Raw genomic sequence first — 144179 nt, 5'->3', positions numbered from 1 at the left:
CGTAATGCTCTGCCAGATTGCCTAGCAGCTTAGCATTCCACCAGAGCATTTTTACACTATATTTAGGAATGCCCTGCTAGATTGCCTAGCCAACTTAGCATTCCAGAAGAGCATTTTTACACTATATTTAGTAATGCCCTGCTAGATTGCCTAGCCAGCTTAGCATTCAAGCAGAGCATTTTTACACTTTATTCAGTAATGCCCAGCTAGATTGCCTAGCCAGCTTAGCATTCCAGAAAAGCATTTGTTCAATATATTTAGTGATGCCCTGCTAGATTGCCTAGCCAGCTTAGCATTCCAGCAGAGCATTTTTACACTATATTTAGTAATGCTGTGCTAGATTGCCTAGCCAGCTTAGCATTCCAGCAGAGCATTTTTTCACTATATTTAGGAATGCCCTACTAGATTGCCTAGCCAGCTTAGCATTCCAGCAGAGCATTTTTACACTATATTTAGTAATGCCCTGCTAGATTGCCCAGCCAGCTTAGCATTCCAGAATAGCATTTGTACACTATATTTAGTAATGTCCTGCTAGATTGCCTAGCCAGCTTAGCTAGCCAGCTGAGCATTCCAGCAGAGCATTTTAACACTATATTTAGTAATGCACTGCTAGATTGCCTAGCCAGCTGAGCGTTCCAGCAGAGCATTTTTTCACTAAAGCTAGGAATGCTCTGCTAGATTGCCAAGACAGCTGAGTATTGCAGCAGAGCATTTTTACACTATATTTAGGAATGCCCTGCTAGATGCCCAAAACAGCTGAGCATTACAGCAGATCATTACCTTCCCTATATAAATTGAAATGCCTTTTTTGCTTAGCTCACTGTTCACTGCTAACTTCTCACATACTATTTTATTTATTGTACATCTTAAAACATTGGATAATTTTTATTTCAATGCCAGTACATATAGCATTAATATTAATTCAATAACATGTTTCATTTAAACCTATTTCATAACCATAAAAACATCGTGAAATTGCCACTTCAAATTGTGCTGATTATTGTTCAAGCAAACTACACAAATGAATTCTTTGAGAGTCCACAGCATATTTAAATTACTAAACTCTTATTCCAGTTAACGCCTAAAAACAAACAATCTTTCGAACAACTTAAGTATTTTCTATTTTATCCCAGAATTTAGCATGTTTTGAATCAGTTAGAAATTATTTTGCGAAGTTATCAAATATTATTATGGATAAACTGATATATTTTAGCAAGAATTCAATTTTATTTTCAGATAAAAGAGGGACATGGTTACCTTGTATTTAACACAACTAACTATTGTGTCACATGTTCTTCTGACAAACGTTTACTCGGAAGACTATAAGCAAATAGAAGGTAACTTAAATAAATTTGGAGATGTTATTAATGATACATGCAAGTTTGATAAAGACAAGTACGTTGGATTTTTAATCTTACTTTTTTATGTTGATTGCAAATTCACTTTAAATCAATGATTAATGGTAAATTAAAAAAAAAACAACAGAAGTCTCCTGTTTTTCCAATTAGTATAACAGCCACAAAAACTAATAGACAAGCAATTCAATATAATTTGGCTGAATTTAGAAGGAAGTAGTCCAACAAGACATTAGTAAAAATATGGAAAAAGTTTCATTGCAATTCGTTTTATCAATATATCTTTCATAAGTATATAATAAATTTCTGTATTATCCTTATCTATATGATATTTATACAAAATATTATACATGTATTTATATTTTCAAAACAATTTTCAGGCAATGCGATTGGATGTCCATCATTAAATATAACCCATGGTTGTAGAGCAACATTTGTGAACGGATCTGCAAGTAAATTAGGTGATTTTATGGCGTGTGGGAGTATAATAAGAACATGGCTTTTTGGAACATTCGGTGTTTACAGATACATTCGGTGTCAGGAAGATGGTCATTACAATGCAACAACGTTCTGCCTTTCTGAAGACTATCTAAGTAAGAAACGTTATAATGATTTTTATATACAGGGTGTTTCAAAATATCTGATACAGTTTCAAATGTTAAAATAAATAGAATGTTGTTCCATAATAAGACACTTACGAATGTTGTATCATATGAAAGAATATATAATACAGTTTTATTTGAAACAAAAGTACGGGCAAAAACGTTGGCGTTATGACGTCATCGATGACGCCATAAAACGTGCTTGCTTCCTCAAGCTGGCGCTCTCAAAGCAAAAGGATGTTAGTAGTTTAGCCATTCAACGATTACAACTATCAGAATGATGCAAAAACGTTATCCAGGTGATGATAAATTGTCATGACAACAAACACATGTTTATAAAAAAGAATCTCAATAGAACGCCTATAAAGGCAAAATGTATGATGTTACAGATTCGGTTTGACTGAGTTTGTTCATTTAAATGTTAACTTTATTTAAATTCTTAGTAAGTTAAGCCCAATGTGCATTTGTTAATAGCTTTTCTCTTAAATATGTTTGCTTTAAAAGGATTTATGCTCATTTAAATTTACATTCTTGAACAAGATATTGCATTTTAAAGGGACTCCATTGAGGTCTTTTCGAGGTTTCTGCATCATTCAAAGTAACCATTTGACTAATAACTTCTGTGCAGTATTTCAGATAATTTTCCAGAATATTCATTTTATTGTGCAAAATGGGCATAAAATGAAAAGCTTTTAACTCAAATCGAGCTAACAATTGCAAAAAAAAACAACACCAATATATGCTATAATTCCGAATTTATGTTTTATCATTTTGCATATCGTTTTATGTGCCAAAGTGATAATTGTTAGGATTTCAAAATAAATGTTTCAATGCTTTTTGACCTCAGTCAAGCTTTTTTACGTTATTCATTCATTCTAATCTTTTTCCACACATTTTTTCCAGCTAGATGCAATACTAACAACTTTAAATTTGTTCGTCATCTAATTCTGAGCCCAAATCAGTCAACTTTTCTAACGGGGCGTGTTCTACATTTTAGCTGTGAGCCAGGATTTTTGCTGGAAGGTCCTACAAGCATATACTGTAAAACAAATGACACTTGGAGTGAAAAGAGAATACCAAGATGTAGTGGATGTCCTCATCCAGGACATCTCGGTAATGGTTATTATATAAATAGTATAGGCGTTACTTACGTTGAGGGTGTTAAAGCTGTTAATGAAATAATTACAATACATTGCAATAGAAACTTTACATTGCAAGGCGGTCGCCGTAGTAGAACTTGTCTAAAGGACGGTGGTTGGAGTAATGGTGGTCAAGCTTGTGTTGGTGCATCATGCAAACCTCCTGAAAACTTTACATCAAATGGCACGTATACCTTCCCTGATGGTGCAAATGTGACATCAAGAATCATTCAAATTGGAGATAAGCTTATTCTAACGTGCGAACAGGGATTTTCGTCAATGGAAAATGATTATGCAGTATGTCAAAAAGGGGGAAAGTTCTCTTATGGTACTGGTCACGGCTGTCGAATTGTAAATTCTACAAATCAAGTGAAAATTGAAAATGGTAATTTTATGTTTTTACCAAGAAATTTGTCTCTTTATATTGATTTAATACGTACTTTTTAAAGCGCTGATCACAATATGTGCTTGAGACCAAATGTTGTACAGTATAGTTTGAACTTAGAATACAACAGAAACAGGTTGATATAGGATTAATGATAAACTCTTCTAATGTCAGTGGATCATAATTGGAAAAAAAGGTTATCTATTGCAAAGATAAATTTCCGTGACATTATGCTCATTCAAGGGTATACAGTGAGTGAACAGGTGAAAGTCAAAATAAGTTTTTATATAGCCATAATTCCTTTTAATTTAATAATTTACTTCATATAAACAATAAATACTCCCGGATGAAAACGGAATTTCTATAAATATCAATTAGAACTTACCTAAAACGTTTAGTTTATAAAAGAGTGAGGCAGTCTTTTTATATTTCAGGCAGATTTTAAATTTTATCCAAAACATTTCCCAAAATAAGATGTTGGTCAAACACCATTTTTAAAGTCAATCTTTTGAAATAAAAAGTCAACTTAGCTCAACTTGACTATGAAATTATGAGCATAATGCCTGTAATTTTGTTTTTGGATACATACCTAATATTTCAGATCACGGACAAAAGAAACGAAATGACCAAAAAGTGAAAACTGCAATAATTGGCGCGGTTTCTGGATTTATCAGTATCGTCTTGGGGACTGGTATAACGGTATTTGTCATTTTCAAGAGAAGGTATGAAAGAAGATGTTGGTTTACTTTAATTTCACATTGTTATTATGTTCTTAGCAAAATATATCAATATATTTGGCTAAATTCTGAATTCTACGTTAAACAGTCAAGTATTTTCTTTAACACTCTCTGTATAAATCGAAGCCTGAGCGGTTATCGTGGTATGGTTCTACCTTAAGTTCTGAAATGCTGTATCAGCACTCTAGCTGCTATTTAAATTTGTATTTCGAAGGTTGTCTTTGATATGCAGCAATATAACATCTGGTCGACTTCTCCCAAAAAACCAATGTCAGTATTGAACTCGGCTAAATCTTATGCCATTTATGGTGCGTAACCTTTTCCATCCATGAACACGTACAGACTCAATCAAACCGAGTCTGCAATATTTTCAATTTTGTTGTTATTGCCACCCTTTATGATTACGACTGATAAAGGAAAATTATCCATCGACATGTTAACTGTTTGCATCGGAAGGCTTATGTTAAATTCCTTTAAGAGGTAAGGTCCAGAGCTATGCAAAACAGATTCAAGCGTTTCTTACTAAAACTGCACAAGTTCAATTAATATAAAAATACTGATGATTTAAAACGAGGTACATTACGATTACAAAAACCTTTTTCTAGACTACATGGCCACTCAAATTTCCATAAAGGGGAGCTATGTGACTGCATGAAAACCTTTTACCAGATAAAATAACTTGATTTATCACATAAACCGCGGCGCAGGAGTGTAATAAAGCCATTAAATAAAAACGATATTACACTAGTGTAATAACACTTTGACGTGACGTCATTTGGGCTATATAGAAACATAGCGTTAAAGCGCGCTAATGTTGGCGTTACACTATAGGCGCGTCATTAAAAAATACCCATTTTAACAGTTTACTGTTCTTATATTATATATGTGATAAATAGAATATTATATTCGTGTAGATTCAATACTAAATTTATTGACCTCGTTGAATAAAATAATATTATGCTCGCCAGAGGCTCGCATAATATGATTTTATTCAACTCGTTCAATAAATTTAGTATGAAACTACACTCATTCAATATCCTCTATTTACATCCTGGGAATGATAAATCTATCTATGTGCAAAACATGTAGGCAATAATTATATTAGTGATACGATACTATTTTGTCGTATTATAAATCCTTATCTAACAATGCAGTACCGCTAGCGTTGAGGCAACAACAGCTGTGGTGATGTAAATTATATTACCAGCGAGAAATATATTTAAGTACCAAAATATTATGTTAAATAACTGACTCTAGTGTTGCTTTTACCTACCAATAATTATCACACATCTAATATATGAGCCGCGTCACGAAAAAACAACATAATGGGTTTGCGACCAGCATGGATCCAGACCAGCCTGCGCATCCGCGCAGTCTGATCAGGATCCATGCTGTTCGCTTATAAACGCGCGGATGTTGGTTTTGTCGTGACGCAGCTCATTTCATTACCTAGACTGGCTGCTAGAGAGAAGGACAAACAAAAGTCAAACTATGATAGCCTTACAGATGTCCAAGGAACTGCCGATGATCACTATGAAGAATTACAAACAGTGATTCCAGAAACTGGTGTGTGTTACTTATCTCATTTGCTCTCTGTATATGAATGCGTGTGTGTGTTTGTGTGCGTGTGCGTGCGCATGCGTGTGATATTGATGAGTAATACTGTGGAGAAAAGGCATTTCAGAATCAGAAAGAAATATGAAAATCGAAGTCTCCTGAAATTAGGCAATTCTGAAAGAACCAAAATGAAACTTTGGATTGTCTTATACTAATAAATAAGAAACTTTAATTAGTTGTAATTCAATATTGGTTTTTCAAGTTTTAACTGGACAAAACAATTATTGTTTTGTAGATAATGATCTTAAGTAATTGATACTATGTATTTACAGGTGCTGTATATGTGTTAGCATGAAGAGTGTCCTGTTGACAACATTTTCCAACAACAAGTAATTATTTATAAAACTTTAACACGATTGATACGCATATAGTTTGCTCCCTATACGTAACATCGTTATTACAGGAAAGTATATGTGAACAACACTTTAGAACTTTTTATTTCATGTTATTGCTATGAAATAATGACTTTTGAATCGAGAAATATGCCATAAATAATGAGATGCAGTTTTTTATGAAAAGTTACGCATTCTTAAGAATTGATGCGCAACCTAACGAAAAGGTCAGAAAAATACACTATTTATGTACAGCGTGAGTGATTCATAAACGCAGGCGGTGATGTAGATTGGGATTTATCCCACTGATAAAACCCAGTATCTTAAAATAGAAAGGAAATGCCATGAATTTCTTAAGGATAAACCCAAATAAAATCAAGACTTTTTGTTTAGAGGCTTTAATTTTCACCATGTAAAATCAACTATCTACTACTTTGGATACCTAAGAATGCGGAAGACACGTACATTTTCTTTGCCGCATACTTCACAAGTATATCAAGTCGAGGTGTCGTTCAAAGTCGTTAAATTATCATGGTACACCTTCACAAATCAGAAAAAAGTATTAAAGGTTCTACCAGGATTATGCTTTCATAAAGCAACAAGCCTCAAGATTCATGCTCAAACATGAAAAATGTATTTGAAAGTAAAAGATTGTTAAGTGAACAAAGAAATTAATGTTCACAAATATTGTAAAGTAATAAAGAAATTAATGTTCACATTGCAAACGGCACTTACAATTCACCTAAATTACCAAGAAAAAGATACCAAAATATGCAAAAATATCCTTTACTGCCTTAGAGGCGTCGCGTAGTAAAACCTGAGTGATAAATACTCCAAAATCTGTCATTAACTCGCATAACATGTAAATTGCTTCTTTTGAATATATTAGGACATTACTCTCAAGTTTGATTTTCTTGAAATTTTTGGCTCATTTAGAGGCATGAGCTTTAACATTAGATTACCTATTGTACATTATGTTTTACATGTAGTGTAACAATTGGTGGGCGACAAAACATTTGGTCGAATGGTAAAGACACCACACTTTTCGTAGAGTAAAACAGTTCTTCGGATTCGTTGCAGCACTGATAATTGAAACACCAAGATATGAAAACATAGCTTATAAGCCCCTTGTGGCTGAGGGGTTGCCTTTAATGGTTGAGGCGATCGATTATCCCTGCGTGATTGTAAGAGGCGACTTAATGGATTCGAATAACTGGAGTCTATGTATCTCTTAGCTCCAGCAGGTGATGTGGTTTGACCCCTGGTGTTGCTTTGAAGTGTGTATTACCTGAGGTTAGTCGAAATCATCTTTCCTGATTCGGGGCCATTTCACATACTGTGATGGTGCCCGTAAAACCTACCACACCTAGCTTATTCTTTGATTGATATTCTTATAAGTACATGTACATGCATGTGTAATAATGAGTCGTTTTTTTTTCAAACCAATCCGAAGAAAAAAATCCATTCAGGCAAAAAAAAGAACTTGATCTGCAATCCTCGAGAACTTTTCATGCCTTCTCCTTACTGAATATTAAAATGATATTCTCACGCAATCCTCATTTCTTTGTCCATTTATATATACGTCATCTTTGGCTCAATTAAGGACTGGTCAAGAATCTTCTTCCGTGGTAATAAAAGGTCTCTACGTTTTTCTTTTATGTTTGAATAAACCTTTCACGTCGTGGTATTAATGATAGAAATGAGATTATTAATTATTCTTTCATAGGAAATTATGTTTAATGGAAGCATCGTTTTTTTCCCTTTTATCTATAAACATGTATAAACCATCACTAAAACCCTACACAAATTGCAATTATGTGGCTTGTTTTTCATGTGATGTAGGCAAAATCACGTAAATGACGAGTTATATCACCAACGTCAAAATTGATTTTTCATTGAAAATAAAGTCATTTGGAAAATCGCTTAACCACTCGTAAAAAAAAACTTTAAAAATGAGTATTTTCAATAATTTCAATGCGTTTATAATCAATGGATAAAACGAATCTCACATTTGTGTAACTCTGAAGAATTTCTTGAACACATTTAATGAAATAGCAACCCATGTTATACATTTCGTCACATGTATCTATGATTCACGTCTGCATGCGATAATGAGATCTAATGCTCAATTAAAATATGTTTAATTATAAGTTAATGAAAGATGGTACGAACTGAATTTTTGTAACCTAGGTATCTTTTAGAGGCCTCCGATATTTCTTGGCAATGGGTCGTTAGTGGATGCAGCCATGACATTAGCTGATAATGCTTTTAAAATATAGAGATACCCAATTTGCTACAAAGATATGTAGAAGTTGAAGAATTAATACCGCTTAAGCAGGTGCTGGGGCGTGAGAGATGTTGTTCTTTCTCATGAACAGACTCAATCAAACCAAGTCTGCAGTGTTTATAGTATTTGTTGTTTTCGATGCTTCAGAGTAGGATCACACCTCTTACAGATTTTTGTCACTAATGAAAACGTTGTTAAATGGTTATCAAAAGATTAGATAAATATTACAAAACAAAATTTTTTTTTTATCATCAATAGCAAATAAGTTCTTCATTTTATACTAAAGAATATATTCAACATTGCAGAGCATATCTCCTATATTTATCATTTATTGGAAAAAAAGGTTACGCTACATGGCAACACATAAAAAAACCTCTGACGTATTTCTTATGCTTCAAACTGTCTCTATAACTGACGCAGTAAACATTTCTTAGGAATAATTTTCTTGAAGACATATCATCATAGACAAAAACATATTACCTTTATTAAACTTATAGGATGCCGCTGCTTAAGAACGAAAATCTTGCTACCCTTCAATGTGAAAAATCTGGATATATAGAATGCTACATAGCCTCTTGCATTTGGACAGTTGTTCCAATTACTATAATCGTTTTCGGCGTCATAGGCAACATTTTCAGTTTGATTACTTTTTCCTCGGGTAAACTTCGAAAGAAATCAACATGCGTATATTTGACTGTCTTAGCTGTAAGTGATACAATTCTACTATGTTCGGCACCATTAAATCATACCTTCAAAGTTGTTTTTGGAATTGATACGAGAACGACGTTATCGTTTTGTTGCTTAGTGACAGGATGGGTTAGTCAAACCTTTGGAATGACTTCTAGCTGGGTTATTGTTTTAGTCACTGCGGAAAGAGCTTTTGTCACATTGTTTCCAACTACAGCAAAATCGAAGATGACAGCTAGAAACGCAGTTATTGTCTCGTTTACTTTGTTGGTCCTCCTCATCTCTCTAAATGGACATTTAATCTACAGCCGTGTCATTATTGAAAGACAGGTTAACGGTACAGAAAATAACGGAACGAGTCTTCGGACAATTAAATTGTGCTTAGCACGTCCAGGAAAGTACTTAAAATTCTATAACGGCATGTGGAAAACAATACAATTTATGATGAGGTCGGTTGTCCCCTTTGTTCTTATTGTTATAGGAAATGCACTTGTGGCAATATCGTTAATTAAGAGAAGAAGAGCATTACAACGTGTTCAACACAGCAACACAGGTACCAGAGTTGTTGGCGACAGGACCACGAAGTCGACTAGAAATAATTCTAATTACAAAATGTTTTTCATCCTTTGTACCGTATTCCTTGTGACAAGTGCACCTTATGGCGTGTATATAAACTTGCTGGATTCCAAGGAAAATGTTGATGAGCATACCTTAGCAAGGTACCAGCTGTCTAGCATACTTTTGAGGTGTTTGTTTTGGAGTAACTACAGCCTGAATTTTTTCCTTTACTCTTTAACGGGGCCTTTATTCCGGAAAGAGTTTAAGAGAATAATCCATTCAGCTTACACATCAGTGTTTTCGCCTACAGCAAGGAGAAGTGTTCAACCACAAAATGATCAAACCTTCTGAATAGAAAGGCTATGAAGTTGGCACAGAGATCGACATTAAACATTCAGCTCGACATTCGTTTTATCACTGTTGAGATGGAATGTGAAACTGGCTAGACATTCAGTCCAACATTCAGCTCGACATCCGTTTTATCACTAATGAGATTCAATGTGAAGCTGGCTAGACATTCAGTCCAACATTCAGCTCGACATCCGTTTTATCACTAATGAGATTCAATGTGAAGCTGGCTAGACATTCAGCCCAACATTCAGCTCGACATTCGATTTATCATTAAATTGATAAATCGAATGTCTAACTAAGTGTTTAATTGTTGCCAACTTCTGAATATACGAGTATTGTTTCTTTTATGTGTATTCAATTATTGTTTGATTTTATTAACCTGTCGAGTATACAGAATACATGTATATTTATCTTAGACTTTCGGAAAGGTCCATGATTACTTACGCAGTAAGATGTCTTTTAATATAAAATAATTATACTTAGCATTACAGCCTAATGGTTTGTAATTTATATATGTCCTACGTATTGATAGATCGGGACCGCGTATCCATGTTATTTTCTAATTTATATTTTCAACTATTATTGCTATTTTGTTGTCTTTTTATTTGTCCTTTAATATGGTCTACACTTATTTTAGTAAAGTCTGTACTCTTTCTGTAAATAACACCTATCAAAATTCTTTTGGGACTTTCAATCTAATAATGTTAATTCAATTCCGTAAAATACTTTACAAAACGAGACAAAACATATTCTTGATTACCTTACAGTGTCCTGTACACGCCAAAATGGCAACCTCTAATGGGCTGTTTAAGGTAAGGGGACTTTTTTAATATATGGATCATCGGGAAAACAACTAATTTTAAATTGTCATTATTTTTTCGATTACAAAACCAACATAATGGGTTTGCGACCAGCATGATCCAGACCAGCCTGCACATCCGCGCAGTCTGATCAGGATCCATGCTGTTCGCTTACAGACCCTATAACAAGTAAAAAAACTAATAGCGAACAGCATGGATCCTGATCAGACTGTGCGGATGCGCGGATCTGGTCTGGATCCATGCTGGTCGCAAACCCATTATGTTGGTTTTGTCATGACGCGGCTCAATTATGATTTTAAAGCGGATCACCAAAATTCCGTTAAGTGTATGGCCTAGTCTTATTTTGAGATCTGTATGCTCTATGTTCATATTTGAGGTTAAAGTTTGGATTCCTCTATCCTTGATAAATTATGTACATGTACTGTCTTCATCTTTGAACATTAATAATATTGAGTCAAACGGGGTTCGAAATACTTCTGTAATATTTGTCATCTACTTTTTCCAAAAATCTTCATTCTTTTATGACACTGTTTTAATAATCATCTCTGTCTGCTGGCGGTTAGTACATCTTAAATCCTGCCACCAAGAAATGAGGTCCTGGAGAATACATAAAAAATGGTTAAGAACTTTCAAAGTCATCAATTCAAACACAAAATATGCACAGAAGCAATAAATACACTTTAAATATAACCAATGAAACTTTAAATATGACCAATCAAACTAAGGATACTAGTAACTTAATTGGGGCACTTCAAAATGTCCAAGAACTATTTTTCTAGACTACAACCTCCGTACCAGGGCGACAACTTTAGTTCGTTTTTATATGAATGTAAGCGTGTAAAAATATCATTTAAAATAAATTATTATTTATCTCAAATTTTTAAATCTCTACCATTATTTGTTTATCAATTTGTTCATCATTATTTGTTTATCAATGATTTGATGAATTATGAGCTACATGTATTTTTTGTTCTACTGTTATGTAGGTCAATGGCTTAAATTTTACACATTTACAGATTAATAAGTCAAAATTATAATAAATGCATTTCCTTTAATATAGATAAATGAAAGAAAGTATGTAGCCCATATTTACTTTCCCACCTACAAATACAGTTATAAGTTTATGAAAAAACAAAGAGGGCCAGTGGACTGTTTAGGGCAGGCTCTTTTAAATGGAAATTCTATTTGAAAGACTCTGTTTAGGGTAAAGGTGATATGTGTAAATCATCTTGAAATACATCTTGAAAACCCATTTTCATTGTATTAATAAATGTACGGAATTACAAACATTAATGTACGTGAATTAATTCGGACAGAACAGTTGTAATTTCGGATACAAGACGGGGCATTTTAAGATCGTTAAATCAAAAGCCTAATGCAAGATTTCTATTTTTTTTAGTTCGTGCTACCATCTATCAATGTGTATATGAAATATTTTATTAAGGATAAATCATACTGCCTACCTAACAACGTAATTACTAATTACATCTACATGAATATGCTGTGATAATAATTTCTGTATTCCAACATTTGGCATGAATTTTTGATTTTACACATAGAAATTACCTTGATTTAATATGAGAACGTGCAAAATGGAGTAAAATCACAATCATGGTGCCATCCCACGTTACTTGTGACGTCAGTTAAATTGCGGCACGCGTAAACAACCTCATACAAGATTATATTTTCCAAGATAATTCTCTTATTTCGAAACCAATTTAACAAGGGATTGAAGCAGTGCAAAATACATAATTTTCTCTTTCCCTTATACCATAGTTTAAATCTTAAAAAAGTCTTTTATTTTAACATTCGAACTGCGGATCTGTACGAAAGCCTACTGGTGTCAAATAAAATAAACAATAAAAATGCAAAGGCGTTATAACGCGAATAAAAGCGTTATTACGCGAATCAAAAGGCGAAAATACGCGAATCAAAAGGCGTTATAACGCGAAAAAGGGCGTAGCAACGCAAATAAAGGCGAAGTAACGCGAATATAGGCGTTATAACGCGAATTGAAAGGCATAATTACGCGAATCAAAAGGCGTAATAACGCGAATACAGGCGTAGCAACGCAAGAAAAGGCGTTAACGCCTTTATTCGCGTTATAACGCTTTGTATTTTTATTTTGTTATTTTATTTGATTCTATTTGGCTTTCGTAGATCTGGTTTCTTTTAAGTTTTAAACATGTTTATTTAAGCTCGATTGCGAAACAAATTCTCGGTTTCTGAAACCAACCAGTACTGGTGTCATATGAAGAAACGTGGTCGTAATCTGAATAGGGATCGAACCCATATTTGCCACTAGGCAACTTTCGAAGAGATACATGCACACTTTTAACAAATAGTGAAGTTTATACCGAAAGGGAAGTAACTCTACAAAGTCAACCGTAAAAACAGGTGTACGAGTTTTTCCCCATGTCTCGATATATGCAATGAACAAATTATTACAGTTCAAAAATGTTTTGACAAATAGATAAAATCATTTAGAAAGCTTAATTTGTTAAAACAGATCTTATGCCATTTTTATTTAAAAAAATTATATTATTATTCTAAACAGTGACCCAAGCAAGCCTAAATTAGCGTGTATAGAAATAATCTATGATGTATGGAATCTTTCCATAGTTCGATAATTGAATATGCAGTCGCGTTGTGCATGCTACTTAGTTTTTAAACAAATGTATATTACCAAAACTGTTGGTACATTTTTCTTATGATTGATCCTATGAACATGTTGAAAATATGTTTACTCATTTGGAATTTTAAAAAATAACTTTTTTGGATGCTTGCAGTAAAGATACAGACCAGTATTTTTTCAACAAAAAACACTAAAATAATCCTAATGTTGTTTGTTTTTGTTTTTGTTGTTGTTGTTGTTGTTTTTTTCTGTGTTTTTTTCTGTGTTATTTTCTGGTATACTTTATTCATCAGTTATCATCTCAGACTTCTTTGAGTTTGAAAATTTTTGAAAGCCAAGAAAAAAATGAAAATGCTGCCTGCTCTACATGTATTTCATTGGACAATTTACCAAATTAGAACAAAAACAGACTAGAACAGAGCAGTAGAATCTCTGTATGTCATTTGTTTGACCACAAACCAGTCTGTATATCGTCAAGTATATTGATATTACAGTCTTAATATTATATCAGCTGCGTTCAATTCACATGACCCTTCCTCTGTCGGCTGCTTGATGTTGGCACCCCTTTCGTAAACAATGCATGGACTGTCCCAAAATTAAATAAAAGTTCATTAAACAAATTTAGTGAAGTAAAATGACTCTTTTGTATAATTACATTCGTTTGATCATTTTAAATTTATAAAAGAACGTGTTGTTTTTTGGGGGGTTTTTTTATAAAAAAAAATTCGTTCTGATACTAATATATTCTATACGGTTTCTCTATACGTGTATTTTGATATATCACAATAACTTACACCCTTACGAAATATTCCAAGGCCGTTGGCGATGGCCGATGAATATAAGCCTCAAAGTATGCTTTCAAATTTAAAGTTGACCACATGAAAAGAATTGCAATAACGCTTAACACAAACAAACAACGTTCACATTTTTATGGTGCGAATAAACAAACTTTCAGCGTAGAGTTGCGCGCCCGAGGGAACGGCGGTGCAGCATCTGCACTCCGGCACCACGCCCACTTGGTCAAAACAACATTACCTATTGTGGTGTCAGATGCGGGCATCAGGTGCATTCAGTTTAAGGTTCGTAAAAAAATGAAATTAAATCCCGCGGAATTTTTATTACATTGCATTGCGCAAAAACGACAGTTATTGAATAAACATAAAACCGGTGCAAGTGTTGTTATCGACGAGATCGGTGTAAAATGTAACGAGATTACAGATGAATATCTCTAATAGTGATGATACCGCCGATTTTATCTAAGTAAATGCACGAAATAGCACGTGCTAAATTAGGCTGAAGTAATGTAAACATAGGATTGAAATATTACCGCAATAGAAGTAATTCTTTGTATGCAAGTTTGTAAACAGGAAAACATCCCTATGACCATTTGAAATATTTATAATTATACATTATTTGCGATTAATGAACCAATCCTGTAAAAACATAACAGACTTATGATTACTCTTACTTTAAAATTATACATGGATTTGGAAACCTTCTTACCGTCATATCATAAGAACAATCATCTCCGAAACATTGCATGTATATATTTTGAATCACTGCATTATGAGCATTTGTACGGGTTATCAGCAACTTCAATTTCCATAGCTAAATACTGTTTTGTATAGTGATGACAGCTTGCACTAACCCCCGTCATCCTTGGACCGGCTCAATCTAAGCCTCCAACATTTTAAATTTGGCCAAGAAATTTATCTTATGCATGCTCTAGAGTAAACATGTCTTTATTATGAACTAGTCTGAACTCTTATTTTGAGAAAATAAAATCCATGTTAAAAATAGAAATCGATGAAAGATGAATGCTTCGGGTCGATGAATATAAGCAGAAAAATAAACATTTATGTTCAACTTGACACAAAAACAAATCGAAATATGCTTTTTTTTCATTTTGCTGAGAGTTTGCAGCCGTTATAAATTACCTTTAGTGGGATTCGTCCTCTGTATAAGTACATACGGGATAAATAAAACTACAGATTAAAACAAAGATGTATGCAAACTGGTTTCTTTTAGTAATGTCTACATTTCGCATAAGATGTAGTCGATAATTAAAAAAGAAAATAAAAAGACAACACTTGCATCTAATGCATAGACTTAACGATTTAATGATTTACTGATTTAATAAGGTTAAACAGTTCTCAAATGTTGTATAGTAACATTTACTATAATGGCGTGTGTTTTATTGTGACGTCAAAACAAGATGGCACTGGATATGAAAATTTGTCTTTGGAAATATAGATCGAAGATGTTGTACATCCGCCCGTCAATAAGATAGGCATTAATGGCATCAAATGAATACACCATTAAACAGTTAATTCTCTTTTTTTCCAAGTTAAACCAACATTTATTGCTGTATATTTAGCGACTCTTTGACATTGGTTATTCCAAGTGACCCAATTCTCAAATTTTACATTCCGGCCCGGTCAATAAACTGCTGCAGTTTCTCTTTGTTTATACTTTGACGTGCCCCGGGCCGCAGTAAATGACACAGGACACCGAGCATCTGTTAATTAACTAACTAGATATTAATTACAACTTGACCACATGTCCCTGACACACGGACACTGGTCACTGACATTTTATCCCTGACCCATTAAATCAGAAAAAAATATATATGATAACCAGCTAACTCAACAGTTCTGTTGTTGTTGATTTTAGTAAAAAAATACATTGTCATGGTTTTAAACAAGATTTACATTTTACACAAGATTTACACAATTTAACTAAATTACAACCAAAACCCCAAGTGTGTATTTTGCTGTACCAATGAAATTCAGATTTGTACATAAATATGATATACCAAAAACCAGTATGCATTTAAACAAAGGTAATTTAAAGGATTCACTCGTGCAATTTAACAATATTACGAACTCCTATAGAGCGGCAAATCATCTGTTTCGCATTTATTTTAATGTCTCGGTTTCTGAACAATTAGTAGAACGTCAATATACCTAAATGCAAAATACAAATATAGTACTTATATATATATATATAAAAACAGTCTTTCCTGTATGAGTGGTAATTTAGGTTTTGCAATCGGTACGATAAACGGGCACTTTTCAAAATTCTGCAAATAGTTTAATATCGCTGACTCAGTATTATTGAGTTTATTCATAAGAGATCAAGGAAAGTGCAATTCTGTAAAAGGGAGATCCTTTGGCGGAAGCTATCAAAAACAAAAGAAATTACCAATTATCGCTGACTCGGCTTCTGTTTATAAGAAATAATTGGAAAGTGCAACACTTTTTAGAACACTAGCACCGGCTTAAGCGGTGTTCAATTCTCAACACTTACAGTAATAGAATCCATGACCCCGAAGGACAATAACAACATAACAGAACGGAAATTTTGGGGAGCAGTTTTGCATTTGCCTGCCAGTGTATATACATATACAACATTTTACACCTGATTTTGTGAGTATAAAACTTCTTGAAGGAAGCAATGAAAACCAAAGCAAAAAGTTGAAAATTACAGACTTGTGTTTTTATTAAGTCTGTTTTAAACGTTCTATATCTCTATCGTTGCCTAACTCTAGCTTTAAAATAGTTTTACAGCCTACTAGTTGAAACGTTTTGACAATTGTTTGTGTATTGTATTTGGCACAAATGTATTATAATAATTAAATTATCACTATCAAATCATTTGGCGAATAAATCAAATAAAACAAAACAAAGATATTTTGGCGCTTTTGACCGCTTCTTTTCTGGGAGGTAACCCTACGGCCGCATGGACATTTCATATATTTTGTGACAGGGCGTTCACATGATGCGTGTTTAATTTATGTATTTTATAACAATGATATGTCAGTTTTGTTAAACCATAAACTTCAATCCTTGACAGCAGTCGTTATATACCGGGGACCGGACACATTCTTTGTAGGACATTGGACTAGCTTATGAAAATAAACATGTATATGATGATTACAAATATAAATACATGTAGTCTTAGATATGAGCCGTCCCAGGAATTTGCAGATCCAGATGATTTGATCTTGATCCTGCCGAATATTGTAAAAATTAATTTGTATTTATCAACAACAAAATCATCAGTATCATCTTCTTTTTCATCATCATCATCATCTTCGTCCTCCTCCCCTTTGTCGTCGTCCTCCTCCTCCTCGTCATTATCATCATCATGAACAACAACAACATCATCACAATCATCATAATCATCATCATCGTTATTATTATCATTATTATTGTTTTATTATTATAATTATTATTATTATTATTATTATTATTATTATTATTTTTAGTATTATTATTATTTTTATTATTATCATCATCATCATCATCATATCATCATCATCATCATCATCGTATGAGCGTCATCATTATCATTATCATTACTAGTATTATGTTTATTTTCATAAGTGGAAATATAGGTTACACGAGCTGCATCGTTAATTAACATTTCAAAGTGGCGGCATGGCCGAGTGGTTAATGCGTCGGACTAGTAACTAAATATAATGATCGTTAGACGCATAGGTTCAAACCCCGTCAAGGACAAGTCGTTGTTCCCTTGAGCAAGAAACTTTACACTCATTGCTCAATACTGGTTGGTTCCAGAAACGGATTCGAAAGTGTGTTTATAAGCTTATAGCTTCCTACAAAATCAGACTAAAATAAATTCTGTATAAACCAATTAACACTTTAAAATATTATACACTTGATGATGCTAATCCTTACCAGTGATATTAATCTACATAATTTTACTTACCTTTCAAACATTCTAAAGTTTTTATTGATATTATTTTAACCGAACTGCAACACTTAATTAACAACTCAGCCTCCTCCAATCGTTCTACTTCCCATGTACAATATAGACTTCAATGGGCGGTAACTCTTGGAAGGTGTCGTTATTTAACTGTTCAATAACACAAAACAAAGTCATGACTTTCACACCGTAGATTCTGTAATTTCAATAAATGAAAAGTCCATGTCTTGAAGATCAAAAACGTTCTCTTAATTATAGCATATCAAAATGTATTTTGCATTTAAAGGTACTAAAATTTCGGTTTTTTATTTTAAGTTTTTTTCTTTGTCGACATGACACATGCGATTTATTGAGCATTTCATCAAAACAGATGGTCTATATAACTCTTTCTCTAATACTAACTGTTTGTTGTAATAATTTTGTATGTGACATTTAAGTGTTTACAAATATTAATAAATGCCAAGAATCAAAAAATCAGGCCTTAACCGAATTGCGGTTTACGGAAAGTAAATTAGAACATGGTGTGTTTGCTTAAAAGGTAATTAAAACCTTCACATGGGTGTTATAATAAATCAGTTGTTACTAAATTATTCAATTTAAACAACTTTATTTATTTATTTCCTTTTTATTTTATTTATTATTATTATTTTTTTTATTTTTTTTATTTATTTTTATTATTAATTTCTGTTAATTCTTGGATTTCTTTTATCTGGCGGAGTTTATATTTTAAAGCTTTTTTTTAATGAACAAACTTTTCAAAAAATACATAAAGAAAATAAAAATAATAATGAAACATGCAAAGAGTGTAAGCAATTTTAATGTATTTGAAGGATGGTTCAAATAATGTGGATTTTTGCTGTTGCTTTAACAAAGATGGTTAAGATTTAATTAAAAAAATTATATATATATATAAAATATAAATAGAAATATTGATTATTAGATCAATGAGATAAATGAGATAAGTAAATAAAAGTTATATATGTTGGTGGTAAATATTGCGAGCGCGCGGTGTGATTCTATGAACATTGTAACGTGTATTATGCAGCGCACGTAGATTTTGTGACAAATGTTTAGTTACATAATTATGTCTTAATTAAGCGGAAAAATCTACGAGCAATGTTACGTTTTTGCAGATTTGATGCAAAACATGACTGCAGTTTTTAGGGATTTTACCATGTTACTAAATTACGTTTTTAGGCTTTTTTCCAATACTTTGACACTTACTATTAAGTTGTAATGGTGGGAAAATAAGAGCGTAAAACTTTCTTAAACTACTCGTTTTGTTTGGTTTGACATTTGTTCTAGAACACTTCCGGAAATATCACGCGCCATTCTGTCTTTCGGCAATCATCTTCATATGTTAGTACCGAGGGGGGAAAACATAACACTCGGGCGTTACTTGAAACACCTCTCTCCATGTCAAACACGCAAGTGCGGACACAATCTTACATGAAATATATACAGTGTACATCTCTTCTGACCTTTCACTGACCTCGGAGTCAAAGTTTTTAATTGCAAAATATTCTTTATGTCACTGTAATAGCCCTATATCATATTTTACACTACTATCGTTTATAAATTATTTTGTTTACAAAATGTCTGTTGGTCATACGTAGGCCAAGGACTGTGGTAGATCGGCCCAAGGACTCATTTAGTGTCTACAGTGACAGCCGAATTTGTTGAACAAATGGTGAACCGGAAAGTTTAAGTCTAACTTTTGATTTACATCGAAAAACACCGCCATTTGTCTTTTGCGGCGCCAAATTATGAAGCAATATTTCATGCCAATGTTGTTAACGTTTGTTTCAAGGTCTAAGGTATGTTATTTCATACAGGAAAAATAGAATACCTAAACATAAATAAGATCATGATTATGTATCGAATTTCTTTTAAATTTATTTCCTATTATTTCAGATATCTATATGATTTTGATTAAATCTATTATAAAAAAAACTTGTTTACTTTCGTTATTAAAATTAAAATGTGCGCATAAAACCATAAATTTAGCATACCTCTGTAGAATAACCTAAAAATTTTACATTGTGCATACAACTAACAAACATATAATTGTATCAAGTTATTAGAATTGAAAAAAAAGAACCATTACATGCTTTTATTTGTTAATTTATTTCATGCTAAATAAGTATGAGAACAACTGCAACTGGAGTTTGCAGTTGGGTAGGTTTTTCTTTTTCTAAAGTCAAACTTGATCTTTTTTCTTGCTACGATGCTTATGCTGTAATATTGTAACTTGTAAATCTTTTCTTAAACCTTCTGATCGTTAAATCGTCCCATGTTTCCTACAAAATGTTTTTTTTTCTATTCCCTTTTCGTCAAGTTGTTGTTGTTGTAAAGCTAATTCGGAAAAGCGGCTGACAGTTCCATGGGAAATTTTTGACTGGTTACAGATGTCCATTCAACTTAAGCAATACGTCATGTGAAATCCCTGCTTTTTCGTAATGAAACTGCACATTCAGCACTTCTCATTAAGCGTTAATTTAAAACTAAAAGGATGTAATTGGATCATATATTATTACAATGACTCATAATCTTATACTTCCGACTGACGTCATTGTCTCGTGCTGCGTTTCCTTAACAAGCAGGTGTTTGCAACTGCAATTTTATAAAGATCGAATTTAGTATTTTCGCCCTAAACCTAATATTTAATTAAACATTAACATGAAAATACGTGTACATGATGCGGAATCATTTTACCAAGATTTCAGCATGCAGAAATGCACTGATAAATGGAAAAAGATCATATTTGTTATAGTGTTATGAAACTACGAGTCTCGCAAATACTATTTTTCTTCCAACGATAAATGTTTAAAGGTACATCATGCCACAGAAACGCAGAAATTTTGTACTTCTTTGAAAACAGCAAATATGAATTTTACATAACATTTTACATAAAGGTTTTAGAGCATGTAAGGTGCTTGTAACCAGAAGAAATTAGAGATAAAAGTGAAATAATTTGTACAAAATATAAACAAAGTAGTATTTCTCTTCCACACACAATACTAAATCACTATTATTGTACTAATTACCAAAGAGCAACAGATGAAAAAGGTGGTTCTGATAATTGGCCAATGAGTAACTTTTTGGATTTTATCTACACCAAAATTAAAAGTTTGTGTGAAAAAAGAAAAGAAGCATTTCCGAGGCATAGTGGACCTTTAAGAGGTCGAACGAATAATAGTTAGCTTCAGAGCAATCCGGTATTGGCCTTAGCTCGATCATTGTAAGTATATACTATGATTTCTTTTGCAAAATAACTCTTAGTAACAAAAATATCAACAATATTATTTTCATATCAATTTTCATACTGTTATTATATATGTTTTAAAGTCGAAGCATGTTTGAGGGGAGATATTGCATGTTTGTTCATGCACGCGTATTTTCGTTTGTATGAGCGCGCATATATATGGTCTCACAACAGTTTCTATGATATGTTACTGTAAAACAAGTGGGGCTTAGATTTTCAAAGTCTTTAGAACAGCCTTAATTAGTATAAATGTTGTTACTGGCTGTGCAAAATAGAAATTTTGATGACAAATTTTTTCGCAGCCTTAAATTACGTGACGAACCCTAACCCTAAACTTTGCTTTTGCCATCACCAGTATATATGCTCATGACCTTCGAATTTAAGGCTGGAAAAGGACACAATCATCTATATCAAATTCATATTGCATGTTTAGTCACCTTGCGTGATACATATGCGCACAACTATTTCATGTAATAGATACCATCAATGGCGTTCGCGCCTCATTTAGCCTCGATTTGGTCATTCACCAAGCATTGCTATTTTCCCGCCAGAGGCTCAAAAAGCAGACGATATTGACATCGGTGTCGTCTGCGTTGCAATAAAATCAATACGTTTTAATATAATTTAGATCGATATCGACGAATCTTAATACATGTACATACATTATTGAGAGTTCAGATTCCGGTCCTATCTACTTCAAGGTAATCGTAAAAATCGTATATATGAGGCAAATAAAGAGACTTAATGTCTGTTGACAAATATCTTTATTTTGTAAAATGACATAGTCGTTTTACATAGTAATAAAGGGGTTACGTTTAAATGATTTATTTCAGATGAACTTCAGGGCCTAAGTCACACAGGAACAAGAATATTCTTAAGGTCAAAGGTCGACTTTTCAACTTGATATTGAATATTTTTTGGAAGACATCGTGTATCTTCAGACAAGTATAGACAAGAGCTGGTGCTTAAACCCCAAACTGCCAGGCTGCCAACTTTATGGTCATTGCTGATAGACTAGAAATGTACGAAAGACCGGTAGAGACACTTCAGCTTCATGAATGATTTCATCTTCATGAATTCCCGATTTTAACTTCATGAATTCATGATTTCAACTTCATGAATTCACGATTTCGAGAATTTGTGAAATTGAAATCGCGAATTCACGAAGTTGAATTCCTGAAGTTGTGAGTTGAAATCGTGAATTCACGAAGTTAAAATTGTGAATTCATTTATATCATGTATATGAAATGTCCCCACCGGTCTTTTGTAGAAATGACCGCCAAATGAATACGAATGTTGGAATTCACATTAAACTATCACATTAAATTAAAAGCAAAAACATACTATGGAAAGTCATAAAAGATATTTTTAAAAATTATCCGTAAAATGTATAACATGTATTTCGATCATAACTACAGACACTAACATTTTTTTAAGGAAATGATGTTTCGTAACCTTACTTAGACGACAGAAGCCATAAATAAAAATACAAATGTAATAGTTTCCCATTTTTCAAATAAAACCACTGACATTTTCTATATCATCCTTTATTATAACTGGACACGACAGGTTAAAAGTTCAAACCAGTAATATAAAAAAAAGATCGTCAAATTTCATTTCCTATTAAAAACAACGTGAAAAAAAACAAACATGCCGATTCATTGTCGTAAAAATATTTATCAAAAAGTGTCTTCTTTTATAACGTAAACAGATAACAAACTATAATAAAAAGTCGTCTGCTGTAAGTTAAATACATTAAATCTATCAAAAGCTTAATATGCGTGAATATGCCCTTCAAAGTCCGATGTCAAAGTGATAGGCGACCTTTTGTTTTTGCATGAATCTTTCCTGGATCAGAAAGTTCATCTTTTATTCTATTTTTGTTTCGTCGCTTCAGCAGCTTAAAACAACGGCAATAATTTATTAATTAAAAATGAAATTTGATTTGTTTTGAGGAAAAAAATGCATGCAGGAACTATTTCAATTTTATATGATTCTGTGGTTATTCACGTCGTTTCAAGATGGGGTATCGTGACTTATAAAGTGTTTATATGAAAGGTGAAAACACAAGCGGACTTTTTAACATATTACAATTTCATAATCGCAATTAAAAATAAAGATGAAAAATGACAAATTAGTGGATTGAAAGAATGCAAGGAAGATATGAAAAGTTCTTCCTCTATCTAATCAAATTTACTATCTTCTGAAAAAAAAATTAAAACATGCATATGTTCATTGTTTAAAATGTTTATGGACCTACAGCTGCTGACACAGATGGTGTAAGCTCGATTGCGAAAAAAGTTCTTGCAACTTACAAAATGTATATTATTCACTTTCGAGTCCGCTTCCAGAAACCAACCAATACTGGTGACACATGAAGAAACATAGTCGTGAGCCAAAGTAGGGCTCGAACCCATGATCACTGGGTTTAGAGGCAGACACCTTAACCATTTAGGCCATTTATCCCCTTAACACTTAACACTTATGTTGTGTAAGAAACCTTGTGCAAGCCCACACAACTTAATGACTGTCTTTGGTTTACATAGGCACGTGCGTACCCCTACATGGAACCTTTGCTCATCCGCCACTCTAACACCGTTACTCAAAGACATTACTACTAAATTACAGCTTAAGCATTCCAATGTGGAAGTGACCAACTAAACGAAAGGTCGTTGAGTTCTTGAATCACATTTATCTAAAAAGTATCTTTCACAACGAAACTGACCTGCGCCGTCCGGGATCGAACCTGGGTCATGAAACGCTCTACTATTTGAGCTAACAACTGCAGATAAACACTGCAAGGTCATTTAGTTGTTTAAAACCGATTTACAGCCAATCATTGATTAGGAAACATAAACATATGCAAATGTGATTTTAAATCTGTCAGAAGATCTCGTTAAATCTCGTGAAAAATCTCGAGATTTTAATTTATGTCAAGATTTTATGCTGCTATAATTGAAAACATGTCACAATAAAATCAAACGCAATAATGAGACAGAATTAGAACTTGAAAACATATTTTTGAATTTTAATCCGTTTGATGGTTTATAATTAAATATAGACAAATATGTAATATCTTTGTACCTACCACGTGATTTCTCCTAATTAGCATAAATATAATTTAAAACAAGCTATCAAACATCGACCGCTTTTTTAAGAGCTCGTGCGCGTGGCCAAATTAGTGATAACATTCTCACAGGCTGAAAATGCAGGGATCGGAGTTAGATCTGCCGAAAAGCATACGAATATACAATGTAAAAAGTGCACAAGGTTAGCTTTTAAAAAAGCTAGTAGCAACTCGCTTCGTAATTTTTTTCAAGGGGTGTGTTTAAATGTAAAAATGACAGTTCTGTTAGCTGAAGAGACTTCAGCGAACATCAAAATAAAAGTGAAGTCAACACTGGCCCGGTGCCCGATGGCCAGTGTATATAAGTTCAGGCCAGTGTAAATTTAAGAAAATTTTGTTAATTATTTAGTAGAATAAATTCAAAACTCGAATTCGGGCCAGTAAATTCAAAATCTTAAACTCATTGACTGAAAGTGACATATAAAGTTCTCTCAGTTTAACCAAGATGAGTATGAGTATATATGAAGGTGCATGTAAACAGATTGAATGAAGAACCTATGTCTATGCACATTTACTATATGGCCTGTTGACCTTGACCATTAAATGTTAGATAGGTAGATTTCATAAAGATGTCTCTTTATACAAAATTAAGTTGTAATACGTACATGTATGTTATTTAGTATTGGAATGAGAGGCACAAGTCCTAAAGTAAACACAAGTTGTCAATCAATTCAGCCAGAAAAGCCGGGATCCTATTAAAAAATATAGGGATCCCGGAAATTGACCAGTCTAAGAAGATGTTTTTCAGATAAGCCGGGATCCTATTAAAACATATAGGGATCCCGGGATTGACCAGTTCAAGAATATAGTTTTCAGAAAAGCCGGGATCGTATTAAAATGTAAATAGATCTCACGGATTGGCCAGTTCAAGTATATAGTTTTCAGAAAAGCTGGGATCGTTTTAAAACATATAGGGATCCCGGCATTTGACCAATTCAAGAAAATAGTCTTTGATTTTTCCAATTAATTAGGCATATAATTATAAGTATTGTGATTTCCGCATTTTAAGTTTGTTAATAAATAGCTCTAAATATATCTATATTATAAGTTAAATTAATTTAACGTTCATTATATACAATAAAAAAATTAACGTTTAATGGCCTTTCATTACGACAACAATCAACACAAATATAGTTCATTAGGTTTTTCCTCCATATCTTATACGATCCCGGATCCCGGGCGTCCCGGATCCCGGCCAGTAAATACATACACTAAATACCGGAAAGGATAAAATGACCGGAAAAAAGGAAAAATAAAAAATGCACAGAAACAGATGTACACTTATGTTAATTAACCAAACGAAAACTTACTGCAGAGAAAACAGGTGAAATCGCTAAATCAGAAGTCAGTGTAAATATGATTTATTGAAAAGAATTCATAAAGACAAACATTTTAATCATCATTATATCTTTGCGCTCAAAACAATACTTGCTGATTTTTAAAAATGGCGTGAAAATTGAAGGTTTTTTGACGCTATGTAAGATTAAATTTGATTGGCTAAATAATTTTGGATCCTAGCCCTGATAAATAAATTTTGTAGAAAGCTGGAAGCCAAGCTTCGATTAAATTTTTGGATAGCTTCAGAGTTTTAGGTTGTTTCTCAGTAAAATCCTACCGTAATACCGGCTCGCCGTGGCGAGCCGGCATGAAAGACATTAATGATTTTATATGTTTGTAACGTCGTTTTCCATTGGATAATCGTGACGTGTACATGGAAGCAGTCAATTTATAAATATATTTGATTTTTGTCTGCCATAATGTTATATGGCCGTATAAATACGGCCATTTGCAATATTATCCTCGCCTTAATATACAAATGTATTACCTAAGCTAAGAAATAGAAGACAACTCTAATATTATAATGATATTAAAGTAAAGAAAGACAAAATATGGAATATGAAAAGGTGCTCTAAGTGCAAAAATTAAATAAAAAATAAAAAGTAAAATAAGAAGAAAAATGAGCAATAAAAGAGATCCTCTTGTCAGGTACAAACAGCAAATAAATGGAAATTACTGGTACATTATTTACAATGGTAAACGATTGAATAAAGTATTTTGGATGGTACTGTTATGCATTAATTTTTGCTTTATGTCAATGTACACTGAAGAACTGATGGTGACATCTGGAACGAAAAAGCACTGTACTGGACAGGCGGAGGGGGGCGGACAGGAAAGAGACTCCGTTCTACAATGACCTTGTCTAAGTTTTACTTGCGGAAATAGTTATAATATCTTTTTTTCCTCACCCATTTGTTCTAGATAGCCATTTAATTTTGGAAAACTCAAAATAGAATATTTTACTCATGGTTTTCCATAAATGGATCGATTTTATAATGTATTTCCCTAATAAAACACATGCAAAAATGTAAAGGATAATACATAAAAGTAAAAAAAGGAATTTCCTTGTCGGAGCTTTTTTCAAATAATGGTTGTAGGTCCCTCGCTGGCTCTCCAAAACCATTTTACACTTTATGGCAATCATGATTATGCAACAAAAGCTCATTGTTTCTTATTTAATCTTTAATAAGCGTTTCTTCATCATGACTTCACAAATATGCAAATTAGGTGTCTTAATTAATTATCATTTTATTGGCTGCAAAATTAAGAAATAAAGGAAAGAAGTCAAAAGATCTGCAAAGGAATTTTGTTTACGATAATCTACATAAATCTCAAATATTAAAGGTAATCTGTCGTATTAAAGCTGTCCTAGAGAGGAATACGCCCAACCGGAAATGACGTCATTTTTTTAAAAATTTTCAAAGTTTCGTCTGCAAAAATAAGTTCAAGTCGAAATGATTCACTATTATATCATTTTCGTCATCATACATGCAGTTTAAATTTGAATAAGAAATAATGTAATCTTATATTTGAATTAAATTTTGATTTGCAGTATTCGTAAATTTTCACATTTTGAGTCATTGGTTAAGAATGTTGTGAAAGTTTGAACTGCAATTGTAAATTATCTGAATTGCGGTTCTGAGAAGCCATAAAATGTGAACATCTTAATTTGGAAACTAGATTTTAAAAGCACACAAGGATGTTTGATTTGTAGAAATGTGTGTTTAAAATTGCGCATTTGTTTGTTATATTCTCCAAATTTAAAATGTGTAGTTGTTCAGGTGAAACAGAAACCGGAAACTAACATTGGGTAATGATTATCATTGGTCAATTGCAATAAAATATTTGTTCATAATCAATCAAACATTCAAAGCGGAAATAGTTCGCCAGTTTTCGGTGGAACCCCCTTGAAAATGGGTTTATAATATATTGGAACAAGCAAATTTCGAGAAAAAAACACAACATTTTGCAAATCCGTAAAAAAAACTTTAAGCACTTATAAACGTGTTTTGAGTTATTTTTGTAATGTTCTTCTTTTTAAATGATAACGTGAGTTTAGTGTTCGAGTTAATGTATAATTAATATTGTATTAAGATATACATTCTTCAAAGAACGTGTATTTTTTTCAACTCAATTCTTGAAATTGATTTGTTTTAATTAATTCCTGTTTAAAACCAATATGCAAAATCAAATGTTATAGATACTGTTTTGTAAATATAGTGTTGCTACCCTTGCGGATCTGTTTTTCGTTGATTTTTTATATAATATTACACTATGCACAAGATAATTCCTGAATAGCATTTCGAGTTTTTTTCCCTTTTTCATCTTTTCCCAGATTTTATTTGCCTCGTAAGATGATAAGTAATTTACTTCCGGCTAGTCAAGAATTATCAAGTCAGAACAGAACATGACAAAAAAGAGAGAAAGATCTCTAAAAGCACATATGCAGCAGAAACGTATAAATACCCCCTCTTTAATGACCCTAACAACATTGAAACAATGCTTTCAAAGCATGTAAGAAGCTTCTCAATTGAAGAATGTAGGGCTTAATGAAAAAAAAATATTTTAAAAGTAGCAGAATGTGAACAAAGTAGTAGTTTTACTTCCATACAAAATATTTGACCACTGTAACTGCACTAATTGCTAATAAGCAATAGAAGCGAAGCAAAAGATGGTTCAAGTAATTGGCCAATGAGTAGCATTTTGGAAACAATTACAAAACACCAAATATTAAAAATTTTTTAGAAAAGAATAACATTTTTATGCAAAATTGGCCTTTTAAAAGGTATTGTTAATGAATATTTTCTCTCAAACAAACTTGGTACATATATTCGCTTAATAAGCTATTTTCTGCTGACAGAACAGGTGAAATAAGTTCATTATTCAAATTTAGGCGCAATCTATGCAAAATATGCAATGTTTTAATAAAACTGATAAATTTGATGTTGGAAATTGTTTAATTATGTTAACAAAACGAGTATATTCAACAGAATTATGTCTCTTGCATTTTAAATCAGCCATTAACATCAACGCAAGAAATCTAACGAACAATTGTTGATTTTTGCGAAAATGGTACAGAATTTATGACTATATAATTAATTGTGTTATGTAGTTGAAAACAATACATTCCACCATGTACATATTAACTGCACTAAGCTACTTGTGTTTGCCTTTCAAGGGTCCTTGAAATGTGCTGGTAATAAAACGTGTCATATTTGAGGTTACCTGTGCATTTTTCATTTGTTTTTATTTCATGCATGTTTTAGTACCTTTTTAAAAAAATATTCCGAACATATTTTGTAGAGTGAAAAAATGATTAATTACTTTTTTTAATTTTAATTAATAATTTATTACAACTTAGAGGTAATACAGTGAAATTTTTATTTTACGCACATAATTATAATAAGTGTAATGAGTACAGTGTTTGTACCAGAATACTCGGATAGCCTTGGATTTTGTCCTTTAAAAAATCTAGCAAAATATTTGCAATTTATTTTTTTCTGTTCATTTAACGTAGCGTTCTGTTATTTTTTTTTTATTTTTTTTAATGAATGATGAACCTGGGATAGATTCTAAATTTCCCATATACGAGTATAGTGAAGTCTTGTTAAACCGAACCCTTTTTATCCGGAATCCTTCCTAATTCGAACAATTTTCTGATCTCTGTGATATTTACTTTAACTTAACATGAAACGACAAACCGTGTCGGAACAAGAAATATTTTCTTTAGGACGATAGTTTTCACATAACCTTGATGGTATACTATGCAAAGCATGTTCATTTTCAGTAAGCATATATAGTAAATGCATTTTTGTCTGTTGTTGTTGTTCTTTATTTATGTACACATGTATATTTATTTTTTATTTTTCTCAATAATATTTCAATACACAAATACAGTTTGCATTGTAAACCAAAATTGTCTGTATTTTTGAGCCACGTGTTCACTACAAATTATGTATTACATGTTTTCTGAGATTTTCTTCTTTACAATCATGTATATATGCAAATAACTAGTTTAAACCTACTTTTGGTTTTGCGTCAATATGAAACAAAAACAACAACAACAAAATTAAACTAAGTTGACATGATGATTGCTGACGTTTTGTTTTTCCTATTTAATAAGATTTCACACCATTTGTGCATTGATTTTCGCGCATTTAGTAATCCGCTTTTCGGATTAAACAGATTATCCGAAACGCACCTTTTTTTTTAAATTTTAAGACTATTAAAAAATTGTAACGTTACGACCATATCATGCCGGGCAGCAATAAGAATTTTATTCATTAAATTTCTCATTCATAAAAATCGAATTTTTACGTCTGATTTACTATAACCCTTAATTGTATTACGAAACTTGAACCTAGATTTAAAAAATATATTTGTAAGGATTTATTGTTTAAATCTTTCGTGTCAAGAATTTTGACCTTTGGTTTATTTTAATAAGCGAAAAAAAGAGAGTACAGTAACACTCCCTGGTCACACCTATTTTTATAATAAAAACAAGATGCATATTTGAAATATGCAATATCTTGCCGATTTCCATTGTTCAAATCGCGAAACAAATTAATACGACGATGTCAACTGTTATAATAAAAAATACCGCAGAATAAATGGTATATTTAAATTATAAGCGCAGCTATCTTAAGACAATAAATAAATATTGTGCAGCGCTTGTTTAAATTAGATCGCAAATGTAAAATGAAATATTTGACATATAAATTGCAGCCGCAAATATTTTTAGAAAGGTGAGAAAAGGACGAACACAATGCGTTGTTGTTATACAAAGCGTTATACCAACAGTCCGTTTGGAAGAAGAAAAAAGAAAAATAGGCATGGAAAAAATATTTTCCTTATTTTAGTTTAAGATAATATACTTGTCACCAGCTCGTGAAAATTCGTAATATTTCGGCACTATCCGGGTTTAATGTAAATTACATAAAGCGTTTTAATGACCAAGGCAAACAAAAAGTCTTGTTCACTTAACGATTTGAAAAGAAATAAAATGATAAGATTGAAAGTTCTGCAGTTTACATTACAGGGAAAACATGGAATAGTTCGGAAGTTGGCAAAACATCACCAACTGAAAGACTAATTTCATTAATCATGAACAGACGTGTTAAAAATTATAAATAGTTAGCCTTTACCCATAGCAATATAGCGGGGGTTTCCTCCTAAATATGATATTGTGGCGGGTACTTTTGTGCTTGTTACTGACCAGACATTTATGTAACTCAAGTGCCTTATTCCTTTCATTATTTCTTATTATTTCTTTAAGTAGTTTCATATTTTAATCAGTTTTTAAAAAAATCATAAAGAGGTGACATAACTAAATGCATATCAAAAATTAAACCGTCTGTTCTTTTCTTTTCTCCTGTTTAGTATTTTTGTCTAAGCCATTGTCTATCTTCATTTTAAATAGCAGTGAAAATCGGTCATTTGCGTAATTTGGTTTAAAACTTTGCATATCAATATTGAATTAGCGTATAACATTCTGCTCTGATTATTTAAAAAAAAATAATTAAATCTTGCACTTGTTAATACTTGTACGAATTATTTAAGATGGCATTGTCGTCTAGAGAGCAGACGTTCTTTTGCTGTCCACTTGGATTAGGGTTTAGTATTGATGATTTTGGTATTGTTTTCTCATCGGCTAACAGACTGACGGCTACAAATTTACCGCGATTTACGTGCTAAACCTAGATTAATTCCATATTGACTCAATCATTATATATTGTTTCCGACCAATAAGTCAATTGTTTTACAACTACCTATTATCCGACATTCCTACGATTTTTCAAAATCTAGTGTAATCTTTAAGTACATGTAATTTATCACTTAAACCACCATGAAATTGAAATCGCCATCTCTTAGACCAAAATATGTAGGAAAAGCTGATCAAAATCTCGTTGTGGTTAAAATGTTATGTTTTACTAATAAAATGTATATATTTTAAAGTATTTGTCATCCAATAAGTATTTTACGTTGTTCAACACACCTACATGAAAAACTGTTCGTATACTAACTGATAATACTTAGATAGCGTTCAACAACTACTGTCCGTTTCGCTCATCCGTAGTCGACCAATCATATTTGGTTTAAATTTGTCATGTGACACGGCCATATATATTCAACGTAAACAAAATGTTCGGGTTATACCTTTCGTGTAAATACACCTTTACATTTGGATGACTAATTGAGATAAGATTACCATTACAACTATATAACTATCATTGTTAAATTTGGACTGTAGTGAAGTTTGGACATATTTGAAAGTGCATCGAAAGTGTTGCTAACACATTAACGGACATTAATATAATTAAAATAAAAACTGTGATACAGTGACTATTAGTGCTTGTATTTTCAGAACATTTTGCACGTTTTTAGACTTAAATCTTAATTTTCAAAGCAGACGACAAAATGTCAACTTCCAGACGACAAAGTTTAGATGTGCCAGAGATTCATCATGAACAGAATGCTGACGACTACACAGCGTCTATAGAACTGTCGAACGCTTGTAGAGAATTCTACAGGAATCGCGTGAAAGCAACGGAACACTTCAAACAGTCGATGAACAGCAAACATAATGTGGAAACAACTAAACCTAAAAAGAGAACCACGATAGATGATGCTATGGATAAGCTAAGAACTGAAATGGTATGCTAAACCTTTATTTACAACAACAATAACAACTTAAGTTTGCATTTTTGCAATATTTCAAAAATAAATCTAAAGATTACAATACAATTTGCAAATATTGTTTTCACTGAAATTCTATTACCTGGTTGTTAATTTGAATTATGGTAACACTAACAAGAAAACGTGAGACATTTACGTGAGATAACCAATGTCATCATGTTAAGTTTATATAGCGTTATATTAGTATATTTTATACATTAATATAATATTACTATTCTGTCTAATTTCATTTAATACATGCTCGTTTAAAAAGAAAACTGCTATACACTTGTACTGTGACAATTTTGTTAAAAAAATTCTCGCAATACTTTTTTCTTACTAAAAACTAAAAACAAATAAACGGAAACACTGGACTTCTTAGAAGAAAATGTATGTGAAATAAAAATTTAGGTCAAGATTGTCCATTATCTCACTGACACTAGATTTAATCAAATGTTTAAGATGTGTTTAAGATGAAAGAAAATCGCTTCGTCACCCATTAAACTCGAAACTTTCAATAGGCGACGCAGAGTGAGACGGGTATTTCAATGGTTTATCCGGGTTATTTGCATCTCCTTAACTGATATTTGTTGAATCATTTAGTCAATTTAATGCATACCCGAGACGCATAAATGTATTCAGATTTATTCTCCGCATGATATTCTTCACACGATGATGCCAAATTTAGATTTTATTAAAGCTCCATAGTTTATTGCACAATTATTATTTTTTCATAATCTGAATTTTAGTTTCAACTAGATTTAACCGGAATTTTTCATTTCTCCAATTTCCAAAAAGGTAACGAATACGAAAATTAATATCAAATTTCATTTTAAAGTTAATTGCAAAACCTTTTTTAAATGCTGGAAAGTAAATATTTGCGGTAAAAGTGGGGCCTTCCTTACATACCGTGCGCTTTGATTAAGGACTTCAAGGAAGGGCATCTTTTTTCCTGGCAAGGCTATTTTCCGTACGTTTTGCCGTTTTCAGACAGCAATTATGACTCTATGGTGCCGCATTTATATAATGTGCCACCTAAATGCAAAACTATCATAACTGATCTAATTAGTTTTCCTAATTACGTACGAGGTCAAATAAACGATTAGCTATTCAAACAAGATCAGAGACCGTGTACCTTGTCATCGGAGGCATTTTTTATTTGACTAGGTCATTATATTGGCGACACAAATTTGTTGTCAATCGCCTAATATAACAGACAACCGCTTGATGACACTGACCACGGCTTTCATTCGGCAATACATTATGCAATATCAATAAAACTATGTCTCTTCCTACCTCCTAAGGAGAGAAGACTCTTCAATTGAAAGAGTCAAAAGAGTGACTTCTACCAGGCGCATATGACAAAGTTAGAATAGTATTCAAATTAAACAATTGAAATTCAAAGAGCTATGACGTCAATGCTTAGATTCAGAATAATGCTTAAAACAAAAGATGACAAATTAATATACTTTTTGGCCGATGCAAAATTCCCTATGAAAGATTTATCTGATTTTGTATTTCATCAATTTTACGTTTGTCATCGGGGATATACCAGTAACATCTATGTTCTTTTGTATCTTAAGCAAAAACCTAAAATCACTCTACAATGTTTTTGATCAGGTGTGTCTATTGTGAATCCTCAGTGTTGGTAGGAACCATACAAATTAGATTTCGACACAGAGACACAAAAAAACCTTTTCACATTTAGCCATTGTTCAATCCGCTGTTTCAAAACGCCCTTTACTGAATGCTCTGTTAATCATTTTTGTACTTTTTGCTACAATGCATCCTTTACCAACAAAAAATCTCAATCATTATTAACAAGATCTCAATCAGTTTTAAATTGTTATCTGTGGGTTCAGATTTGTAAGATACAAGGCACAGAGTTTATTAGACATTATGTGATTTGTCAGTATTTTTTTTTGTTGACAGCAAGTTTTTTGTTCTCAGTAGGGGAGTCTTTTGTCGGATAAGATTTTTTATCGCTAGATCGTCCATCTTTAAAGCATTAACTGGCGTTTATAACACTTGTAAATAAAGCCGCTTTTTGCTATTTGTGACAAATGCATCTTTGTTCGTGGTTAAAACAAACATATAAATATTGATACACCGTCTTTTTCAATATAATTTAGCTGGTATTAGTTATTCAAATGATCTTTATCTAGAGTGTTTATCTAAACTTGAAGTAGCTTATTGAAATTGGGCTAAATCTGTTCCATGGGGGGTAGGAAAAAGAACGTAACGCCAAGTATCGGTACAATTTTGATTTCTCTTCAAACATTATGTAACCCATATCAGAGCACTTTATTTCAAGATTAATTTCATATTCGTCGATTTGGAAAACAAATCACTTAGTTCAAGTGAGAGGTCAATCTTGACTTTGCCACCCGTGAAACTTGGCTACAAAAACTACACGAAATAAATGACTTCAAATATGAAAATAGAAATGTTGTGACAAAAATTTACCTCCTTTGATGTTAAGATTTAATATTCGCATATAAAGGTAAACAAACTTAAAAAAGGAAAAGACCTCCCCTGCAATGCTTTAAACGTTTCACGTACATTACACGTTCATTTACAAACATATCACGGAAGATATCAATAAATCATACATTTTTTAAGAAAAAAAAATGTCCATTCAAATCTTGTTTCAAAACGAAAGCTTTCTCAGCAGACGATATTTCGAGCGTTCATAATTAACTGTTACATTTCACAACGCAATCATACTTAAAATTTGATACAAATCTACGCGAATGCCTTTTGGCCTCGAGATATATTTATCGTTACCGTCTGCGGCTGTTTTTTGTGCAATGACAGTGAAAATTTAAAAGTTATAGCCATAGATCATATGAATTTATGACAGTGGCGACAAATTACTGTTATCAATACCTAAAATCTCTGCTTCGTCACTTGATAATAAAGTCAAAATTGAATGCAATCTACAAATGTTTATCTAGAATACACTTCAAATTTGTGAAATTTATTTTCGAAATTACACCTGAGTATCTCTTTTCCATGATAAATGAGCCATACTTTAGAATTTGTCAACGTTTTTTACGACATTACATACTAACATTTATATCAACTGCATGCATTAAATTATCTGGTTTGAAATAGTTTTTACTTGTTGAAGTGGAGTCAAAATTTGTAACGTATTCTGATATAATGTACTAAAAGCACAGGTGTAAATACTACACCTTGTCATACACCAAAGGACGATGCATTTTATAAATTGGACCGTCAGATCTGCTCATCGTGTTGATTTACAATGTCCTCTGGCAACTTCAACTTGACAACACTCTTGTTTTTGATGGTTTTTGCTGTAAAAACTATAAAAACGAAATAATGCTGTCCTTATTTGCATACATCTTGTTACTAATTATATAAATCTGTCTAATTTGCCGAATATTTTTCTCTAATCATGTCATGACAACATCATGTAGACACCCGAGGACTACTGAGTGCAGTTGTAAATTAACATTATAATCTAAACCAACATTTACAATTTAAATTAAGATAAATGTCACAGTGCAAATATTTAAGATTTTAGCATAATGTATTATTAAACCTTTTAAGCAATATTGCCTTTGTTTCAAAATAGTTCTTTTTGTTTTTTCCAGGCATCTCTGATGGACCAAGATCTTTCATTGATGAAACAACTTCTCACTCTAAACGAAGCTATTGAAGATTTAAAAACAAAGCGTCTATATCATGTGAGCAAAGATTCACTCCGTGCCAGCTCTCAAGAATTGCACGCAAGCGATTGGTCAGTTTCAGAAACAGACATGTTTGAAACTGATGATGAGAACGAAAAGAAACTTGACTTTAAAGACAAAATGTCTTCCTTATCTCTTCCTGTGCCTCTAACACAGGACTCAAAATTTCAAGGTCATATGGGATTTTCTCGACGATCAGACATTACAATCTTGGTACGAGATTCAATCCAAATTAACCACAGACCGCAAAGTTCTTTGGACTCAGGCTACGGTGATGACACATACCAAAAGATGTACAACGGACCGATTGAAGTTTCATTTTAGATTTCTGTTATAAATATGCATATAAATGTATAAAGTGAACACACCCCAATCATGTACTCAATACAAACAATTGATAAGAACTGTTTCCCGGTCCACAGTGAGAGGAAACTGGCTCCCGTCTTGAGACCAACGCATCACCTAAGATGAAGCGGGTCATCGGACGGCTCCAAGCTGGAAAACCAGGTGCTGTGATGAACGTTTGTGCAGAAGCATCAGACGTTACTATGCGAAGATTAATACCTGGGACTTTATGGTATGTATTTCAGAATTTTATGTATCTACTAATGTTACCGATACTTTCATGTTAGTAATCAATAGGAAATATTAAAGAAACAAATCAAATTGATGATTAAGTACATTCACACTGTAATTTTAAGTTAGTAGAAGCTTGTTGTTGTCAATAACTGTACCATTACCTTATCTTATTAAAATTAAAAAAAAACGAATCGAACATGTATATTTATACCTATTTTTACTTTTTCTGTTTTCAGTTTCCAACTGCCTAGCCAAAATGTTGTCAACAAACTTGTACAGTTCTCATCTCCGTGTTTTACCATCGTTGTTCATCAAAGAAGGATCTTTTCTATAAACTCTTCATCAAAGAGACAAGATTAGAATCTCCGTATTGAAATATAATTTAAATAAACTTTCCGTATAAAGGAAAGAACTTCCATCAAATAAAATAGACTGTGTCGCTGAATTGACCAGCATGACTGTGATACCAACAAAAAATAAACTATGTCGGATGGGAATTATAAAAACTGAAAAGAGATATGAAATGCGAAATGATCGTTGTTACACAAGACACGAACTTGATATCGAAAACAACTGTCGCCGTAGAGTTCGTCTCATCCATAAACATTCAATGCAGATGCACGCGCGTGCTAGATTTTATCTGTGATAAATATATATATGTATTTCAATATATTATCCAAGGACTATTTTATACGAAGACTGTGTTCAGCAGACGATATGTAATAATTATTATACAGTGTCAGGTATTGCGAAAAATGTGAAAAAAATGTACTGTTGCAAAATCGAGAAAAATAATTTAATCAATGAATAACCATACAAGTTTTGTACATTGGCGTTATTACTGTTATGATTTAGATTTAAAAAGTATTTTCAAGAATCTGTAAAGTATACTTGTTTTGTTTAAACAATTACCATGCCACATGTATACTTAACATGTGTACCTTTTAAATTAAATTTCAAAACGGTAGAAATCAGGTAAATGTAACATTTATGTCTACAATTATTCGGTCACTTAATGTGTATGTATAGATATGTCTAAAATTTAATGATAGGTTTGATTGATTTAAAGGTTTTGACATATATATTTTTTAAGGTTATATAAATTTGTAAACGATATTTTGAACAGCAATACGATCGCCCCATTTAATTGCTTGAATTGATATTAATGTATTTTTTCAGTATAATTGGATTATTTTATATATACCTGATACAAACCGTGTAATTTATACTACAAGGGGAGGTAGAGTAAAGTATATTTATGTAACCAAATATATGTAATTAGATGTGCTAGGGCGGATCTAAAAGTCTATAAATGTATGTGCACAAAATTAACTGTGCAAGAAATCAAAATTGAAATACATATACGCAAAGTGCAAAGTGGCTTAATAAAAACTTGCCGAAAACATTTGTTTGTCTGAAAAAACTACAACATGATATTTCAAACAACATGTTCATTGTTGCTCAAAAGACCACAAATATCTGAATTTACCACAGTATGATCCGCCCTTGTATTGTATGAAAATTGGTTAAAATAATGCAAATTGTGAGCGAACTAGTATGACGTCACGTTTTGGGAAAGAGCCAGTATGAACAAAGCTTCTATTCTAGTCAGTATGTTATTGATATATTTGTTAATTGAAATAAAACATGTAAAATATACGATGCTTTTTTCATTTATGAATGGTAACCCTTGTGTCGAGTTTTTCTGACATGAAATCAGTCCTCCCAGTATACATGTACTGTTCGATGTCGACTTGACATATACAGTTCAGCAAATGTATACAAATCGGAGCTTGAAACAAAACCTTTAGCAAAATGTTGTTACTTTTTTCAAATCGAAACATATCCTGTTCACGAGAATCATTCTGTCGGTTACTTCATTTCATAATGAGCCTTGCATGTCACAGCAGCTCTAAACTTGGATAATATTTAAGTATATGAAGAAGTACTCCATCAGTAGTACGAGCAACAACAACAGCAGCAGCAGCAGCAACAACAAGAACAACAATACCAACAACTTATGCAAATGATAGTCCATGTACAAGAATAATATTATGCTTACATTGAACGGTATATATGTATAATGTATCGTTAAATTTCATTGGCCAGTCCTCCAAAACAACAATTTGGTTTGCTAAACATCTAAGACAGTCTTAAAATGAAAAGTAATAAAAGCAAACGAATAAGAAATGTCGGCTTGCAGACTTGAACCCTTGATCTGCAGAAGTTGTTAAATGGATTTACCCAGCTTTAAATCTGGAACAATCCATTCAAAGTTTAAGGGATTTCAATTTGAAAATATTAATGTGAGCTACCGACAGTATAGATTATAGCCGGGCTGCTAGGATGCAATAAAGCAATGATTAAACTACATGGGTGTCGATTCAGGAGCAAAAGTTTAATTTGACTGATTAAGAAATTATATATACAAATCACGTAAAAAAGTTAATAGCATATATTAAAGTATTTTCAACTTTTTGTCCTTTTTCGCCATTGCCCTACATCTTTTGTTTATCCAAGTTAGAAAATGGGGGAATTTAGTTCTTTTCCGATATATTTACATAATGTAGAAAATTTAGAAAACTAGTCAACTTTTATTGCGTTTTAAGTTTGCTGAACTAAAAAACCCTCTAAAACTTGTTAAAAGTATATTGCAAGGTCATAATTACTTCATTTACATTTTAAGAGTGATAATAAATCTAGCAACGTGACATTTAATTTACGTAAGCAATGGTGGTGGTGTCGGGTTATAATCACCTCGATAGATTAGCCCAGATGGTAGGTTCTGGGCCTTCTTCGGTGTCACGGGGAATTTGTAACGTATAATCATTTCAGGTAATCTTCTCTAATTTTCTAAAAGAAATAAAAATCTAAATACGTTTTAAAACAAATATAAGAAAAAGTTTTGTAGTTAAGCTCCTTGCAAAGGTAATTTAGTGTACGCGTACCGTGAATAAATAGAAAGAAAAAAATCTTGGCATATTTCCAATAAATTAAACAACAAATTAGAGCGTGCAAAAGAAGAAGAAATTAGTTGTTGAAAATAGATGAAGGAAATTGTAATCGATTTGATGGTTTTGTTCAGTCAATTACATGTGCAGTGAATCTTTCACACGAGGTATAAAAGAGTTATTCTTGTTATAATATATTAGACATTGCCATGCAATGTATAATTTGCATGTGCATGCTCAATGAAAAAACCTGGGAAGAAATGCAGCTGTGTTTTTTTAAAGATGTCATTGCTGTGTTGTGTAATTATTTGTATTTGTTCAAATGCAGAAAAATGAATCCACGCTCCCATGTTTTCTCTAAATAGTAGGTGTTTTGTTTTATTGAAGACGACACAGCTCGTAGAGTAAGGTTTATTGTCTCTAATAACGAAATGGTTAATACAATTTTAAGGCCATCATTTTGAGGAAAAACTGAAAGGATTTATCAACATACATGTTATAATTTACGCTGCACTTAATGAATGTTCTTTTTTGAAGCATTTCTGTTTCACAGGAGACGGGAGTTCTAATGTGACACTCTTATTAATAATTTTGTTTGACACGAACGCAAACCATGACTTTAACTCCGACCAAGCAAGACCCTCAACGTCTACAAGAAAGACATCTCAAAAGCGCTTATTTAGTCTTTACTTAAAGAGCATCTAATCTTAAAATCTGGACAAATTGTGATCCCTCGAAAGCAATTGTCACAACAAAATAACATGAAAATTGCAGACTCGGTTTTATTGAGTCTGTACATGAGGTATAATGAAAAAGTGCAATATCCCCCACACCCCCTAGCACCGGCTTGAACGGTACTCATTTTTCAACACTTAAAAGTGCTGGAGTCAATGATCCCGAAGGACAAGAAAAATACATAAACCAGAGAATGACAAGTGGCTCGAAACGGCGACCTGCATCGCTTTGCTATGGAGGCCAGCTGTGTGACACATGACATGATCAACCTTTAAAATACATATGAAATTATTCAAACAAATTAGTTAATATACTAATTCATACTAAATCAACACATCATTTTATAAAAAAAAAGAATGATGTGTTGTGAGACTTTATAATGCGTATTTCATTAAAGTTGTTATAGGAGTAACATTGTACCACTTTCATTTTTCCGTGTTTTTCATGTTTATTTTTTATTTTATCTTCCTTTTTAACCAGGTTTTCAATTTTGAAAATCCTGGTTATTAGATTGGGGTATGGCGGGCGGATGGGCGGATGGGCGGGCGGGCGTCAAACGAAATTGTGTCCGCTCTGTAACTCTTCAACCCTTTGAAGAATTTTGATGAAACTTCAGACAAATGTTAACCACATCAAGATGACGTGCAGAACGCATGTTCCGCATGGCTGGCTCCAAGGTCAAGGTCACAGTGACATTAACATTGAAAATCCTGTCCGCTCTGTAACTCTTCAACCCTTTGAAGAATTTTGATGAAACTTCAGACAAATGTTTACCACATCAAGATGACGTGCAGAACGCATGTTCCGCATGGCTGGCTCCAAGGTCAAGGTCACAGTGACATTAACATTGAAAATCCTGTTTACATGATTTTAACTTGATTTGGCAGTCAAAGGTCATAATAATATCATCTTTGGAGGTAATTTAAAAAAGATATGATATATTATTTCATGTCTACTTTGTAACTTGTTTTTCATTATACAGAATTATCAATATAATTATAGTGAACAAATTCTTCTGTGCTGAACTCGTCCTACATTTCTCAACGGATTTTGTTCAAACTTTCACAGAAGCTTTGTCATCAAGCACCCTGGCACATATTGTCGGGGTTTTGTGATTGGATAGTTTTTGACCTAATTATGGCCCTTTGTTTTTTTCCTTATACATAATATTATAGTGAACACTTCTTCAGTGGCAATTCCTCCTACATTATTCATGTTTTACATTGCACATAGTTACATTGTTTGTTGCTTGTATTTGTATTTCAAATACAACATATTTATCTACAATGGCGATAATTGAAAACCTGGTTTCATGGCATTGCCATGTTTCTTGTTTTAAGTTAAAATGCAGTTTTTCCCATTTCGGTATCTAGATTGTGGTAACATACTTACTGCCTAGACACCGTGAATTGCTAGCAAATAATTTATAAATAAGTGAGGAAAATAAGCAATTACATTTAGATTGAATGAGATGATATATGCTATACATTATCTCAATTTACGAACATGAAAATATTTGGCAATCTCATACCGATCTTAATGAAAGTGCGTAAAATTACCCCGTTTTATAAATCAACTTTTCATTTATAATTGGGCAATATGTAATAACATATATATAACACTATCGTCACACATCTCCGGTGTTTAATTCATATACTATATGCTCAAAGGCATGACGTGGTCATCGATTATAATCGAAATGTCATCGCAACCAATATGGGCATAAATTGCAACAAATATTCTTTTTATTTGATGAGAACAGGCCGCACACATCAAAGACTATACACGTCGTATCCTGATAAAGAATGATAAATCGAAATACTTTATCATACAATTAAACCATTATTTAAATTGTGTGTGTTTGTGCTGAAAACAAATTGCCTGATTAAGCCATTAAAAATGCACTATTTTGTGCATTAGCTCACAGAATGTATTCCGTCAAATAACTGAATGTGTATAACATTTTTATAGTCTAAACATTTTTAGTCGTATAAAAGATAAGTGTTGATATAAAACATATTTATTTGAATGTAGATTTTTTTATAAGAACCTTTTTCAGAGCAATGAAGATAGAGTAATGAGCTGAATTTGCATATTTAGCTTTTTTAAAATAAGAACGTTCACGCGAAACAATAGACAACTCGTCTATTTTTACATACATGTAATTTATCTGATTATTTTGAATACATTTTTTTCAGTTTGACAGTCCTATAGTAATGAAAGCAACACAATTTCGAGATAAATAAGTTCTTGATGTCTTGCTATAGTGCTTTAATATAACATATGGCTGATTGCAATATGTATTTGCAAGACATCGAATAAGAATCGATTCGTGCAAGGTACGGTTTGCGCGCTCAAAGATTCCATTTCATTTAGGAAATAGATATAGAAAACCTCTAATTGTTTCTCAGAGTGTGCTAACGTGGCCATTATATCACTGCAAATGCCATATTATGAGTTGAATTGGTGATGCATATGGTCTGTTTATGTATGTTTAGCAAAGAAAACTATTTGAAAAACAATTTTGTAATAAAAGAAGCATTAATTTTCATGTTATGGTTTACTTTCACAAAACCTTATCATAGTAGAGGAGAGATTACAAATGTTTCTTATGCTTGTAATTCATTAACTTTAAAATCGTTTGATTACTTTCAGTTGCAGTTTTATCACGCATAAATTGAAACATTAGTTGATGAATGATAAAAGTTTAAGATGTAAAAGTTTACTTTTTTAGGCAATTAAAGCTACAAACAGATTTTATTTTATACCAGAAGATGTACATGTAGACATATTCTGTTGAAGTGAGATACGGAGAAGACCTAACGAAAACGGAACAATACGCGAAAATACGATAAGTAGACCAGATGTTTATTTTATTAAACCCTATTATCATCGTGATGTTTGGTCATATCACTCTTTCAAAAACACATTACACTTCACATGCTATATTGAAAGTGTATTATTCTAAAAATTTTGAACAAACATTTGAAATACGGTAAAGGTACGCAATATTCAATGAATATATGTTTACATTTTATGCATTAGTTGTACTTTGATCTAGCTAATTTTTAGTTCTTAACTTAATTATTATCTAAGGTCTTTGAAATTCCAGTGTAAGAAATGTTTACTGTTTTGAAAATTAAACATAACCAGAAAAAATAAAAGCTGTACAATTTTTTAGAAAAGCTTTAAAATGACGTGTTAAATGTAACATATATTATTATATTCAGGACTGGATATAATATGCATAATATATTGTAACCTTTAACACGCAAAAGTATCTCATTACTTGTTCTTTCAATTTGGACAAAACTATTGGTCATATTTTGGGGAAAATTTTCAAAATATTTACTGAGCGTATAGTGGCCAGTGCAGGTCATGCCGCGCATATGTGCTGTCTGATCTTGGTGCTACTGGTCGCACGTGCAGATTCAATTTCTGCTAGCACGTTAAAAGTTAATCACCATATATCTACTCGGCTACTAGTCATTGTTGTATGTTTTGAGAATATACAATGCAATTAACTTCTTTTGTGCAATCAACAACATTTACAAGTAAACTATTTTGGACACTTTCTTAAATCACGAAATTCGCCTTATACGTGAAAAACTACGGGGAGAAAAACTACCGGGTATTCGGCTGCATGTGTGAGTCGGTATTAAGTTACTTAAATGCAAGTGTCAAAAACGGCATGAATATTAAGTAACCACCACAACATTACGGTTAAGAATTTTTCAGGGTAATTCCACCCTAGATTTCCTCCGAGGATTTTACCTGGGGTTGATAGTTTCAAACTCAGGACACTAAAATTGGTTAAGTAAAATATTATATTTCGGGTTGTATTTTCTTCAATACTGTTTTTAATTTCGTTGTTGTTTTTTTTTTGTTAATATACTTTAAGTATGTATATAATTTTCAATAACCTAGGGAACTGCAGCTTCCTTGATGCGCTTGGATAATATTCAATGGAAATCTTACGAGTTTTTCATTATCATATGATAGAAAAATATACTTTATATTGATATATTTCAAGTCATTTAATAGCACTCTCGGTCATAAATGACAGCTAGGTTTTTGGCTATTAAAGTATATTGTGTACTTTTCTTTATGATTATAAAGAAAATAAGATTCTTTGCAATATTTCATCTGCTATAAATCCTGGAATATTTCTCCTTCTATATCAGATGTTCAGATATGCAGATTTCTAAAGTTTTGCTCACTATTAAATTAATTTTTTGCGTCTGCATAATTTATGTAATTATTATTATAATATATATTTTGGTAATAAATGTTGTAATTGCTTTTTTCAATATTGTTTTTCTATTGCCCTTAACTTACATGATTTATAAAATAGACTTGTTAAGTTCCCATCTTTGTAGCGTTCATTATCTAAATTGGATATATGAAGATGAAAATTGGAAGTGCGTCAGCCAAAGGAATACAGCATAGTCAGACTAGACTGCATATGTGTGCATGCTGCTTGTGTGCTATACCGGAAGCATAAGCTATTCCCAAGAACTCAATAAATAGCGACATAGCTCGATCTCCGTTTAACCTTATTTTATCTTATTTTTACAGAAACAAATGAAAATATCCAAATATGAAGTTTTGTCAGTACACGCAATATACTGGTTGCATAAAATATTGCATTGATATGCTATGTAGTGATTTTTTTTCTAAATTGCACATGCTTCATAAACTGTCTATCAATTATGTTTGTCATAACGATGTACATGTACATGTATGAATGTGTGTACCTGTTATGAAAAAACAAGTCTGTTCTGTTATGTTATATTCTATATCAAACAGAAATAATTACTGGTATCTTACTATACTGTTATCTAATTTGGTTTGTCTTCGATTTAAAATAGATCCATGGATTCAATCCAAATAAAAGACCATTATATTTATGAAGACGAAGGAGTTTACTGTGTTTAATCAAAATTGTAAAAACTGCCGGAGATACAATTATTATTTTAAACAAAATAAAACATTTGTGTGCAGTCGGCGTTCCATACGATACCCGCAGACACTGGATCACGCAAACTCTTTGCAACTTTATACCTCTTAACGCGGCACGCGCCTATTTCATCCGAGGATATTTTGACATGATTTTGATAAATGGGTTTTTGACATATTGTCTGCATTATTATGTCGCCGTTCTATCTATTTTATTGTTTGTGGCAAATAAACTTTGATCTTCGTATAAATAGTTTGTTCAATTGATATATAAGTATCCGATTATATCGAACTAAGACAGGTGTTCGCAAAGGTGAGATAATATGCCCCCTATCTTTTATTCAATTTGATTTCTTTCCTCTAAAATGTTTAAATTCTGTTATAAACATATATCTAAAATTACCCAATGTGAAATCCCCTAATTTAAATAGGAAAAAAGCTGCAAGTATTTACATTCAGTTAGACGCATATATGTGCGTTGACACGTCAAAGAAATTACGTCTCAATTTTATTACGTGTTACGTAATTCAGTTAATTTCTTTTTTCAACATTTTTTCCCAACCTATCAAAGATTAAAAGTTTTAAATGAAATAAAAACATTTAGTGCAAAATGTAGGGTTTTAAGTGCAGTTTTTATTGTCAGGTCTAGTGTTGTTTTAAATCAGAGCTACCGCGTAATTTAGTAAAAACAGATACAATTATTCTCTGTAACCGAACAGAAGCTGTTTTCTTTTGATTGCGTTATTTAAATACTCTATTTTGGTATTTAGGGTACTATAAATGGAATATTGACCACTCTATTATTGTCTAAATAAGCTTAAGTCGAAAGTAAATATAGTGACCAATAACGTGACGTAACGCCGTGTAACAGTCTAGACCGGAAGTATCAGTTTTGTAGCTGTAATCGGATACATAATGTCGGATACATTATGTATAGCGGGACATAAAAGGCTGAAAAAGGTGACTAAAATAAACTTTCCTGCAGGGAAATTTATAGAATGCAAACAATTTGAAACATGCCAGCAGAAAAGTGCAGCAGCTTTGTTAAATAAGACTGCTGTTTTCCTTTACCTCTATAGGTGGTCTTCTTTTGATTATTTCATTTTGTTTACATCACTAAGACAACTTCAAAAGGTTAACCGTTGCTTCTTAAGCAAAATTTGTTTTCTGATCTTTATCCCTGTATTATCAAAGATTATTATCCCTTTCAATTTTGTATTACAGTATAAGCTTTGTTAAACAATTAAAAAAATTGAAATAAAAAAAGACCAGACGTAAACAATTCACCAAACTGTCGGAAGTTGATGCGGTAAACATCGGGTTTTGGTGATTAAAGATTAAAGACCCAGAACAGTTGTATATAATAGGCTTTAGACAATGCGTCTCTGCAAACGACAGACATTTGTAACGTTACACTCAAATATTATTCAATTTAAATAAGATATTATTGGTTTTAAACTGCAATTTTATCGATGGTTTTATCTACTCGAAAACCACTCGAGAAAACATACTTCGCATACCCGTCTTTGATACGGGCCCTCGATTGCCATAATTTGTCCTAATATATTATTTCTTTTGTTGCAAGACTGCAATAACTTTGCAAGATGGTTATCAGTGTTTTTATAATTGGTAAGTGTGCCAAAATTGGACCAAGTACTTTAGACTAAAGACTATTAGACATTCAACAGTCATATTTCCTTTTGCACTTTGATGACACCGACTTATCAATGCTGATCTGTTGAGCAAAAAATCTCGGCCAATTAAATGAGTAAATAAAATGTACTTTGATGCATTCATAGCAGACAGCAATAAATCATATTCATAAACGATTTATGAAATGTAGTTCCAAGTTGTTTGTATTATATTTATGATAAACAAAATTGTAAAGTTTGATGCATCGATTGCACGCACAAATAAATTATATTTTGAAATATGGTTAGTTTTTACTTTGGAATATATTAGACAAAAACGCAGGTTGCACATATTTTTTTAATGTTAGCATGTAAACATAGATGCCCTGATAAAAACGTGCACCTATAAATAATGTTTTGAACCATATTAACATGTTGGACCAAGTTCTAAAAACATGTTATATCTTTGTAGGCTATTGTTATAATACATTTCGGCTTTGTAAAGGATCATACAACTTAGTATATTTAAATAATCGGTAAAATAAATCAAACAAAAACGTGTCGTTTTAAACGCGACGCAATTTCACTTCCTAATATTTACTTTGTGGAAAAACCATTATAGTATGATGATGTTTAAAATATCTTTTAGAATACGAAAATATTTAACTCTTACATAATAGATTAAAATTTAATACGCAATTTGTGAATATGTTCATAACACGATGTAAACTGATATGTACTCCTAGTATTGTTGAATGACTGGCATTGGATAACTTTTTTGAAACTTAACCTCCATGATTTCTGTTTGTTCTATATTTGGTATGGGGTCTTTGAAACCATTTTTTGTTGCTTTTTTTATATACAAAAATGTATATGTTGATGGTAAAGGAGTGTAAAGTTTCCATAGGTGTTTTCTAAAATACTTAATTCTTATTTTATCTTATTTATACACTATGTCACAATTTTAATGGATTAAATATTAAATATTTGTTACATTTTATAATCATGTATTTCTGTATATGATTTTAGTTTAATGAAGAAAATGCTATTGTTGTTGCTGGTGTTGTTGTTGTTGTTGTTGTTGTTGTTAAAGTTAAAATTATAATGTTTAATGCTTCCTCTTTAGACATTCCTGACTCTGAAACCGACTTTTTAAATAATATCCAAGACAAAAATTGTTTAATGACATAAAATTAGGAAAATTATAAACAGGCAATAATCAGTTATACAAAAAATAGAAATGTAGAAAATAGTCGGAAAAAAGCATCAGTGAAAAACTGTTAAAATTTTTAATTCAGGACAATCAAATATCCAGTGTAATGTTACAAAACATACTATAACAGTACGCACTAAATTGATATATCGTAACAAAACAACAACTTTTTACGTTTTATTATGAACAATAAAGGAAATACAGTTTTAAAAAAAATGAAAAAGTTAAAATGTAGGCTATATTTCATGTACAGATATTTTAAGATAAATATTCATTAAGTTTGTATGCGATGTTGCATAGCAAAGATGTTATCAAAAGTTATAGACTTGTAAATGCGCAGTAATAATCACAAGTTCAAACAAGGTATGTTTCCATAGCTTATATTTGTAATGTATTTCATTTTCTAAATACCCGTGGACCTATCAAGGCATTTTTGTATTGATTGCATGCATAACTGAAAACATCTGAAACCGGAAACGGAACGGAAGTCGGGCATATTTTAATGTAAATCTGGTCAGGAATATTGTTTTCGTCTGTACTCTTTTTTTTATTTATTTTTGAGTCAAGATTTCAAGATTTTATTATTCACTCAATACACAATACATGTAAATATGAGGTAAATAACATATTACAAATGTTAACGAGGTTAATAGTATGTAACTCACACATCTTACAATATTCTTTTAACATAGAAAGGAGAGAAAGTTTAACATTCATACAAAATAAAACAAATTATTTCAAAAATATTTATCAAAGTTTAATATAATAATTTAGTTGATAAACAAGCACAAACGTTGTAAACAAGCTGATATTGTTACTGAAGGTAACTATCACTACTATGGCAAATGGTGTTCGTGGTGTTGGTAGTTTGTTATTCTGAAGCACGGCAGTAAGCCAAATTGAAAGTACCAGAGCACAGTTCAGCCAACGCATCGTTCCTCGGCAGGCTGTCAAGCAGTTTACCAGTACAACGAAAGTGACTTGCAACGTCCGGGAATCGAACCCGATCGCCCGATTCACAGTCCAATGCTCTACCTAGTGAGCTAACCGGACAGTTTGATTGGCAAATGTTCATTAAAGGACTTGATTTTCTGAGAAGTATTCCGAATGAGGTCAATGTGTACTTTTTCTTCGTTATTTTCAAAAAATAACTCGTGGTGAACTTTTATATCAAAAATAACTTTAGCATTTGCTTTCTTTCCTTATTCTTTCGATTTTATTTAAAGATTTGTGGGGTTTACGTCAATATTTGATAGAATGCATCGATATACAAATATTTACTTGGATATATCCTAAAATAAATCTATTATTACCTTGTAAGCATTCAGAATATGTATAGAAATTAAACAGACGAGGCCCAGGTACCAAAAGAATGTCCTTGTATTATAGTTTATTGACAATATAATAAATCAATGTACGCCCTTTTTATCATATATTGAATTGAATGGTATCAAATTATTTATTAAATTATCAATCTGTCATCAAGTTAACAATTCTAAATATAGGTACTGCTCATCTTGATATTGTTATGAATCGAAGGTGGATACGAACTATTTTTGTCAAATTGAAAAATACATAAAAATCTATAAATAGTAACAATCGATCAAAATTAAAAATGAGTAATTAAATCAATAAAAAGTATGTTTTGTCTACATTATCGTCATGGGCGACAGGTGGCGTTAAAAATAAATTGTGGGTGGCAAATAAATATGAAAATATAAAAAGACATAAGTAAATCATTGAAAACTTATTAAACAAATCGAAAAATTACTTTGTCATCGAGGATATGATTGATAGGGCACGTGCTGGTGAAACAGAAATGACGTGTTGTAGGTGGACTAGAATTGTCGTCTGCCTTTTTCACCCCTCAAATATGAAACAAGTAAAATGCGTTTCGATGACAATTTTTGTTGTTGTCTTCATTTGATGATGTGTTAATAGGAAAATAGGAAATTAAATAGTACATCTTGTTGTGGGCGTAGATAGTTACTGCCCGTGAAAAAACTTAAAGGAAAAGGAACATAAAAAAAGCAAAGAACAAAAATAGAAAACGAATTGAATCATTTTTGAGATGTAACATTGACATCATCCTCGGTAACCCAGGCTACTTACCGTATACATGTATTAAATGTAGTATACCGTGGGTTCCGACGATGCTTTGACATTGACAGTATCGTTTTTATAAAAACTTGAAGATTTGTTTTGTTTGCAATCAGTCCGTAAGAACAAAAAGAAACCAACGACTGGGTTTTAAGGTCAAACATTCTGGTAGAGATAAAAGTTTTCGTGAAAAAAATTACGACAAACGCTTGGTCAACCATTTCAGCCAAAATCCTTAATCTTAGAGTTGAAGAAATAATACCCGGAATGTGTTAAAACTTATTTTGCAGTGCTATGGATAAATGTATCCCGAAAACACAAATAGAGCCTGATTTTATTCTACTCATCACGACTTTCTTTTTTTGTTCCATAAGTAACCATAAGACAAGGGGCGTATTCAGAAATGTCTTTATTTTTATACATACGTATGAATAACAGTATGCACCGTAACGTATCTCATTATTTACCGTCAACTTTACGTCAACTGACGTTTTGTTGCTGTTATTTTTTATCTGCGTTACAAAGCATGCAGAGCATGTCGATAACGCTGCCTACGAGTTAGTCGTGCGTGTCTTATAAACATTACCATATATGGATGGATTAAATACATAATTATCTAACGACTTCATAAGCTTATGAATCATTGTCATCAATAACTCAACAGGATTTAAGAAATTTACAAATCATTTTCCGAATGAACAACTCATAAATTGTACCTCGTTTTTTATATGGAATGATAAAGCGTATTTGACTAAATTTATACTGGATATATATTATTGATAGATAAATATTCAAAACCGAGTGCATTAATGATACAGGTGTTTATTGTGCGCATCCATAGAATTATACGAAAAAAATAAACATTAAATGACGATGCACCATTGCACCATTATAATTTATTTTACTTTCATGTCATACCTATTTAAATGTCATCAATATTGTCCTTTATGATAATGTTTTTCAAATCTTCTTCCCTAAACCCGCATTTTCAACGGGGGGTGGGGGGCACCGCCACTAATATTGAAGTACAGATGGGCTGCCTATTGGTCACATTTAGTGTAGATCTACAACACGTTATTATGACTAAACACAGCAACAACAACAAATTAACAATTCTTTCAGTTTTATTATATAAGTACTCTGTTGCTTTTTTCTTACATTCTGCAGTGCAACGAGAAAATGGGAGGGAAACAAGGGAAAATGGTTTCTTAACAGAGGTGGTCTTTATCGGGGAAATAGAATTTAGCTGTTATATTTTCATACTCTAGTAATAATGAGACTGCAAAAGGGAAATGTGTAGACCATCATCGAATGACACGTGGTTCTGTGAAAGAATTGAAATTTCTTGCAGAAGCATGTGTTGACAAGAGTGTCTAAGTTTTTTAACCAGTTGTTTTGGATTGAAAAAAGATGGTTATGAATTATATGGCCACACGAAATGGTCACACGATTTGGCGGTGTGTGTTTTAAGCATGTATTTAACATATTGCGCAGATCCAAGAGTGTGTGTGGGGGGAGGGTCATGGGACCCACCATGGAATTTTGCTAGTATGTCTTAGTCATATCAGATTTAGATATCAACAGTTACTTACTTGTAGGGAATATTTTGCAAAAAGAAGTGAAAACCGCTTACAATTTTGACTTGTGAACGCCTCTTGAAAACAAATAAAAAGGCAAAAAACCCTCTGGTATATTATTCATTTACCCCTGCAACAAAAGAGAACGAAACGAGAGAAAAAACAACATGTGTATTGACTTAAAATTCGTTGCATTATGGACTTTTGTATGGCAATTTGTATGTCTGTTTCAAAATTTCAAAGTTAAGATACGTGTTATAAGTACAGTACTGTGCAGTATATATTATATCGTGTCATTTTTTGTGTTAGAATTAATGAACATCTTTCCTTTGCCTTACATTTTGTATCACAATTCATTTGTACAGTTTTGCATTCATAAACTAGCACAAAACATTGTTGTAATTTGTGTTACGGTTGTTAACAACACAATGACACATATTTGTATATTTAACTACTGCCGTACATGGCAACAGTGTGTTTAGCACAACTTTAGCGTGGTAAGGTATCCGAAGCATTCCAGGTATTGTAAAACAAAGAATGGACATTAAAGGATGTTTGCTGTCCCTCTATATAAAGAATGTTCGGAACTGTTCATACAAATTTTAATCAAACATTAATAAGAGATCATATCTGTTAATAACCTATCAATTTAAATTTAGAACGCTGGAAAGTATTTTATTAACGCCTACAAGTGTTAACATTCCACGATCGTGACTTCATGTAGCGCGTTACAATGTTTTACAATTCGAGCATCTTTGAAATATACACAATTTGCTATATTAAGCTTTATTCAATGTCATCGTTCTATTGAGGTAAAAACTTATAGCTTATTTCCAGTCAGTATCCCCGGCTAATTGGTGCTTAAACGCAATTATGGTCCAAGTAAAGGCTTAAACCCACGATTTCTGAGTTTAATGGCAGACTGCTTTACCCACAATACCTTCCCTCCATTTATATGATCATTTCAAAAGATACCGGTTCTTTGAGCCTATTAACTTGAGGTCTACGAATTTTATTTGAGGTGCGGAATAGTTTATCATTTTGGCGCGTCCTTGTAGAAAGTTCATGGGGAATAAGGATTTGGGAACGATAGTCACGTGTCATATGACACGTTCTCTATCAATGGACACACGTTACCAGACAAATAATTCATCAACCTGGATTTATTGACATACTTACAACATGTATTCCTGCACTACAATTAAGATATATACAGATCAGTCTTTAATTAAGATAATCAAGACCGTTTTACATAATGAAAACGTAAAGATGCCTGTCTACAATTCGATCTATATGAATGAATGAGTAGTTCATATTTCATTAATTGGGGAAGCATGTGTCCTAATTAAGTTATGTGAAATAAAATTGATTTAAATTTGAGGACATTTATGTCAATAATTACATTTGATTTATATATTTCGCTCTGTCTTCCTCGTTTTATCTGGGTCAGCGAAAATTTCCTTATTGATCACAATGCTTTAATGCGCGCGAGCGGAACACATGCATTATTTCATTTTTTATATTATAACAAATATGTCAAATTTTACTCAAATTTGAGGCCACGGGGTTATAAAACATTTTTTTCTGAGCACTGTCTCAAATCTCAGGATTTTCATTGGTCAGTGTCCATTCTGTGTCAGTTTTTGACCAATCAAATACTTAAGATCTGAGTCTGAGCTTAGATAATTTCTTTATAACATTGGACTCGGTTTTAAACATTATATTGAAAAAGTCAATTTTTTGTTTACCTTGTTATTGTATACAAGTTGCTAACAATCTTAAGAGATTCTGGAATAATTTCATTTTTGATAAATGCTGATTTATATTCAGAACATACGATGTAACGGAATTTCCTACAGCAGAAGACAGATATTGTTCCTAGCACATCTGTTTTTAAATCAAACTTTGTTTGTTTGTTGTTGTCATTTTATGCTAGTCTTACTGCATTTCCAGACTTTACGTCGCTCTAGTTCTGTTGTTCCAAAATATTACAAATTTTCTTTCGCAGCAGACGACAGTTTTTTTTTTCTTTGTTTATCGGAATTTCAATTTTACATGGTCTGATTTACGCCAAACTACATTGTATAAAATCAGACATAAATCTGAAAACAATTCAGAGAATGAACGAAGCTGATTTATTTATTCATTTTAGATTATTTTAAAGAATGAATAACACAGAAAGTATGACAGCAACAAATATTTTTTTGCAAATTTCCACGGTCGTGTTTCGAAAATATGAGGCAAACTTCTGTCATTTTTAGATTTTTATAGCCGCAAGTTCTTGCAAACTAAATTCTTTCCCAGCAATCTTTTTATATGCGTGTTATTGTGTGTATATACATGTACCATGTTGACACCAGCATCTCAGTGCTGGTCTCTAACCAATAACCAGTTTATCGGTTCATATTTCATGAGACTCTGTCCACCCGTCCACTTATTATCGTTTGATTGAAGAAAGTTTCTAACTTCCTTTACTGTATTTTATATTCTTTCGTATAATTTGTTTTCCTTTTGATTATATACCCTTTATACAGTGGTCCAACATTTTTATTTTTAATGGTATTAAAGACTTTAAAAGAGACCTGTAACTATATATATGCGACCAGTGATGAAATCAATCTTTTCCCTTCGGTAATTTCCGTATAATTACGTCATTTATTTCGACATTCTTCGGTCGTTGTCAATGTTCACGAGCAAACGACATTCGTGAATTACGTTATCTTAACGTTGAAGCTGCATGCCTCCAGATGAGCCTAAAAATTTCAAGAAAACCAAAGTTGAGAAAAATGTACTAAGATTTTAAGAAAAGTAAGAAGATGCGATTAATGACTGATTTAGCAGACTTTATCGCGTGACTAACGCAGTAAGTGCTATTTTTGCATATTTTTGCCTCTTTTTTGGTAACTAATGTGGATTGTAAGTGTCATTTGAGATGTGCCAAGTACTTTCTTTGCCCACTTCACAATATTTTTCTTTTAAATGAATTTTCAACATCTTCATGAAAATTACCATCAATCTGAAGGCATGCTGCTTTAATGCCACTCTGTTATCCTGAAATTATAGCACAAGAGTATGTACTTTTACATTTAAAAATTGATACATGTTGTTTTTTTTCCTAAGGTAGCACACCACAGTAATGTAAGCCACAGCTTCGAATGGCCAGGGAGGATTTCTTGGATATAGTGAATATTCTGGATTTAAATGACTGGTTGTCTTTAAAATGCATTTTCAGCATAAAATTTGTTTTTGTGACATCTAATATGATCACTGGCAAATTCGAAAACCTGGCCAGAAATCACATGCTGTTGATTATGAATGTCAAGGCCGCCATTTTTTGTAAACATTGCTTTTATACAGCATGCACGGTAAAAAGAAGTCATTTTACAGGGGGGTACAAACTTTTAGCAGTAGCAAAAATCTACAAGGTTGAGGACTAGTTTCTTTGTGATATTTTGCATGTATAGGGAGTTGCTAAAGCAGAGACGGTGTTCCTTTAGCCTGTATATTTGCAGATATTTTTTGCCAGAGGGTCGAAATGTGTTGTTTTGGGTCTCGGGCCACTGTAGATTTTGGGCTTCAACGGAATGAATTGCAAATTTTTTGACTGCCTGCCTATTGCAGATGGGATAATTTCTTTGTAGATTTGCAATCTTTTGTCATATATGTTCTCAACAAAATGTGTTTTCTTTTTCCAGGTTGTGTAGTTTGGTATCAGAATTATTAGACGTATTGCTTGTAGGACATTGACGGCAGGAACTTGAAATTAACTGTGGAGTGCTACCTTAGTACCCGCATTTTTTGCAAAAGGGTGTTAGAAATTGTGACGAATTTGTAAGTACTCGATAACATTTAAGTTGTAATGATCGTAAATGGAATTTAACTGCGTCATGTAGATTTATAAAAATCTCCAAGAATGACCACAACTCCCCTGAAGTTTATTTATTCATCATGAATTCCTCCGATAACAAGATTATTCGGACAATACAATTCGGACACTGTCCACGCGTTTCATAATCCGGGTAGGCCGATTTTACAAGTGTATCGTAAATTGTAAACATTCCTTCCGCTAATTACAATGAATTTTGTCATTCCGGTGAAATTTTGTCATTCCGGGGATATTTACGTCAATGTAGACTTAAGATTATGGCTGTATACAAACACTATAAATACATATAAGTGTCAGAACCACAGGGTTCCAGTACTTTAAATATGAGGGCATTAAGGTGAACGATGAGACAGTGCAAATTGGGATTTCACATAATGTCCATCTAATACGTCATTTGTGTCTCGCGAGCTTTCAGTGTCTCCAAAAATAATTTGAAATATGTACATGTATTTTATACTACATATATAGGAATGTATTTATTGAACGTACATTCAATCGTATTTCGCCAATATGTATCATTCAAAATAATAAATTAAATTGTGCCAATATCACAAAGGGCACGTGTGCCTTTCCTCGATTTTATAGTGGGATAAAGATCGCATGTGTTAACTTATATTAGATACGAAGAACCTGTAAGTTATAGAGACTAACATAGTTTGCTTAACCACCACAGATGTTAATTACAATATAAATATTACATGGAATATAAATCCGTGGCTGAACCAAACATTTTATAGTGATTTTCCGGTTTGACCGCAAATGCCCATCTGTATAAACGCATGGTACCTGTGTCATAAGACCACCTCCCGTCATAAAGCCGGCTGAACTGTAAAGCTTTTAACACGTAAAAATATTCGAGTATGTAAAATAAGTAATGGGGTCATTTTGTTTCAAGGGTTTACTTATTGTGACGACAGGGAAAAGAAGTTATATTCAGATGTTCGTACATTATTCGCTTTTTCTGGGGTTTCATTTTATAACAGGGAACTGTTTTTATTTTTGGTCATGATACAAAAGAGAAAGAACATCAAAACATTCGGAAATGTGATTTATACGCCCACACATACGAATCAGATAGCCTCGTATTTCGATGCTCTTTCTAATACATATCATTGCATTAAATAATTAAGTACATGAATTGGAATTTCAAAAAAAGTAACATTAGGTCTTCTTAAGCAAGTTTTTGTTCCGCATTATATTCTTTCGAATTATTGAAATTTTGAGATTTTGATGCATGTCTTTTTTCTGTACTCAAACCATGGTCTTTAATTAAAGGTTTGACTGTATGTAGTAATAACACTAATTACAAACATTAGTTTTATGAACCTTTATCTCATTACTATTACATACAACATTTCCGCTCGTATAAAGTGTTTAGCGGTTTGGCTTTTACGAAAGAAAAGGCAAAATGATGCATATGTGTTATATATATTGATAGATGTGTACGTTTGTTTATTACTGTTGTTTGTTTGTTGTTGTTGTTGTTGTTGTTGTAGTTTGATGTAGTGTTTGTTTTACTTTGTATATCAAAAAATATACAAACAACATGTTTTGTTCGATCAATTGCCATCCATAATGATTTATAATGGAATGTATTTTGACAAAAATAAATTGTTTTTATAACTTTTACTAATTCTGTTTTGATGTTTGCTTGTTTACATGTTCTTACATATTATAAACTATGACTTAGATAATAAAACCTTGATTTGATTGTTTGTTGTTCTTCTATTCTAAGGGGGGGGGGGCATTTTTTCCCTTTAAATCCGACATCTGTTGTTATTTTATGATGAGTACTTACATTCCGTTTAATTATAAATCTATTTTCAGTATTTCACGATGCATTTTATTTTTTTATTCTCTTTTAAAAGATGCAACAATAACAAAAACAAAATCAAGTAATGCAATAAGAAAATAAGATAAAAATTCTAACATTCTTTTTGAGTAAATCGTTCGTATATGGACTTCCTGTGGGGTTTAAAAATCAAAGTGTATCATACTTTTACGTTGGTTATAAGAAAACAATTACAGAACAAGATTAATGATAAAGACTTTATTGTAGGTTTTTAAACTTTATTTTTTTTAAGTTACCAACAATAAACTTTAACAAAACGCGTTATGACTATAGCACTATTAATATACAAGGAAGTTGTACAAAAATAAATCCTCTAATTTCAACAAAAATACAGTTGTTATTATAGAGATTACGTGTAATTTTTAGTTATTGGAGATCGTTTGATTGAAGAAAGGTTCTTACTTCCTTTATTGTATTTTATATTCTTTCGTATAATTTGTTTTCCTTTTACTTTAATAGAATTAATTGCAAAGAAAAGTCTGTAGATTTAAATATGGCTTTTCAATATTATCGTTTGAAATATTCTTATTGTATTCTCAGATTTCCAGGAAAGAAAGTTGTACCACCAGTGTTGGCACGCTGAAATGTGCAACGCTTCTTATGCAGCAGACACAAATAACTCACTTCCGGTTGTCGTAACAATCGTAAAATTTTTTATTTCCGTTAACTTCCGTAGAAACGCCGTGTGCGATAATAGCCAAGGTAATCTGACTGACAACCGGAAGTGCTGTTCACTTTAATTTCATTTCATGATATTTTTTTCTACAATTAATAAAAAAAAGGAATTGTGTTTTCTAATTGTATGTCATAGTAATATTAAAGTACCAGATTTACGTGACACGAGTAACAGGATGACTTTCATAAATTTATGACACGTAATTGTATAGCGTCCTTGCTCGAGTAGGGAAACACTTGTCTATAATACAAGACTTCCTACTTCAGTTTTGAAGAAGGAAATGTGTGTGTATTCACAAACAATAATTTACAACTTAAAAGACCCAGTCTTTAAACTCAACGGTATCGTGTTCAATTCAATATGATATTTTCTCTTTTATCTCTTAATACACTTATGATTATAGCAGAATGTTCTATTACCAAATTTTCCATGCTTTTATGATACATTCATGACCGAACGTATTACAGAATGAATAAACTAATGACCGAACGTAAGACAGATCGAAGAATAAACGTACGAACGGACGCAGGAACGAACGGACGGTCGACCGACCAACCGACCGAACGAACGAACGAATGAATGATATCGAAGAAAGAAGGTATTTTTGATGTTATCATAATCTTAAGAAACCTCAGTAGCGTAAAACGCTACAACTTTAATATTTAATGTTACCAAGCAGAATTTACTACTTACTGCATGTTGTGGTAATTTTTTGATGAAAGATCGTACACATTGCTAACGATCCTACCCTTAAGTTGCGATTTTTATCTGTTTTCGATAATAAATTATATGTACCCGCACCTTGCGGTATGTTATACACGTTTATATTTTCATTTCAGAACCAACTGCTTTCGTTGCGCAGTTTCTCTTTATTGCATCATAAAATATACTTCACTTCAGACAACATGTGGAACCATTTAATTATAATGTTGTTTTGTATACCACAAAATGTTCACTTTTACAACAACGTACTGGAAACACTGCTATTGAAATAATGATGTGAGGTGTGTCATGTATAAGATATAATTCCATGTCGGTTCATAATTTATAATGATCTTCTTGAGTTGTTTCGAGTTTATATGCCAGGGTGGCGTTTCATAGAAAGTCCCAAGCTTAAGGCCAAATCTGAGACAATTTTGCATTCCTAACGTATTACTCCTATGCTATATGACTCGTTTAATAACAGAATAGCAATGCTGATGGACATTTTCTTACTGCGAATTGATTGATGGGTCCGTCCAATTGGCATGGTTCAGAAATACAGTGATTGGTCACAACTTTGTACTAGGAAAGAATTAATCAAGAAACGGAGTTGAAAACGGTTATTCCAGATTGCATTTCAGGGGTTAAAACTCAAGTTGGTAAAAAGTGGAACAAATACATCGTTGAAAAAAGTGTACAAGTGAAGATACAATTAATGCGCATTTTTTGATGACGATTTAAATCCAAGTCCATGACTTCTGCGTCAAACAATGACGAGAGATAGCTTTTGGGCTTTTTTATCTTTTGGGCGTTGTGTCTTAAGCATCTATTTTAAAAGATGGGCACCTCCCTGTTTATAACTTAAGGATAACATAAGGCTCTTCGTCGCGAATAATTGCATGCCTTGTGCTTCGGTTGAGATAAAAACTGTGTGAAAATATGAAGTCAATATAAAACTGATGATACGGCCTACTTTATGTTGATGCAATTTAATTTCCTTATATGGAAATTTAACTTAGACACGACTTGCGTAAACTAGTCTCTTAAAATATAAAGATGACATTGTGATATTGAAGTCTTTAAATTTAACAGGGTAAATAAATTTAAGAAAACCTTTTTTGCAAGGTTTTCAATGCAGTTGCTATCATAAAACATCCGAGGCGTAACACGGGAGTACCCATCAAAATAAATATTATGATATGAAATTTTAAGAAAAAAAAAAATGCAGCTTGCATTTAGCTTTATATTAGACTTTTTACAACGATTATAACTACTATATTAATACCGTATGCCCCAATGGTTACAGATATACTCACCCACAAGTTTTTCGCATCAGTTTTCATTTATATTTACCATTTTTCTATATCTGTAAATATTTGTTGATATATTTCCGTCGAGCAAACTATCTTTGTAATAATGGTAATCTTAGGATGACAAATCAGTTTTAATTGTGGATATATGAAATAAAATTGTCATATAATTAGAAGATCGTCCGCCAAGATAATGATTAAAGTCTGTGATTTATTTGATACGCTGTTTAATATTCAAATCGCCTAAAACAATACGTGGTAAGCGCTTAATGATTTTGATTATAAATCGTGATAATGAGGGGTTTGGAAATAATATGATTCCATCTGATTATTTTAGGGGGGGGGGGGCTTTTTTTAAATTAATGACAAATCTATAAAAGGTATTTCAATAAAACTGTCTGTTTGTTCATCGTTCCTTTCGGCTCGGTTATATATGAAAAACAACCGTTTATATAGGGCAATATAACCTGTCAAAAAAAAATATAACTAATTATCCTAAATTTACTAACATCACATATTATAATATTATCACTACATGTATAATAATTTAATCTTTCTGATATATATAGATCTACATCTATAGCAAACTCTATTTAAACTTATGTTGATTTACTACTGTATAGTAAACGTAAAACTTCGATTTTAAATAAACATTCTTTTTCAACGAGGTGGACTAGGAAAAACCGGTCAAAAATCGATTTTTAGATAATCAAAGCTGACGTGTATTATATTAAATTATAGTACATGTATTTTGAAACTTTCGGAAACTTCCCATTTCCTTATGATCCAATCATGTAAGGGTAAATTAACCAATGAAAAGCTTTAACTTGTTTCTTACATATTTCGTTTTGATTTTGTTCTGAAGAATTATATTTCCGTACAAGGCAAGTGACCATGATTATATAATTCCATTATTTTTCTCACAACATGTCGTCTGCTTTGTAACGCACGAGATTTCAACAATCTCGTGCAGTAAGTCGTTCACTTTTTTCTTTTTCTTTTTTGTTGCCAATTTTCTTTGTCTTAATCCAAAAACTGTCATAATTATTCGAGTACATTAGACTTAGTGTGATTCAGCTTCAATAGCTAGTGTTCTGTGTACATTAATTACACTGAAATAGGCAGGCGTTCGTCATAACCATTATCACATGTTTCGCAACAAAAAGTTCGTATTAACCGATATCTCATTTTCTATATAACTTTGAATTGTGTCAACAGACAGACATGACTTTGAAAAGCAGAATCAGGGCATGATAAGTTTTTTAAAGTCTCTTTTTTAGAGTTTATTATTTTCTAAGTTTATTAGACTAACTTTCCTTTAATGCAAGTTGCAAAATCCAAGGCGCGTTGGGTCTGTAAAGCTTTCAGATATAGTTCGCCTTTAAAACAACAGTTTGATTGTCTTACTATTCTTCTGAAACTGTAGGTCAAAAACATCCAATGAATGATACCTACTGGAAAGTGTTTCACTTGATGCTACAACACTTTGTTTTAGGGCGTATAAAAGTAAAAACTATAAACAAAATATGCAGTGTATTTTTATTACATTTTTTATATTATTATTTCAGATCATTTGTGTAAAGTACAATAAATCACATTAAATTATCATTAAAATAAGAAATTGATAGTATCTTTAATCTGTTTTATATATTAATAATTTATCATAAGTCACACACAACTACTTAATGTCGTCTGGACGTGCGTCTGACATCAGCTTCTTTTGAAGTTCTCAAGAGGGTCGCGTGCCCCCTACTTGAAGCCTACTTGCAGTAAATGAAAGAAACGCACTTGCATGTCAATTGTTGGTAGTTTTGTAGTGGTTGGGTACTTACGTTACATCTTTCGGACTCTATTGGGTACATTTAAATAACCGCAAAGTGCATTATTTGATGCAGACGAAAGAATGACCGGGGTGTGCCGAATAGATTAGCCATTGTGACACTGATACATCGGATGTGGTGAATGCACAAAGTCAAAAGTTCATAGAAAGATACAGGAAAAATAATAAAAAAGGAAATATCCAATTCAATCAAAAGATTTCTATTAAAATAACGTTATTTTTGTATTTATATTTTGTTGTCTATATCAGATTACTAAAGTTAAGAAATAACAATCTTAATATTGCAATTTTCTCTTAATTATTTACCAAAAAAAGCCTGAATTTTCTTATTTCAAACTGAAGTCTTTATCGTAAAATCCTGAAAAAGTATATTTTATTAATATTCGGGAACAATAAGTTTGTGGTACAAAACAGAAACGTGTCCATGAAATGATTTTTTGTATCTTTTTGTTTTGTTTTTCATTTCCAAACCTCATAAACATACATAAAGTATATACTTAGAATACATGTACCTTATTCACACTATTGAAACATGCACAAATAAAACATCAATCATCTGTAAACCCAAACTTCCAAGACCCCGCTATTCTCCCCGGGGGATGGGGAGTTAGATTACACATGACTGGAGACAAATATTACCAATGAACATTTACAATTTAAGGCACCCGCCAATTTGAAGACATTTTCGAAACACATAACAGTAAATCTTTATGATAACATGTTCATATACAGCATGATAAAAATAAAAATAAACTTTCTTTTTTTTCATAATTAACACGTGCAAAAACCCAGATACTCGAGTAATCCATGTCACAAAAAGACTACAAGCATTTATCTACAAATTACGGATTTCTCGACGCATCCGGAAAGGTAGGGCACGATTTTGACGCAACTAGACAGGACGTCAGGTTTGACACTCATAAATTTTACTTTTAAAAAAAACGTTTATGATTCAGGAGTAACAAAACTAGGTCACATATTTGTGACATATTATAGTTTTACAGTTGTAGAATATATACTAGTGTGTCAGTTTTGATGGATACAATGCCCTGTCACTCTTAAAGTAAGTTTTTGTGTAGTATTTAATATCGTTATTCTAAAATAAGAAAAAAGTCCAAAAATGAAATTTGCGGTATAAACGAAGCCATTGTCCTATTTTTGCACGTGCTACAGGATGAAAATATTTTATCTCTTCACAAACAAACCACATCTCTTGTAAACTCAACACATGTTACAAGCCTGTTAACATTCAACACTTATCTCGGCGAAGTTTTTTTTATTCATTTTAGAAATGCGAAATCGAAATTACTAAATCATATATTTTTTCAACCGAGAAAAGTGTTGAAACCATTACAATTCATCCATGCTTATTCAGAGCTTTAGGAAAACTTTTTTTGCACAGAGAATCATATTATACATATACACACAATCACGTGCACTAAGGCCGTGAAAAAAAACCGCTTCCAAACTTGTAAAAGTACGAAACGGTCTTTTTATTTCTTTAGCAATGTAAAGATATAGTTCATCACATCGCATTTCAGTTAAATCTAAGCAGTTTTCAACACAATGAAAATCATTGTGTCAAGTCGGTTGCAAATGCTCGCTAAATCAAATTACTTTTGAACATCAAGTTCTCGTTGAAAGTTTTGTAACTATTTACTGGCATCTGAGACTACTAAAGTTATTTCACAGGTGGAAATCACCAGTGTGTTGTCGAAGATTGAAATCTAATAAAAAAAAGTCAACTATGCTACACTGGAATTTGTTTTCTAACTGTGGGCTCGTGTATTCCGGAATCAAACGAGTTTTGTTCTTCATGGCAACAACTTCCCGCCAAAAATCGTTGAAACTCTTCCGTGAGTAAAGTAGTGTCAATGGACGGGCGTTCATAAAGTTCAATTTGAGATTTTTCAAATCTGTCATGTTCAAGATCATCCATTTCAGCCCTACAACTTTGTCTACTCTCAATGTCTGATACTGGAGATGATGTCGGGAATTTCCGTAAAGCCTCGTTTTCAGAATCGTACATGTCCGTATCAGAAATTGACAAATCAGATCTAGTAAGATCGCACGAGCTGTCCGGAAGTGACGATTGACTGTGGTAATACTTTTTCTGCCATTTTAAATCTTCGATAGTCTCGTTCAGGGTGAGAAGTTGTTTCATCAATGAGAGATCTTGGTCCATCAACGAGGCCTGAAATTAGAACAAAACATTTAAAACGTGATTTTAAAACGGCACAGTAAACTTGTAAACAAATATGCCTCAATGACATATACAGCTGTATATTCAGATTGTATCAGACGACGATCTGACAATCTGTTACACATATTTGTTGGTTTTTGTATCTCCGCATCTTTACAGCTAGATACTGCGTTTTACGTATCAAACGATTTTCACATTAACCAATATTGGATCGCGCCTGACGATCCAATAATTCAATATTAGTTTGGCTAAGTGTTAGGATGTATTGAATGTACATGTAATAGTACCATAGGGCAAGATGGCTCTAAAATAACTGCGTACCCTAAAACTTTCTCTCTCATTTTTACATTCGCACGGTAGTTTTTATACGGCATAATTTCTTTACTTTCCCCTAATATCGTATAGAATGTATGTCCACTGACGTGCAATTCACGTTAAATTAAACCCGAGACGAAATTAGGGAAACAGAAAGTGTGAGACAAATTTCTATTCTGTATTTTTTGCACTACCATGTACCCATATTTGAATATCTTAAAATGCAATTAAACTGTCTGTTATTTTTTCAAATGACTAGTAGATAAACATCCCCTGCAACATAACTCCGCACAAAAGTAATCAAAATACCCAAAAGATGAAAATTAACCTGAAGAAATACGTTAAATGAGATACGTTACAGTAACCCAAATGTCAGAACATATTCTGACAGATGCTAATCAAAATTCCCGTCAATCATCAGCCATTCATTAGGTTGCAACTTGATTCTTTCTCGTGAATAAGAAAGTACAAAAAAGAAATGCCTGGCATACATCAAGAAATACTATATTCATTCAAGGAAAAGGGAAAGACGTCTGCGTATATACATGGGTCTTAATGAATTAACAAGAAAAGAATTTGAGTTGAAACAGTAAATATTAAGACATTTCTTAATGTAGTAAAGAAAAAGAACGATGGCATTAAAATGGAAGTATGTTTATTAAGATTTAATGAATTCAAATACAATACACTCGGCGAAATGGAAATGTTAGCCCCTGATAAACAAAATACCAGTTTAATTACATGTCCAGAATAGATTTGTTGACGTAAGTCGGCTGTGAAATCAGGGCATAATTCATCTTCAGTGTGACTTATTCACGCAATATTCAAAAACGCTTTTCTCTTTAGTGATTCAGTGATACATTGCGACATCTTAACGCATTTTTACGACATACCAGCCGCCGGGCGGTAACAGGTACCCGTCACAATCGTTTTACTGACCCCTTGACCCAGACATCTTATTTCACTGATTTGCATAATCGGATCATATTTACTTTATTATACTGTTATACTGTATTTAGTTTAAATCATTCTAGCATTTAACTTTTAATGCAGTTATATAACCATTGAAAAAAAGAGATGAAAAATACACAGAGTGTTTGCTTTTACGAATACGTTTAGACTAAGTTACTAAAAACGGGTGTCAAAACACCAGAAATTAGACAAATTACATAGTCTGATTAACCACATTACCAATTTGTCATTAATCAAAAACAAAAGAATGTAGACATATTTGTCAACGAATTATTAGAGTTAACGATACAGGCTTGCGTCACTGTGGGTAAAATTAACAAGTAATGAATGGGGAATTGAAATTGATCCCCGCACCTTTTTAAAAGATGTTAAAGTCATTTGAAAAATTGATTTCACGCATTCCTTACATATTTCTCAAGGATTTCGATTAAGAATATGAAAAGGATCAATTTAACAGTGGTACGTAAAGATACAATGACATACCTTCAAACGAGAACGCTTAATTTAAATAACCGCGGGATGCGCATTAAAGTCCTGTGACTTTTTGATGTTAAACAAACTGATTTTATAAAAATTGGAGATATCATCCCAATATCTCGGTGATCTATACCGTGGTATGCGGTCGTGTCACACTCCAATTAGGTAGAGGATGTGGGTCCCCCTTCCCATCAGATATTGAATGCTACAAAAATTAAGACCGACTAAACAGATGTTCCATTTACATATATGAAACGAACCTTGGTCTTTTGAAAATTTGACTTATTTGACGAATTGCGAATTGACAAGATCGAGAAATGAATGTTAATAGCTTCCAAACATTTAAAAACTTGAATAGGGTGTGATGAGAAATAAATCAAAGGGCTGTAAGTTCGTAAAACCTTCTTCACCTAAATCTAACGACCTATAAAAGAGTACTGTTTTAGTGAAATAAACTAAATAAAACGAAAAAATATTTAAATCTAACCATAATAAAGAAATAATATATTATTTAACATTTTGACAGAATGAAGAAAAACAAATCACAACCCGTCTGACAACTCCAAACGCTCGAGGACACAGAGAAACAAATCGGTCAATTATCAATTAACGAAAGGAGCATCATTTTCGCGAAAAGTCAAGGCTATCAATTTACGTTTGCACTCTAAAATGCTCTTATCACTGATAGCGTGAATAAATATTTACAGATACGGCCTGCCATACTGACCGATTATAATATTAATATGATTGTAATGTTTATAAACAAATATTATGCCATTATTGTATAACTAACCTTTATATATAAATTTAGAAATTATATCATTATCCGGACATTACATTAAAAATTCCCAAATATTTCGATAATTACATATCGTCTGCATAACTGAACAGATTATCAAATTTATTGTTAAACGATGCGCAAGGAAAAACGTTGCAATATTTTGTAAGCTTTCATAACGACAGGGTTCTTTAGAAATGACAGTATGAAATGTAAAACGAGTGCAAGTGAAATAAAATAGATCGGGGTCTTAGAACCTGAAAAGGCGGAATAACTCTTAATGTGCCTAAAGTACCGAAAAATTCATTTCACTGGACATCAGTTGTAGGCATATAGAACTCCAAAATGACCACTATTGATATTGTGGAAATGACCCTGGTGACATTCAACTTAAATACCATTCAGAACATTTTAATGAACAAGGTTCCAACATATTATCACTTTCATTTAATAAACAAGCATTTAGCCTTCGTAACGCCTTGAACAGAATGCGCCAAATTCTTGTTTTTCATATTCATTACTTTTAACATTGTCACCGAAAACACGAGTTTTTTTGTAATTACTAAGGTGATTCCATTACAATAATTATTCGGTCCATTAATGGTTTTATTATAGATAAATAAATCGAGCAGACTGATTTTACTTTACCACGAGACATGAACATTTTCTACAAAAGAAGCAGACGAAAGACTGTCTGCAAGGCACCATTTATCAGTAACAAGATCTTCCCCCGGAAGTCTTTGAAAGTAATTCTTATCTGTTACGTCTTCCGGTAATTTATTCGCTAATAGTGAATGATTTATTCCCTAATGGTATGTTATTTATTAAACCTTAAATACATTTTAAAAAAATCACGCGTAAAAGTAACAAAAAAAAACGTTTGCAATTTAGGCGAAGAAAAAAAACCTTTTTCCTTGGATACATGTCAATATTTTAAAGCGTAAATAGTCTAAATGAAAATGAAATATAGACCGCGGTTATATTTTGCGGTAAACATATCAGATTTCACAAAATTTAACTTGACTACCTTCTTTAATGTAAGCACTTTCAGGAATCTATTTTTCGGTTAACGTGTTCAAGGGTATATTTCGAGGGTTTGTATATATCGAACTGCGAATTCCACCTTTCAGATCGCGTTTACTTTTGTCAACAAAACAAACATGACAGAGAGTATTTCTTGTTGAGTCATTTGTAGATACATGGCAACAACTGATAACAGAACAAACACACGTTAAAAATGGTGATAAGAAATAGAACGAAAGTTTTTGAACAACGTAGAAAATCCGCCATTGAAAAGTAATAGGATGACAACGCTTTTTAAGGTTAAAAGTCGAAATATCGGATTTCTAATAGATAATTATTTTTAAAATGTAGCGAATCTATTAAAAAGTAATTCATGTAACCATAAACTCTTGTTAAATAATTATTTATTTATAACAAGATGCATAATTATTCGTATGAATAATTTTAATGCACGGGTTTTATTTCAGGAGCAATCGGGTTCAATGACGTCAATGGGGTATCTTAAGATTTATACCATATCTGTTTTATGACATAAGCATAAAGTGAATTTTATAATATCTCATAAGATTTTCCGTGTAATTTATGTCGAAGTCTTCGCCCCATTTTATTAGTTTTTCTTGTTTGATTTACGTATTTCAATAAATTTCAACAGAAATGATAAGTGTGTCATAACTTATAAAAAGACTTGAATAATGAAATTATCATTACTTTGTATTTTTTGGTGTAATTTTTAATAACATCTTTCCTGTATAAGAAAAAATATTGCCCCCTGCATATTGAATTCTATGCAATGCGGAACCGATCTATTATTAATGATACCAAAAAATTGTGCTTCCCAACGTTTAAATGCCCTTCAAGTTCGTCTGCAGAACGAAAGTGCGGATTGATATAAATTCAATACTTCTGCTTACAAAACTGGAATCAATTCATACTGACGCACAACAACATAACAACCTTGTTATTTTACTTGTTACGAAATGTTGCACTTTTGAAAATAGATTTTTATTTCTTTGTGATCGTCAGATTCTGTTTATTTTCAATTCTGTTATTGAATTTAGTTCTCCTTTTAAGTTAAACATTTAATTCTGTTTACTTTCTGTTATAGGTTTTTATTGGTTTTGTAAATATTGCAGCGGTGAAAAGGTTTCGAGGTATACAAAGATTTTGTTCAAATGCAATTATGGGCCTGTTTGACAAATCTATGGTCTGCAAAGTTTACGTAAATTTATAAGCTAAATAATAGACCGTTTTTCGACTCTGCAATAGATATTATTAAAGGCCTAATTTTGAACGTCACTGAAACTTCTGTGCTAAGTACTGTTCTAAGGACATTCTAGCAGACGATTTCAGAGTTGTTGTTTGTTGTTGTTGCTTCTTCAGTGCAACTTTTTTGTGTGACCCATTACGATTTACGAAAGAATGACAAATGAACTTGGTATAAATTAGTTTCACGTTAGGAATTGCGACAAGTCTCAGAATTTTCCAGATCCTACAAAATACCTGCGAAATGAAATAACTTGGCTTAATTTATTTACAACAGTATTACTAATGTATGAAAATATTTTATTTGACCGATTACTATTTTAATATCCGAAGTTTTACCTAAATCTTATATTTCATCATGTGACGCAACTATAAGTAAGGAAACTCTTCAGATAAATATAGGTAATGACTATCGGATAAAAATAGTTAATTTCAATTCAAATTACTTAAATGCTTAAGTAGTCTTTACTTGCAATAATTGAACCTTTTATCGGATAGTACAGAAATCGGATACCGTTGATTAATTATGATAAAGGGATAGTGACTAGGTGTTGATTTACGATCAATGTTTACCGATGATTTGTCCTAATTGGTTTTGACATTTATAGTATTAGATGACAGAGACCTTAGGGCTGTATACCACCAATAAAACCTCAAAATTTGCACTGTCACGATTTTTAAAATAAGATTAATATCAGAAAAACTGGGTGAAATTTTATGTGATTCTAGCAATTTCAGTTTTATTTCCCGTTTTTCCCCCTTTTCCAATGATTCACAAATCATGAACTTTTTTCCGTTTTGTGCCCTGTTCACCACCCTTTAAAATCCTTTTAGTTTTTTTTAATATACGAAAATAATTCTCTGATAAACGTAATAACATACGTTGTTCTTAAAATACTTTTCTCTGGAATGTTATTGTCCCAAAATAGAAATAATACAGCAAAACATGTTTATTTCAGCATTGTATTCCCGAAATCTGATTTGGAAGCTCTGGCATTACTGTCTGTAAATTACCACAATAAAGTGTTTCTGGTGTCTAGCATAAACATCTTTTACTTCATTTGTTTTCCCCAAGGAAAAAAAACACACGCACAGATTTAATCAGAATCTTGTAAATTAGCCTCTTTAAAAAAAACAGAGCGTTCTCATATATACCACTTTAAATGTTGGAATTAACGAGTTGATCTTCATAGTACGGCTCAACAAAAAACACTTCGCGGATTTTAATTCAGGAAGCAAAACCATAATACATACATGTACTTTTCTCATAGCGTTACACACATATAACACTTAAGAATGTAAACCACCAAACTAATGTTTCCATCTGTGCTTCGTACATGTAATTTTTGTCTTACAGAAAAAACTGAATGTTTAAACCCTACTGTAATTATTTATATCATAAAAATTGTAGAAATACTAACTTCCATTGTAATATGTCGATTATAGCAACGTTATATTAAATTACTGTCTTTAATTAGATAAATTGAAAGATTTATAGTGAAGTTTGAAACATTTCCTTACCATTTCAGTTCTTAGCGTTTCCATTGCTACATCAATGGAAGTTGTCTTCTTACATGTTCTTGGACGGCCAGAATTAGCGAGTTTCTCCTTGACCACTTCCGCCGCTCGTTTTCTCGTCTGGTAAAATTCTCTGCAGGCGTTAGACAAGTCTATGGAATCCATATATTTGTCGTCTGCCTTTGTCAAATGATTATTGTCCGTAACACTAAACTCCTCAGTAGCGTGTGTGTCCATGTTTCCTTTAATAATATCCTTCATATTTTCTGAAGTTGTCTAAAAAAGTTCGTCTGAGAAAAACAGACGGTTGTCGTAAAAATATGTCCTCACCTGTTCACTTCAATATTCCAACTAAAATTTTTTTTATTAACACACAATGTTTATTTAAATATTATCAGTACAATCTAATTTTAGATGGTATTAAACGTTCTGTTTGAATAGCGGTTACAGTCGATACTTGACAATATCCGTGCAAGTGAGATAACGCGAGAAGTAGACCAGCTGATTTTACCGATAAAAATGCTGAACCAGTCTACCTTGCCGCGATTTGATTGGTTAACAGACGAAATGAGCTGGTCCGTTCGCGTGATAAACAAAGATCGGCATGGCGCCATAATTTGAATCGCCAATGCGGTAAGATTAATCAACGTAAAAAATTTCGGATAGATAAAGATTGAAAAGAATTTTTAATCAATCAACAAGTTAGTCAGCTTAAAATGAAGTAGGAGCTCCCCTTGTGTAATATCATTGGGGATACGAACAATTAATAACAAGTTTAATACATTAATCCGGTTAGAACTCATACTTTCAAAAATGTTTGTTTGTGAGAAATGTAGACCAAAACAAACATGGAAGTATACGGAGTTTGATAACGTTTGAATTTCATTGTAATTAGTTTCAATAAAAAAAGTCGACTTTGGCATTTTGTTATAGCATTGTATGTGCCAAATTTCGCACACGAAGGATTGACTAAATATCTAATACAATAGTTTACAGCATGAATTGACATTTTGAAATAATAACAGATTTGATGAAAACATTTCCCCCTGTTTTCCCCGCGATATTCAATAATTGGTGAATAATGAATATAAGATAATTCTAAAAATAAATTTAGAGTTTGTAAAAAGCCTCCTTTAATATTAAAAGTTGAAAAGGCTATGTGGGGGAAATTTCTCTTTTCTCCACAATTTTCAATAATTGATGAATTTTAGAAAAAAAAATCTAAAAATAAATTAGAATTTGTATACTACTACACAATATTTTTTTCAGTTGAGTATATATAGCATAATTATACACCATCATCAGAACACACATTTAAAAATACGTGAATTTATTGTAATTATGGAGATACGTACGTCAGTTCATAGAAATTTCAATTATGCACAGTGTTTAATATTTTACCATAAGGAATATTCTGTTATTTCCTCGCATTGTGTAATTCTGCACTGTGTTTAATAGTGTTCTGACAATTAAACTGTTATATTTTTATTTTAATTTTATTAAAACCTCCGACATTCGTATAAAATTTTCCCAGCATTTAAAAGAAAACGAGAGTAATAGTATACAGGCAGTTTAACACCTTGCATTGTTAAGCAATATTTTACATTTTGATGTGTCAGCAGTTTTCATTAACATCATTATTTTGCGGCAATTATAACCTTGTCAGTCTTTAACAATAACGAAAATATTCTTCATTGCAATTGTTGATTGTTTTGATTTATTCAGAATTTAAAGAATGCGTGAGAAAGTTTGGAGGTTTGAAAAAAAAACAGGACCAGTTGTCAAAACTTTTAACGGGTATTTTTGACACATCTGTAGCTTTTAATTGCAATTATTTCTTTAAACGTTTTATCTGTCATAGTTAGGTTTACATTTAATCAACTTAATAAGATCTAATTGCGCTTTACCCATCTCAATAGCAGGGTTCGATCCTCGGATCTGCCAAATTGCTCTAGGCAAGGCGTGAACGAATGTTTTTGAAGTCGCATCGACTTCCCGTTGGTTGACATTTGAATAGCGGTAAATGTCTTCCTTGGTGCATTCCCCACCCCCTACACCCTCACTCTCAATCGTCTCTTTCTTTTATGTGTTCGGATGAATAATTTTGCACCTCACGGGATTTGTCCCGTCTTATAAATCAAAATATAAACCCTATTAATTAGCCGGACAATCTGCCATGTTTTTGACAAGTTCAAACAATCTTTCTGAATGCTAGTCTTTGCTATATTACCGACAAAAGACCACTTTTGACACATATAATCTGCGTCCATGTATATATTACTATATTTCATCACTGTTGAGTATCCCACCTGTTTTATCAAAGGATCAGATAAGAAGATGTCGGCCCAGAGAACATGTTTTCATCGAATAAACCTCATAATAATACCCCCACTTAATAAATCCAATCACCTTTGGCTGACAACTGTTTTCACTTTCCGCTGAATGTTCATCTTTTCGAGTAATGAACACATAATAAAGATGGATTATCTATAGTAGTGTCTCTTTTTGAAGAAGTGACAGTCTCATCTGAATGGATTATCGCTCAGCTGGATTACCGGATTTAGATAAAGTCATGGAAACAAGATAAATAACTATTTCATACCCTCTTAATCCAAGAAACGTTCCGTGGTTCTTATAGTAATGTTGGCCCGCAGTAATGATGGGAAAAAAAAATAAAAACGATTGCTCAAGTACTTTGATCCATTTGACTTTTTATCAAAATCTGGACAGTATTTCTCTCACGTATGTAATAGCACTGCAAATAAATATGTTCCGTAAAGGATACAGCATACGGACGCACCCGAAGTTTGAATGTTTCCGAAGTATTAAAGGGACTCCGCTGAGGTTTAATGATATAATTGATTCTTTAGATTTATTTTTAGATTTTCGTTCAATTTTATGTAGGAATACACAAATGCAAAATCTATAATCAATTGCTTATTCCGTCTTTCCAGAATAATCATTTTTATTGTGTATATGACATAAAAAGGAAATTTTTACTGGCAAATCAAATCGGAGAAAGGATCGCAATAAATATCGATTTTTATTAAAATTAAAGTTTATTTCTTTGTTATCTTTCCACATATTTTCTGTTTAAAGTGCCCCTGTTTGATCTATGTTAGATTTTCAACAGTCTTTTGGATCTCAGCGGAGCTGCTTTAAAAATTGTCAGATCTTTAAACCCTTCTTGTTATAATCGTAAAGGATTATAAATAATTATATAAAAGCCTCATCTGCATGTATGTTCTTCATTTAAGTTCCGATCATATAACAAACCTCCACGCCTACACTCAAAAAACAAAACAAAAACAAAAACAGCAACAAGAACAAAACTATAAAGAACAATGTGGCTCTATAAAAATATTCAAAAAGGTAACTGACCGTTCTCGAATCGTGTTCTTACATTGTACAACAATGTTTTGTATCAAAACGTAACAATCTTTTTCTATATTTACAATATAATTATTTTATCTTGACACCGGAAATAGTATAGTAATCAGAGTGGTAACAGGACGACGGCTCCTTCTAGTTTATTGCCCTCTTTATCAGACCTCCGTACATTTTTATTTTGATATAAATACTCGAATTCTGGCAGATACGTAAAGTATCTTGTCATCATTTCTTTATTTCCTACTGATAAGCCCAGCCGATTATTGTGTTAACAATGGTGATTTATCTCTTGACACACTTTCAGGTAGACATTTTCTTGGAAACTCCCAGTGAATGAAATAATTAAACAAGTGTTACCATCATATTGCAAATTAGCGTGTGTTTTGTTAATAAAAAAGAGCAGTCAAATTATTGATAAACCTGTGTTTATGACCACCACCGCAACAAAAGTTTGATATAGAAAAACTGCCATTTATATTAACGAAATTTTCGTTTGAACGAAATATTTAAATTTAAAAACATGCTTGTCTTGCATAGCCTGATTAAAAATGGCTTAAGTTTCCATTTCTAAAAAACATAAAAGGATATTAAAGGGTTTTATTTTCTATAAAAACATTAATTATTTTTGTCGAGTGGTATGAAGATAATTTTCGTGTCACAAGACTTCTCTTTTAACTTTCCATGTAAGAAGAAAGTAGTCCGGCAAGACACCAGTGAAAATATGTAAAATATCTTTCACTGCAGTGAAATATATTTTACAGTGAAAATACGGGAAATGAAGATGCGCATTTTATTTCATCAATATTTCTCAATATTTCATTTCAAGAAAATAATAAACTAAAGTGACTACTAATGCTGATGGTCTGTCATTTACTTTTCGTCCGAATTTTGAATAACGTAAAGTAATAAATAAAAAGAAGACCAATTATCTTGAATGTTTTATGAACATAAACTATGAATCCAATCTACATAATGAATCAAAATGATTACACCGGTATTAAATGTCTACTTCAATTTATAAAAACCTTAATTACTTGTTTATCTTTTACATAAGTAATTAAATAACAATTCACCTGTTATTTTACCAAGGACAAAATTAATTACGTTTTTTTATCCTGTTGATATATTTTTATGGCATCGCCGTAAGACATATTTAACATACTATTTCTTGTATCAAACGAACTTTCTTCATCTATAAACGAACTTTAAGTGTATGGGGTGTGTGACTTTGAATTAGGTGCCAGTCATCTCTGCTAGTTAAAGTTTTATTATGGGTGCTTAAACCTGCTTGCGGCAACAGATTCATTCACCCATGCGACCAGCCTGGTTACCAAGCTCAGCCGGCACATTCGGACAGTTTGATGACCTGCCCTGTTTACCATTCAGTACTTTTAAAAATAAATTCCTTATAATGTTGAATGGTTTTGCCCAGATTGAAAGATGGACAAGTCCATTTTTAGATATTTAGCGTGGTTAGGATAATTATCTCACATGCGGAAGCTATACGATAATAAATGAACAGAAGCGCGTTCTTTTCTGGAATAATGCGCGCATGGGCATCGCAAGCATTATAAATAATAATAAATTCAATAAAAATAAAACAACAATTCAAAAATCCGAGTATATGCAGAAAGTCATTCATCTCTAATATTTTAATAAAGACAATGATATTTGAGCTATTTTTATTTTCTAAATTGACCGACTGCAGTTACGAAGGACATTTCGTTTGCGGTGAGTAGTCACAAAAAATATTGTTTGTTTGTTTTAGTCGCAATAGAGTGTGTGTGCGTTTTTTTTTCTTAAATTTAAATACGAAATGCGACTCATGTAAATTTGGCGCGAAAACATGTCATTCAATTTGACATTTTATTGCACATTGCAGACGACACCCTGGTTGACCTTCAAAAACATAGCATAACATTTAAATATCTAAGTATTTAATATTCGTAATTAACCTTAAGCATTTTCACATCATAGTTTAATCATTTTAATATATTTTTTCAGCGACTCGAAACTTCCTTTCGGTTGATTTACGGTGAAATAAATCTTTAGTAAGACTAAACCGCGTGAGCAATTAATAGCAATTTAAAACACAATTAGCGTTCTTTATTGGCTAAATAATTAATTAAGTTTAAAACCACGTAAAATCAAGTAACAAAAACTGAATTTCCGACATTTCATGATTATCTTTACTATATAAAAGACATATATTCTTCTTTTATAATCGAAAGACATTTCTGTGATATTACAGCATTAGCTTGTCATGTATTCATTAAATATTTTGTTTCAAACTTTAACATTTAATTACACAAAAGACGGTTTATGCGAAACTTTTAAGAACGTAGGAGGACTTTGAATAGCCAGTTAGCAATCTGATATTTTCTGGGTTTTTTTTAAGGAATTAAAATAGTTGAAAAATTAAAGTTTATAAAACAGGAATAATTATGACCAAGAAAGATCCCCTCCCATTCCAATCAATTGGTTAGACATTAATGTCAAAAAATGCAAACGTTCCATTCTTACTAGCATACTTTATTACTTTGTCATTTCATGTATTTATTCTAAAAATATCTCTAATGTATTAAACCAAAGTTTCACGTGCCCTCAATGGTCGACTGGTTAGGGGTCAAGGATTTCTAAATAACGGATCCCATCAACAATGAATTGGCCGAACTATTCCCTTACCACTTCAGTGTTTCTTCATTGCAACATGATACCAAGATTTCCTTGGTGTCTGAAATAATGCACATTACGGACACAAAAACCTTGACTCTTGCTAACAACCTTCATGAAATAATGCACATAGGTGGCACACTTGGCCCTCCTCCATTTTTGCAGCTGATGAATCTAATGTAGACATAATTATTATTAATAAAATTAAACTTTTAATTGTTCATTTAGCACCTATTCTCACAAGGTAGGCCCAAGTTTGAAATTTGAGTGTCTCTTGACAAAAGTTAAAACATATACAATTATACAGTTGAGCTTTGTTATTTTTTCAACATTACATGGATCCTTCTTTTAAATCATGTTCACAATAGATGTCAGAAACTGGTATTTAGAAAAAGAAATGAACAAATAATATCAATTTAAAAGAAAAATACGCTGTCTCCGTAAAGGGTTACATGATTTAACACACAAGTGCTGCATCAAATTGTTAAAAACTGAACATATCTTTTTAATTTTTGTTTGACGACATGTTGAAGTTTGAAAATTAAAAGAATTTCTGAGTGAAGCTCTTTGCATGATTCGTTATGCAACAAAACTTTCTTGTCTCCAAATCCAATGTAATCTACGTTACTTAGTTTGCGCACAAAAAATACACAGGCAATAAACACATTAAAAGGTGTTTAAACAGATGAAAATACTAACAAAACATAGTATAAACCATACGCGATACAATGATTAACTCATTTCATAAAAAAAACATTACACCAGAAACACAAACTTTATATTTGTAAAGTAAATTTAAAGAATGTAATCTACGTTACTGCTATTACTCAAATATTGTGACATAGGGTGCTCTTTATAGACTATTTTCAATTTGATTAGACTTGTTAAACATTCAATATTTCTTTATTTTGTAAAAGTTGATTGTTTGTTAAAAAAAATCATGCTCATGACAATAAAAATGTAATCTACGAGATGTAATCAACGTTACCACGGGTTTTCAATTTCTGTCAAATAATTTGCTTTAATGTTTCAATAATGTTCAGCTGTTCAAGGTTCGTTATATATACTTCTAGATCAATATACACATAGTTTATTTCCCTTTATTGCAAATTTGCCACTTATTCCGCCATTTGCATTTGCAATTTCCGCGTAGAAACACTATATTACTGAGTTCCAGTTATCTTCAGGAAAGTAAAAGAAGGTAAGTGATAAAAATGTTTTTTAGTATAGTTTTAAGATTATAATTGAATTATACATCATTAATTTCAATTAAACTAATCTTGTACACTTATAATTCAAACATTTATTGCATATATTAGTTACGTCATGGCCCACTAAGTTTTTTAACAAATCCCTTTTTGGTCGCCATTTTTACTTACCAAAAGATTTGTTCATAAAGTTTTTTATCATAATAGATCTACACAGATACATGTATGTTATCTGTGTTATACCAGATCATCTAAAACTTTATAAAGGTGTAACAAATGTGATACCAATGTTGGTAACGTAGATTACAAAAATATCAACTTGTGATATCTGCAACACCAATAAGTAGTTCTTCTCCAAATATTTGACATGTTCCTATATTGTAGATCATTATATGGTAGTTTAATGTAATAACTCTGTTTGTTCCTGGAGAAAAAACTGTAATTTAGGCATAAATAATTGGTTTCTAAAAATGGTAACGTTGATTACAAAATAAGTAACGTAGATTACTTTTTCTTTGTTTCAGCAAGTATGGGTATATCATAGGCTGAAATACAGCGAGCCTTTTGTGGGAGGAAAAAATCAACATATGAAGTAAAATAACTTGAAAAAAGAACGAAAAGAACAAAATCATACTGAGCAACAACAGTGAAAAGATAAAAAAAAGGGGTAGGCTTTAGCGACCAGAACATAGAATGTCAGAAAAAAATGTCCAGAAATTGACACAGAATGAAAGAACTTGAGACTCAAATACAAGTTAATAAATTATTTGGTCTGGTTTAGTTCAAGATGAAGACAGACTGATTGTCGATGATGAAAATGGTGTACGTTCAAGCACCCGGAAATACGAAAATAGTAGTTAGGCACATTGGTACCTTGGACTGATTGAAGAGGTTGTCATAGCTGATGATTATTTCTTGTTTCATACTAGCAAAATCGAAAATGTAAAGGGGTCAAAGCACCAACTTTCAATTGGCCAAACAATGCCGACAAGATTTGTGTCAAGTCAGAAGACGGTTTTTCTGGCATAGATGAGTCATCCAAAGTTAGTTGTTATGTGCGCTCTTTCAGGTTAAAAGAGGACGAGATAAGATAAATTTAAAGCGCGACATTCAGCTTTCATTTTTGTTCGAAAATGATTTTTTTTTTCAAATTAAGTATTTCAGTAATTTTATCTTAGAAAAGTGCAACATATCAATGTAAGGACTACTTTAAAACAATGTCTAAAGATCTATTTAATTTTATAGAACGCCGGTGATGTTTGCTTCTAAAAATAGAAAATTGGAAAACGAATCACACGCTTTACTAATATACAAATAGATAGCGGAGATGTAGATTAGAGGAATCCTTGAGTTTAATGATTGATTCTGTAATTTTTGACGGCAAATATAATTTTTCAAACCTTCAGAAAAACAGAAGGCCGCTTTAAATAAATGATTCAGAAACAAAGCCGTTGTTTTTTTGTGTTTTTTTTTTAGCTTAAAAATTAAAAAGATTTTCTTATGCGTTTGATCAGACTTGTATTTTAATTTATGAATTAATTTATTTTCTTTTGCAATAGCTCGGACATCAACATTTATTGTTTGACATGTTCAAACATAATATAAAAGTCCTTGAATATAAGGTAATCTACGTTACCATAACTGGTCAATTCTTTTACTTTGTTCATTTGTTATTTTTGGTCTGAAAGTAACAGCTTTAAACCAAGTCATAGACTTTGTTATATTCTATAATTTATAATATATATATGATAAAAAAGATAATGTTTTAATGACATTCATGAGGTATTTTACGACCTTAAGCTATTAGTTTCTTAAAGAAATGGATAAATGAATATGTTTGAGCATAAACCTTTCATAAATTTATCTCACTCGACGAACTTAATTATTACTGATAATTACATCTAAGATTATTCAAAAGCAAAAAAAAGTGAAAAATAGCTGTCATTTTATCTTTAAGTTTAGTTTTTTTGCTGTTGCCCAGTTAAAGGTGCATACTTTGTAATTTACGTTACCATTTCCTAGTTGTGTTTGTATTGGTGTATGCTGCATACAAACTATATTTTAAAGTCAAATACTGTTGTATGTTAATATTTGGTGCTTATAATTCATAATAAAATCAACTAAATAAGTACAAACAATGAGTTTTGTTTATGTAGCTATTATTACTGATGATCATATTTTCCAGAAATATTCAACCCAACATAAATGAAAAAGTTAAAGCTTGGTGTACGGTTTTATTAAAACCTGTGCATAAAATATGTAATGTTACTTTGGCAAATTATTTATCGAAGTGACTATCTGTATCAATTGCATTTATAGAATATATCAAAATATCTTTAATATGACCATTGGTTTATTTTTAGTTAAGGTAACGTAAATTACATTTTGCTAAAGTACTCAATTTGTTTAAGTGGCTGTTCTACAGATAATAATCGAGTTTGAGTGCTGTAACTTTCCCAATTTGTCAGACACATATCTCTTTAACCATCTATGTAATAAAACTTTGATAAAAAACAAGTTCATTTTCTAACATTTTGTCAATTTAAGTTGGGCCTATCTTGTGAGAATAGGTGTTAGTTTCTTTGAAATTGCCACCCTTTCAGCAGCTTAACATATTAACCCTTAATCTGCTGAAACCAGACATGATAAGCCATTGCCACAAGTTAAGACTGAGCCTTTGTATGAACAGACTAGCCACAATTTTGACTGAGCCTTTGCCACAATAGACTGGACACCAGTTTAGTTTGAAACTTTGCAACAACAGACTGGCCACAAGTTTAGACTGAGCTTTTGTCACAATATACTGGCCACCAGTTTAGACTGAGCCTTTACCATAATAGGCTGGCCACCAGTTTAGAATGAGACTTTGCCACAAAAGACTGCACATCCTTAAAGTCTGACCAGGCTCTTCACTGCCCATAGCTCAATTTTGGTTTTTTGATATAGAAAAATCCATAAATATTTTAATTGAATATTCCAAAGCAACGCAAAGAAATTTCATAAATTTAGCAAGTTGAGTTTAGATGCCTAGTATGCTAACTGTAAGTTGTTTACTCACAACAATCCTACAAATGCATGTAAAGAAGTGCATTTACTTGTCAAGCGTGCTTAAGGGCAATTATTTTCATTCAATAGTGCACTAGTCTATTATTTTGTGACTATCACCACCAATGTTTACAAAAACAAAACAAAAACAATGAATGACTCATAAATTGTGCACTACGCGTCGGGAAAACTGCAAATATTTGTCGCCGTAAGTACATCTTCAACAATAATAATTGCTTATCATTAATTGCTTCAATATAAAGTGTCTATATTGGACAGATCTGACCATAAAATTGTCATCATTACTTGACCACACACTTATGGTCAACTGGTCAAACGCTATGTTGTTTAACGTAAAACCTTTATTTACTACAATGAAGTAAACATTTTTACATATAATCATGTTTACCATATAAACTTACAAACCTAGAAAACAGCATTAATCATGAGCTGAAAAATAAGATATTGACAATAAGTATAAGTGCAAAAAGATTTAAATATGTAAGAAAGAAAACAATGCGTTTTCACTCTTTATTTGTCGTGGGGTTGAAATCCGTGTTTGTAAACACACTGGAGGGTAAATAAAATGACCAAGCGCAAATCAAAAGAAATTGAATGTCATTATATTCTATTTGGTCGACTAAGTGCGCGGGGTCAACTAGTTTTTGTCCACCATTAAAACAAGATTTATCTTTCCTAATAGATCATTTAGTAAAGTAAAAGTAAATATTGTTTTAAAGTACAAACGACGTAAAATGATACTATTATTTGAGAGAAGAGTTTCTTTTAACATTAATTTAGGAAGATCCGTCTTTCAAGAGGTTAATTATATAACAACTTGAAAGGGTAAGGATATAATCTTTAAGGGCACTGCTCCCTGATGTTTGATTTTAGGCTTAAGGTAACGCACCTAGGTTCTGAAATGGGACCATATTGTATTCTCTGATGGGGTTGATCACATTTAAAGTACTTGTAAATGTGATAACGGGTATATTTTGTAAACATGATATATAATAGAGAATAAACAACAAGTAGATAAAGATAATGACGTTGGTAGTAATGGTGTTAACAACAATATTGACAATATGTGCATTGTCGCTATTAGATGAATTGCTGTTTATAAATGTGCTTGTTGTTGTTGTTGTTGTTGTTATATTGTAATTGTCTTTTGAAATGACGATGGTGGTGGTTTTGATGATGATGATGATGATGATGATTAGAATAATAATGATAAAAGATGATGAAATGATGATGATGCTTATAGCGACGAAGTTGATGATAATGATGATTGAATAGTACTATATGTTGTTGTTATGATTGTACTTGTCTTTGGAAGTGACAATAGTGGTGTAAGTGATGATGATGATGATGATGACTATGATGATTAGAATGATAATGATAAAAGATGATGATGACGAAGATGAAGATAATGATGATTGAGTGATAACGATTGTGGTAGTAGTGGGTGATGATGACGATTAAAGAGATGATGATTATTATTATGTTATTGTTGATAGTGGGGATGCTGATGCTAAACTTCTTTAAGCTTAGTAATGGATAGTGTGATTTCTAATCCAAGGGCATTCTATTACGATTCATTTCCTAGGAGAATGTGTGTAGTCTACATATCTTTATCTTTCATTGATTTAAAAGCGACTATATGTCCCACATTTTCTTTTTTATTTTTATTTCTCAAAAGTTTCAATTTTCTTCTAAACTTTATTTTTTTTTTGTCAATAAATACAAATACAGTGTTTTTATTAAGCGATACTTTTTTCAGAAAATAAGCATCTAGCATGTCTAAAACAATTATTTAAATGTTATGAAATTCATGTTTGCCATTAAAAAATGACTGACACATACTGACCGGGCTAAACAAACGTGAAATCCATTGTAAAAATTTGGCATAGTGATGTTAATTAACTTCTGAAAATAAATTGAACAAAACACAATCATAAAAAACGCCGCTTTTATTGCGCGTATTCATTTCTTCATTTAGCAACATCAAAAAAAAAATGAAAAGAAAAAAGAAACAATAACAAAACTATATTTATATATCAAACGTGCTTAAACATCAATTACATGTCATTGACTTAATAAGTACATGAAATACATGTGTCTTTTGCTGAATTTAATTTGACACAGTTTTTTTCTACTTTTGAAACGTCTGAAATCTATTTTTATCTTAAGATAAGAATCTCCTTTGTATGCAATGACACGAAGATGTTGTTTTTTTTTTGTTTGTTAGATTTTTTTTTAAATAAAAAGTGTCCCTGTTATATATGAACAAGTTACTCGATTAATTTTCACCGCCACAGAAAAATAAGACACACAGGCAAATAGGACATTAAAATGGGCTGTTTATTAGGTTGCCTTTTTATAATTACACGTATACACTTTTCAAAAATATTCGTTTTTTTAGTTGTTTTTTTCAAATTAGCAATTCGGTTATTACATGTACTATTTAATTACTCGCGAGACTTCGGCCAAAATCGTAACTTTCCGTTTATTATATTCTATCAGATACAAATACTTCTTTCTTGCTCTGTGTCCCTGATCAATCGTAACGCATCCGAAGATTAACGGAAAGAGCCGAAAAGATTGTTACTTGATTTTATTAGACACGGACAGTAACGAACTGTGGCGATTTTTCTCGAGTACACTCACTTCTGTCCTATAATAGTTCCAATCCAAAATCTCTGACTAAAGTTCAGACTTGTCTATTGTAGCGCCCGCCAAATAAAATTATAGCAAAGTTGTCTGGTATTGCAAGACTTAGTGTTCGGGTCGGTTATAATCTGCAGAAAAAGTATATTTAGTGGACTACATTTTGAACATCCCCTGCGCTTTAATTTCCCTATGGAATGAAATGCCTTTCTGACATCTATTAGGCCATTGTATTTTTTACATTTCCGGCAACTTAAATAACAGTAAAAAAACGTGTTACAGTTGTAAGTTTAATAAGTTGTTTAGTAATGAGGTCACAATGTAATAAATAGTTCTTTCTTTCTTTCTGAAAAACGAAGCTGTCACAATGAAAAGTAATTTAACACAGATTTACAGGTTTGTTGGTATTCTTACATAGGTTTGCTGGTATTTTAACACAGATTTACAGGTTTGTTGGTATTCTTACACAGGTTTGCTGGTATTTTAACACAGATTTACAGGTTTGTTGGTATTCTTACATAGGTTTGCTGGTATTTTAACACATATTTACAGGTTTGTTAGTATTCTTACACAGGTTTGCTGGTATTTTAACACAGATTTACAGGTTTGTTGGTATTCTTACACGGGTTTGCTGGTATTTTAACACAGATTTACAGGTTTGTTGGTAACACAGATTGACAGGTTTGTTGTTATTCTTAACACAGGATTGCTGGTATTTTAACACAGATTTACAGGTTTGTTGGTATTCTTACACAGGCTTGCTGGTTTTCTTATATTGGTTTGCTTGTATTCTTATATAGGTTTGCTGGTATTCTTATACAGGTTTGCTGGTATGTGGTATTTAGTAATGACAAAAACATAGGTTTTGCTCGTATTCTTACATGTTCTATGTTTGCTAGTCTTTATGATCTTCTTACATACGTTTGGTGATCATTTGACAGAGATTTGATGGTCAAAGATTTAATAATATTCTTACATGTACACGGGTTTGTTGTTCTCACAAAGGCGTCATCTACGACGACAATTTCGGAACGTTCTGCTTTTACCATAGTTCATGACTATATTTTTCTTATCATAACTCTTTCCAGACTTTATGCTTTTAAATGATAAAATGAGGAACGACACTTTTGTTATTTTGCATAATTTAAGAGAAGAGCATTATGAACAAAAATGACGAGAAGTTAAAAAATTTTTACTCACCTTTAGCGTCTGATAAGAAACCAGTAAAAACGTGATAAAGCGAACTACAACTGGCTTAGATGTCGCGAAGATTTACATATACATGTATATTGTTTGATGTACTTACGTTCAAATGAGAACACTGTCATTAATGCAAACAAAAAACTTGATTTAAGATATGAAAATCTTTCTAAATTCGAAATATGAGAGTTTGTCATAGACACCTGTGTATATAGATAAACTGCTGTCGCCGTGACCTACATTTTCTTTGACAAGTTCTTGTCAAAGTTTCAAATTTCTTTTGATTTATTATTCCTGACATTTCGTACGATGCACATGGCACGTCACATATATAATATAATCGGAATATCTCTGCTATTATTCATATTATCCGAAGCTTGATAGAAAGGGCCGAGAAGATGCGACTGCTATATTTTTGTCAAGTTCTTGTCAAAGTTTCCAATTTCTCTAGATTTTATTTTAAATTTGGTTCGATGTCGCATAATTTAAAAGTTTGAGTAATTTAACATGAAGCAATTAACCCACTTTTTGTTTGGGAAAACCCCACTTTTTGTTTGGGGAAAAAAACATCGCCGGGCATGCTTTTTATTGAAATATATTATCAAAAATCATCAAATGTACAATGCATTTTATTGCAGCACGCCTTCAGATTCATGCTTATTTTCACTAAAATTTGAAAATGTAATTAACAGTATAATATTGTAAAGTTACCAAAAGAATGCAAATTACACATTTTCAATGGCACTTACAACCTATGTTAATTACTATAATTAAAAAGGTCAAAATATGCAAAAATAGCCCTTACTGCGTTAGTAACGCAGTAGAAAAATAGTTATATATACTGAAAAATCCGGTAGTTAATCTTACATCACTTGTAAATTATTACTAGAATTTTGAATCTTTATACCTTTATTAAAATCTTAGTACATTTTTCTGAGGTTTGATTTTATCGAAATATGTTTGCTCCTCCGGAGGCGTGCAGCTTTATGGCTTCTAAGTATGGTATCATCACTTTGTTGTGCGTCAAATATAAACTGTCCGGATTTTAAGCAGAATATTAATGTTTGGTCGTACATTGATCTTTTATGATTTTTATGACTACAATTTGACATATACGAGTCAAAATTAAAGGCACTTGATCAATGAACGCAACGCTGCACGTTCGCTTATTAATCATTAATCACGCTTCTTTAAATGGAACGCGGACATTGACCACGTTAATTTCGCGTCGGTGGTGGCGGTGAATTAAAAAAAAGCTATAAACAATAAAGACCAAGTCACAATAGTGATTACACTCATACAAATCATTAAAATGTTTGATCACGATGTCCTTTGATCATTTAGCACAAGGCCGTTGACAGACTGAAAACACCAACGTTTATGTCCGAACACGTCCGTTTATTGTATTTTTATCACGTTTAATTAACATTAAAAACGCGAATACCATACTGACCAATTTTACCACCTACATGATCTGTGTTTTGTTGGTATTTGCAAAATAACGAGAAAGACGACACTATATCTCTACGCTGTTTATTGTTTTTAATTTCTTATTTTCTCTTTTAATAAAAGAAACTGTACTCTACGTAACTATATTATATAAACGCGGTCAGTTGAATCAACAGATAGACCGTAAGAAATCCTGCCTAACGGAGAATGTAACCGTCCGGTTCAGAGGTAGATGAAATCATATTGTTCCGGTTCGGGGAAGTACTCAGATTGGTTTGAAATGCCTTATACAACCATAGGCGCACCGGTCTAGCACTGCAGGGTCTCCTTGCAAACCATAAAATTGAATTACATTTAGTTTTTAACCGTGCAAATGTTTGAAATATGAAAACGCAATACGTAAAGGACTTGCGTAATTATCAGCTTTTCGCGATAGTGGGAAACGAGCTGGCTTTAGTCATTCAATAATTCCAAGCATTTGGAGAGTACATTTTATCTTATAATTAGTTTTAACAATGTCTGAGTATTGTTTTAATTATTCTTGAAACACACAATTTCACGCAGGAATCTAAATGCTAGCTATCTTTATGAGACAATCTAAACTTAAATTATGAGTTTGCTAAATTTTCGAAGACTAGTGACTCCAGGTCTATGTCTCTGCGTATGTTTGGAAAATTCGTTTTTGTAACGGGGACCTGAAGACATTATGAGTACATTTGTGACATAAACACGCAAATGTGTGGAGTTTTTTTTGTCTAAAGATTTGATGAACCAGATCTTTCCAGTTAGGGAAAATTCAATTCAATTCAATATTTAATGCATTAAACACGATATACATATTTATAGCTAATAATACATGAAATACAAATGGAGCGTTATGGACAAACATTTTGTTATTTAACATTCATAATTTTTTGAAGAGCATAAATAAATGTAAAGTTTATTTAGTCTTTAAGCACATTAGCATAATACAAATATATTTACATGATATTATGCTTTGCACAATTTTTCGCTAAGTTTCGCTTAATAAATTGGGAAAACAATTGTATCGCAGGCCAAGTATAGTAGATAGTATATATAGAAAATTATCATCCAGAATTATATTCCAGGTCCTTGTTTACAATCATTTTAGTACATTCAATCATCTACGAAAACTGACAGAACAGAACAGAAGGTCGGAAAGTTAAAATCGCGATTCCATTTTCGGATATATTTAAGATTTATAACTAGTATCTCTCGATCTCCTCATAAAGGATTACCTTAAAACGGCCCAGGTGGCTTTACTCATAAGTAGGTTTGGGTTATGACAGTATATTCTTGACACTAATAACAAAGTCAAAACACTAAAAGTCAAAGAAAACGGTCAAGTTCAACTGCCTGAATTGAACCAATTCCACCTATTGAAGGGTGCGAGACGTAAGCCGAAGTCCTAATATTTATATATATTAACAAAAAATACTCAAAATAAAAACCTCCTACCTCTTAAATTTCTATTAAAGTCTGAAGTATTTACGTTTAGACTTAAAACGAAAAATGTTGGTTCAATACTGTACAATTTAGATAATAATATTTCAACCACTCAATGTACAGGGTTTTTATAAATCAAAATAAAGAGGACCTGTTTCTGAAATTTTAAATCAGATTTTTTTTTGAAGTGGCAGCGACTTCAAACGCTCGAAATTGCACGTGCATTAAGCCCAATTTATATCACTTTGACTGAGAGCACTTGAAAATTTCTTTTATTTATTGAGAGAAAAAAATCGGTATTGAAAAGGAAGAATGATAATAAGTGCACAAAAATGCAGATGAAATGAAATCCAAATAAAAGAAATGTTTAGGAACTGCACTTAGCGACCTACTAAATTATGCAGTTTATCTGACTAATTTGATGTGATTTGTCTATTTAAGTATTTTAATCTTGTTTATTATTGCTTATCATGTACCGTAAATCAGACTAAATAGATATTAGAGAAACCCTAAATTATCGTAGGTCAGCGACCACCAAATATACATCAGGTAGATCAAACATAAACAAGATCGTAATCTCAGAGAGATACCTCTAATTATAGATTATTATCTATTCGGAAAGGTGTTCTAACCACACAGGGCATGAAAATTACCTTACTTTTCATTTCTTTAAACGTGTCAGCACTGTAGGCATTGTGTGTTATATGTAAATATATCAATTACCGGATAACGCTCACTTATTAGCCGAATTTTAGTAGCATCCAAAAGGTTACTCAGTACATTTCTTGCTACATTGGTAACTATTGGAAAATAGTTTCTGGAAATTAAAAAAAGATTCCTGATTAGATAGGTCAACCGTGAATATTATGGACAGAATATATAGTTTATCTGCATTAAGCAGTATGCCCCTACCGACCTTTAGATTTTATTTATTTATTTATATTGTACTTAGTTTTTGGTAAAAGAAAATTGGTGACATTGGCAAATAGAGTGTACAATTGCCGGAGACACTTTGTAATTAAATACATTCCCTAAAACTTGACAACAAATGCAGAAATTACCCTCATTCCGTTCATTATTTATCCTGTAGAAAAATGGTGATACAAACGGTATATTGTTAAACATGTACATGTATATTTCTATTAAAGGTACAAAGTTCACTTGGACTTTGAACATTTATATTATATCTTTTTTAACTAAGAACATTTATAAGCTTGATATCTTTAAATTTTAGTTTTCCTCACCTGGGGGCGTATCACTTTAAACGCAGTATATAAACTTCGAATCTTTGGTCAAACGTACGATAAATATGGTGTTTTCTGGTAATCATACCTACTTATTTGACTGATCGTCCTAAACTAAGTGCATGACTTGACAATTCAGCAAAAACACCTTTCAAACAAAGCGATAAATAAGGGCAGCCCCGACGCTTTTATGATGTGTCTCTTTTCATTGGAATGTGCGTTTTTATAACTTTTTGTAACACATTTCTCCGACAATACGGCAATGTAATAGTTCGGACGCACTTTGTCCGTAACTGTCACCATGACATTAGAGTACATATTAATAAATAATCACAAAATGATGGGAACATCCCACTTTGAATAAGCTACGTTGAAATGAATCAATTGTTTTAACATTCTTTATTCTTAATAACCATTGGTACAATGTAATAAAAACATTAAAACGTGTATTTAAAAAAATGGTTATTTTCAGTAAAACTGTTTTTGTCAGTAAAAAAAGTGAAAATCGTTCGAGCTCATAAAAAATTGTCACGCTGAGTGGTTAATTTTATATGAAAATGACGATTTTGGCAACCAGCATCCGGAGTGATACACACGTCATAGTAAATGCTTTGTTTTTGATAGAGTATTCATCAAGGGAATTGCAAAAATACTTCTTGATATGTCAATGTACCATGTATCATTAAAATCGTAACTAGACCATTTAAAATGGGGTTGAAATGTCACAAATGAGCCGTGCCATGACAAAACCAACATATTGGGTTTGCGACCAGCATGGATTTAGACCAGCCTGCGCATCAGCGCAGTCTGATCAGGATCCATGCTGTTCGCTATCAGTTTCTCTACTTGTTATGAGGTTTGTAAGCGAACAGCATGGATCCTGATCAGACTGCGCAGATGCGCAGGCTGGTCTGGATCCATGCTGGTCGCAAACGCACTATGTTGGTTTTGTCGTCACGCGGCTCAAATTGTTCGTATATTCTCGGTATAGTCCGTCAGCTACCGTACCGTGTACCAATGTTTATTGCACCTTGTTTTCTTAGGAACATTATATACATTCGTTGGTCTTTAAGAATAGATATATGTTGTTCAGGTCGATCCTACTATACTATAGACTTATGCTTATATATTGTATTTCTTGTTACCCAAAGAAGAAGTTATGAGAAATGGACTAGACTAAGTGGGTAAGATTTCTACCTCTTAACACAGGGATAGCGGGTTTGAACCCTAATCGGGCCACAACCGTGTTATCTCATAACACACCAGTACTTGTTTGTGCCAGGAATCCGTCTCAGTGTAATTAATATAAATTGTTGGAGCATGTTTCATAAATGAACATAAAAACAAACAGCTAGTATATTTAGAAAAAAAAAACAGCGGTCACAAGAGCGATTGGAATACACTTATAGATACCAATATCAAAAACCACTAAAGTATAAATTAACAATAAAACCCATGCACTAATCACAAAAAATGTTCAATACAAACGAAAACAATGTTTAACACAAACGAAAACAATGTTTCAAATATACTTCATTATTGTATTACCAATTATCATTCCAGACACACGCGAACAGAACAAAACATTTATTGACAAGATTCTACGTATTTGCCAATTACATTTTATTGATAACAATTTGTTCTTCTTTGTTTATCACTCGACTTTTGAAAAATTGATTGATTGATTGATAAATACTGATTTGATCTTCATTGTCAATTCTTTTATATCACATTGTATTCTTTTAAAAGGTCTAGTTAGATTGGTGCATTATTACAAAATACCCCCTATAGAAACAGACGTTCTGTTATATAAGTTTTATGATTTATTGAATAACGAATATAATATATTTATCATACCGGGGATTTATCGAATTGTTAATGACGTAATGATCGATATGTATATCGTCACGTGATTATTATAATACCACCTCATGTATAATTGGCCAGTCCAATTAGCTTGGAATACCAGGGACTGTAGATACATATAATATTCCTGGAACTACGGACCTCGGATCCGGAAGTTCGAGCCCAGGCCAGGATCTGTCGACATGACCGGCGACTATATGTCTAGAGCCATTTCTCTTCACCACTGTTTCAACTGTTACCATGTGGAGTAGTTGACCGTTACTTTCAGAAAGGAAGAAGAAAATTTTCATTAACTTATACATTTACATGTAGATCAACTAGTAATACATGAAAAATATTTTGTCTCGGTTGGTATTGAAACGTAACAGAATAATAAATGTTTCAGTTAATACATCTACCATTTAGGAATCGAACTTGCAACATTAAATGATAACTGGCCGGTAGTCTGTGACTTATACCACTTAACCATATACACGTTGTATCTAATACTAGTATATAGTAAAGAATGATTAAAATTAGAAAAAAAACAACACTTTGTTCTTTTCTATTATGCTTTTAATACAAACATGTATAAAACATTTCAAAGGCCCTAACAAATACATCTATTAAAAACAGACCAACAAAAACATATAATTAAGATTAAAAGTGGACGGACATAATGTAAAATATTTATAATGTAATAAATTGCTCACCAAAGCTTAACATTTTTCAAAAGGCAATAATTCAGTTTTAAAACATATCACATGTCAAACATATACATGGACATTTATACTCGTATATGCGCCATCTTTAGGACATTTATGCCCACACAATCTTTAGAACATTTATGCCCGCACCATCTTTAGGACTTTTATTTCTGCATCATCTTTAGGACATTGATACCTACACCATATTTAGGACAATGATACCTACACCATATTTAGGACATTTATACCTACACCATCTTTAGGACATTTATGCCTGCATCATCTTTAGGACATTATACCTGCAATATTTATGTAAATAAAACTCAAGGGGAGTAATTCAGTAGAAAATCAATGCTAGAGTTACAGGCCTTGGTCTATGATCTGCAATGCCATTGACATGTGAGACATTTCAATATTGACTAGGATGATCCTGCTATTTCTAAATACTGAAGCTAAATAATTACATACCCATGGTCAAAGATGATCAAATAAAAACCAACAAAAGAAATATTATAACTTAATATAAATAAACATTCTATCAATTTTAACTAAATTGCACAAAAATAATAACCTTTTTTTTAAATTTTATTCGTAATGGAAGGACTAAACACGCATGATCTCAACAGATATACATACAATTTCAACAAGATTTACATCTCCTCCATGGAAAAAATACCATATAGCAAAAATTACCCTTTATATCATATAGAATTTAAAACACATTATTACTGAAATTAGCCACATATTTATAATCAGTCAAAATACCGAATTCAACACACAAATCACCAATAGTTTTGCAGGGAGCAAAATAGCCCAAAAAAAATTATTTTTGGTTTCCTGTAATTATATGTAAGTGTATCCTCAATATTTATTATTAAGGTGCTAGTTTACAATGTTCATCACCAAAAATAAATATAGATTTCTGAGGCATAATGTGCCTTTAAACATTGTATAAAACTGCTGTGCCTTTTCTTCACAGGAAAAAAACAAAGCATATTTAATATATAGGCCTTGGATATTGACTTAAAGATATATTTCCAATATTGACTTAATAAATATATTTCCGACCAAAAAGAATTTTGCTTACAATAATATCTATGAACAAACATTTTATGCTTACATCATTTCATGACAAAACATAATAATTAGTACATAGGTGTTAACTACTTAACATTACATGATAACGTCTTAACAAAACATTCAATGATATCATATACATGTACTCATGAATATTCATGAGGCTAATTAATTCTGTGACGTTTACATAATGTACCGGACAAATAAATACATAAAGTATACCATTATATTCGTGTACCTGGACTGTACTTAATAAATAGTGTAAACATACCGGTATAAACTATTAACATATTGAAATAAATCAACAGTACCATATACTACATTATGAAAAAATCGTCATATATTAGTTAACAAGAATTATCTCTGTTTATTTTGTACTCGTCTCTTGTATATCAATTTGTATTACATGTAAATTCATGGTGAATTAAAACAATGTACTAAATTAATCAAGAGCAGTTCGTAAGACAAAAGGACTGACCATTCTAAGTACTTGATACATCTTATTAATAAATTAACATATTTTTCAGTCAAATTTACAAAAAAAACTTACTAAAAATTGTTTAAAAACATAAGTTATTCAGTACAATATATCAAGTTGACTTTTAGTTAGCAGTGCAAGGGAGACTACTCCAACTTTACTAATATGATATCCTATTGGACAATGTACAAAACTGTAAGAAAAGTCCAGACTGTTTATAGTTAAGTCCAGACTGTTTGGCTAGAACCACTGCAGTGATAAAAAGCATCTAAAAATTTAAATGCCCATCAAGCTTCCCCAGTAAATCCTATTTTCATCCTTTCTCAACATTTTTTTATTTTTCTTTGCTTTTGGTGAGCTGAAAGTACTTCTTTACCATAAGGCTGAAACATAGTTGGCTGTTTTTTACTTATATATTTATTGGTGAATTAGTATTTAGTATGGAAGTCAAAATACCACTTTATTTACAATTTGATACCTTTATTTCAAATTATTTCACATTCAGCTATTCTTCCTTCGGGTGACAGAAATCTAACTGTTTTAAATACATTATTAAAACATTACTAAACACACGTTTGCCTCTTTTTAAGATGAATAAATAGTTAATTTTCTCAGGCATAATGTGCTATTAAACCCTAAGAGCGTTTATCATCATAACAACTTTTATCAATTGGCAGTATACAGTGTAAGTATACACCTATCGGCACTTAAAGGGACTCCACTGAGGTCCAAAAAGGTCCAAAAATGAAATTTGAATTTCTGACATAGACCAAATGTGGCACTGAAAAAAGAAAAATATATGCAAAAGATAATTGAGAAATATACACAGAAGTAAATTGAAAATCAAATTTTTATAGAATTTCTCAGCTTTATTTTAGAGAAAAGAGTTTTCGGTAATTTTCACAATTAAAATAATTATTCTGGAAAAAAAAAATGAGTGAGCGAATGATCTAATTTCTCATACCAATTATTGGGCTAGACCTACATCAAACGGCATAAAAATCTAGAAAAATAATTTCCACTCCTGTCATGTATAAAAACCTCAGTGGAGTCCCTTTAATGACCAGCTAAGCTTAAGTCTTCACAATAAAAAATAAATGTTTTTTTAAATGATATAAGTCAAATGATACTATGATGTAATAATATAAATAATGATGTCATGATATTATGATGTCATCATATATATATATGACAATATCATACATATACAGAAGGATGTCATGATGTATAAACATGTGTATAAAAAGCTGAAAGACTTATGGGTAAATAAATTCTATGATTTATTTTTAGGTGTGTGTGTTTTTGTTTCTATTCTTTTACCAATTTCTGTATCTAATTTTATTACTCACAAGATTTATCAGGTTATGTCCCACAATTTTCATACTAAAGCATAAGATTTTATGCATATTTTGAGACCTGATGGGGTCCCTATAATTTTTGACGGGAAGATTGTAATAATTTTAGTATCCTTCAGAGTGATATGTTTTTTCTCTATTCCTTCCCAACGTTCTTAAATGATTAAGCATAAAAAACAAGACATTAAAAAACAAACAAATTACACCTTCACAAAAACAATTTGGTTATTATGCATAGCACAGTGTTTTTGTTCTTTTTTATGTTTAAAATATTCTGCAATGATTTCCCTTTCTCCAAACTTATATTTTCTTTTGGAGGTCCATACTGCGTAATACTAATTTGCTGACAGAAAAAAATATGTAGAATTTCCTAATTGGATATCAACAACTACACATTCATAAAATATTTCCTTCTTTCTGTTGTTGTAAATGTTGTTGCTGACAGCTCATGTATCTCCAGGAAATCATTGTGATTTTTTCTCTCAACTATCTTTGATCTTTGGTCAAGGTCAACTAACCCCATTTACTAAGCATAAAGCTGATAAGCCAACAAAAGCCTTTCTAATGCCATCAATCAACCATTCCTTGCAGGGCTGTGGAAAATGAAGCAATAAAAAATGCTGTAATATTTAATTAAAGTTAAACAACTATACATACATGAAAAAACATTTTTTTTATCAAATAGAACAGTCGATAATATGGAGGTGTAAGTAAGTAAACCAATTTCTGCATCAGAACCCAAAGCAAGAAGGTTCTAAGCCATATGGAGTCAAGACCATGTTTTCATGTCTTGCCTATTCTGTTTTCAGGATCCATGGTCAAGTGTTTAAAGCCTATGATATTTAATAACATTTAAAACTCAAATTTATTTGCTTGATTCAAGCATCGCCATAGGGAAAATTCTACAGTAACATACTTTGTGGTGACAGTATAGAAATTTTAAGATGGCAGACAATTTGAGGCCATAGAGGAAGGTGATTTTAATTTGGGAATTATTAGTCAAAGCTGGATGTTAAAAATTTTCTAAGTTCTGAAATAATGAAAAAATTAATTTTTTTTACCTAACCATAATGAATTTCATAAAATGGTTCAATCCTGCTATTATAATAATTTGGAGTGTCCACTGTCAATTTTTGGGTTATTCAATACCAAAATAATAACATCAAGTTAGAGTCTGGTTAGACTGAAAGGAATTGCAGGCTGGCATGACTATTCTGATGAAAAAGTCATTTTTGGTGCTATATATAAATCTATTTAACCCATGACCTACTGGTAACAAAAGTCAATACCCTTTGCCACCAGCCATTGCCATCTCGGCCTACAGATCTCTTCTTTTTAAGTAAATATTTGATACACAAAGAAATTACAAAGTCACTAATATTTATGAGCATTGTTAAAAAAGTGTTGTAAGTTGGTATACATAGTTCACTAATTGTGTACCAGAAGCATGAAAGGTTCATTTATGCCACAGTTGTGCCAGCTTGTACCTTTGTACAATTTAGCTGCTTAATTTTATAATTTGATTCTGAAATCCCTCAAACTATACAATGGACAGTTCCAGATTTAAAGTAGGGCCAGTCCATTTAACAAATTCAGCAATGGCAGTATTAAAATATATATAAAATGGAAATAATCTTACGTCTAGTGGCCAGGAGTGTTGAACCATGACTACATGAGATAGAAACTACAGAGAATAATTCATCACTGACTATGTTGATACGCTTCGGTGTCATCGTCTCAGGATCTGACCTCCCTAATCGACCTCTTGCACTCTTACCGAATGAAAATACTTCTGCTTCTAAGAAAGTATAAAAAAAACCCCTCCATTTACTTACTATAACAGATACAACCAATATATTGTTCTTTGAAAATGGTCACAAACCTGAATGTTACTTTAAGAACTTCGAAAAATAATCCTTTGTTTACAATTACATGAATTAAATGCAAGATTTTTTTTCTTAATTAATAAGTCCAAGACAAAGTCAATAGTGGTTTTCTAAGAATAATCTGTGTTTACTGTTTTAGTAAAGATTTTTTGTGTACTAGAAGCATAGAAGGTTTGCTTAAGCCACAGTTGGGCCAGCTTGTACTTTTGTGCAGGATTTTGCAAGATTTTGTTTTATTCAAACAGGTTTAAGTTAAAGGCAAAAGTGATTAATGCAGTGAAATCTTAGATTCATTGAAGCTACACATACAAGTATATATTTAGTGCTGAATACTAAAAAATAAAGCTTCACAATTTCTTAAATTATCTATAATAAGTAAGTGCATAGAGTGATATTGCTTGCACAACTAAATTTCATTAGAATTTAAAATGCATTTTCAAGATCGTATCTTCCAGCATAAAATCTTTTGGACAAATACATGAACCACTTTTGCTTTTATTGCATCTTGGCAATAAGTACCTTAATAGTGATTTAATACATTTGTATTTTGTATAAAAGTAAAATACATTTTGCTACTTTTTCTTAACAAATAATGTCACATTAAGCGCTTCTTTTTTCAAGTGATTAGCACCAAACCTGCTCCGAAACTACATGTATTATTTATATGTTGTTAAATTTTTTTTTGCTTGTTGAAAAAATGTAAAGTTGATTTGTTTCTGATGCCTAATTTAATATCACTGTAACTAAAATACAAATTCTCCTAGAGTACATTGCAAAAAATTTACCTTGCGAGACAGCTGTAGTGAAAGTATCGCCACAGGCAACCATATGTATTTTCACGTCCTTTAATGCCTCTACCTGACTAGCTTGTTTATTATTGAAGTCTGTCTGGTAGCCGAGTTGACCGAACTGGTTAGCACCGCATGTATACAGCTCACCATCAACTGTGTCATATTTAAAGCATAATTTATTAATGAAATAAAATTGTTCATGTTAAATTATGACAAGAAAAAAATATGAGGAGATATTCTAGTGTAGATATCTTTTGATCATTACAAAACATTTCATTTCAAAGAGAACCCTTTCAATTTAAAAGGTAAATTCTTTTCTATTTAAATCTTTGCCTGCTGAATTCTTGTAATGGATTTGACCTGCTATGAACCTGGAATAATCCATTTGTAGGTTAAGAGTCGAGATAATATTGGACACATGTGCTAATACTCAACTGAATGTGCCAAATGTTTATTAAGATATTTCAGAAGCCAGAAAAGACTACCATCTTTTTATTATGACTTACAAATTTAAGTACTATTGAAAAAATGAGTAATGTCTGGTAATGCTAGATAATTTATTGAAAGTTTACAAAATAAGTTGTAATAAAATGAAAAGCAGTATCACCTGTGACAATGGCTGAATGTGAAGTTCCCATGGATACAGTTTTCACTAAGGCATTTCCTATTGGAGGGGAGGTAACTTTTGTAAACTGTCTAACTTCCTCTACCAATCTGATTGTCTGCCCTTCTTGATTGATTTCATCTAAACAACACTTATTGTACCTGAAAATAAAAATTTACAATATTGGTTGTTTAGGCCTCCAGATTCATGTTAATTTTCATAAAAATTGTGAAAATGTATTTACAAGAAAAAAGTTTGTAAAGTTACCATAGGGAAGTAATTTACACATTACAAACTTCACTCACAGCCCATATAAATTTCCAATATGAGATCAAAATATTTTTTTTAAAAATAGCCTTTATTGCTTTAGTAACACAGCAGAAATATGGTTATAAAAACTGAAAAACCAATCATTAATAGCACATAACATGTAAACTATTACTTAAATCTTGAATTTTTTACTTCTCTAATAACCTTAGTAAATTTTTCTCAGGTTTGAGTTATCAAAAACATTTTTGCACATCTGGAGGCATGGAGCTTGAAATAGACTGACATCATTTTTTAAATATAGAATGTCATCATGTCAGAACAAAACAAGTACCTGTTGTTTCCGCAGCAGAAGAGTTTGTTGTCAAGGGTGATAACCATGGAACAATCTACTCCACAATTCACACTACATGGGCTTACCCCTTCCGGAAACTGCACAGCCTGGGGTGTTGTGTGTGAATCTTGAGTGCCTAAACCAAGGCGACCTAAAGGAGAGTGATAATTAATATATCAATATTCTAAATAGATTCAAGGTTAAAGTGGATTTATCTACAATGTAAAACATTTACATGGAAGGGCCCACGATAATGTAAAAACTTTTGGCCCAACCCTTTTGTGTATTGTGTAATTTTGTTGATGTAAATGAATTGAAATATATCTATTATGTAATTAGAATATTATTAATTCAAAATATATCTACAATTGGCACATTTTCCATGATTATTTCAAATATTGATAAAAACAATAGAAATGTATCATTTGGATATTCTTATAATGTCTCTTGAAAAAGAAATGTTAATAAATGATTAAGTATGAACATTTATATGGTGAGAATCAATATTTTGTTCTAGAACAATTTTTTATCAGCTACATATAAACATGTCTTATAAAATAATGTATTTCACTTTTACTGACACCATCAATATATAATTTTATTGTGGTTTATTGTCATGAATGACACTAAATACATGTACTATCATCATTACCATATGACCATATGGTATACAGACATTTCATTACGGACTTATTCACTTTAAAGCGTGTTTTCAACAATGTACATATGTCATTCAAGCTTCATTCCAACTGCAATGTTTTTCAACCCTTATGATACATAATAAAACCATCCTGATTTGATTTTGGAACTTTCCAATAGTAATAGTAATTTCCAATAGTAATTTCAGGGACTTCAGTATAGCAGGATGGCCTTGCTATAATGCCAGTTTATATCAATGCTAACTCTTTAAATTGTAAAATATAAGGCATGCATTTACATATATATATTTGTTAACAATACATGTATGTTCAACCACTTTGATACTTTGGATACAGATAACAAAATATTTTGTTGTAAAGAAATATGATAATACCAAGCAATCTAACTCTGCTCTTAATATAAGAACTAAAATTCTCCCTCCAAAAATTGACCATCAGTTCTTCAACATGCAAAAAAGTAAAACATCAATACAATGGACCTCTGTTTTGTACTCAACTCTTAAAGAAAATTATATGATGTATTAATTTTAGTTTGAGTAGCAGGGTATTGAACTAGCCACCCATGAATTATAAGTCAGGTGAATTTCTTGCCTGTTTATCATCTTTAATCGCAATTGACACTAGGTTTGCAGTGTGTAAGCAACACCATTGGACAATGTGCTTGTTATCAGACCATGTGCTTGTTATAGGACCATGTGCTTGTTATCGGACCATGTGCTTGTTATCAGACCATGTGCTTGTTATCGGACCATGTGCTTTTTTTCATATCCTAATCTATCTCATTAGTTGATAACAAGAGGTTTACAATAACTTCTGATAATTCCCATCTGAAAGTTAAACTTAGACACACCTACTTACCATTATCACCACGCCCCCAAGCAAATACTTCATTCTCATTGGTCACAGCCAAAACATGTGATGCACCACATGACACTTGAACCACCTCATATCCAAGTAAAGCTTCCACAATCTTGGCCTTAAATGAAATGAAATCCATGAAACCTTTACTGTGGAAATAAATCTATGTAATTCATTGCACACTTTACAAATTGAGTTATTAAAGATACTTTATATGCAACACAAAATGTTAAAATAAGAATAAGCTAATGTCCAGAAACTTACAAATTAGGCTTAAACTTTAACCTACATAGTTTTACTACATGTATATCAATGTTTACTGCATAGTATCATTTATCAAAATTTAGTATTTTGTTATAGTAAATAAAGTACAAGCATTTTAGTCATGGAGACATTGCATTTTTAGTCAGCAAAGGAAAAACAATAAAGGAACTTCTGTATATTTCAGACAACCCTGTTGTGGTTTTTAGCAAGAGTTAACGTGTATAATATTAGTAAACATGTACTTAACAATTTTTTTTTGGGTTTTACAATTATTACATGCAAAGAAGCAAACAGATCAATGGCCCCACAAAGTGAAATATTTAAAAATAGTTAAGTTCATTTTTTTTCATTGATTTTTAATCATTTTCTATTGAAACCTGAAAATTATCCAACCTTTCCTCAGGAGAACTGTATACTAAAACTTCTTAATCAGGAATACATAATGCCTTTGTAATAGAGACTTACAAACTAACAATAAAACGTAACTACGCCACAAGTACAGGGCCAACCTGAAGCTCTTAGCAGCTTATTCAGAGTCTATGTTGCATGCTACTCAATGTGACTGTTTAAAGACTGAAATCCCCTTACCCACAAATAGATTGATCCAATACAAAGCAGGGTAAGTCCATTGCAAGAATTCAGAAGGGTAAAGGATATAATTGTTAGAAAAAATTATTTTCATCAGCCCACATACCTGAGTAACATCATTCAAGTTGCCATGACCTAGACAGCCATTGGCGCCACTGCCATAAGTCATCAAGATCCCTCGGTCTGTCAGGCATGCTGTAAACAGGTCCCCACAAGCTACATGTTGTATGGCTACTGCTGACTGACCTTCCAGAAACCGTGGTATGAATCCTGGAGTGGTCGTGTCAAGAGATCCTGGTATGAGTGAATCAGCCCCGACACCTGGTGACTTTACAGAAGGATAAAATAAATTTACAAGGTAAAAGATAGCATTTACATTCCTATTTGTAAGGTAAATATAAATATCTTTTTCTTTGTCAAAAAAGGGATGAGGGAGTCTATAAGGGGAGGGGTGTTCATTGAGAATAATAGTATTTGCCTTTTATCTCTATATAAAATCTAAACTTTTAAACAAGAAAATGATATCTTTCCAACCATGAACCAAAAATATGATAAAAGTACCATAAATAAATGAATAAATCATTTCTTATCCTCATAATGGGTAAACACATCTTTGCAATTAAATGTAGATGGTACAGTTTTTGTATACAGGTAATAGTTATAGAATATATACGAGGACTTTACCGGCTGGTATCAGCGCATGGGGCGACAACAAGGGTCAATCATAGGAAATTAATCGAGACAGAACGTCGAGATTAATTTCCATGATTGACCCTTTTGTCGCCCCATGCGCTGATACCAGCCGGTGAAGTCCGAGTATTTATTCTGTAACTGTTTTATCGCATGACCATCTTCTCTCGTAATATTTTCTTTATTTAAAAATATAAATATTTTAAGAAATATCTACAGAAATACACCATTAGATGCCGTTGAAGGAACTGGACATAAATAACCATTTCACGAGGTAAGTTGATGCATTTTTTCTACATGCGAAATAATAATCATCTTTTTAGCTCATTTTCAAAATATAATCTAGGAAATATTGTCGATAAGTATCCCGGTGTATATGTCAGAGGTATATCTTGAACGCGTATTTTTTTTTAAAACTAACGACAATGTAGTGATTTTTTCTTAAAGGCACATTATGCCTCCTTTTTATTAAATTCTTTAGAAATGTAAAACACAAGTCATGTTTAAAAATGTTTTAATAATGGATTTAGAACATGTAAGATATTTGTAAGTAGTGCTGAATGTGCAATAATGTCTCGTAAAGGTAGCAAAATGTAAACAAATAATATTTTGACTTCCATACAAAATACTAATTCATTATAATCATACCAATTGCCAGCAAAGCAAAAGATGCAAAGATAGTTCATTCACATGGCAAATAAGTATTTTTTGTGGAACTTGTAACTAGACACCAAATATTAAAAATTTTGAGAAATAAAAATGATAGCATTTCTGACGCATAATGTGCCTTTAACACTACTTCCATCTATTAATAATTACGCTAGAATATTATGTTCATATACGTGTAGTGATTTACTGAATGGCTTACTGGTCAGAATCTCCTGTAAAACGAAGGCATTGTTTAAAGTAAAAAAAAGAAGAATAATTTGATCATTGTTTCAGATTTGTCCTCGAGGTCAGGATGCAGAAAATGGCGATTACTTTCCACTGGAGTCAACATCTTTATAATAACTGCATTTTCAGGTTTTGAAAAAAAAGATCGAGATGATATATAAATATTTTTTTTTTAAAAGTTCTGTAAACTGTGTAATGTTTTGTTTTGCTCTTTTTCAGGTATGCTCACTTTATTATTTGAAATAAAATAATAAACTGGGCATGCGCGAGAAAGTGTACTGATACCTCATTTAGAGCACCCCAAAGCGTACTGATACCTCATTTAGAGCACCCCAAAGTTTTCCAATACTGAAATTTAGAGAACGCCGATCTTCAAAGGAAAGTTGTGGCGGTCATGCGATAACAAAAGGAAACCTTCAAATTCACAAGAAGTTAAGGATATATTTTTACCTCCCAGTTGAAGAGTCGACCATTCTTTGTGACAGCAGCTTTTTGTGTTCTACCAGCAGACACCTCTACAACTTGTGTATCATTGGTGGGTAGTGGTAGCTTGATTGGTGTGTTAAATCCACCACCCCAACAGTAAACACTACTCATAGATTGTGGCTTGCTTGGCAGGGAATCTGAGGAAAGAGGACTTTGTGTAAGTTTCAAACATAAAATAGTGAGTTATGGCATAAAATTTTTTTTTCTAATTCTTATAGTTCATGAAAAGAATTATGGCTTATTAGTCAATCTAACACTACAGGACAGCATCGAAATGATTTGGCTGGTTACTTTTATTATCTAGAAATTCAAATATGATTTTATATATAGAAACTATAAATAATTTTTATATATTAAATATATAGAAACTATAAATAGTTTATGAAATTTCTTTCTCCAGTTAGTTTAGATGTTATATTTTTGCTACAGAGCATTAGGCTTATACAAGATGCTTTTTTACAGTATCATTCTGATGTAATTGTCCCATAAGTTATTATACCATTCCAGTTTTTTTTGTATTCAATTTTCATGGATGAAATCGCTAAAAACTCATTTCATACTGTTTTATTTAATTATCTCAATACATTTAATACAATGTCACACAATTAATATCCTATTTTTATAACATACTTTTACTGCTTTTGCGACTCCGTAAAAATGGTATTGCATGGCTGTGCATATAATTTGATGTGACGTCATCACTGCGGTATACCGTACCCCGGATATTGCTCGATATTACGAGGACTTTCATCCTATTTCGCGACTTTGAACGGGGAACGAAGGTAAGTTCAGCAACGATATTTTCCAAACTAATGACTATTTCATTTATCTAAACGGGTTTTATATATCTAGAGGTATTTTTGTAGCTCTAAAAGACATTAAAGTATTATAGGTATTTGTGAAATTGATTAAACAACTCCTAAACGATCCGCTGCTCACTAGAAAATACTGACCGCGATACTGTAGAATCGTTAGAAGTTGTTATATTACCAATATAAAAAAAATTGAATCGAGCAATTTTTTTATTCACAATCCAAGTATGCTTTGTCCAAATTTCAGGCAAAAAGTGTGAAAGTACAAACAGATACAGGCCAAAAAAGATACAAGAAAGTGTCCCGAGTATTGATTTTAAGTGTACAGAGTATTGCAAAATAGCACAACTTACGTGTACAGTGTATTGCAAAACAGAATGAGCGCATTAGTATGGAAAATCGATATTTTTGTCTATTATTTTTGTCTATTTTACGTCTGTTTATCGATTCCATTTTATTTTGCTGATAACGTACTGTTGATATGATATTTAAAATCACTCTATGGATGAAAAAAGTGTGCAGGGTCGGAAGCAGGGTCGGTAACAGGGTACAACCATCAAAATTGACGATAAAATCTTTAAATACATGTCTCAAGAAAATGTGTTTTTGAAAAGAAGAAGAATAAAAAACAAATTTAGATGACATTAATAATAGTTTTTTACAGGGCAAGTTTGCCTTAAGAAACATATCGACACACTTTCGGGCTTAAATTACGCCGTCCAAGCATGCCGGTATCGTCTTAACATTTTACTGCATGAGCATATTGCGAAAAATGGCTGTCTTCATTGAATTAAACCTCCTGTTACAAGTTCAAACTGCTATAAAACTATAAAAAAATGCTTCAATACTGATCAAACTGGGTACAAATGTTGGCTGGACCATAGCCTGTGGAATAGCTAAAATTTTCAGTTACCATGGCAACGGGAAGACGTCTCAAAATTGCCAAAAATCTCTATTTTGCGTTGTTTTTTTCCCATAAAAACTGATTTCAAGTGCAGCAACTTCTCAATTGATTGAGATAAAGTCTAAGGCTTTTCGGCTTTGATTACACGGCATTTTTAAATCGACCTGAGGCCATTTTACCCCCGCCCCCACAAGCCCAAATCTCGGCGATTAGAGGGGCTACTGCCCCACTTTAAACGCCCAAACAAAAGGGGCACATCCCCCCTGTGGCACCCCTTGATGTACCTCTTTATTGGGGGGGGGGGGGTTGGCATCGAAAAAGTGATCACTCTTTTGAACAACATTTCTCAAACGAAGAAAACAGTGTTTGGGGCTTAAATAGTGCATGTTTTACACTATTGAGGCCTCAAAAGGGGTGTGGTGTGAAGCCTTCAAAACACACCTTTATGAAGTGAAAGGTTATAAGGAACATAACCTTTTTATTGCATCTGCTGCCCTTTATCATAATCTTATTAAAATCCATTATTCGGTTTTTGAGCTGTACCCGGTCGGCAGTCATACGGTAACATATTGCTAATGACGTAACAATTTTCACGTGCAGATGGTCTGCCGTTGCTAGAGTGCAGGTGCAAAATGACGGAAAGTTACCTTTATATGGATTTTTTGCATAGTAGGAAGCCAGTTGATATTAGATATTGGCACATGTCACGGTTCAGAACTGTTCACTATTTCGGGGTGATTATGTGTAAGCGGCGAGATAGCTCAGTCGGTAGAGCCGCAGTACGGTACTTTGAGGGTCCCGGGAATTAGTGAACTGTTCTGAACCGTGACACACTTGCTCAATAATGTCTACTATTGACAATCTTGAGGCAGCATTTATGCACTTTGGATGCATTTTTTACTATTTAAAGTAAGATATGCAATAATTATTAACAAAGTCTGGAAAGGTTGATAGCAACGAGAACTTTGTAAACACAGAAAATTGCTGAGTTCGTTCGACTGAGATTTTTCATGAGCAGGAATGGAATACTGGATTATTTGCAGATGTTTCCAGTAAAGAACCTCCGAACTCTGCCTATTCTGCACATATAGTGTAAATAAGTATACACAATAAGATATATTTAAGATTAAATGTGATAAATACTCTGTGTTTACTACTTGCATTTACTCGATATTAATAACCAATACTCGTTACACTAAAGGCAATACTCGTGACACCGGCGGGCAACTCCAACGCAATACTCGGTACACTGACATGTGTATTTATTCTCAAAATGCACTGTCATCTGAGGTTCTATTGTTGATTGAACATTTACAACATAAACATTATCATCATTAACACATTTCACTCGATTCAAATTTTTCTTTTAAGGAAGTTTAAGCAGAAAAACATCAAATTTGACTGATCCGAGCTCATTTATCACGTGAGCAAAGAGACAAATTTTACCTCCTAATTACATTTCAAAGCTATTTCTAAACTATTTTGGGTTTTCAGTAACTAGAGAAATAATCGAAGTATTTGTTTTGCTATAAAATTTATATCAAACCAATTCAAAATGACTAAATATCGTCACTAAACTTACCTTCTTTCCTCGTTCAAAGTCGCGAAATGGGATGAAAGTCCTCATTATATCGAGCAATATCCGGGGTACGGTATACCGCAGTGGTCATAATATGCATTATACAAACAGAGTTTAAAGACATGTTAAATGTTTGCACTACACTATGGACAAGTCAATGAAAAATGTTACTTCTTCATTTTTAAACAGTCTTTAGTTTGGGTATGTGATAAAAAGAATATCATATTTGTGTAGGTTCATTACTGATTTAATTGAACTTTCTGAAGGAGGCTCGCATTATATAATTTTATTGAACTCATTCAAATAATTCAGTATTTACCCTACACTCATTCAATATCTACTATTCTAAACTTACCTCTTACACTTACGGCACTGCCTCTTAATCTATTCCTGGCAGTTGATGGTAATGCAGGGGTCACTGGTCTGTGCATTCTAAAAATATACCGATTTTATTTTCATCATTAGATTTTTGATGGAAATTAAAGTTTTAGTTTGTATTTGTTAGGCATTTCTTTGAAATACTTCAGAAAACATTATCCTTTTACACTGCCATGCTAATGGAACTATATTTCATAATAAATAATGAAGGAATTCTTTAACATTCTAACATTACCTTGTGCATGTAATTTTGTAATTTTTGCATTTGTTGGTAATTTTTCTTTATAACGCAGTACATGTAATTCTTCTTTATAATAAGCAAATAATTTATACATTACCTTGCACATGGAACTTTTCCCATGTCTGTATGTATATTAATGAGAGCATTGATGATGATTGGCTGTGCCATGATCTGATTGATGTCTGGTCTTTTATTTGGGTCAAGGTGAAGCATACTTAGTATCAGGGACCGTAACTCTTCACTATAATGTTCTGATATTGGCGCAAATGTGCCTCTCATTATTTTCAAGATCAAGGCTGGCAAATTCTGTAAAAAATAAAAAATTCAGTAAAAAATCAAAATGGTTCAAATTTTACATTTCATATTGTTAACTTTACAGCATGAAATTTTTTCTATGTAAAACAGTACTTCAAACAGAGACTGACATTAATTTTATGCAAAGTCATTTAAACACATCAATCTATGGCAAAGCTACAGCCAGAAAAGCAAGTAAACTTATTTTTTTAACCTCTGACTCTTAAGTATGTCCTTAATTAAGCTCTAGTTCTTCTACACTACCATGTACTTAGTGCCTCAATGAAATTGAAGTATAGTCCAAGATCATTGAAAATCCTTTGATCTATGGCAAAGTTACCGACAAGATTCAGAGCAAAACCATACTGCACCAATATATTATCACCTTAGTACAATAACTGGGCAACACCTATTCAATTTAGGAGAACTTAATGCATAAATGCACTAAGATGACAGTATGTGCAGAAATCAAACAGCCATTAAGAGAACTTCTTTGAACATACTCCGAGCAGGCCTGTAAACAAGTGTTACCAAAAAAAATTACACCTGTTTATTACATGCTTTTCGGTGGTTTATAGAAATATATCAGTGATATAAAATTGGTAATTTCACTGTTTGAAACAGTGAAATTACCACTTTGATAATTTCACTGTTTTGAATTTAAGCCCCTTACGTTGTTTCAGTGAAATACCAGCGTGCACAGTACTGGGTACCAACTTAATGACGTGACATCATAAATGACGTCACGTTGTATTATTATTTGGCGCGCTTTTCATTCAGTATTAGGTTTAATGTCTTTTTAAAACGTTTCTTTGCATGTAATAAAAAGAAAATTTGTTTAGTTTAGTGTAAGATCAAAATTTATTACATGCTTTTCGGTGGTTTATAGAAATATATCAGTGATATAAAATCTGGTAATTTCACTGTTTGAAACTGTGAAATTACCACTTTGATAATTTCACCGTTTTGAATTTAAGCCCCTTATGTTGTTTCAGTGAAATACCAGCGTGCACAGGACTGGGTACCAACTTAATGACGTGACGTCGTAACGACGTCACGTTGTATTATTATTTGGCACGCTTTTCATTCAGTATTAGGTTTTATGTATTTTTAAAACGTTTCTTTGCATGTAATAAAAAGAAAATTTGTTTAGTTTAGTGTAAGATCGAAATATATTTCACTTTGTGAACACCAAAAATTCATATTTCACTCGTGGCTGCGCCACTCGTGAAATATACCTTTTGGTGCTCACTCGGTGAAATATATTCCGATCTTACACCGAACTAAACAAATATCCTCTATATATTTCACCTTGTGAACACCAAAAGTTCATATTTCACTCGTGGCTGCGCCACTCGTGATATATACCTTTTGGTGCTCACTCGGTGAAATATATTCTGATCTTACAGTGAATTAAACAAATATCCTCTATTAAAAGAAAAGACTTACCGCAGCTTCAAATGCTCTCTTTAAACTGGCCAACTCATACAGTACACATCCTAGAGCCCAGATGTCACTCTTTTGATTATATCTTTGTTACAAGTCAAGGAAAATCTTCACTAAATTTTAATATCATAAGGCATGAATTTATCTTGAATACTCCAATAGCAAGTTGAATGTCAACTGAATTTATGCTTCAATCAATTGCAACCAAAGTCCTAACCCCTAGCAATTTGGAAAATACATGTAGAAGGGGAGAATAAGCAATGATTTTTGTGCTCAAGTGGAATAGCAGGGCATTTATGAAGCTTTAGATGGGATTTCGCCAGCTGATTGCTAGTACAGTGGTCTTTATCAGGACTTTTAGGAATCTTAAATTCAAAAGAGTATTTCCAGGAGGGGTAGGGGCCATGAGTTACAATGAACTAGTTCATTAGCAAAAAGATAAGATTAAACTTAAAACCTCTAAATAAGAGTAATATGCAATTTTGAATACAATATACAAAAAAGTCCTGGTTTCTTTTATCACATGATGTTTCAAAGTCAGAAAAAAGCAGCAAAATCACTGTTTAATGGGTAGTTTTTAAACACATGTTAAATAGTAATAGTAACCTCATGTGTTAAAGCTGCCTTCATTGGAAAACAATAAGATATTTCAGTAATTTTTTCTTGGTAAAAGTGCATGAAATCACTGTTCAGCCTTCTTTAAAACAAAATCCCGAGTTTCCATTGAAATGCAAAATTATTATGGATAATATTGCCTTAGAATCAGAAATGCTAATAGACACTATGATTTCTATCTACATATTATATACAAAGGTAATTCTGACATTATATCAAGGATACGGTTTGCCTTCACATAGTTCTGGTGATATATAACATGGCGTACCCACAACCTGAAAAAATACAATAATAATACAACAATAATATTATTTATACATCATTTTCCAATCTTCACATCTTGAAATTCGAAAATGAATTATCATGACAAAATTAAATATATCCCCCCTATGAAGTTTCAATTTGAATTTTGAGGTATTAAGTGATTAAAACAAAGGAAATGGGGAGAAATGCAAACTGACAGGCAGAAAAGTGCAAGTTAAATGTTTAAGTTTCGTGGAACACACAAGATGCTCCTTGCAAATCATATGCAAATCATATGCAATCAGTCCTCAATTTCCACACCAAATTACATGTAAACTGAAATCAGAAATACCAAAATAAGAAGAATAATTTTGTTTCTGTTTTTTATTTCTAATTTGAGTTACAGTGTATAACTCTTTTAACATAATTAAACTCATTATAACAAAAGATTTTCTAACTGATTTTTTTATTCTTATTATACATACTGTATAGGCTTTGCTTTTACTGCTTAGAACTTTTGAGATACCAAAGTCCCCAATTTTCACCACTTTCTTTTTCTTGTCCAGCAATATATTCTGTGTTTTTAGATCTCTGTGAAGAATTTGTTTAGAATGAACATGCTGTATGGAAAGTAACATCTGTGCAAAGAACAGCAAGATTTCCTGAAAAAAGGGAAGAAAAGCAAAGTTTAAGTGTATGGTTTCTTGCACAATTTCACATTTTTTCTATTTTGGCACACTTCACGTTAACCTATTGTAAATTAACATAACAGTCTTTTCCTGAATTTGGGGCATTCCATTTCAGTGATAAATTAACAACATTGAATGGAAATCTATGAATACTTTAGAAATGAACTTATACTCAAATGTGTATTATCAAGATAAGTAACATGCTGTTTTAACCTTGATTCTTCCATAAAAATGTGCATGCTGGTATACATTTTTGTACATTAAAAGAGAAGAAAACATGCATTCACAGATAAAAGCATGCTGTTGTTGCATGTTTTTAATATGCATGATTCAGGGTGCCATGTAAAAATAGCTTACTCAAGTTACTGCCATGATAGACCCATTAATTTTATTACAAAATGTATCAATATATAATTACATGTAGTGTCAAAGGACATCTAACTAGCATGAAGAAAGCATAACAAAATATAAGTTTATTTATATGAAAGACAGATAGCAAAACACTAAATAAGCAAATTTAAATTACTTTTTTTATGTAAGAATATCACCAAGGAACTGTTTTTCATGCATTAACATTTTCAGAAGCCCTGAGCCTGTCAAACCAGATAATGCTCCCAAAATAGCTATGGGTTTAAAATCATTTCCATGTGCAGATGTTAATGCACCTAAAAACATTTTTAAAGGTATTAAAGGTTTTATTCTAAACCCTTTCCAATGAGAAATTTTCATGAAAATATTTGTAAGATTACCTCCTCTTCTAAGAGCCTGTTGTTCTGTGACTGTAAATAGTCCAATAGAGTTCCACCTTAAAGATAAATAACAAAGACACATTGAGAAAAAAAGAACACAATTCAGGAAATCTACAATTGCTCACTTCAAAAGCACTTTCCTAATCCTTACAATGAACCTTTTCATTTGAAAAGGCTATAGTCAGCTAGTTTTTTTAAGGTTCAGCAGCCCTGGATATGCCTGAAAGGTCCCTGTGGTCATTCACTGACCTTCTTGTACACATGTCAAATGCTGACATTCCTTACCCAAAGAATTCTCCTCATGTATTCACAGTAATGGCATATCTTTAAACCAAACACAATAAGAATATTTGTGAAATTGTGTCAATGATGAATGCTTTTTGATGTACTTTAAGCTAAAAACATTGCATCACAATAAGGAAACCTATATTTTTTTAACACTGTTACTTGACTCCATTGATATGAATGATGAAACTCCACCCACAAGAAGATGTCAATCCATTCTCACAGAAAATGTAAGATATCAGTCACTATAAATGGATCTGCTATCAGAAATACGCTGTGAGAAATGATTAATAAATGTGACAGAAAGAATTTATAGCTATATGCTTGACATATATATTTTCTATGAGCATAGAAATCACTTTACTACATGTTAGAACATTAATTTAATTTCATACCTTGTGCATATTCCATCACGATCATAAGAGCTTTATCCTCGAGAAAATTCTCATAGTATTCAATAATATTTGGATGACTCAACATAGACAACACCTTAACTTCATTTAGGGCAGACTGTCTCTCATCCTTGGTCATCTGTTCTACTGGAATCTGCTTAATTATCACATGCTTCTTGTCACTTAACCTCTTACATAAATGTACTGTCCTGAAACAAAAATGTGAACATAGGATAATATAAGTGATTTGAAAAACAAAAGCTGCCAGTAGGACTGAAAGATGGCTTGACTATTTTTGCATGTCAGACTGGTGTTTCAGTCACTTTTAGCCATGCCAGACATTTCTATATGGCATTGGGAGTTCCAGATGAGTTGACTCAGTGTTGAGTCAATGAGTGCAAACCAAAGGTCTCATTTTAGTACATTTTATGAATGAAACCTGTACGAAATTTTACTCCTGTAATTTTGCCTAAAATACACCTGTTTTTCTGTTAAAAAATACAGCTGTATTTTTCTTCAGTTTTGATAAACATATAGCAAATTACACCTGTTTTTTCAAAAATACACCTGTTTTACACCTGTACTATGAACGAAATATGTAAATTAACCGTTTTTTTCTACGGGTCGAAAATACAGTTGTACTGTTTTACAGCTGTTTAAAATACAGGTGTAAAATTTTACAGGTCTAAAAATACAGGTGTAAAATTTTTTCAGCTCAAATATACAGGTGTAAAATTTTACAGGTCAAAAATAAAATACAGGTGCATTTATCATTTAAGGGATGAAAACCACACATAAATGCAAACATATTTGGCATGTTTGGTGCAAATATCTTTTTCATTGGGATAAATACACTTTGGTCAGAAATTTGGTGCTTTTGTTGCTACTCAATCTTTAAAAATAAGAAATGGTTGAGGAGAAAATATCCTTTTACAAGATGTAGGTACAAATAGCAGACATTATACAATCACAATAGTTCACAATGGCACTGTGTGCCAAGGTGAGCAGAAATATCACTGAACTAGAATCACTATCACTAAATATGGGGATAAATATAACAAATTTTCACTTTGTCTTAAATGGATTACTATATTTTATTACATTCTGTTACAGTCTTGCACTACTGATACTGCATCAATAAAATCCAAGTCATGAATAACACTGTTTGAAGAAAAATTCACAAATGCTTATAAAGTTTTTTTTCTTGTAAAAATTTATTGCCAGTATTTGCAAAATTAATGTCTACATATATAGGTACTTGGAATTAAGCCTTTGCAAGTGTTTTCTCTTCTTAACTGGTCCCCGGTATTGTGATTTAAGATCCTGTTTAAAGCAGCTTCACCTGAATCAAATAAAACATCATTAAATGAATACAAAATGATAATCATGTAACTTTCAATGCTTGCATTTTGTACTAATGTCATCAATGCACATATTCAGTGCCTGACCAATTCATTTTTTTAAATATGTACCAATTAACTTCAACCTATAATTATGTTTTGACAATTAATGAATACATGACTGTTTTAATTTTCCTACTTAATGCATTGCTTGATAAAAGATATTTACTGAGCTGTTTATATTAGTGGTAAACTGGTAACTTAACTTTATTAATTAAGGTGCAACTTTTAAAGAGACTTATTTTGTTTAACAATGAATTTCTGTCAAAACTATTCCAATTAGTTCAACTACAATTTCGTTTTACCATGTCTGTTTTAGTCCTTTGCTTTGTTTCATGTAGATCAACGTCTCTGGGGGGTGTACTGTGACCTTTAAGAACAAAATTCATAGTTCATTATAAAAGATATGAAAATAAATTATGACCTATTAATTAGAAGTTAAGTATAAATGTATTTTATATCATCTCTTCAAGACTGTATTCAAAAATATAATGCAGTTAACAGTCAATATTGTAGTATCTAATTAAATGCTATTGGTGACAAAATTTACATTTAAAAATTATTTTCCAACTAGGTAAATAGAATGTAAAATATTATTTTTTTTTCAGAATAAAGTTGATAAAAATAATTGATAGCAGACCTGAAATAATACTTGTTTTTTGCATAAATGTATCCAAAGATTATTACCTGATTTTTTTATGATTCTGGTTTTCATCTTCTTGTCCAAGGTTCAAATTTCATTTGCAACCAGCATATCCCATAATCTAGAATATTGTCATTTTCATTTACAAGAGTGTAGCCTTGATTTTTTTCTTTGAAAAGTTTAAGAATTTACATCCAAATATTTTATACAAAATATTGCCTACAACATTGCTTATATCTCCACAATTTCTTATTTATCAATAAGATCCTTTGTGATACATGAGCACTCTACTTCCACAAATACCTCAGATTTCAAATTTTACAACTGTAGAACTGGACTGATTCATCATGCATAATGTTAAACAGGGATATTCCTTAAATCAAAGCACCCATCATTTTACTTTCACAATCATATAGACATATGAGAAAAAAAAGTGTAATGTAGAATTTCAAATTCATAATAAGTTTTTAAAGATAACTTTGCAATGTCCTTCTAAACAGACTTCATTTAAAATCTATAAAGTTGTTTCCCCCCAGAAAAAAATCAAATGGAAGAGTCTGGACTGTAGAGAATTTATGGTGGGAAAACAGGTGGTTACCATTATCAGACTGGTCAGTGCAAAGTGTAAAATCAGTCAGTTGTGTAAAATCATTGTAGAGTAGTAGAGGCAGTGTTTATTTATTTATCCTATTTAACAGGTCATTTATATTACAAACTAGATTGAGAGAGCTAAATGTATGAGTTTATTTCATACACAATTAACTTTACAGAGTGAAGAATAACTCATAATGTCTGCAAATTTGGAGTCTTGAATAAGAACATGTACCAGTTTGTTGTTGTTATAGTTTTTGTTGTTGTTCCTTTTTATACTTAAAAGAACAACAAAGACAGGCTTTATTATTTATTTTAAAACTAAATAATCATATACAATGTACATGTATATTCAAATTTAGATAGCACTCTTAGTTCAAAGTTGCTTACATTATGAATGTTAAAAATTAAATCCTAAATGTAAATAATGTGCATGCAGTCTGTACAATTGCATCAAAGATATTAAAGTATTTAAATAAGAACAATTTCTCTAACAGATTTTCTTAGTGTGTATTGTACATCTGTATCATTGAAAATACAGTTGTAGTTTTGGACTTAGATTATTTTCAGCACAAAATATCAGCTCAATATTTTCTAAGTATCAGAATTACATGTGTACATCTAAAACACAGGTCTTGTCTCAAAAATACACCTGTAAAATTGTTAAAATACACCTGTATTTCTTAGTCGAAATGTCAAATTCAGCAAACACAGGTCCCTAAGACCTGTATTTTTACAAAAACAGGTGTTTTTCAGTCGTCTTACAGTTGTAAAACAGGAGTTTTTTTTGTACGGGAACTGCATGCCTTGAATGAAGTCATTTGAATTCGCTTTTATGAATTTATACGCTATTGTAAGAAAATTGACATGGATGTAATGACATTAATTTCCATTAAGCCAAATTTAAGGTTACTTAGAATTTTAAATATGATAGAATATGCAAAAAAAAAATATCTGACATGTGTTTTGGTTCCTGTTGGAATATCCATCTCTCGGGTACCCGCTTCCACCCCATGGGCCGCAACTTGGCAAACCTAGTTACGCTCTAATAGACAGGTCCCCTTGGGACAGATGTTGTGATCCGTACAACAACATATGACAGATCAAAAGACAGAATTATATTCTAAGTTCAAATTCAAAAGGATTTTGTACCAATCCAAACCCATCCTTAAGAGGTAAAGGTTTTTCAAAAGGATCCTGAAGAGTGGATCAAAAAGAAATAAAACAAGCATTTGAGGACAAATAGATTAAATTTATTATTTCCACATTAAAATATTGTAAATACACAAGTTTAAGCATAAATTATCTATATTTATTATTACAGGGGCCACTAAAATAAATGACTGTTTTAATTTTATAGACAGACTTTTTCTTTTAAACAATTTAATTTTTGTAAAATTTGGGTTAGATAGATCTTATAGTTTTCTAACACATCAAGTTTTTTCACCTTAAACAAACAAAATATTCTCCTAATATAGCGTAGTATAGAGAAACATTTAACTAATTAAAATTGTAAAATGTGAATATCCGAAATACTATATCCGTTTACTATTCATCTAATGAAGTTTTCACAATTACCCGTATGCACCTCTGCCTACAACTCTTATCTTTTCGTAGTTTTCCATGACTATTTAGAGTCACATAACTGTTGCTGCTATGAAATAAAGAATTAATTAAATGGTCAAATTGCCGAATGTTTACTATTTTGACAGTAATTGACTATCAACATCCGGTAGACTGGTTTTTTCCTTGGTGAGGTCTAAACCCCGGCACTTCTCCTATTTCTCAAAACTTGGCGCGCCTCTATAAGCTTCTTTTATTCTTTGCCCTGATAAAAGTAGTAAAAGCAATGGAATGAACAAAATTACATGAAAATTGCAGACTATTTGATCGAGTCTGTTCATGACGGATATTGGAAAAATGCAACATCTCTCTTGCACCTCATGCTGGCTTAAAAGGGGTATTCAATTTGAATTATCAATATGTCTGATTTTAATATTCATTGATTGACTCATTGATTGATTAATTGATTGACTCATTGATTGATTGATCAATTAATTAATTCATTCATTCATTTGCTTTTGCTCAACACATTTATAGCTACTTTTGTCAAGTACAAAAATCTTTTGCACAACACATTTGAAATGTGCAGATAACTCAAAAATTGTAATAAGCAGTTCATGTACATGCACCTTGTTTGATTTTAAGTTCATATTTATATGACTTTTATTCCGAATTTACAGGTGACAATTTTTTATGTCAAGTTACAATGTATGCCATTTTTCAGCCATTAATTGGATATTTTTTTGTTGTCTTGGTTTACTTTTTTTCTCACAAACTATCAACATAGAGCTTTATGATCACAAGTCTCTGCTATCAAACTTATTTTTTTGCTTCAAACTTGGTATATATGATCGTACACGACCAAAATTTTGACACCATTTCAGATGAGCAGCTAATCCTATTTTTTTTTTTTGGCAAAGCTATGTCCAATTTTTTACTAATTTGTTACTATATACGGTCAGATTCTCACTGAATTTTGATTTAAGTTAATGTACAATTGTAAAAGTATATTTCTCAAAAGGTATCGAAGATATTCACTTTAAACTTTAAGTATACTACTTGTTCACTATCAAATTTGAAAAACATATCTAATGGACAGATAATGCTGAAAGCCATTTTTGTTTAGTTATTTCTATTTGTGTACAGACTCAATCAAACCGAGTCTGCATTTTTTCATGTAATTTTATTGTGATTAATGCTTCCGGGCGATCACTTTGTTTCCAGATTTTTATATAAAACATGTACCATTTCTAAGAACTTTTGCGAGGTATTAGCTTCAAAATTAATATATCGAATGACGATCATGGGCAGACCTGTTAGTCTACAAAGCACTTTTACAGAATTGTACCAAATTGTCTATATAATATTCAACTCCTGGAGTCGATTGTCCACGGATAGGTCTAGTTAAAATTTTCCTCTAAGCTAAAATATAAGTGATATATAAAGGTGCAAAGAGATATTCTAACGGCCAGCATTTCCAGCGGCTCAGCTACGTACCTGTACTAATATTTTAGGCATTTTATATGTTTTAATGTTTTGTTTCTGAAGTGTAAGTACATAAAAGATTACACCCAGAACAAGAGAATACAAGATGACATATCTAAGACTTTCTAAAACAAATGAATTTAGAGGGATGACCAATTGATTGAAGAAACGTTGTTAAGTGTATGTCCACTATTACTAAAATTGACCAGTTTGACTAATTATACAATAACAGATTTTAGGCTAGAAAGTTGTTATTTGCACATAAATGCGAATTGTAAAAAGTGAAATGAATTGTCAGTTGCTCGCTGTAAAACTCCGCATATCGTTGAATTCGAAGGACCAGTTTAAGTGACCCTAAGAGTATTCTGACCACAATGATAAAGAATACTGGGGGAGACTTATTTTAACTTTAGATACTTCAAAAGTTTCCTTTCGTCATTAATTCTAACACAAACAATAGCAATATATTTATAAATAAATATTTTTTTACCATATCAACCAAACATACATTTATTTAGCTCAAAGATACCGAAAGGGCCATATTTCAGTGACCCCTATCTAATTTCTAACCCAGAAGCATTAGCAAGAAATGGTCAAAGCATATGGTATGCATACACAAACTGAACAATAGAAAATATCAATACTTAAAACACGCTTTAATAAATGATAATATTGGGCACATTAACTAGGATGGTTTCAGAAAAAGGAAATTGTATGAAACACTAGGTGGTCGGGTAGAAAAAATTGACACAACATGTAATATTTTTTTTATATGTTCAATAAAAAGTTGGTATTGATTTTCTTTTCAACATTAAGTTTTACAATACAAGAATACTTCTTTCAACAAAATTCAGTTGTAAGAAAATTCTCTTCACTTCTATGATTTCTTTCAATCTTTGACTAAAAACATATAAGGAAAATGTGTTTTTTAGTAATATTTTTTGGTGTTTATCAGCTCAATTATATTATAAAAATGGCTAAAACAAAATTTTAATTGTGAGTTTTGTTGAAAAAAAATGTAATATTCTGTATATAAAAAAGTAGTAAGGAAAATGGTATACATATTCTGACTAAGTTATAATAAGTTAACATAAACAGTCCCATTAGGGTTAAACACTTTAAAACATTGCTTTTCAAAGTGGCGGCTTTTTATAAAACGATAAACGATAAAAAAATCATTGTGTAGCAATACGGATCTAGTACGGTTCATGGAAATTATCCAGGGCATCTGGAACCAGTCTATAAAATGGCAGCTAGAAGGATTACTAAAAATTGGCTACGTTTTGCTAAAATACATCAGGTCTGAATTATTGTTTACTTTATTTTATGATTGCAAAATTATCTGTTGACAGTCTATTAAATTTTGCAAACCACGTTTAACGATGACATGCAGAGTAAATCTATAATTTTCACCAAATTTAAAAGGTCATTTAAATTGTAATGTGAATGTTGTGGGAGGGGTACATATACATGATGACTTACATAGCTAAGCTTTAACAGAATACGATAAATTTACAACATAAATATGTGCCAGTCATTTGCCTCCCCCAAGGACAAACAGTGCCTTGGTGTAATTCCTATTACTAAGATTGTGAAATCCCTGCCAAATTCCAAAATACTCATGACTATGCCAGGTTTTAAAACATTATTTCATCAAAGTTACTAATTTTGTATCATAATGTATTTCATCCAGTATTCTTACTGGAAAATAGACATAGTCATGTTATTCTTTCTTTGAACTACAGTCAAGTAAGCAGTTCTGATACAGGAACAGTTCCGGTTTATCAATGCTGTTTTCATTGAAATATTTCTGACATTTGAATTTTTTGTTGATCATATAATGCAGTGTGTCTCAAACCATCTTTTGACAAGTCATTTTCTTATGAATTGCTGGTTTCCTGGAAAAAATGATATTGAATGAGTCTGAACAGGTCTTGTGCCGAAACAGAACCACTGATAGTTCTGTAGTTAAAAAACCAAACTCAAACTTATTTATATTACAGAATAAACCCACTGCCTCCTTGGTTTTTAAAAGAAACCTTTTAGAAAGACCTGCGACTCATTGTCAAAGTGTACAGAATATTCATGTTTCTGGTAAGTAAACATTTTCATCTGAACTTGGGCTAGTATATCCTGGAATATTCCCCGGGGTCTAAACCAGGAGTACTTAATTATACATGTATGGTTTATTCTGTTCTCTGTAGTGTATTATATACGTCAAGTTTTACTTCTGAAATATACATAGGGTTCTAACTCTAATCCAGGAGATTGCCTGGACTTGAAGGTACTATATCTGCTTCTTACAGTTTTTAGCTCTGCTATTGGAATAATAGGGAGCTACATGTATTGTACTCATCCAGGTGTCAAATTCACACTTAGGCTAAGTTTTTGCGTGCAAGTTAGTATCTCTAAAACTACAGAAGGGAGTGAAATGAAACTTCACACACTTATTTGAGAGCATGATATTATAGGAGCTCACTGTGTAAGATCCATACCTCTAACAGATTTTAATAGAATTCTGGCCCTTTATGAACTTTGAAGATTCTACATTTTCTAGGGTCTTGTTTTACTATGAAGGACTTGGGGGGGGGGGGGGAAGAGCATGCTGTCCTATCAACAGCTGAGCACTGTTTTTATCTTGCCTGCAGATTATCAAGAATGAACATCAAATCACTGATTTGAATATTAAACACTGATTTAGGCAATGATAAGCATTCAATCTTGTTGTGTTTATTTTTGCTGCGAATAGATGTTTCATGTGTTTATCTTCACATTTTTATGAAATATATCTTTATTTCACATCAGTTGAAGCAGCTTTATGAGCTACTAAATTTGAATGATTATTTATAATTAGTGGTGTTTGAATGTTTTAAATATTTTGATGTCTGCTATTAGAAAACATTGCTGTGACTGTATTTTGATGCACAATGTACCAAGTGTATCTTGAAGTTAACGAAGATACCTTACTTATCTGTTTACAGCATGCCTGAATGAACTGGTTCAATTTAATCTGTCAGATATAGGTGAAGGTATCAGAGAGGTCCAGATTAAAGAATGGTAAATACAATGTATATGCTTTTATATGATTAATATATTAAATAATTTATGTATTATTTATATTTCAAACATTTATCTATTATTATTTTATAGTATTTAAGTGACATTATGCTCATCCAAGTGTTGGGTGTACAGGTAAAAGTAAGAGTGTTTACAAATTTTGCAACTGTTGCTTTAAGTTTACATAATTTACTTTAGATGATTGTATAATCAGTTACTCAGTGACTCAAGAAATGTTTATAAATATTTATCTTTTGAACATTTTTTTATGGTTCAGTTTTTAAAAAGGGAGTGGGACAGTCTTTTTAAACAGATTTGATAATTTATCCTAAATGATTTTTTTGATCATCACTTGCTTTTCAGACACAATTATAAAAGTCAATTTATTTAAATATATATCTACTTCAGCTCAACTTTACAGTGCAGAAAACGCGCATAATGTCACTTAAAGTTTTTAATTAATAGTAAGCATGCAGTATATTATCTTTCAAGATTGAGTGCTGTTTTTTATATCTGAGATGCTCTGCCCAAATTTATTTATGTTGGACTGGTCTACAGTCTCAAGTTTTGATTCTGTTTTTAGGTACGTGAATGAGGGTGACACAGTCAGTCAGTTTGACAGTCTATGTGAGGTACAGAGTGACAAAGCCTCTGTTACTATCACCAGTAGATTTGACGGAGTTGTGAAGAAACTTTGCTACAATATAGATGATATTGCCCTCGTTGGAAAACCACTTGTAGAGATAGAAACAAATGCGGCTGCCTCTTCAGGTAACTATTTCATATCAACTTTTATGAGGTGAGGCTTCAAGGCCGAGTTAGTGGTAAAGGTTGCTGACTCAGAACACTCGCACTTGTCTTATTTAGTTTGAATCTTGCCAGAGAGGTTGAGTCATGTCATTTTAGAATACTATCCAGCTTGCATTTTTAAGCTTTATAGATATCCGCGGGTGACTCCACGCATGCACAAATTATAAAGCCCAGAGGGTTGCGATCACTTACTCTTCTTACAAAATTCTTTTCTTTAAAATGGTTTTCTTTTAGAATAAATTCAACTATTCTTTTTGAAATGAAAAAAAAAATGTCCTCTGTTACATTAAAAGACTTAAAAGACTAGCAAATGTTACACATATTTATTTTGCTTTCTATTTTTAGATGTGAAGGTTGATAAATTTGAGGATGATAGCTCCTCCTCCTCTTCATCTAGTGACAGTGATTCGTCCATGATGCAGAGGGTAAAAGGTCATAAGGTATTGGCCACACCCTCTGTCAGAAAAATAGCAATGGAAAATAAGGTACATTTGTATTAATTAATTTATTTACACGCATGTAATTCAAATGGATTTCCCTTATCTGAAGCTCATCAGACAGATTAAATTTGAACAACTTCCCTCCGAGAATCAAGCCATTAATCCCTTGAGCAACACTTTCCACTGCCTTTGTCAGATTTAACTGTATGAGGGTTAAACTGTATTAATTAAAACTTATTTGTCAGTCTGCAAGTTAAAGGCACATTATGCCTCAGAAATAAATAATTATTTTCTTCTTTAGAAAGGGTAAACATGAGTTTTATAATGTTGAGATAATGATTTTAGAGCATCTTAGATGCTTCTCATCTGAAGAAATGTGAAATTCTTTATCATAAAAAGTAGCGAAAAAAGGAGTTTTATACCTCCATGTACTTTTTATAATCCACTTTTATTTTTGCTCTAAAAAAGTAGTCAGCAGAATCAAGTATGAACAGACTTCTCTGATGTTTACATGGCATTGGTATAACTGCCACTGGCATTCAAGGAGGAAAGAAACTGTCGTTGAACTTTCATGGAAAATTTTATATAATCATTGTACTTAATATGAATAGTTGACGCATTTCTGGTTCATAAATGTATGTTGTGTAGACCAACAGCCTTTGACCTTTTCAGGCTCTCTTGTTGAGTACAACACTTTTCATTGTATATATTTACAGATACGATTAAGTGATGTTGTTGGAACAGGTAGAGATGGTAGAATATTGAAGGAGGACATTGTAAGATTCTTAGATGGAAAACAGACTGCAGCTCCTAAACGTAAACTTTTCAATAATCTTAAAATAACTTATCAGGGCCTTAGTGGCCAATAGGTTAAGGTGACTGGTTTCAAATCACTTGCCCCTCACAGCTTTGCCTTTGGTTCCAAATCCTGTCAGGGACTTTATGGATTCGTTCATATGGGGAAGCTATACAGCTGGCTAACGAAAGTTATCAGTGGTTCTAAGGTGTCTGCTTTTATCTGAAATTATGCATGAAGGGGCACCTAAGGTGTCCTCCCCCCCCCCCCCCCACAGCAGACAAGTTGGCAAGTCACCATAAAAAAACTTTTTACAGTGTGTGACTTAAAATCCAACAAATGAAACAAATAAAATAAAGCTGTGATCTCAGAAAAAGTGCTTTGCCCGCCAGAGACTTTGGATTCTTTCATGTTGTGAGGAAGCTATTCAGCTAGCTTATGGAATGTTGGTGGTTCTACTCAAGTGCCAGTTAGTGCCTGAGGGGCACCTGAGGTCTGCCTCCACCAGTAAAGCTTAAAAGTTGTCATATTACCTATACCATGTTTGTTGTCATAAAAAAAAAACTCAAAAAGATAAATGGCCACTGCTCACCCTTTCTTATTTTCACTCATGTGTTTTGTGCTTTACTGTCCTTCTCTGGAGGATTTCTGGATGTTGTGCACAAGTCCTTGCTTAATGTATTTAGGATTCTTTTTGAATCCTTGGCAAAAAAAACAGTAATTATCATACAATGCAATATTAAACAATGCACTTGGACAGTAGTAAAAAAATTTAATTACAAAAGATCATGACATTGTTATAAAGGGAGCCTCTTGCCAGATTCATTTGATCACATGATGTTTTGTGCATGCTTTTGTGTGTGTCAATGTTGTATTATTTCTGAGTAATATACAGAAATACATAATGGTAAATTACATGGAAACAAGAGTTGTCATGCAATAAAGCTACTTTATGCCTTTTGGGCATAATTTTATACGAAATATGTATTTTTTCTGTTTCAAACTTTGATAAAAACTTCATTTTAGATGAAATTAATATTTATTCTTTCTTTTATTATACAACTTAGCATCAAAAGACATTAAAGTTGAGGTCAAACCAGAAATAAAACGGGTACCGGAAAGAGCACCAGCTGAAATTCCCGAAATTGATGTAACATACCGGCCCCTGTCCGTGCTTGGTAAGGACCATACTGAGGCAATTAAGGGTATACGTAAAGCTATGGTGAAAACAATGACCGCTGCACAAGCTATACCGCACTTTGGTTATTACGATGAAATTGATATGACATCATTAGTGAAATTTAAACAAGATGTGGGTGGAGAGATGGCCAAAAGAGGTCTGAAGTTTTCTTACATGCCGGTTTTTATAAAGGTATTTACTCCAGATTTTATTTCTAATTAGATTTATTATTGTCAACTCATCCAGATATCTGAAACAGTTTGGCAGTTAATTGTTCTCAGAATTAAATTTTCATACATCAGACTCCATAGCGTGAGATATTTGCATATATTGTGACGTTTTGAACTCACATTTATACTGTTCATATACAATGGTTATTTGTTAATTTTATCAAATTTAATATATTTCTCAAATTGAAAAAAAGAAGTAAGTACAGAACAAAAAATGTGTTGTTTTTTTACAGTAAATTTGGTATAAATTTTAATTTAATGGCATGTTATTAAAAATATATTTCTTTTTGCAGGCAGCATCTATGGCATTAATCCAATATCCGATCCTGAACTCAAGTGTTGATGAAAAATGTGAAAATATAACATATAAGGTATGTTCTGTTTAAAGTACACCTGAGTTTATTTGATGGAATATTATATTCTTACATAATTAATAATCTGCAATTTCTTTTAAAAAGCAATTTCCACAAATCCATTTGAAACATTACAGGAATGATTCTTTAATGTCCATTTCCAGAGGTAATACCTCTATGGTATATAGGGTTTCAGTCTGAGGCATTAATATGTGTAAGGAACAAACAATAGACTTCAAAAAGCAAAAATATTTAATATACTCTATATAAAACTTCTCCTAAGAAGCTACCATGCCCAGAGCTAACAACTATGCAATCTTTATAAAATTCAGGACAGTATGATCTAGTATAAAGTTCAGGACAGTATGATCGAGTATAAAATTCAGGACAGTATGATCTAGTATAAAGTTCAGGACAGTATGATCTAGTATAAAGTTCAGGACAGTATGATCTAGTATAAAGTTCAGGACAGTATGATCTAGTATAAAGTTCAGGACAGTATTAAGAGGATATTTTTTCGTTTGCGTGAAATATGGAATATATTTTCACAAAACATTATAAAATGCCACATATTTTCACGAGCCGGTACGGCGAGTGAAAATATGTTGCATTTTATGATGTTGAGTGAAAATATATTCCATATTTCACAAAAAAACGAAAAAATAACCTTTTTTATTTAATTTTATTATCAAAGAGAATGGAAACGAATCCCCTTGCTTGCTACCAACTGCAATTGTACAGAGCGCAGTAATTTATGCGTAAGCACGCGCTGTTTGGCGCTACATTGTGACATCATGTAAACAACTCTTTAAACGTCTGTACAGCGTTAATTACTGAATTAAAGATATTGGTGTTCGGATTAATTTTCTTAGTTAGACCATTTTCTATCATGCTAGATAGTTTTCAAAACAATATTCAAGAAAAAGTTGTTTAGTATTTATCAGATTTTTCAAACTAAACGGTGAAAAAAGTCCCTTAAAATAAATATGATTTTTGACTCCGCCCACTTTCATATTTATATTTCATATTTATTTTTAAAAAATATGAAATATATTTGACTGATATAGCACCATATTTCATGGGTAAAATTAAATAAGATCTAGTATAAAATTCAGGACTGTATGATTTAGTATAAAATTCAGGACAGTATGATCTAGTATAAAGTTCAGGACAGTATGATCTAGATAAAAATTCAGGACTGTATGATCTAGTATAAAGTTCAGGACAGTATGATCTAGTATAAAGTTCAGGACAGTATGATCTAGTATAAAGTTCAGGACAGTATGATCTAGTATAAAGTTCAGGACAGTATGATCTAGTATAAAGTTCAGGACAGTATGATCTAGTATAAAGTTCAGGACAGTATGATCTAGTATAAAGTTCAGGACAGTATGATCTAGTATAAAATTCAGGACTGTATGATCTAGTATAAAGTTCAGGACAGTATGATTTAGTATAAAATTCAGGACAGTATGATCTAGTATAAAGTTCAGGACAGTATGATCTAGTATAAAATTCAGGACTGTATGATCTAGTATAAAATTCAGGACTGTATGATTTAGTATAAAATTCAGTATACAATTCAGGACAGTATGATCTTGTATAAAGTTCAGGACAGTATGATCTAGTATAAAATTCAGGACTGTATGATCTAGTATAAAATTCAGGATGGTATGATCTAGTATAAAGTTCAGGACAGTATGATCTAGTATAAAGTTCAGGACAGTATGATCTAGTATAAAATTCAGGACTGTATGATCTAGTATAAAGTTCAGGACAGTATGATCTAGTATAAAAATTCAGGACTGTATGATTTTGTATAAAATTCAGGACAGTATAATCTAGCATTCTAAAACTTTTATACTTCGTTTTTGTTGTGTTGTCTGCAATCTTCATGAACATCTCAAAAGGGAATGTTTAAATGATGTACCTAAAACCCATTTAAAGGTATTTGGATATCAAAGAAAACTACTTATGACAGGAGAAAAGAACTTTGGTGTCTCTACACAGGTGCCTGGTCTTTTTTACATCATGATTTGATGATGTCATTTCAAAAATTATTTCAAAGAAATTTTAGTTGCGCTGAAAAAAGTACATAATAATTTCATCAAAGATGGGTCTAAAATTGCAAAATCCTTAAGTCACTTGTATAACAGGTAGACGCAGAATACCTGTGTAAAATTTTAAGTAATTGCGTAGATGTAGTTAAATTACTCATGTACAGGCATGCTCTCTACATGTGTTATTGATTGTTTTTTTAATGATTTCAGGCTTCTCACAATATAGGCATAGCAATGGATATAAGAAATGAGCTTATGGTACCATGTATCAAGGATGTACAATCATTGAGCATTTTTGAGATTGCAGCAGAGCTACTCCGACTGAGAGATCTTGGTATAAAGGGTAAACTTGGTACTGATGACCTGTCTGGTGGAACATTTTCTCTTTCAAATATAGGATCAGTAAGTTTACATTTCTTAGCCAACCATCAAAAGATAAATAAAGGAATTTGAGCTTATTTTATACAAAAAAATATCACAAAGTTTAATGAGGTAGACACCTGAGTGCAGTAACTCCTATTAAATTTAGAAGGACTTAACCTGCAACTGCACTAAGGTGATGAGTATATTGTTTATGATTTGGCTATCATTGATGGCATAATAGTCACTTGTGCTCAGAGGATAACAGTAAAACACCTTTCATTTCTTTCATGTTCTACCATATTTTATAAAGTTTACCTTAATGCATTAATTTGTAATAGAAACACGTCAGGGGCAATTGTGGTTGCATGGTTAAGGTCGATGACTTCCAAACCTTATGATAACATAACATAATGACTTGTTCCTCACCCCTGTGGGTTCGACTCCCATTAGGGGCTTTGGATTCTTTCATTTGTGAAAGCTATCCAGTAAGCTAACGGAACGTCAGCAGTTCTACTCAGCAAATTGTTTGTATCTGAAATAACTCATGAAAGGTCTCCTGATGTCTTCCTCCACCAGTAAAGCTTGAAACTCGCCTTATGACCTATACTGTGTTGGTGCAACATAAAACCCAATAAAAAAAAGAAAGAAAGAAAACATATGTCATTTCCTTTGTAACTATTGTAACTGTAACTGCTTACAGTAGCGTATGAATTCATAACTTCATTAATATCGGCAAAGTGACATCAAAAACACACTTCATTCTGGAACATATGACACTTCGGTTTGCACCTTCCATGAAATTTCCGTCATGGTTAAATTTAACAAATCACCAGTCTGATATGCAAGAGTGTATCATTTGTCATCCATCCATGTCGTTTTCATTATTTTTAAACATATTCTCCAAAACCTCATTGTAGATTTTGAAAACTTCTTAGGAACTATCTGTCAGGGAACCTTTATAAAATCCATGTACATTTTACAAGATTTTTGTCTGATGTGGAAGTAGATCAAAGACGCTTAATACATGTAGTAAACTTTAAAAAGGAATTATATTTATCGGTATGAATATTTTCATGGTAACTCATTAAATTTTTAATGTAATCACCTTTTTTTGTTTAGATTGGTGGAACCTATGCACGACCTGTGATACTCCCTCCCCAAGTAGCTATTGGTGCTTTGGGTAAAATACAGGTTAGTATTTTAGTCTTTTTAATTTCGGGCATATTATGTTATACCCCCTGGTGTCCGTCCGTCTGTCCATCCGCACAAACATTTTAGGTATATGAGCTAACTAACGGTACATTGGGACAAAAGAGAACAAAGGACTTCATTCCGTAAATAATAGTTAGCTCATAAGGAAACAATAGTTAGCCCACAAGGAAACAAAAGAAAAGAACAATAGAAATAGCTCATAAACCTGAAAAATTGGTACGGCCGTCCGTCTGTCCGTCCGTCTGTCCGTTAGCAATTTGGTTTCCGGAGCATAACTTAAGTTCCATTTGGCCCACAATATTCAAAATTCATAGGATGATTGTCCATATTGGGAAGAAGACCCCTATTGATTTTGGGGTCACAAGGTCAAAGGTCAAGGTCACTATGACCTTAAAACTGAAAACAGTTTCCGGAGCATAACTTAAGTTCCATTTGGCCCACAGTGTTCAAACTTCATAGGATGATTGTCCATATTAGGTAGAAGACCCCTATTGATTTTGGGGTCACAAGGTCAAAGGTCAAGGTCACTATGACCTTAAAACTGAAAACAGTTTCCAGAGCATAACTTAAGTTCCATTTGGCCCATAGTGTTCAAACTTCATTGGATGACAGTGTTGCATCTAGAATTTCAAAATTATGGGGGATTGTCCCCCACTCGACTGAAAAATGTGGGGGATTTGAAAAAAATGTGGGGGACATACATTTACCTTACACTATGACTTATCGAAAAGAATTCATTTATTTTACGTTCAGGCATTTTTGACAGCTATCGTCCGCTCAAAAACGAAAGTAGAAAAAATAAAAATATTGACGAATACTACAAAACACACACAAGATGACCCAGTCGGCTGCTACACGCGATTTAGTACGTATTTTAGTCATTACCACGAGTGAAAACAAACATGGCTGAAGCTTTCAAGATTCGATGAAGATAAACTGAATTAAGTTAAAAAATCGTCAGATGCGCGACTTGGCGCGCGTTGAATTCATAAAAATGCGCGATCTGCATAAAAAATGCACAAATCACGCGGCCACGTGGCCTAGATGCAACACTGGGATGATTGTCCATATTGGTAGAAGACCCCTTTTGATTTTGGGGTCACAAGGTCAAAGGTCAAGGTCACTATTACTTAGAAATTGAAAACAGTTTCTTGAGCATAACTTAAGTTCCATTTGGCCCACAATATTCAAACTTCATAGGATGATTGTCCATATTTGGTAGAAGAGCCCTATTGATTTTGGGGTCACAAGGTCAAAGGTCAAGGTCACTATTACCTTAAAACTGAAAACAGTTTTCTGAACATAACTAAAGTTTCATTTGACCCACTGTGTTTAAACTTCATAGTATGATTGTCCATATTGTGTAGAAGACCCCTATTGATTTTGGGGTCACAAGGTCAAGGTTACTATTACCTTAGATTTGAAAACAGTTTTGAACAATATTGAACTTTCAAAGGAGGATGTAGGAGGTAATACTTTATTTAATTCCCATGTCTTACAAATGTTTCATCTTTACTAAAAAAAAAAAATCACTTTCGGGCATATAATGCTCCGTCTAGCGGTGCTCTTGTTTATTACTAGTAGTCAAGTTTGTTTGCATAGTTAAACCTTTGACAACGTTTGATAAGCTGAGCTAGAAATAGAAAATGTGTGCAAAAACCATGACCTGATAACTACAGTAGAACTTCAATGTGTCAAGCATCAATTTATCGATTTTCTCAATGTTATGAAAATCTAGATATGAAACCAATTCATAGTCAAAGCCCGGATGTGTCAAAGTTTTTATGCAAGTCCCTTCAACTTTAACTTATCAAAGTTCTACTGTAGTTGCTAGATTTTTCAAGTTGATACGAACTTATTCATTATGATATGAATGCAAATTTTAATAAATAGTACAAATGTATGTACTTTTTCTGCAAGCTAAGATGTAAGATGAATATTTCATCAGAAGTTGCACATTGCATTTTTAGCTCACCTGTCACAAAGTGACAGGGTGAGCTTTTATGATCGCTTTTCATCCGGCGTCCGTCCGGCGTCCGTAAACTTTTACTTTAAATGACATCTCCTCATAAACTGCTGAGCCAATTTCATCCAAACTTCACAGGAATGTTCCTTTGGTGGTCACCTTTAAAAATTGTTCAAAGAATTTAATTCCATGCAGAACTCTTGTTGCCATGGCAACCGATAGAAAAAACTTAAAATATCTTCTTTTAAAGAACCCAAAGAGCTAGAGCTAAGATATTTAGCATGAAACATCTTCTAATGGGTGTCTACCAAGTTTGTTCAAATATAAGCCCTGGGGTCAAAATTGGCCCCGCCCCAGGGGGTCATTGATTTTCCCTATATGCATATAGTAAAAACTTATAAAATCTTCTTTTAAAGAACCCAAAGAGCTAGAGTTAAGATACTTTGCATGAAAGATGTTCTAATGAGTGTCTATCAAGTTTGTTCAAATAAAAGCCCTTGGGTCAAAATTGGCCCCGCCCCAGGGGGTCATTGATTTTCCCTATATGCATATAGTAAAAACTTAAAAAAACTTCTTTTAGAGAACCCAAAGAGCTAGAGCTAAGATACTTAGCATGAAAGATGTTCTAATGGGTGTCTACCAAATTTGTTCAAATAAGAGCCCTGGGATTAAAATTGGCCCTGTCCCGGGGGTCATTGATTTTCCTTATATGTGTATTGCAAAAGCTTTTTAAAAAAATCTTCTTTGAAAAAACCCAAATAGCTAGAGTTTAGATATTAAGCATGAAACATCTTCCAGTTAGTGTCTTCAAAGTTTGTTCAAATAAAAGCCCTAGTGTCAAAATTGGCCCTGCCCCGGGGAGACATTAATTTTCCTTATATGTGTATAGCAAAAACTCAAAAATCTTCTTTGAATAAAAACAAATAGCTAGAGTTTAGATATTAAGCATGAAACACCTTCTAGTGAGTGTCTTCAAAGTTTGTTCAAATAAAAGCCCTGGAGTCAAAACTGGCCCCACCCTAGGGATGTCATTGCTTTTAACTATATGTGTATAGTAAAAATTTAAAAATCTTTTTTTTAAAAACTCAACAAGCTAGACCTTAGATGTTTAGCATGAAACATCTTCTAATGGGTGTCCACCAATTTTGTTCAAATAAAAGCCCTGGGGTTTAAACTGGCCTCGCTCTGTGGGCCTATATACAGGTGAGCGACTTCAGGGCCATCATGGCCCTCTTGTTATCTCACTTCTATTGTTTCAAAGTATTTATTTGTGAATGATTTTTATGTCATTAAATAGCATGGTTTAAAGTGAAATGAGTTTTGTTTTTGCTCTGAATTTTTATGGCTATATATGATGTAATTTGAGGCTATTATTTGTCAATGAATTATTCCACATCATGAAATTGAAAGGTAAGTGTGAGGGCCAACAGGTAACTGTTTATTTATTTCTGATTATTTTTGTTATCTTAATTGTTCGACACATGGTTTTCAGGCTTTACCAAGATTTGACGAGAACGACACTGTGGTTAAACGACACATTATGCAAGTCAGCTGGTCTGCCGATCATCGTGTGATAGAGGGCGCCACTATGGCGAGATTCTCGAATCTCTGGAAATCATATCTGGAGAATCCAAAAACACTTATACTTGATATGAAATGAAACTAAATTTAAGTGTTAAAAAAGTGTGAAGTGAATAATTTGGAAATTTAGACCAACAAAACCAAACCAAGCAAAACAACTAACATTAATGGGTTGTTTTTAATTAATTGATAAGATTTATGACTTACTGTATGTATTTAAATGAAATTAGCGTGTTGTGAAATGATTGTTTAGGCTTTGTGACTATTTGTATAGAACATAATCAGAACTTTTACTTTAGAACAATTTCAAGATGATTAAAAGAGCTTTCATTATTTTAAAATAACACACTTGCATACACATGGGTTTTTCTTTGTTAATTGTTGTTTGCGTAAGGTGATGTTCATAAACACTGATATCTTTATTTTTACCTCATTCTTTTTTTGATTTTTTACATTCTTTTCAGTCAGAAGGTTTACATCTGTGAATTTTTTATTGTTTTATGTAACATAGACTTGTTGTGTAAATAGCAAAAGCTAAAAAAAAAATTTTTCAGTGTAGTGAGTGTAGTTATACATTTTAAGGCTATGGTCTTCAGATACACAATAATATACTTGTATTTTTTTTGATTGTGTAAAATTATTGCATTCCTTGAAATAGGTGCATTAGAATTTTCCAGCTTTGGTCCTCAATTTGGACATCAGGTTCATTTATGTATGACCAATTTTATCCCTTTTACTTTCACTCTTCCCAACTTAACCACTTGTTTGGGAAATGAAAATTTGACCTTGGATTACCTTAAAATGTGAATCAGCAACCTACTTCTAAATTGAAGAAATTATGACCAATTCTAGCAATGGATAACTTAAGAATTTTCCAGGGCCATGATCAGCCTCTTTATCATTTTCAATAATTAGTGTAAATGTATTTTTTTGATTACCCAAAACGCAGGGTATTTTCTGTAAAATACATGTTTATGACTATGTCAAATTGGTTAATTTTCACATAACACAGTAAACGGTACTTTTCACATAATACAATGTACGATTCAGTTATGTTGCACATTAATATTCAGTTATATTTCACATAACAATACACCGTTTCTATTTACCATTTGTGTCTCATAACATTAGAATGTAATTTTTCCATGGTCTTAAGAGTTCTAAATTTAAATGAACTCATTGATAGGACAGGTATAAAGCTTGATTTAAAACATTGTTTTATGCACCAGTTATTGTAATCATGGCCAACCCACCACTGGGTAAGTGCACACAAAGTGAGATGGAGCAGGCTTTTGACCTCTCGTTTGTCCCAAGTTGCTATATTAATGCGATGATTTTGTTTCGGCGCCAAACTGGCCGCATGTATGTTTCAGTGACAGGGGATTTTGCTGGAATTTAACCATCTGAATATCTCTGTTAGATTGGGATTTATCAGGGATTGGAAAGTCGAAATGTCAAAGTTCACGCTACTTGCCGATGATGGTGTGGCGATGGTGTCAATTAACTGGTGCATTATCAGCAATTTGTTATGCATTGTTTGAGTTTGTTTGAAATATTTATTGATGCATGATTTTGTAATATAGAATCTCATAATACCAAATGAAATAAAAATCATGAAATGATGTTCTTACTTTTGATTCTAATGAAGTAGTTGTGAAGACTATCACATTAAGGAAATTGAACGGCTACAGTAGTATGGTGGTCCACTGATAACCAATATGTTACATTTGATAAAGATAAAGGAGTGTAAGTTTAACTGGAATTGTGCTGAAATAGACATCATGACTGTATTGTATCTCTCGAATATCTAAAGAATATTTTTAACTAGATGATGTGTAAGCTCAACATACTTTAAACATAACGCAGGATGTGATTTAAATAGGGTAGCTTATTTGACCCTTGCTACAAAACTTAATAATAAATTGTTCAGGTCTGAAGCACATGGTCACAGGAGCTAAATATTGACTCAAAATAAAATCTTTTGGTCAGTTTACTTGGAATTATACAGGAAAACATATTTACTAGTATCTACTTGACTGTGTAAAAGTACGTTACCTACACCTAAGATATTTGAGTCGCGTCATGACAAAACCAACATAATGCGTTTGCGACCGGCATGGATCCAGACTGGCCTGCGCATTCGCGCAGTCTGATCAGGATCTATGCTTTCTCTACTTGCTATAGGATTTGTAAGCGAACAGCATGGATCCTGATAAGACTGCGCGGATGCGCAGGCTGGTCTGGATCCATGCTGGTCGCAAACCCATTATGTTGGTTTTGTCGTGACGCGGCTCATTTGTCATGTAGTATTGCCTTGTGGTCCTTTGCAAAAGTTCTATTAATGACAACATTTGGTCAATTAAATAGACTTGTCATGTATGAAACAAAAGTTCCAAAACTTTATTTCCACTGTACCTTTGTATCTTACAAGCAAATTAAATCGTATATGAAAGTTTGTCTTCACATTGAACAAAAAATATTGACCTCCTTCAGAATTTTTAAGTATGGCCCTCAAAATGAGGTACAATTTTAAATATTTTGTGTACTTTCAATTTGATCACATTGGTGACCAATGAAATTGAATTGCTTGTAAAATTCAAAATTGACCTTTGGGTGACCTTGAATGTGACCCAAATAATCTACTTCATTTTAGGAATTACTTTTAGCAAATGATCTTTGATCAACGCTTTTTGACTTTGACGGCCCCCCTTGTTTAGGGACAAGCACTTCTAAACATTCGCTAACAATGTAAAATAATCACATTTATGAATTTATTGGCCTGTCAATTATGAATACATTATAGCACTCATTTAAATATTCGATCCCACTTCGATTCTGTCCGTGTAGTTTACGATAATTAATATGGATTATATAACTAAAGTTTTGTAGAATCATACTAACTTTATGTATAGAATGTATAGATCGTCGTCACATTCGCAATAGCGCATTCGGTTGGGTGATTGCCTGATATATGGTTCGGTCCCTACTGTTGCCCATTGATTTAGAACAGCTTTTTCTTTATTTTTGCAACATGATTTAATTTCAATTGTCGAGTGTTTACACAATTGCCAGCACGGCAATGAAAAGAGTCAAAAACACCCATATTGTGTTTTATGGCATTAAAATGTGATTTATTGAAATTAATCCGAATTAATTTTAAATGTTTAAGGTTTTTGTGTGTTTCTGTGGTTCTTATGAGTTTACTGAGTGCCTGTTGTTTATCTTGATATTTTCGTAGATGGCCGTAGATCTTATACTGTAGAAAGTACAAGAAAGGCAGAGAATCAATTACAGCCCAGTCCATCCAACATGTTTCTGCTTCTTCTTCTAAAGTCCTATGATATTGTGTAGATCTGAACATTTCATATTTTAGTTCATGAGGAACACAGTTGATCTCATGCCTTGTAAAACTGACACAAAATGATGTAATCCGTCTAATACAATATTCATTTTGTTCATAGCATTCATCCACGAACTCTTCACGTAAGAATGTATCCTGCATACAACAGGTACAGACAGGTTGATTAGGATAAGAGTTATAGTATCTTTCAGAGAGTCTAAGCAGCAGCTCAGCTTTCTGCATATCTCCTGAACTGTAGAACACAGAAGCCAGTTTAAGTCTGCAAGAGGAGTTGTCCGAGTCCAAACCATCTAGTAGCCAAACAAATGCCTGAAGTGATATTTGCTTGTTAAAGCCTATACTTGCTGATGCCAGGGTAGATCCATATATGGTAAAGAGAAAAAGTGCAAAAAAACCTGAAACTTTTATTTTCACGGTACGTCATTAGTCTCACTATATGTTGTTTCATTGTTTTTACGTTTGTGTAATGCAACTCTCTCAAAATCATAAAGACATTTGTACTTACTCTGTTTGCAAGGTTAAAAAAACTGTGTAGCTATAAAACATCTACTCATACTATAAGTATTGATGAAACTGCATGCTCTTTGTGGCATTTCATTCAATTTACTAGTAATTTAAATTCTCAGTCCAAGATCATCAATATTACTTTGTTTTTAATGCTTGCACATCACTCTGAATAAAATCAGTTAAGTTTGTCAAACGTTGTTGTTTTGTCTCCGCTGTAAATTGTCCTGCCATCAAATTGTTATCTCGTATAATGAAATGTCGACTTCTTTCTCTACACAACAGCATAATTCCAATAAGCAGTTTGTTAAGCATCTGAATAAATTGTTCTTAATCCACAAACTTGGCTCTGTGTTTTGTATAGTTTGAAATAGAACTGTTTTACACATATAACTTGATATATTTATTTCGCGTTTAGGATTTAAATAGTGTTTAAGAATGTTTAAGAATGATTTTCATTAAAACGTAACACCTGCGTTGTGTTATATTTAGATCAAACATTAGGCATCTTTCTGAGAGTGATGTAGATATTCTCTATTTCAGTTCAGGATATACACTAACCTTACTTCCAGTTGGAACAACAAAACACCTAGTGCTGGCGGCATGATTCCTAATTTCTTGTGATGGCCATCTCCCTTTACCTTGGCTTTCTAACCAATGCCGCTTGAGGCCAAGATTTACATGATAAGAAAACACTGTCACAATTAAGGTTATTAAGGTATTGATACCAATTACTCCTGCTTTGATATTTTCATAAGTATTGTATATTGTATTTGAATATTGTTTAAGGGAATGCGAAAATCAAGCAAACATTTATTTAATACATTATAACATAGTTAAAATGTCTGGTTCTACAAATGTGAAATTACGTGTATGAAATGCATTTGTTACTCACTTTCATATTGGACTGAACAAAATGACATGAAAATTAAAAAAAACCCCTGCTTTTCTATCTGTTTCACAAAGAAGTGGACATCATGCTATTGTTACTTTCTCTGCGGATGCGCAGGCTGGTCTGGATCCATGCTGGTCGCAAACCCATTATGTTGGTTTTGTCGTGACGCGGCTCATATACATAATACATTAGCACGTTGCTTCTGGTCATTGGTTAAGCATTACATACAGCCTCCCATATAAGGTAAAACGGCACAACAACATTCCGATAGATCGTTTAAATAAAGCAACACCCTTGCAAGCATCGGAGTTCAGGGCGGTGTTCTGATTTCAGGTAAGCAACACTTTCTAGTTGAAAGAAATCTGTTCATTGTTTTCAATGTTAATTGTTCATGTTTTATCCATTATTCATAAAATAGAACTGTTAAGAATTGTTAAAAATGAAAAAAAAAATCCAATTCTGCTATCTGATTATATAAACCTACCTTAGAAAGATGCTAACAACCTGATAAGAATTGTATATATTAATTCTTTTAAGAAAATTATTATTTTAAAATAATTAATTTTAAAATATTTAAGAAATATATATAACCTTTCTTATACTTATTTTGTGAAATGCATGCTATAACATTTCTTTATGTATATGATTAGAGATGTGGTTTCAAACAGCAGAGTTCAGGGAATTGTTCTGATTTCAGATAATATAGTCAGGTCTCCTAGAAGTTGCTACCTAGGTCGTGTAGTGAGGTGTTCTTTGAACAATTAAATCTTTTAAAGCAACACCAGCGGCCAAAACCACCTCACCTGCTGTAGCTAGCCAAGAGATGAACAGACGCCAGGAATTTGAACCAGCTTGGTCGACTTACGATTACGCAGGGACAAACCGTGGCTGTAATTCTGATTCCTCAATCCTTTAACACAGTGGTTGCATATCGACAGTGAACTAAGTCAATTGTTTTTTACATACACAAATTAATATTTTCATTAGGTTACTTTTACAATATAAATGATAGTCTCAATGATATACAAGAGTTTCAAGAGTTTCAATGATATACATGACATAGTGAAGTTTATACATGACACCGGAAGTGAAACGCATTGTTCTAGTCACATACCGCAATAAAGTTGGCATGACCCAACAAATTAATAGAAATAACCAAATATTTTTTTCCTATAACGCAACGCGCATATAAAGTTGGCATGTCACAAAAGATAATATGAATAACTCAATAATTTTTTTTCACAAAACGTCCAATGCACATATATAACGTAATAAGCAAAAGATAATAAGAATATAGATATAAGAAAGCAGAAAAGGTGTTCCATACAAAGCATATTATAAAACATGGAAAAAATAAATTTGAGAAACGATATGAAATCATCAAAGCTTGTAAGGAATTGCGAAATGATAGATCTGGAGGACCAGATCTTTACATAAATGAATTTTTTAAATACGGTATCGATTATTTTGTCTCGTACATACTAGCGTTATTCAATAAGTTACTGAACACTGGTCATTTTCCTTCTGTATGGTCGGAAGGTTTTATTATTCCGCTTTTTAAAAAGGGGGACCCTAATTTACCAGAGAATTACAGGGGAATAACTCTTTTGAGTACTATGGGTAAACTTTTTACCAGAGTTATTAATAATAGATTAAATAAATGGGCGGAAAAATATCATGTGTATATTGAATCACAGGCAGGCTTTAGGTCACATATGGGCACAATTGACAACGTTTTTATTTTACATGGATTAATTAATCATATTTAAAATCAAAATAAGAAAATATACGTATGTTTTGTAGATTTTACCAAAGCTTTTGACTTACTAGTGCGAGAGAATATTTGGTTAAAGCTGATTCATATTGGTGTCCGAGGAAAGATTCTTACTGTTTTAAGATCTATGTATCAAAATGTTAAGTCTAGGGTGAAAACTCAAAACAACACTTTGAGTGAAAGCTTTTTATGTTCGTTGGGTGTCCGTCAAGGTGATTGCTTATCTCCCTTTCTTTTTTCTATTTATGTAAACGATATTGAAGATACTCTTTTACGTGAAGGATTTAAAGGCATAGATACCGGTTTTTTAAAACTTTTTCTTCTTTTATACGCAGACGATATTGTGATAATAGCCGAAAGTTTAGATGATTTACAAAAAGGCATGGATATTTTAAAAGATTATTGTGAACGTTGGAAACTTACCGTAAATATTAATAAAACAAAAGTGATGATTTTCAGAAAGGGTGGACGATTACCAAGAAATATTAGGGTTATGTATAATGAGTCTGAAATTGAAATAGTGAATAAATTTACATATCTTAGTATAGTTTTTTTCTTGTGGGGGGTCTTTTGAACACACATATGATGCATTGTCAGGTCAAGCATTAAAAGCTATTTTCAAAATGAAACAATACTTACAGAAATTTACTTATATAGATATAAAACATAAAATTGAATTGTTTGACAAGTTAATTAAACCGATGTTATGTTATGGATGTGAAATATGGGGCATGAATAAAGCTGATAAAATAGAAAATATACATACACATTTTTTGAAAAATATTTTAGGGGTAAAATTACAAAAACCCAGACTAATTTTGTATACGGCGATTTAGGTAGAATGCCTTTAAAACAACAAAGAATAATACAAGTTTTTTAAAATTCTGGTTAAAAATAATTAAATGCGATAACGTGAAACTGATTAAACAAACATACAATTTGATGCTTGAAGATATTGAACAAAACAAATGAAATTACTAATTGGGCAACATCTGTAAGAAACAATTCTTGAAAATTTAGGCTTAAATTATGCATGGATATTTCAAGAAATAGGAAATGAAAACATTTTTATAGGCAGAAATCAAGCGAAGACTTTGAAGATAATTTTATTCAAACCTGGATGTCTGAAGTTGAAGCTTCACCCAGGGCCGACAATATAAACTTTTCGCTACTTTCGGTTTTTCAAATACATAGAACAAATTAATATCAATAAATACCGAGCTGCTTTAACAAAGATTTCGTTTATCGTCACACAGATTGTATATAGAAACCGGCAGATGGCATAAACCGCATCCGATTCCAAGAAAATGAACGCAAATGTATCTTATGTAACACACTAAGAAGACGAATTTCATTTTCTTTAGAATGCGAATTATATAAAGATTTAAGAATTAGATATATAAAACAATATTTTTCGAAAAAGACCGAATATTCCAAAGTTTGTTGAACTTCTTTCCAGCGACCAAAAACAAATAAATACAAATCTTGCCATATACTTATTTAAAGCAATGGAACGCCGTAGCATAGTTTTATATTAAATGTGAGTCACTTTTCTCCACAAAATATATTTTTACATTTTTCTCTTGTGGAAGACTCTATTTTGATGTATTAATAATATTTTTGTATACGTGTGCATGTGTGTGTGTGTGCGTGCGTGTGTGTGTGTGTGTGTGTATGTGTGGGTGCGTGCGTGTGCGAAGTTTTTTAATTCTCATGTTTAATATTCATTGTATTTTTCAAAATCTTATTGACGTTGACTATAATAGGTGTATAACTGTTTGAAAATTTGAGAAGATTTACATAAAAGCATTTATGATACTGTTGTTTCACCAATCGCCTCTTATAGTTTGCAAACTGATAATGATTGCATGCAGTGATGATTGATATTTTTTACGATCATATACATTTATGCTGATTTATATAGAATTGGACCGCCACTGATTATTTTGTAAAAAAAAAAACAAACTTGTATTATATGTATGTATATATGTACTCACAGGCATTTGCCTTTTGTTCAATAAAATTATTATTATTATTATTATTATTATACGTGATCTGAAGAGAGTGCTAATTGAATGTTAAAACATTATGATCTATAAACATAATGAAATAAAACGTGCTCATAACGACACAACCTCTCTGATATATTTTTTATATCTGCATGTTATCCATTTTTCGTCTTCAATTTTATCACATGAGTTGCGCATTCCGTAACGTTGTTTATACATACAAATAAATCTTTATTTTATTTACTATATTACATGAATACATGCTCATTTATATCGTCACAAATGTATTGAAGTTAGCGTAGGCAATTTGTACAATGTAGTACTCGTATTTACAGAGTTAATCTTCCATAGATATGTACATGTGATGGTTAAATATCATGTATTTCAATTTGCACGAGAATTTCGTGCTTCATTATACATTGACTTTTCAAGAGAGGCCCTCCCGATTATTTCGTTATTAAATCAAATTTATTATGTGTTTGTTATTGGATTGTGAAATTTTACGCTATTGGTAAATACCCAATTCTTAATGGGATCGTCAATTCAGATTTAAAAGCACAACATTGACTATAATAAGGCCTATTAGAGGCAAATATTTTGGCCCATTCACCAACTTTAAAACCCCATATTTTCCCCATTTATAGAATACTTTTCAACACAACATTTGATAAAATAGACAGTTCCTAAAAATGGCATTGGGTGTTACTGAAATGTCGAAAGCAATATAGATATATACAGGGCTATCCTGGTTGTAATAGCATTTAAATTGAGAATACGTGTATAAGGAAATATTGTTCAAGCCTTGCCTAATTCGTTTTTGAACCTGAATTGGTCATCTTTCTCCGAAATGTGAAACAATCACTTTACATGGACAGAAAGTAAAACGACATTTCCCCCGCTACTCCCGCGCTCCTCCGGGGGCAAAGACGGAGCTATAATCACTTTGTGCTATATACAATGAACATATATTAGTTTAAAAACTATATTCTTGCTTTGACATTTTAAAATGTTAAGCAAAAGTTAAATAGAAATATTCTAACACTATATCACCAATGCTATTTCTGTAACAATTATTTATTTTAGATAAATATTCACGTGAATCAACAGCTTTATTGTGTTATTTATGACAAAATATTCAGAGTTACTAGATAATGCGTTCGTTCAATTTGGTTTTTCGTATTAACCTTATTTATAAAACAGAGAAAATAGAATCCCAAATAAATTTCAAAGCTGAAAAATTATTGAAAATGTTGTAGTCTCGGTTTAGTTGAGCATGTTCATGGACGGTACTGCAAAGTGCAAACTACCACCCATGCCCATAGCACCAGCTTAAATATTAACATGAGTTATTAGCTATATGCTATAAGGAATAATTGTACGGTCTCCAAGTTAAAAAGGCGTGTTTTTGCGTATCAAAGACTAGCTGTCAAAAGAAGAAGGGAGAAATAAGGCAGGCAATATAACCCTATACAGTATTTTAGTTGTTTAGGTTGAAACCACCGAACAAGATAAACACAAATACAACAGTAATGCAATGCTGAACGACCTTCAATAACCAGGTTGTAACTTCTCGAATTGAATGTTTCGGCGACTTTTTACGGGCTCCACACTGTACAAACAACACTGACTGTATCACGAAATGGTATCACGATACTAACATTAAGACAATATTACTGATATTGTTCAATTTGAGTCTGTTAACCTTCAATATAATGTCTGCATTGTACTTGCTATATGAAGTCACTCTTTGTATTGTACAAATTAAAAATGTAGTCAATGTAATTTTGTAATATTTTACATATATACTGAAACAATGTCACGACCCAGGTAAGAAATGCTAACAATTTTCTTCGTTCGGGCCTCATCTTGTTTAACAACGGGTATAAATACTGGCACATGCAGTAACATCTTCACTATTCTTCTTGGACAGACGACATTAGAGGAAATAATGCAGCTTCAAGTTTTCATTCCTTTGTGCATGGTCTTCTTGTGCGTTGTTGATAGCCGCAGTACGGATTTTCAACGACGCCGTTTTCCTCCAGGTAAGTGAAGATTCTTTCTGTTCTTTTCTTTTGTAATACATTATGGATACTTTTGGTACGGACATAAAACTATAGCTGGACGTTGTACTGTTTCTCGATAGATAGACTTTTAGATAATTATTCTAATACATTTTCATCACTCGGTCTTTGTGGTTATATGCAGTTAATTCACGTGTTCTGAAAAATTTCGTTTGATGGAAATAATACACGACACTAAGTGAGTCACGTAGCATTATAATGACCGATCAGTCCACCGGGACAAAGCCGAACGTTTAGATGTGCTTAATGTTTAACAGGTCTAGTATATCGCCAGATAAGTGCATGATGCACAAATTGGTACATAATACATAAATTGATGTATTTAATCATACACCGATCGGTGAATAAAAAATTTAATAAATACGTTTCTGTAAATAATTTATTTATAATCATGTTTTGGCACATAACATTGGTAATTGTCTGTTTTATTGACAAAGAATAAACACGACTTCTGATCTAAATGAACTTCAGGAGATTTTAATGTTTTCATCCACTGAAAAATTGTAACTTTTGCCAGTGTTTACATCAATATATTAGTTTTTCAGGATATTTCTATGAATATTATCTATAATTAGTGCAGGTGCCACAATTCACACTGCTATATTAACAAAATAATGGTTCTTCAAAGATTTGAAAGATAGTCTGGTACACCATTTGGTGCATCGTACAATACACCAATTAGTGCATCATACACATACTGGTGCATCATGTTCTAATCTGGCGATATACTAGACCAGTTTAAGGCCAAATGGGTGGTCACTATAATGCTATAAGAACCGAAGTTTTGATTATTCCGCACTATACATGAAGAAAATGGTAAAAGTACGAGAAAAAAATCGTATTTAGATATCACTATTCCAAGCATATAATACCGAGAACCTTCGGAAGTTTGCCTATTTATTACATGCTTTTTGTTAGTTTATAGAAATATATCAGTGAAATATAAAACTGATATGTACACCGTTTTGATAATCCCGTTACGTTGTTTTAGTGACATACCAGCGTGCACATTACTGGAAACAACTTAATGACGTTCAAAAGTTGTATTATTTGGCGGCGCTTTTTTTAGAATTTGGATTTTCTTTTGCAATATAATTTTTTTATAAGTTTTAGTTTAGTGCAAGATCGATTTATAGTTCATCTTGTGAACACCAAAATTTTATATTTGACGCGTGGCTACGCCACTCGTGAAATATACATTTTGGTTCTCGCTCTGTGAAATATATTCCGATTTTACAATAAATTAAACAAACATCCTATTTAAAATGTACGTTTTGTTTACCGGTATGTATGTTTAGAAATAAATGATCTATTAAATCAATAACATATATTGCATTATAAAGGAATTGTGAATGTATCGAACTTGTTTACTATATTTAATTACCAACTTCTAGGGTCTCGTGAAGTAACGACCGAGGAGCCCACTCCCACAGAGACCTACCCGTCTTCCCCAGATGAAGTTCCTGATGTCGACATTCCAGAAATTGATTACGAAAACTGGCCATATGCAATGATGGAATGTAAGTTACAACAAAAGTTGATCTCTTCGTTTTTCTCAAATAACCAGAATATAAAGATTTTTTGTATGCGAAAGTTACTGACCCAATGGTCTACAAGAGAAACGGCCTTTGTAGCCTTTTCTAGACAGTAAAACAAACGCGTTTGTTTCTTAAATAGAAAATTTCATCGTCGAATTTTCTACATAACTAAAATTCGATGCCACAAAGGGGTGTAGCAATGAATTGTTAGTATATTTCGTAATAATTATAGTTTTAAAATTTGCACTTATTTACGAATTATTTAAATCATTTAAATGAAATAAAATTACAAACCTGTTTCTTTTTTACTCAATTGAATGATGAAATATTTTCATATTAAAGTTGGAGACACCATCACCAGCATTCTCTGACTATTTCATATCTATATTTGGAATTTGTGGTTGGAATACATTAGCTGTAAAACTATGTCAATATACATGCACTATAAAAACTTTATATAAATGCTAAATTGTATTGATATATGTTACCCTTATTTCAGTTTCAAGCTTTTGGTTGGTAAAATGTGTAACAGCACGACTTGTAACTGGGAGATCACCAAACAAAACGTAAGTTATTACTATACTCATTTGTAAAATACTATTTGCAGAAAAAATTT

The 144179-nt window shown here is 32.1% G+C and overlaps 6 protein-coding genes and 2 long non-coding RNA genes across 8 annotated transcripts in view; 5 read left to right on the top strand and 3 right to left on the bottom strand.

The window, feature by feature from the left end:
• The window catches only part of LOC132755509 (CUB and sushi domain-containing protein 1-like), a 10274-nt gene extending 3899 nt beyond the window's left edge, over positions 1 to 6375 (top strand). The window contains exons 2-7 of the mRNA XM_060746387.1: positions 1237 to 1337; positions 1736 to 1948; positions 2861 to 3481; positions 4083 to 4203; positions 5672 to 5784; positions 6108 to 6375. Coding sequence (XP_060602370.1) covers positions 1250 to 1337; positions 1736 to 1948; positions 2861 to 3481; positions 4083 to 4203; positions 5672 to 5784; positions 6108 to 6130 — 1179 coding nt within the window. The 5' untranslated portion in view covers positions 1237 to 1249 and the 3' untranslated portion in view covers positions 6131 to 6375. The remainder of the gene's footprint in view (positions 1 to 1236; positions 1338 to 1735; positions 1949 to 2860; positions 3482 to 4082; positions 4204 to 5671; positions 5785 to 6107) is intronic.
• Positions 6376 to 32113: 25738 nt separating this feature from the next.
• LOC132755500 (uncharacterized) lies at positions 32114 to 38596 on the top strand. The gene is made up of 3 exons (XM_060746379.1): positions 32114 to 32621; positions 36263 to 36935; positions 37174 to 38596. Exons 1-2 carry the CDS (start codon positions 32385 to 32387, stop codon positions 36680 to 36682), a joined length of 657 nt encoding a protein of 218 aa, XP_060602362.1. The 5' UTR covers positions 32114 to 32384; the 3' UTR covers positions 36683 to 36935; positions 37174 to 38596.
• A 16619-nt stretch (positions 38597 to 55215) lies between these two features.
• Positions 55216 to 55889, top strand: LOC132755508 (uncharacterized). Its single transcript, XR_009629224.1, has 2 exons — positions 55216 to 55468; positions 55799 to 55889. It is a non-coding gene; the product is annotated as an uncharacterized LOC132755508 (long non-coding RNA).
• A 6705-nt stretch (positions 55890 to 62594) lies between these two features.
• Positions 62595 to 71416, bottom strand: LOC132755499 (leucine rich adaptor protein 1-like). Its single transcript, XM_060746378.1, has 2 exons — positions 70922 to 71416; positions 62595 to 64563 (listed from the first exon to the last, which is right to left on the bottom strand). Exons 1-2 carry the CDS (start codon positions 71177 to 71179, stop codon positions 64120 to 64122), a joined length of 702 nt encoding a protein of 233 aa, XP_060602361.1. The 5' UTR covers positions 71180 to 71416; the 3' UTR covers positions 62595 to 64119.
• A 22181-nt stretch (positions 71417 to 93597) lies between these two features.
• Positions 93598 to 116048, bottom strand: LOC132755498 (serine/threonine-protein kinase Nek8-like). The gene is made up of 16 exons (XM_060746377.1): positions 115884 to 116048; positions 111675 to 111880; positions 110995 to 111050; positions 110042 to 110218; positions 109539 to 109588; positions 108702 to 108783; positions 107056 to 107264; positions 106695 to 106771; positions 103009 to 103181; positions 101081 to 101302; positions 100123 to 100240; positions 98606 to 98756; positions 98008 to 98165; positions 97395 to 97553; positions 96363 to 96521; positions 93598 to 95316 (listed from the first exon to the last, which is right to left on the bottom strand). Exons 1-16 carry the CDS (start codon positions 115928 to 115930, stop codon positions 95294 to 95296), a joined length of 2067 nt encoding a protein of 688 aa, XP_060602360.1. The 5' UTR covers positions 115931 to 116048; the 3' UTR covers positions 93598 to 95293.
• On the bottom strand, positions 112112 to 115297 carry LOC132755507 (uncharacterized). Its single transcript, XR_009629223.1, has 3 exons — positions 113759 to 115297; positions 113377 to 113441; positions 112112 to 113013 (listed from the first exon to the last, which is right to left on the bottom strand). It is a non-coding gene; the product is annotated as an uncharacterized LOC132755507 (long non-coding RNA).
• Positions 116049 to 118542: 2494 nt separating the features above from the next.
• Positions 118543 to 133021, top strand: LOC132755497 (lipoamide acyltransferase component of branched-chain alpha-keto acid dehydrogenase complex, mitochondrial-like). Its single transcript, XM_060746376.1, has 11 exons — positions 118543 to 118653; positions 119357 to 119447; positions 120335 to 120410; positions 120994 to 121181; positions 121566 to 121705; positions 122377 to 122476; positions 123524 to 123828; positions 124160 to 124237; positions 126490 to 126681; positions 127762 to 127833; positions 131313 to 133021. The coding sequence occupies exons 1-11, from the start codon at positions 118600 to 118602 to the stop codon at positions 131478 to 131480; spliced, it is 1464 nt and encodes a 487-aa protein (XP_060602359.1). The 5' UTR covers positions 118543 to 118599; the 3' UTR covers positions 131481 to 133021.
• An 8757-nt stretch (positions 133022 to 141778) lies between these two features.
• On the top strand, positions 141779 to 144129 carry LOC132755504 (uncharacterized; the record flags this gene model as incomplete). Its single annotated transcript, XM_060746384.1, has 3 exons — positions 141779 to 141986; positions 143420 to 143608; positions 144063 to 144129. Coding segments are annotated over exons 1-3 (464 nt in total), but the record flags the coding sequence as incomplete, so codon positions are not given.
• Between the last annotated feature and the right edge of the window lie 50 nt (positions 144130 to 144179).

Source organism: Ruditapes philippinarum, unplaced genomic scaffold, assembly GCF_026571515.1.
Source record: "Ruditapes philippinarum isolate M1 unplaced genomic scaffold, ASM2657151v2 ctg1169_1_1_1_1, whole genome shotgun sequence".
Taxonomy (NCBI): Eukaryota; Metazoa; Mollusca; class Bivalvia; order Venerida; family Veneridae; genus Ruditapes; species Ruditapes philippinarum.
Note: the sequence above shows the minus strand (reverse complement) of the source record. Positions and strands in the feature narration are given on the sequence as shown.

Coding starts and splice junctions, on each gene's coding strand:
- LOC132755500 (XM_060746379.1), top strand. CDS start 32,385: ATGTCAACTTCCAGACGACAAAGTTTAGATGTGCCAGAGATTCATCAT. Junction 32,622..36,262: donor ATAAGCTAAGAACTGAAATG/GTATGCTAAACC, acceptor TGTTTTTTCCAG/GCATCTCTGATGGACCAAGA.
- LOC132755499 (XM_060746378.1), bottom strand. CDS start 71,179: ATGAAGGATATTATTAAAGGAAACATGGACACACACGCTACTGAGGAG. Junction 64,564..70,921: donor AAACGCTAAGAACTGAAATG/GTAAGGAAATGT, acceptor TTCTAATTTCAG/GCCTCGTTGATGGACCAAGA.
- LOC132755498 (XM_060746377.1), bottom strand. CDS start 115,930: ATGGAAAACTACGAAAAGATAAGAGTTGTAGGCAGAGGTGCATACGG. Junction 106,772..107,055: donor GGAAAAGTTCCATGTGCAAG/GTAATGTATAAA, acceptor GTATATTTTTAG/AATGCACAGACCAGTGACCC. Junction 101,303..103,008: donor GTCGACTCTTCAACTGGGAG/GTAAAAATATAT, acceptor CCTTCTGTAAAG/TCACCAGGTGTCGGGGCTGA.
- LOC132755497 (XM_060746376.1), top strand. CDS start 118,600: ATGGCAGCTAGAAGGATTACTAAAAATTGGCTACGTTTTGCTAAAATA. Junction 119,448..120,334: donor ACAGAATATTCATGTTTCTG/GTAAGTAAACAT, acceptor ATCTGTTTACAG/CATGCCTGAATGAACTGGTT. Junction 122,477..123,523: donor ACAGACTGCAGCTCCTAAAC/GTAAACTTTTCA, acceptor TATACAACTTAG/CATCAAAAGACATTAAAGTT.